General features: G+C 34.7%; 21 protein-coding genes, 2 non-coding genes and 2 pseudogenes across 39 annotated transcripts; 12 read left to right on the top strand and 13 right to left on the bottom strand.

Moving 5' to 3' along the window:
• Positions 1 to 1,876: 1,876 nt before the first annotated feature.
• On the bottom strand, positions 1,877 to 5,255 carry LOC125185161 (tRNA-specific adenosine deaminase TAD1). Of its 3 annotated transcripts, XR_007170073.1 has the most exons (11): positions 4,967 to 5,255; positions 4,736 to 4,856; positions 4,464 to 4,651; positions 4,278 to 4,382; positions 3,985 to 4,098; positions 3,329 to 3,495; positions 3,171 to 3,247; positions 2,961 to 3,080; positions 2,700 to 2,790; positions 2,346 to 2,433; positions 2,048 to 2,097 (listed from the first exon to the last, which is right to left on the bottom strand). XR_007170073.1 is itself a non-coding variant. In XM_048081655.1 (10 exons), exons 1-10 carry the CDS (start codon positions 5,109 to 5,111, stop codon positions 1,993 to 1,995), a joined length of 1,188 nt encoding a protein of 395 aa, XP_047937612.1. In that variant the 5' UTR covers positions 5,112 to 5,245; the 3' UTR covers positions 1,877 to 1,992. The 3 variants fall into 3 exon arrangements, 2 of the variants coding, with proteins under 2 accessions (XP_047937612.1, XP_047937611.1); XM_048081655.1 differs by lacking the exon at positions 2,700 to 2,790 and having other exon boundaries at positions 1,877 to 2,097; positions 4,464 to 4,609; positions 4,967 to 5,245; XM_048081654.1 differs by lacking the exon at positions 2,700 to 2,790 and having other exon boundaries at positions 1,877 to 2,097; positions 4,967 to 5,243.
• Positions 5,256 to 9,899: 4,644 nt separating this feature from the next.
• On the top strand, positions 9,900 to 11,642 carry LOC125221643 (remorin-like). Its single transcript, XM_048123823.1, has 5 exons — positions 9,900 to 10,264; positions 10,549 to 10,599; positions 10,745 to 10,832; positions 11,049 to 11,130; positions 11,222 to 11,642. Exons 1-5 carry the CDS (start codon positions 10,150 to 10,152, stop codon positions 11,420 to 11,422), a joined length of 537 nt encoding a protein of 178 aa, XP_047979780.1. The 5' UTR covers positions 9,900 to 10,149; the 3' UTR covers positions 11,423 to 11,642.
• Positions 11,643 to 11,650: 8 nt separating this feature from the next.
• LOC125221642 (probable glutathione S-transferase) lies at positions 11,651 to 12,502 on the bottom strand. Its single transcript, XM_048123822.1, has 2 exons — positions 12,153 to 12,502; positions 11,651 to 12,078 (listed from the first exon to the last, which is right to left on the bottom strand). Exons 1-2 carry the CDS (start codon positions 12,459 to 12,461, stop codon positions 11,749 to 11,751), a joined length of 639 nt encoding a protein of 212 aa, XP_047979779.1. The 5' UTR covers positions 12,462 to 12,502; the 3' UTR covers positions 11,651 to 11,748.
• A 6,999-nt stretch (positions 12,503 to 19,501) lies between these two features.
• Positions 19,502 to 20,469, bottom strand: LOC125221641 (probable glutathione S-transferase). Its single transcript, XM_048123821.1, has 2 exons — positions 20,096 to 20,469; positions 19,502 to 20,011 (listed from the first exon to the last, which is right to left on the bottom strand). Exons 1-2 carry the CDS (start codon positions 20,402 to 20,404, stop codon positions 19,661 to 19,663), a joined length of 660 nt encoding a protein of 219 aa, XP_047979778.1. The 5' UTR covers positions 20,405 to 20,469; the 3' UTR covers positions 19,502 to 19,660.
• A 4,716-nt stretch (positions 20,470 to 25,185) lies between these two features.
• On the bottom strand, positions 25,186 to 26,004 carry LOC125185179 (annotated as a pseudogene).
• Positions 26,005 to 27,876: 1,872 nt separating this feature from the next.
• Positions 27,877 to 28,806, bottom strand: LOC125223825 (probable glutathione S-transferase). Its single transcript, XM_048127120.1, has 2 exons — positions 28,440 to 28,806; positions 27,877 to 28,347 (listed from the first exon to the last, which is right to left on the bottom strand). Exons 1-2 carry the CDS (start codon positions 28,746 to 28,748, stop codon positions 27,997 to 27,999), a joined length of 660 nt encoding a protein of 219 aa, XP_047983077.1. The 5' UTR covers positions 28,749 to 28,806; the 3' UTR covers positions 27,877 to 27,996.
• Positions 28,807 to 31,310: 2,504 nt separating this feature from the next.
• Positions 31,311 to 31,382, bottom strand: TRNAD-GUC. Its single transcript has one exon. It is a non-coding gene; the product is annotated as a tRNA-Asp (tRNA).
• A 778-nt stretch (positions 31,383 to 32,160) lies between these two features.
• On the bottom strand, positions 32,161 to 33,185 carry LOC125218677 (probable glutathione S-transferase). Its single transcript, XM_048120403.1, has 2 exons — positions 32,774 to 33,185; positions 32,161 to 32,682 (listed from the first exon to the last, which is right to left on the bottom strand). The coding sequence occupies exons 1-2, from the start codon at positions 33,080 to 33,082 to the stop codon at positions 32,332 to 32,334; spliced, it is 660 nt and encodes a 219-aa protein (XP_047976360.1). The 5' UTR covers positions 33,083 to 33,185; the 3' UTR covers positions 32,161 to 32,331.
• A 2,750-nt stretch (positions 33,186 to 35,935) lies between these two features.
• On the bottom strand, positions 35,936 to 37,459 carry LOC125218679 (probable glutathione S-transferase). Its single transcript, XM_048120406.1, has 2 exons — positions 37,118 to 37,459; positions 35,936 to 36,469 (listed from the first exon to the last, which is right to left on the bottom strand). Exons 1-2 carry the CDS (start codon positions 37,424 to 37,426, stop codon positions 36,143 to 36,145), a joined length of 636 nt encoding a protein of 211 aa, XP_047976363.1. The 5' UTR covers positions 37,427 to 37,459; the 3' UTR covers positions 35,936 to 36,142.
• A 479-nt stretch (positions 37,460 to 37,938) lies between these two features.
• Positions 37,939 to 38,010, bottom strand: TRNAD-GUC. The gene has a single exon. It is a non-coding gene; the product is annotated as a tRNA-Asp (tRNA).
• A 1,060-nt stretch (positions 38,011 to 39,070) lies between these two features.
• Positions 39,071 to 39,993, bottom strand: LOC125218678 (probable glutathione S-transferase). 2 transcript variants are annotated; one of them, XM_048120405.1, is made up of 3 exons: positions 39,633 to 39,993; positions 39,448 to 39,553; positions 39,071 to 39,336 (listed from the first exon to the last, which is right to left on the bottom strand). In XM_048120405.1, exons 1-3 carry the CDS (start codon positions 39,942 to 39,944, stop codon positions 39,224 to 39,226), a joined length of 531 nt encoding a protein of 176 aa, XP_047976362.1. In that variant the 5' UTR covers positions 39,945 to 39,993; the 3' UTR covers positions 39,071 to 39,223. The 2 variants fall into 2 exon arrangements, with proteins under 2 accessions (XP_047976362.1, XP_047976361.1); XM_048120404.1 differs by having other exon boundaries at positions 39,071 to 39,553; positions 39,633 to 39,992.
• Positions 39,994 to 43,512: 3,519 nt separating this feature from the next.
• LOC125218680 lies at positions 43,513 to 44,872 on the top strand. The gene is made up of 2 exons (XM_048120407.1): positions 43,513 to 43,991; positions 44,544 to 44,872. The coding sequence occupies exons 1-2, from the start codon at positions 43,827 to 43,829 to the stop codon at positions 44,796 to 44,798; spliced, it is 420 nt and encodes a 139-aa protein (XP_047976364.1). The 5' UTR covers positions 43,513 to 43,826; the 3' UTR covers positions 44,799 to 44,872.
• A 3,406-nt stretch (positions 44,873 to 48,278) lies between these two features.
• LOC125220939 lies at positions 48,279 to 50,389 on the bottom strand (annotated as a pseudogene).
• Positions 50,390 to 53,217: 2,828 nt separating this feature from the next.
• On the top strand, positions 53,218 to 56,376 carry LOC125219199 (rop guanine nucleotide exchange factor 7-like). Its single transcript, XM_048121108.1, has 7 exons — positions 53,218 to 53,661; positions 53,765 to 53,881; positions 53,982 to 54,136; positions 54,814 to 54,888; positions 54,977 to 55,273; positions 55,339 to 55,689; positions 55,761 to 56,376. The coding sequence occupies exons 1-7, from the start codon at positions 53,394 to 53,396 to the stop codon at positions 56,127 to 56,129; spliced, it is 1,632 nt and encodes a 543-aa protein (XP_047977065.1). The 5' UTR covers positions 53,218 to 53,393; the 3' UTR covers positions 56,130 to 56,376.
• Positions 56,377 to 66,137: 9,761 nt separating this feature from the next.
• Positions 66,138 to 69,503, top strand: LOC125219780 (protein NRT1/ PTR FAMILY 5.6-like). The gene is made up of 4 exons (XM_048121841.1): positions 66,138 to 66,363; positions 67,387 to 67,604; positions 67,697 to 68,238; positions 68,488 to 69,503. The coding sequence occupies exons 1-4, from the start codon at positions 66,225 to 66,227 to the stop codon at positions 69,338 to 69,340; spliced, it is 1,752 nt and encodes a 583-aa protein (XP_047977798.1). The 5' UTR covers positions 66,138 to 66,224; the 3' UTR covers positions 69,341 to 69,503.
• A 228-nt stretch (positions 69,504 to 69,731) lies between these two features.
• LOC125219779 (serine/threonine-protein kinase ATG1c-like) lies at positions 69,732 to 75,511 on the bottom strand. Of its 2 annotated transcripts, none has more exons than XM_048121839.1 (13): positions 75,138 to 75,511; positions 74,353 to 74,473; positions 74,180 to 74,238; positions 73,697 to 73,761; positions 72,984 to 73,077; positions 72,827 to 72,907; positions 72,596 to 72,704; positions 72,263 to 72,335; positions 71,828 to 72,180; positions 71,372 to 71,718; positions 70,617 to 70,908; positions 70,425 to 70,495; positions 69,732 to 70,205 (listed from the first exon to the last, which is right to left on the bottom strand). In XM_048121839.1, the coding sequence occupies exons 1-13, from the start codon at positions 75,378 to 75,380 to the stop codon at positions 69,960 to 69,962; spliced, it is 2,154 nt and encodes a 717-aa protein (XP_047977796.1). In that variant the 5' UTR covers positions 75,381 to 75,511; the 3' UTR covers positions 69,732 to 69,959. The 2 variants fall into 2 exon arrangements, with proteins under 2 accessions (XP_047977796.1, XP_047977797.1); XM_048121840.1 differs by having other exon boundaries at positions 71,372 to 71,670.
• Positions 75,512 to 78,135: 2,624 nt separating this feature from the next.
• LOC125224221 lies at positions 78,136 to 79,913 on the top strand. 3 transcript variants are annotated; one of them, XR_007176845.1, is made up of 4 exons: positions 78,136 to 78,417; positions 78,500 to 78,725; positions 78,822 to 79,327; positions 79,461 to 79,913. XR_007176845.1 is itself a non-coding variant. In XM_048127585.1 (4 exons), exons 2-4 carry the CDS (start codon positions 78,623 to 78,625, stop codon positions 79,271 to 79,273), a joined length of 468 nt encoding a protein of 155 aa, XP_047983542.1. In that variant the 5' UTR covers positions 78,136 to 78,417; positions 78,500 to 78,622; the 3' UTR covers positions 79,274 to 79,913. The 3 variants fall into 3 exon arrangements, 2 of the variants coding, with proteins under 2 accessions (XP_047983542.1, XP_047983541.1); XM_048127585.1 differs by having other exon boundaries at positions 78,822 to 79,020; positions 79,108 to 79,913; XM_048127584.1 differs by having other exon boundaries at positions 78,822 to 79,913.
• Positions 79,914 to 84,938: 5,025 nt separating this feature from the next.
• LOC125219802 (PRA1 family protein A1-like) lies at positions 84,939 to 87,592 on the top strand. Of its 3 annotated transcripts, none has more exons than XM_048121877.1 (8): positions 84,939 to 85,223; positions 85,464 to 85,504; positions 85,717 to 85,795; positions 86,104 to 86,190; positions 86,264 to 86,352; positions 86,453 to 86,524; positions 86,629 to 86,747; positions 87,348 to 87,592. In XM_048121877.1, exons 1-7 carry the CDS (start codon positions 85,066 to 85,068, stop codon positions 86,730 to 86,732), a joined length of 630 nt encoding a protein of 209 aa, XP_047977834.1. In that variant the 5' UTR covers positions 84,939 to 85,065; the 3' UTR covers positions 86,733 to 86,747; positions 87,348 to 87,592. The 3 variants fall into 3 exon arrangements, with proteins under 3 accessions (XP_047977834.1, XP_047977836.1, XP_047977833.1); XM_048121879.1 differs by lacking the exon at positions 87,348 to 87,592 and adding an exon at positions 87,087 to 87,261; XM_048121876.1 differs by lacking the exon at positions 87,348 to 87,592 and adding an exon at positions 87,084 to 87,261.
• Positions 87,593 to 87,662: 70 nt separating this feature from the next.
• Positions 87,663 to 92,485, bottom strand: LOC125219801 (ultraviolet-B receptor UVR8-like). 8 transcript variants are annotated; one of them, XM_048121874.1, is made up of 11 exons: positions 92,153 to 92,482; positions 91,362 to 91,435; positions 91,187 to 91,271; positions 90,925 to 91,056; positions 90,577 to 90,675; positions 90,125 to 90,364; positions 90,007 to 90,050; positions 89,161 to 89,349; positions 88,547 to 88,637; positions 88,237 to 88,280; positions 87,663 to 88,144 (listed from the first exon to the last, which is right to left on the bottom strand). In XM_048121874.1, the coding sequence occupies exons 1-11, from the start codon at positions 92,361 to 92,363 to the stop codon at positions 88,013 to 88,015; spliced, it is 1,341 nt and encodes a 446-aa protein (XP_047977831.1). In that variant the 5' UTR covers positions 92,364 to 92,482; the 3' UTR covers positions 87,663 to 88,012. The 8 variants fall into 8 exon arrangements, 4 of the variants coding, with proteins under 4 accessions (XP_047977831.1, XP_047977829.1, XP_047977830.1 ...); XM_048121872.1 differs by having other exon boundaries at positions 90,577 to 90,768; positions 92,153 to 92,480; XR_007176210.1 differs by lacking the exon at positions 88,237 to 88,280 and adding an exon at positions 89,049 to 89,094 and having other exon boundaries at positions 88,118 to 88,144; positions 90,577 to 90,768; positions 92,153 to 92,485.
• Positions 92,486 to 96,546: 4,061 nt separating this feature from the next.
• LOC125218103 (transcriptional regulator TAC1-like) lies at positions 96,547 to 97,295 on the top strand. Its single transcript, XM_048119699.1, has one exon. The coding sequence runs from the start codon at positions 96,574 to 96,576 to the stop codon at positions 97,024 to 97,026; it is 453 nt and encodes a 150-aa protein (XP_047975656.1). The 5' UTR covers positions 96,547 to 96,573; the 3' UTR covers positions 97,027 to 97,295.
• Positions 97,296 to 99,510: 2,215 nt separating this feature from the next.
• LOC125185415 lies at positions 99,511 to 103,052 on the top strand. Of its 2 annotated transcripts, none has more exons than XM_048081937.1 (3): positions 99,511 to 100,538; positions 101,422 to 101,964; positions 102,697 to 103,052. In XM_048081937.1, exons 1-3 carry the CDS (start codon positions 99,648 to 99,650, stop codon positions 102,835 to 102,837), a joined length of 1,575 nt encoding a protein of 524 aa, XP_047937894.1. In that variant the 5' UTR covers positions 99,511 to 99,647; the 3' UTR covers positions 102,838 to 103,052. The 2 variants fall into 2 exon arrangements, with proteins under 2 accessions (XP_047937894.1, XP_047937895.1); XM_048081938.1 differs by having other exon boundaries at positions 102,708 to 102,875.
• Positions 103,053 to 109,706: 6,654 nt separating this feature from the next.
• LOC125218275 (protein PSK SIMULATOR 3-like) lies at positions 109,707 to 111,570 on the top strand. The gene is made up of 2 exons (XM_048119913.1): positions 109,707 to 109,855; positions 109,999 to 111,570. The coding sequence occupies exon 2, from the start codon at positions 110,029 to 110,031 to the stop codon at positions 111,337 to 111,339; it is 1,311 nt and encodes a 436-aa protein (XP_047975870.1). The 5' UTR covers positions 109,707 to 109,855; positions 109,999 to 110,028; the 3' UTR covers positions 111,340 to 111,570.
• Positions 111,571 to 114,297: 2,727 nt separating this feature from the next.
• Positions 114,298 to 114,993, top strand: LOC125223878 (light-harvesting complex-like protein OHP1, chloroplastic). Its single transcript, XM_048127190.1, has 3 exons — positions 114,298 to 114,454; positions 114,536 to 114,658; positions 114,769 to 114,993. Exons 1-3 carry the CDS (start codon positions 114,335 to 114,337, stop codon positions 114,835 to 114,837), a joined length of 312 nt encoding a protein of 103 aa, XP_047983147.1. The 5' UTR covers positions 114,298 to 114,334; the 3' UTR covers positions 114,838 to 114,993.
• Positions 114,994 to 116,464: 1,471 nt separating this feature from the next.
• On the top strand, positions 116,465 to 118,915 carry LOC125217984 (laccase-17-like). Its single transcript, XM_048119570.1, has 6 exons — positions 116,465 to 116,624; positions 116,703 to 116,854; positions 116,929 to 117,173; positions 117,262 to 117,390; positions 117,532 to 118,476; positions 118,554 to 118,915. Exons 1-6 carry the CDS (start codon positions 116,517 to 116,519, stop codon positions 118,682 to 118,684), a joined length of 1,710 nt encoding a protein of 569 aa, XP_047975527.1. The 5' UTR covers positions 116,465 to 116,516; the 3' UTR covers positions 118,685 to 118,915.
• A 5,733-nt stretch (positions 118,916 to 124,648) lies between these two features.
• LOC125223387 (protein FAR-RED ELONGATED HYPOCOTYL 1-like) lies at positions 124,649 to 126,348 on the top strand. The gene is made up of 3 exons (XM_048126515.1): positions 124,649 to 124,847; positions 125,572 to 126,068; positions 126,166 to 126,348. The coding sequence occupies exons 1-3, from the start codon at positions 124,828 to 124,830 to the stop codon at positions 126,249 to 126,251; spliced, it is 603 nt and encodes a 200-aa protein (XP_047982472.1). The 5' UTR covers positions 124,649 to 124,827; the 3' UTR covers positions 126,252 to 126,348.
• Positions 126,349 to 133,015: the final 6,667 nt, after the last annotated feature.

Raw genomic sequence — 133,015 nt, 5'->3', positions numbered from 1 at the left:
TTTCTTCTCTCTTACTTTATTCTCTATTTATCTCTCTACCTTTTTTCTTTCCTACTTTATTATTCATTTATTTAACTCGCTTAACACGACTATTCTTAAATCCCGTGCCGAAAAGAAACGCATCTACTACAGAGGGACGGAGGAAGTATGAATCAATGTATAAGCTGTTACACAATAATTGCACTCATGAAAAATTTATTTAATTTAATTTAATTCCTATTAAGACTTTGTAACAAAAGTAATTATTAGTGAAATGCCCAAATAAGTTTATTAGCCTAATTTGGTTGAGAGGTTGTAACATAATATATACCATAAACCCTCTATAAATATGTCTAATTTGCTACTCCCTTCTTACTCACTTTTTTCATTGACTTTTCCCTTTCTATTATTGGATTTTCTCCAACAAGACATTGTTTTCCATATGAATATCACATTCCTTAATGAATTATATGGCTAGCAATACTCCATCGGTTATCAAAGTGAGATATGTACGCCTTTTTGAGATGGCCAAGCCCGACGACAAATCAATTGTCATTGGTGTGTGTTCCATGACAAAATTGTAGAATTATAAAAGATGAGTTTTGTTATTTTTTGTTTGAAGTTCTTATATAGCTAGATGCAATCCGACATGATGGAGAAGATGACATCAGCATAGGGCGATGAAAGTGCTGGAGATGATGAACGGAAAATGAGGCTATTGGAGATAGAGACAAGCAGATAAAAAAGGTTGGGAGAGATTAGAAGTAAGATGAAGGCATATTGGAATACAAGAATTGTAGATTAATTCTTAATTAGTAGTAGTAATAAACTTTTTTATTGATTCCAATCAGTTCTGTCATTTTATTTTATTGAGAAATTTTTGCCGAATTTACTAAGCAATATATTTTTACAAATTTGTTGATTTCACATGTTATTTGATTTTATATATTTATATAATGAATTTTTTATGCTTCTAGATTTCATATGATGATATGTTTATCATTTCAAGAATTATTTCACGGTGTAAAATAAGTACGGGGAAAATTGAATGGATCGTGAAATGCAGTGTGATACCAGTTAATAGTAGTAATGAGAAAGTAACGATTTAGATGACAATATACGTCACTTGACCCTCCTTATATCATGCTGTGTACACAGGCCGAGGAAGGAAAATGGGGATAAACATGAAGGTTTCTTATAATATTATAAAATTTTTACTACATAATCATAAAAAAATTCTTAGAAGTTAACTCCTGCCTTATATGGCAAGCAGACTATTTAGGATCAATCACTTTGTGTAAGAAGAGGAATTGACAGCACCACAAAACTGGTAAAAGTAAAATTTAGATAATTTTGACTAAGCCCACAATTACTGGGATTGCCAACAACAGGTTCATCTCAAAACACAAGCAAACTCAAGCTGTAGAAAATACTCCAAGTAAGATCAATGAATCACCTGGAAACGTGACACCAACACATGATGGCCATTTCCTCACTGATTTTCCATCAACGAACTATTGACCGGATAGAAATTATACTCCCTCTGTCCCATTAAAAATGCAACGTTTTCCTTTTTTTATTGTCCCATTAAAAATGAAACGTTTCCTTAAATGGAAACAACTCTATCTCTAATTTTTCATCTCTCTTACTTTACTCTCTCTTCATTAACTCACAAAACAACACTACATAAAATCCCGTGCCGATTCTCAAATGTTGCATTTTAAGTGGGACGGAGGGAGTATAAAAGATGAGTAGTACGACGTAAGTTTGAATCTACATATATATGATGCATGCATGTTTGTAAATTAGTTGAAGAAATCTTGTCATGTAGTATATAACAAATAACTAGTCATGACGTAAAGGACATATACATTAGTAGGAATATGGAGCATTCTCAAATCAAAAGCAGTGACAGAGCCATAATTTTTCAGCATAACATATCATCATCTTATTTGATTTGAATAACAGCATGTCAGCAAAACTAATTACACATATCATCCTGTTATAACGCCTCTAGCAAGAGAAGGACTCAAAGTTTTGGGGTTTCACCAGCCAGTTTCTAAAATGTGGGCTAGCTTTTAGGGCCTTTGACGCTGCACTGTATTCTTCGGCACAGTCCTGTGATAGAGAAACCATGTGATTCGGTCATCTCCTCAATATCTTTAGACTCAAGAACAGATATACAATATCAACTGAATAAATCATAGGACTCAACTGCTAGAAAATAATTCATTAGATCTGCTTGGAAATTACACCCAAAGGTACTCATAAAGTAGGTGGTTGGATGAATATAACATGAGGCACTTGGTTGTCTAGTATAGGAACTCTATAAAGACATGCCGAGAAGTGACATCACAATTTTGTACCTTGAGTTCTCGATAAGTGAGATCCCTGGTGCGGCACTGTGAAGGGTGATCTTGCTTGAGTGAAATAAAAAGCTCCAACAATCGCTTCCTAAGAACAAAGGATTAAATAGAGTTAATAGCAGCTTGATACTATTAGTTAAAAGATTAATCATGAAGGTGACAATTAGTTCTTGTAGTAATTTTCTGTTTTAGAAGAAAAAAAGGTCTGCAGTTCTAAAAGCAGTTAAGTATGGCCAATCAATGCAGAATTCACTTGGAAATATCCGTTAGCATTCAAGTATGGTGTTAGGTTGTTTAAAAGTTTATGCCGTATAGAGAGTAGTATCCTTGGCGGAAGGAGTTGAAATGACCTACCCATATATGAGATTCACGTGGCCCAAGTTCATTAAGATTCAAGAATATTGACTACGTGGTTTGTTGTCCTATTTAATCCGGAAAACAAAAACTGCAGAGGAATTATCAAACAAATGAGAAATTCTACAATTCCAATATTGCACGTGACAAAGGAAGCCAAAGCAATGATTTCTTATATAACCTATTTAACAACTCATCCTAGATTCAGTACTTAAAAGTCAAGTGTACTAAAGTTTTTGTTGGTGACCTAACAATACTTACTTGCATAAAGATGCCTGTGAAGATGGAAACAATGCACCTTTTGCAGAGGTTCCCTGCTTTCTGCCAGTTGTTCCAAGAATGACTTCATGCAAGCCAGATTTATTCCAGCATATTGAATACCTTCGAATCAAGGAGACTCCAATTTCAGAGATCAGGCATAGCAAGAGTAAAGATAAATTCCAACATCAGATGTATTTTTAAAATTCCCACCCGCAAGTTAAGGTTTCAAGAGCAGTCTCACAATGTTGAAAGTCCTTAGGTGGCACTGGAGCAACATGAAAGCATGGCTGTAAGATAAAAATAAAATAAAGCTTTGAGTTGTATTCAACACTCATATGGCTAACAGGAGAAACAGTGCACTGCATGACCTTATTCACTTTAAAAGGTTTTGTCAGATTGTTTGACAGTGGAATGATCCTCTCATATAAAGATCTTCTTAGATGGTCTCCAACAATCTTTTCAGAGTCAAATTGCGATTGCCCCACAATTATAGAGGAAATATAAATTGGCTCCATGAAGCAGGTAAGCAGAGCTCCTGTGTAAAAGACAGATTAATTAGACGATCGCAAGAAATTACTTTCACACAGTTAGCAAAATAGCTTCCAGTTTTGAAAAGGTGTCTTCAGAAGTGCATATCGCTTATAAAACTACCAACTGAGACAAATCCATTTTCTAACTAACTAGCAGAACTAAATAAAAAAATACAACCCGGAACAGAGGCTTAGTACGGATTATTTGCCTAGTTGTTGATTTAGCGACGGGAGTTTTGGAGGTTATTCAGAAATCACCATACTTGCCAACTTTCAGGCTTTACTCTTATGAGGAAAACTCATTTAGGGGATTTGCTAATTAACTTCTACTACTTCTTAATAACCAACTAGTTAAAGATTAAACCATTAGAAAAATTCTTCATTCTTTTTACAGGTTCAGCTAGTTTCCAGGAAGGATTCATGATGCATCACACCAACAGCAAGCCAACATATAGATGGCCTCTGCACAAATTCATCATATGACAAGCAAATACCTTGAACTCCCACAACATTCCAGCGAGCAATCTTGTCAGAGCAGCTTACAGACAAAGTCGTATCTCCTCGACCAGGCTTCCTGTGAACTGTACCGGGAACTTGAACAAAAGCACCTGGAGACAAATCTTTGAGATTACACTCCAATAATCCAAATTAAGTGCTTTAAAGTTTAAAAGAAGAAAACAAAGACCAGAACGTAAATATAAGAGGTTAATCATTCTAGAAAACACATAAACATAGCAGCTGCAGGCATCCCACCCAAACCACCAGAGCCAAAATAAACCAAAACTACCATTCTGTAGAGACTCTTGCGAATGGAGACATTCATTGTTAGGCTTCTCTAGAGAATTATTACTAATAGAAGTGAACATCTGGGAATTGAGAGATGCATCGCCACCTGTTACAGAAGGATGGATCGCATATTGAGTCCAGTAATCACTAAAAAAAGAAAAGGAAAAGCGAAAAAACTAATACCAACATGGTAATTGCGATATATACAGATGCAATTCCCAGCCATGTTTCAGTTCAAATTTTTCTCCCTCGGATTTATCCGCCCTCAACTGGAAAATTGCGTCAATCATGTCATCATTCGGCAAAGCCGCGCTTCCATCATTGCTAAGCTTCCTATAATTTTTTGCCAAGCAATCAATCTCTGTATAGAAATATCTAGAAAAATGAAGGGAATTTATTAGGTTTATGTCAATATTGAAGATATGAAACTAAAATCCAGTAAGGAACTAAAATCCGAACCTAAGAAGAGATCGCCTGGCGATTACTTCAGCATGCGAATCGTTCACGACATCGCCGCTCGAACTCCACCGCGATCTCCCCAGACACTTCGTCCCCGTGCCCAATGACACCACGCGTAATCCTTCACACCAGACACTTACAAAAATAACTAACGGGCAATATCCAGAGTTATTATCACAAAAGTAAATCCAAAAATCACCAATTTACTCCGGAAAATCTGAATTTACTAACCTTGCGAAGGGCTGGAGAGCAGAAAAGCGGCTAAGACGGTGACTTCGCGGCCTTGAGGCTTCCCTTTCTTGGGGAGAGAATTGTAGACCGACATCACTGCTTCTGAAACCTTCTCTGCCCATGGCTTCTCCGGCGATGACATCATCGCCGGTGGCGCTCGAGTTTCAGCGGGAATATAAACTTCATACGACGTCGTTTGAATGTGCTTTAACCGGCGGGCTTTAATTGGGCTCAAAATCGATCCAATTATATGACCAAACTAAGCCCAATATTTTCATTTTTAGGCCTATAACCCAATTTTACTCAATTCTCATATTTTACATCTTTTAAGATGATTCACATTGACAAAGTTTGTATTTTCAAAGACAAATTGCCCTTTATAAATATATATTAAATGTTGTGATTCGTAAAAATTAAATTGATTATAAAATAGAAATATTTAGATCATGAATAGAACTTGTTAATATAGAAATATAGAATCTTGAATGATAAGGCTGGTGTCTAATTATTGGCGTGATTGGGCAAGTTGTAAGAGATATCTACTAAATTAATAAAAGTGTGTGGTATTGGTGCATTATACGATTGCATATGATTATTTCAGCAACTATACTTTGGTGTGACACCCTAAAGAGGAGCACTTTGACCTAACTTCGAAAAAAGCAATTTAAAGACATGGATAGCCCACATGCATATACATTTTTCAAATGAAGTCTTTATATAAATATTTTTATTATCATAATTAAATTCTTCCCTGGCTGCGATTTTTCTTCGCGAATAAAAATAATTATACTAATTTTGTTAGAATTATATATATATGCATGTAGGGATGTAATCAAGTGCTAACTAATTATCAATCCCAAATTGAGACCAATTTTCAACCATTAGATTAGAAGATCTTGTGGTTAATATGATGTCAAGTGTAATATATTTTAAATTTAAATAATTATTAATTAAATTAAAAGGGTATTAATGTCAAATCCTATATGTAGTAATTATAACTAACTACTTTCTCTCTCCTCAAAATCATCTCAAATCTTTAAATTTACGTAACTATCTCAATTTAAATTATTTTTTCGCTAAAAATATATCAAAGTAAAGATAATTTAATAAGGATTCCAACGTGATCTCAATTGCATATGTTCCGACGATGTTCGGGTGATGAAATTTGATAAATTATATTTCAATTTTCGTACATATTGATAAGCAAACTTATTTTCAACAAATGCAACAAAAAATCTCAATATATTGTAGGCAAAATCTCAATATTATGCATGTCCAATCTCAATAACAATGTGTTGATATTCCAATGTCATATTGTTGATATTTGTAATACACAATGTTGATATAAAAAAACACTCACGAAAATTATCATATGATAACATAATGACGATATTACCCTTTTGTTGATATTTTGTCTACTATTTATTGAGATTTTGTGAGCTTTAATCTCATCCACTCATTTTAAAATCCAAGGATGGAGATTTAGTCTTGATTTTGGATTAGGGTGCTAAAAGCATTAGAATAGGATCAGTAATAATAGTATTATAATTATATTACTACTAGTATGTAGTAAAGAATTACCAGTAGTATATAAACACACTGTAATTCCTAATCAACTATGGATGAAAGTTTATAACTGATGATCTCATCACGCATGCATGTTGTACTATTAATGTGCAATTCACTACATGTGAAATGATGTGTTTGTTGTCGGTTCAAAAAATAAAATTGTGGTGTAGACAAAATAATTTTTGCTTGTACTTTTGGTTTAGCTTCCATGTTTAGGAATGTTGAAGGCCTGATATATTTGTGAAGGTGTCAATATGATTAAGAAGATATATAGTGAGATATGTGTGTGTCATAATATTCCTAACAATAGTAGGGTTCATAATATGATAATGGTGGGATATGAATTTATTCGAAGACTAGTGGTCATTGATTAGAAATTAAGGCCCCCATCTCAAAAGTTAGATAACAGCCTGGCTAATTACTAAAGCATAAATTGTGCTCATTTCCCACCCAACCCCATCAATTAGATACATAAATAAATAAAATATTAACATTAATTTAGAGGTCATTTGATCTTTTTATAAAAGAAAAACAATTGTGTTTGTAAAAAAATATAGGTCGTTTCATCCTTTTTATAAAGTAAAAACATCACTAAAATTTTTGCTGATGATGTGCCACTAAGTTGTGAATCGTAACAAACCGTATTTGAAATGTAGGAAACTAGGTATACCTTGATTTACAGAGATTCAATTAGTGGAAACTGATCTTGATGTATCCTTAAAGAAGAACTCAAAAAAATGACAATAAAAGAAGACAGCATATAATAGTAAAACCGCTAGGATACCAATTGAAAATAGTAGCCAACTTGTACATACAACATAGTTATATCCTTTATAACTCATAGACATTTAACCATGACATTAACAAGGTTCATGCCTTACTAATTTATTTTCAATCAATTAACCTTATTCATCTACAAAAGAGATCTTTCGTATTCTGACACATTTACAAAATAATTTTTGATGTTTTAAGGATTCTCATACAAGATTGCAGGTTGCAGATACTTATGACAATATATCAACAACAACCAACGAATTTATATGGGACGAATTTCAACGCCATGGGTCGAAGTTTAGTTTAGTGCCTCGAGTGACACTAATTTAGAACCATGGCTATAAATACAGAAATATCGTCAGCCTTTGATTACCACATTCAAGTTTAAGGTCTCAAGAACTCACAAACTCTCAAGTACTCTAATAAACATGTAGCCAAAGGGAATCAACATCAAAATGTTCATCAAGCTCTTTCTTGTAATCACATATGTATTCCCTTAGATCTAAGCCATGTTATTGAGACTAATATTTAACTCAACCATAAAACTACTTATTGAGACTTATTTTAACTCAAAAAAAACTACTAATATATACTGAAATTTGTTTAACTGGTGTGTATCGGAATCAATATTGATTTTTTTTACTGAGTAACAGTAAATACTGAAATTCCTCCCCGGCTTTTAATTTTGGTAAGATGAGTTAGTATGACCGGTGAAAAAGATCAAATTGTGGGTTAGAATCATTAGATAGGTCCCACCCAATCATCTAGGATTAAAAAAAATCAAACAAGAAGAAATAAAATAATGGTGAAAAGAATAGTGTATGGATAGAAATAAAATTAAGAGGGGCCCTAGCCACAATTACTAATTCAATACAACCAAGAATTGCATGCTGGCAGGAGCATATCATTAATTTCTTTTCCGAAAGAATTTTGAGTATTTTCGAAAGCATCGGATCCTCTACTTTCACTTATATAAGAAATAAATAAGTGTGTAAGTATAACTGCTAAAAATTGTTCTAAATAAAATTTTCGAAGATGTTATTTTATGATTATAGAAGCAATATACTATATGTCTTCTCAACTTCCACCTATTTTATTTTTACAGTTAACTATAAGCACTTTATATTGATCAAGGCCAACTAACATGTTTTTCTTTTTTGTTATATACTGTATAAATTCCATAAAATATACAAGTAATTCCTCTCATTATATAATGACTAAATAAAAATTAAGGGCTAAGGTAATTCATCTGACTCTCATAAACATTAATGATTGCCGTCGACGTCCTCAAATCTAAAATACGTGGTCTAGTGATGGGAAATTGGACTTTAGTGAAATGGAATTAATTCATCAAAATCTAAAATATCATGTCAAGCACTTGAGTCGAAAGCTACAGTCATGGGATTCCATTATTCATCACATTTCACGTTCAATAATAAATAATACTCCATCATCTCTTTCTATTCATTTTTTAAAAGCATCAGTATCATAAATAATATTGCCCCATTTTTAATTTATTGTAAAATTAAACAATGAATTATATGGCACATTAAAATACAATAGTCGGGGGTCTTTATAAGTGAAATTAATAAACTCATGTATAGATTGTGATATGTTTGACAATTCCTCTTATTTTCACCTCTTTCCTTTGCGTTTAATAAATGTAAGACTGTAGCAACTTTTTTAAACATTGCAATAACAATTACTAGCATTTAATAATTTTCAGCTGCAACAAGTTATAAGGTACTAATTAGTTGACATAATTTTGTGGTGCGTGTATGTTTGACAAACTTTACTAGAAAAATATGTAAGTTGTAATTACGAAATGAGAACATTAAATATAAGCATTTCAAAATCATGTAATACAGTACTGCGTATGTTGTTTATTGACATTATATATACCCTTATTGTTCACTATATATAATGTTTTTATGGTTGAGTTAGCTTTAATAGTAACTCCAAAATTATAAAACAAAGCAACATTATGTCGAAAATCAATTTGACCCAGGACGGATATATTCTGTGGGGTCATCTATGTGGACGAATTGAAAATAACTTTTGTTATCAACGGTATTATAGTAGGTGCTGCAATCTGGAGGAATTGAAAATAACATTTAGTTAATTAATTAGATGACAGTATGCAGAATCGGATACCAATTGAAAATTTTATTAGTAGTTTATTACAGACCATGCTATTTTGTAATTGTTGTCGTTAATATTATTATTATTTTGTAATTGTTGTCGCGCGTTAATTATTCTTTTTTTTTAATAGTATTCAATAAAGGAATAAGAATAACGGAAGCAGATGGTGAATTATATATATACAAAACTATGTTTTCATTTTTCTTTGAGGATATAACAGGTGGTAATAATAGAATATATTTAGTAAACTTTAGAATAAAATATAACGACATTAATTATAGAGATTACACGGTACTACACTGTCGGCACGTGGGAAGTCCACTCTACGTCGCACCCACACGGATCTTCCTGTGCACCCTTAATCCTGTACTTCCTTAGAGCCTATCAGCCTATGGTAAGAATTTAACGGTAACAAGAAAGCGTCCCTTTGCTACTACAGTGAGCCTCGACTTGCAAATACAAAACCGAGGCCAGCAAAGACGGTGGTGAAAACGCAGATTGCGTTGTCGTTTAAAGCACCACAAAATACAGTAATCGAACTCTCTCCATTGCCAACCCTTTCTATACTTCTTTCTCTGTTAGTGGAGAATTTTCTTTGCTTCCTTTTGATTTATTCGCCAGTACAGACACACAAAGAGAGAGAGAGAGAGAGAGAGTGTGTGCGTGTGTGTGTATATAAATATCCATTATCTGTAGAAATGGCAGCAGCGGTGGAAGAAGTTGTTCCGAAGAAAGCTGAAGCAGAGGAGGCACCAGCAGCTGTGGCGGTGATGGGGAAGTCCAACGACGTCGTTAAGCATGAGCCTGCTGCAAGTAAATTCATTTCTCTCCTCTCTCTCTATTCAAGATTCTGTTATGAAAATCTATGATTAACAACTGACTAGCCCTGCATTTTTTTTATAATTTATGAACAAAAACTACTAAAGATTGAATTTTGGTTGCTGGGAAATGCTAGAAATATATTTAAGAGATGTTGTGGTGGTTCATGGTTGTTTCTCCAATACTGATTCAAAATTAGCATAAATCTCTTCTGTGAAATCTCTATGCCATTAGTTGTGATTGAGGTTGAATTGTGAGACGTTTTTTGTGTGATGCAGAGATCCCTGATCCCATAGCCAAGACAGGCTCCAAAGGATCCCTTGATAGAGGTCAGTTTCTCGTTCGAATTGGATCTAGTTAAACATGTATTTAGTCTTAGATTTTGGATTTTGCTCTCTGTACTAGCTTGTGGATAAGTTGAAATTATTTGAGAAAATCACCAAGTGAAGAAGTTGGACTATATAAATTTTGTAGATGTTGCTCTTGCAAAGCTCGAAGATGAGAAGAGGTTGTCATATATCAAGGCATGGGAAGAAAGTGAAAAGACCAAAGCCGAAAACAAGTAGGGCTCATCCCCCATATCTTCTACTAATTTGTATGAACATTGTCATGCTTCAATCTTGGAACATCATATTTAGAAGCATTGCTCTTCTTGCAAATGTGTTCTTGTACAAATCCGGTCGCTAAGATTGTTTCCTTGATGATGACTTTCAAATGTTTCAGACCTCTCCATATAATTGAGAGGTGATGATAACTAAATCCTATGATGATGATGCAGGGCACAGAAGAAGCTCTCAGACGTTAATTCGTGGGAGAACACGAAGAAGGCTGCTCTTGAGAGCGAGCTAAAGAGCATTGAGGTAACAACACATTTCTCAAACTGATGAAGCTTCAATGTAGTTACCAGTTTACAAAACGAGCAATGAAACGAACCACACATGCTTCTTGAAGGAAAAAATGCAGAAGAAGAAGGGAGAGTACGCGGAGAAGATCAGGAACAAGGTCGGACTAGTGCACAAGCAGGCCGAGGAGAAGAGGGCCCTGGTTGAATCCAAACGCGGAGAAGAGCTACTCAAAGTTGAGGAGACCGCTGCAAAACTCCGTGCAACGAATCAAGCCCCGCCAAAGTCCTGCGGTTGCCTCGGTGGCTAGAAAACAAGTGAATCTATCATCTATCATCTATCACCACCAACATCATGTTTGAATATTGAATCATATAACTTTGTTTTTGGCTTCTGTATAGATAGTGTCTTATGCTGTGTGATTCTACTACTATGCTCTGTTATGTCATCTCATGTCATGTTGTCTTTTTTGGATTGTAACAAGAAAACAATTGTCTTGAATAAGTCCACTGTTTGTTTGTCTTTTCCTACATTCTCATGTTAGATCTGGCATTTCACTATCACATACTGAAACACAAGTTCACAACCATGAACCATCCATAGATAAACACTAAACAATAAAGTTTGAAGGTGTTGTTAGTAGAGACTACCAGTCTCAAAGGCCCTCTTCAACACAGAACTTACTTTCTCCTTCTCCGGCAGATTTTTCTTAACAAAGTTGTCGTTGCACAATTCATCACCCCATTTCCATACATTTGGAAACTTATGTTCTGTCAAAATATGGAATCCAACCACATCTTGGAGAATTGGAATCCACAATGCAATAAAATTGCCAACATAATCTACTAATCCAATATTGTCACCTCCGAAGAATTTCTTGCCCTTGATTTCATTGTCTAGAATCATGAGTGCTTCTTCGGCTTCCTTCTTCGCCTTCTCCCTCTCCTCTCCTGCAGCCCAACACGCCTTCCACAATGGTTCCGAGCACTGAAAAGTGAAATAAAAAATAATAAAAACGAGGGTTTAATTATGGTATGTACCTTATCCTCGACGAACTTGGCCCAGCAACGCGACATGGCGCGTTCGTAGGGATCTTTGGGAAGAATTGAGGGACCTTCCCACGTCTCATCGATGTATTCAAGAATCACAGTGGACTCAAAAATGGGTTTGCCATTGTGAACCAAAACAGGCACTAGCTTGGTTATCGGATTGTATTGTAGAAAAAGAGGTGATTTGTTTTTGAGATCTTCTTCAATATACTCATATTCCACACCTTTCAGATTGAGGGCCATTTCCACTCTCTTCACAAAAGGGCTAAACCAAGCTCCAAACAACTTCACTTCAGACATTTTTTTATATGTATTTTAACTTAATTTTGGTGGATTGCATGTGTTATACTACTACTACTACTACTACTCTTAGTTTTGGAGGTCTACTTATACTAGAGAAAGGCAAACTTGGTCACTAAGCTAGTTGAATTAAAAAATACTAGCAAACTAAGATATGAAATATATATGTATGTGTGACGAAGACTATAGGAGTATAATATTTAGGATTTGAGATACAATGAGTTGGTAATATTGAGATACAGAGAAGTAGGTGATCGCATTTTCAGCATATTGAGGAGAGACTAGAGAGTGACGCAGGGGATGATCTCAACAACCTACCCACCGTTGATTTTAATCATTTGGCTTTTCAGGTCAATTTTCTTAATTAGTTAAACAATTAAACTTATACTGCTCCTTTTTTTCCTCGTTTATAATCCTAGTTTAAGTTGATACAAGTTTTAAAAAATGTGAATGAAAATGATGAAAAGAAAATATGAATTGTAGTTCTCATTTTTATATATGCATAGTTTTATAATAGAATGTTACTGTAAAAATTTAACAGAATGTAATTTAGTACTACTATATAATATAGAATGTTACTGAAAACCCAAAAATGACAGATTGAGTAATAACGTAGTACAATTAATACAGAATTTTGTGTTGTCCTTTATACAGGAGTTCTTTGACTTTTATAGTAATACTTTTTTCAACATTGATGTACTTCATATGTTACGGAGATTGGGCATTGGATCTACTCATATCCATCCTGATATCTAATTTTACTGTATCGAGTATGAGATTCAGTACTCCTATGTCCACTATGGAGTATGTTTCAATTTTTTATTTTAATCCGTCTCATATAATTATCTCATTTTATTTTTTCTGGTACCTCATTCTTTGCTATTTTTTGATAGTGGACATGTAATTTAGAAAAATATTGGGTATTTGGTAATTCATTCAAATATTGGATATAACGGATACCTAATTAATACACAATTTATTATTTAGAGTATTTTTTATCTCATCGAAAGTAAACACAAAGCGATGAAGTATAACATAAATAACTTTGATACTTGATGATTAATGATTAAATGGCAAGAACAAGAATGATGTTTTTAAGACAATCTCCATCCAAAAAAAATAGACCACTTTTGCCATTTTGGGACGTCCACAAAAAATAGACCACTTTTTAAAAATAGAAAGTTTATCTCTCATACTTTTTCCACTTTTTCTTCCCCCTCTCATACTTTACTCACTTTTTCTCCCTATCTCTCTTACTTTACCTACTTTTTCTCCTCATCTCTCTTACTTTACCATTTCTACATTAAAACTCGTGCCGAACAACAATAGATCTATTGTTTGTGGACGGGGGGAGTATTTTTTTTCCATTACTAGTCCATCTTTCTATTTCGATAGCTTCCTTATTAAATTTTATATTACTACTCCATCCCTCCCACGTTACTTGAGGCGTTTTTTTTCGGCACAAAATTTAAGAAAGCTGTGTTTAGTGAGTTAAATAAAGTAGAAGAAAGAATAAAGTAAGAGAAAAAAAAGAGAGTAAAATAAAATAAAAAATAAAGTTGGTGGGATTAGAGATGTTTTATTTTTAGCCAAAAAGAGAAATGACTAAAATAACTTGGGACAATCCAAAAAGAAATACGATTCAAGTAACTTGGGACGGAGGGAGTATTATTTTTTGCAAATAGATCTCATAATCTATTGACACATTTCACTTACCGCTTCGTTCCATAAAAATATGTGTATTTTTCATTTTTGTATGTCCCATAAAAATAAAAATAAAGACATTTTTATTTATAAAAATTTATCCCAATTTATTATCCATATATATCAAGTTATTTACAACTTTACCACCATTAAAATACTAATAATAATGTGGGTCTCAATATCCACTAAAACTACTTTAAGGCCATGTTTGGTTGCCAGGATTCTGTCTGAGAATGTCACGACCGCACTTTCTAAGGATAGAAGGCCCGGTTGATCGTGACTAGGGGAGGATGAAAGAAGCGGGGAAGAAAGGGGAAAACTGTGGCACAACTGATCTTGAACTGAAATAACTTGGAATATATATAAAAATCAGAGTGCATGGTACAAGAGAATGAAATCTCGACTTTTACATTGCAGCGGAAGAGTCAAGAGCAGATGACATCGTGTATGGAGACACGACGCATCCAAGTACTATTCTATCGAAGGATCTTCATCGTCTATGCTCAACACCGCCCGCCGTCATCACTGCTCAACCTGCACATTTTTAAAACATATGCAGGGCTGAGTACTTGGTGTACTCAGTGGACACGTGCCGAAATATATTTTACTGAAAACTAGTTCTGTCAAGCCACACTTAAGTGAACTCGGGGTTCTAGGAAAAGTTCCGAGAACACTAAAACATTTTCCTTCTCATTTTTCAAAAGTGATCTGTCGATCTATTTTCCTGGAACTTATGCCATATCTGACTAACTCCTGGGGAACATAAGCCCACTAAAACTCCTAGTGAACAGAATTCACGAAACTCCTGGTGAACTGGAATGTATGGGCTCATCCCACTTACAAACCCGAATTCACAAAACTGAAACTCCTGGTCTAGTAGCGACATTGTCCTTGCTAGTCAATTAGATAGGCAAAGTTCAAAACAAAACATGGCTTGGCATAACCTTTGCAACTTTAATTTTCTCATAAAACCTTTTTGGAACATAAACTCATTTTTCTTTTATCAAATGCCGAGCACATACTTTCAAGACTTCCTTTCCTCATAAACATTTTCGACTAAAACTCATTTTTCTATCGGTCAAAGCCGAACTCATAACTTTCAAAACTTCTTTTTCCTCGTAAATATATTTGGAACAAAACTCATTTCTATCGGTCAAAGCCGAACTCATAACTTCGACAAAGGCTAAACAGTTCACGAGTACTCGTAAGGCAACACATAACATCATACTATAAATCACATCACTTTCACTTTATGCAAATAGCACTTTTCATAAAACTGCACATTAAATAGCAAGCTCGCACTTAACATCATATCTTAAATAGAAAGCGCACCAAATACTTTTCATAAATACTGCAATCATACATTAAACTGAAAGCTCACTAAACACTTTAGTTCGAAAGCCCACGTAAAAATACTTTAGTTCGAAAGCCCACGTAACATCATATCATAAATAAAAAGCTCACTAAAACACTTTAGTTCGAAAGCCTACGTAAAAATACTTTAGTTCGAAAGCCCACGTAAAAATACTTTAGTTCGAAAGCCTACGTAAAAATACTTTAGTTCGAAAGCCCACGTAAAAATACTTCTCGTAAAAACTGTAACTTTAACAGAAAGCCCACCTCATTCGCTTAAAACTCCTTAAATTGGTTTTTCCTCACTCCGCCTTTACTCGCAGAGATAGCCTTTTGAAAGCAAACAACGTACTAATAAGACTCAAGAAGTTCTCATACTTATAGGAATGCATGCCCCTAATTAATTCTCTTATCCTTCGTTCACTTCTAGGAAATTTTTAGAAACTCGCATATTAATTAAATCGGGAAATTTAATTAATAGCACTTCTTTATTAAACTTAATTATTTCCGTGGCTCGAGAACGTCATCTCTCTTTCCTCCTATTTCCTTAGTGGCCGCCCAAGGCGTCGCGGGGCGACGCCGGTCGGCTTTCGCGTCTCACACTTTACTACTTTTCTTCTTTGGAAATCTAAATAAATTATTCGGGAATTAATTAATTGAGCTCCAACTCAATCCTTAAATTAATCCCATCCAACAAATAGCTTCTCAAGTCCAATAAATAGGAATTCTCGGCCCACTTCCTAAAAATTAAACTTCCTTATTTCTCCAATTATTCTTTGTTCTATCTCCTAGATAAAGAATGGCACTTGGCCCAATAGTCCATCACAAAATATACACTCAAATAAATTCCTATGGGGCCTACCCCAAATGATTTAAATTTCACCCAGCCACTTAATTTGCCTTAGGCCCAAAGCAGGGACCCATTTACTCATCTCCTCCATCGTGACTTCTCCCTTCTCAAATTCCTATCTCCCAAATTTCCAGACTAGGGATTCTCGAACGAGACGAGAACAGCGGCGGTTCTCCCTCCTCCCTCGCGACCTCTCCGGCGGAATCGTCGTCTCTCCGGCGAATCATCGCCTCTCTGCGTTGCCGGAACTACACCGGCTCCGCCTCCTCTCTCGAATTCGCACCTCGTCTCCTTTCCTCTCGGCGGGATCGCGCCTCACCTGCGTCGCCGGCAAACTCGCCTCGGCCCCCCTCGGCCGAGCGTTCTTCGGCCAGCGCCGGCGGCTCCCTCTGGCTCCGTCTAGCTCTCTATTCCTCTCTCGGCTGAATTCGCCGATGGCAGCCCGTCGGCTCCAAGCTCACTCCCTCCGTCGGGCTCTCTCTCTCCGCCGAGTTCTCTCCGGAAGGCAGCGACGCCATCGCCCCTCTCTCCATCTTCACTTGGCGGCGCCGACACCAGCCGCCGCCTTACTCTGCTGCCCCGGCAGCGTCTCCGCTCAGCCGGGCCTCTCGGAGCTCGTCGCTGCCCGTGGTACATGGAGGCATTCTTGGAGCTTGTGGAGGGAAGCAAAATCGAGATTAAGAAGGAGAGGAAAAGAAAGAAGATGCTCCTCTTGAGCTCATTTGGTTCTATTCCCAATTTAGTTTGCTTCCAACTTGAGAATTAAAGAAGTAGGATAGATAGCGTAGAATAGGTGCTTGTTGATTTTATCACACTTGTGGGCATGTATTATTTCCATCGTCCATGTATTTCCATTTCTTCACGCTGTATCCACATTTATCCAATAGAAGTATACCCTTTACTTTTATTCTTAAAATATAAAATTCCTTGCACTTTATTTCCAATCGTCTCTTAGTCCAATTTTTTTTTTTCTCCAAAAACTTTACACGAAAACTCGGGGTGTTACAGAGAAAGTAATCTGATTTCTTAAATTTTAAATTCTTGTAGTTGTTTCAGTTTTTAATCAAATTGAGAAAGTATTCAGAATCCCGAGAACGAGGAAAATTAGTAGTACAACTTTCCAGGGTTCTGAATCATAACTTTTCTTTGGTATTCTTTTTCTCAGTTTTAAGATTCTTACATATTTAATGCACTATCGTATAGTTTATTATTATTATTATTATTATTATTATTAGTGTTATTATTATTATTATTATTATTGATTACAACGTTTAAAAATAATTTAAAATTATAAATCCTAATTAATTTCATTATAATAAATAACTATATTTAAAATTATCATAATTATAACTATATTTTATAAAATTTTATAATATCAATAATTTATTAAATTATTAAAATATAATTAAATAATATAAATAGTATAATACATAATTATTATATTTTATAAATTAACAATTAATCAATAAAGTCGTGAAATTTTATATTATAAAATTTATTCAATTATAATATCAGTAAATATAATAATTATAATTATTATTATAATAATAATTATAATTATAATAATAATAATAATTATTATTATTATTTAAACTATCTAATGTATTAATAAATAGTAATAAATAATAGTTATTATTTGTAATTAATAATTTATTAAAAAAATTTCATTATTATTCTTTTTTTATAATTAAGATAATAATAAGTATACTTTTAGTTTTGGTATTTAAATTAAATAGAAATTAAAAATCTTGATATTTTCCAAGAACATGAAAGTAAAGTTTCTAGGAATCAAATTCCCGGGATTAATTTTTCCCAGGAATCATTTTCCTTGCCATCTTTACTTTCCCGTCAACCAAACATGGCCTAACTATCTTTCCTTTCATATCTCTTAATTTACCAATTTTATTTTAATTCTCGTGCCATATCATATGCCCATATTTTTATTGGACGGAGAGATTATATTTTAGGTGGAACATTTTTTTAGTCCATGAACTTTGCCAAACTATTCTTTTTTGGTCCGTAAACTTTGAAAATATCTTTTGAGTTACGTCAACTTCGACTTAATACTATCATTTAAGCTACTTTTTCACTATTTCGAATTTTTCTTAGGACAAAAATACCCTCAGGGACAAGAGAGACAATTTAGTTTATTTACTCTCTCTTCTTCACTTAAATAGTTAATATCTCTTTCTTTCTTCTTATCTCTTCACTAACCTAACTAATCTCAAAACTCTCTAGTCTCTAGATATCTCTGGTCTTAAATCGTTGAACTACTTGGATATTTCGATCAATCCTACACTGGTTATTTCCCAGTTGATATTCTGTTGTTAGTTAGTCTAAGATTCTTGAACATCTCGGGTGTTCTGGACTCAAACTACGCACACCGATTCTGAATTCTTGTGTTTGATGCTTTGAATTCTTCAAATTGGGGTGAGAATCGACTTTGACATGGACAATTAATATGAGGAAGGAAGAAGGGGAAGGAAAAAAAGAAAGAGGAGGAAATTAAATATTTTAATGAAGAAGAGAGAATAAATCGATCAAATTGCCCTTTATGGTCTTAAATATATTTCTTACCGAAAAATATATAAAAAAGTAGTTTAAATGATATTAAGTTGAAGTTGACGGACCTCAAAAGATATTTTCAAAATTTACGGACCAAAAATGATAGTTTGACAAAGTTCGTGGACTAAAAATTATATTCCCTCTATATTTTAGTATACGTTTGCTATCTTTTTCCACTAATATTTAATTAATTTTTTAAACTCTTTTTTGAGTCTAAGTAAAGAATATAATGTGGGACTTTTAGAGTTAAGTATAAAGTTTACAAGAAAAATATTTTAAAAATAATTTTAGTATCTCCATCTCGTAAAATTATAAACTATTTTTTTTTTGTCCATTTTATAAAAATAAAAACTCTGTAAACCTTTTATTTTAATAAATAGATCCCACAATCTATCAACCTTATTTCCTCTATTATTTTACTATCTTCTTTTCTCTTACTTTATCTATTTTTCTCAACCTCCCAGTTACTACTTTACCAATACCTTTTTTTAGATACCAATTCATTTCCTCTAAGACAGATATTAATAGCATGCACACGAAAGCAAACACAAATAATGACGAAAACATATGCTCTCTAACAAATACACCAATCTTTGACATATATATCACACAATGTCTTATTCGAACACAAGCATACATAGATAAGAAACTATTTATCGTACCCATAATTAAAACACGACACTATAAATAAACGATACACATGCTGGAATATTGAAGTCGCTCTTAATTAGTAGAGACTGCCAGTCTCAAAAGCCCTCTTCAACCACAATCTCACTCTCTCCTTCTCAGGCATATTTTTCTTCACAAAGCTATCATTGCAAAACTCATCAGCCCATTTGCATATATTAGGAAATTTATCTTGCGTCAAAATGTGGAATCCAACCACATCTTGAAGAATTGGAATCCCAAATGCAATAAAATTGGCAACCAAATCTACCAGTCCAATGTTGTTGCCTCCGAAGAATTTCTTGTCCTTGATTTCATTCTCTAGAATCTTGAGCCCTTCTTCCGCTTCCTTGGATGCCTTCTCCCTCTCCTCTCCCGCACTCCAACATGCTTTCCACAACGGACCCGAGCACTGAAATCATCAACTTAATTACTTCACTTTCTTAACTTCAATTATGAAACATGATAAAAAAAGGCAAGGGTTCAATTTTGGTACCTTATCCTCGATGAACTTGGCCCAGAAACGCGACATGGCACGGTCGTAGGGATCTTTGGGAAAGATAGAAGGACCTTCCCACGTCTCATCGATGTATTCAAGAATCACACTGGACTCAAAAATGGGTTTGCCATTGTGAACTAAAACAGGCACTAGCTTGGTAATTGGATTATATTCAAGAAAAAGAGGTGATTTGTTTTTGAGATCTACTTCAATATATTCATATTCCACACCCTTCAAATTAAGGGACATTTCCACTCTCTTCACAAAAGGGCTAAACCAAGCTCCAAACAACTTCACTTCAGACATTTTGTATCTGTATCTATGTCTATGTATTTAACTTTATTTTGGTGGATGTGTTATACTACTAATCCTAGTTTTGGAGGTCTACTTATAGAGAAGGAAAACTTGTTCACTAAGACAGAGTGAATTAAAAACTTGCACCTAAGATGTTAAAAATAGTTTTGCTAACAACCAGTTTGACCGAACAATTGGAAATCGTCAATTTCTTAAGGAGGAGTAGTATATTATTCTATGTCCGTATACGTTTTACGTAAATTAGCTTGATAATTCCTCCTTTTGAATGAATACAAAATTCTTACCAATTGGAGTAGTATACATTATAAGAAAATTTATATTATTCATAGCTTTTATTTATTTATTTCTGAGTTGTATTTGTTCTTCAATTAGAAAAAATACCTAAAAAAATTGAACTAATAAGTGATTTACGCATGCAAGTACGTCAGAAATAGAGAAAGGATATATGCATGTAGGAGTATTTATTTTAGCGGTGGGAACGTGGGGTACAATGTGGATAGGGATTTCATTCCTCCCAGCCCATCTTCCAGGTCAATTTATTGGAATAGTTGGGTGTGGGCTAATCAGATTAAATTTACGATCACAGCCCTAAACGTTCAGATTTCTAGTTAGCTCAGTGGGCTAATCGGATGACAATCAATTAAAATTATTTTATTTAACTATTATCGTAAACATTTTATATTTTTTTATAAATTAGTACTCCCTCCGTTCCATAGTAACATAGTCATTTTGCCATTTTGGTACGTTTCATAGTAATAGTGTCATTTTCATTTTTAGTAAAAGTTAACAAATTTTCCCACACCTATTTTACTCTCTCTTACTATTTTTCTCTCTTCATCTCTCTACCATTTTCATTTTCCACTTTATTATCCCTTTACTTAATTCACTTAACATAATTTTTCTTAATCTCCGTGCCGAAAAAAAAAGTCTCCATTACTTTGGAACGGAGGGAGAATATAGTACACATTTATGTCATTAATTCTTTTTATTTATCATTCTCAATATTAATTAATTTTAAAATAGAGGTGCATATATTATAGTACTACATGGTTTTTCTGTTTTGATTTATTTGTGAGTTGTATTTGTTCTTCATTTCGAAAAAAATATCTAAAAATTTCATCTATAATTGATTTATATACGTATGCACCTACGTCAGAAGTAGAGAAAGGATAGCTTGGAGTAGGTGATGGTTGCATCAAATGCTCTCGAATTTCAATGTGGATATATAATGTTTTTTTAGGGAGAGAGATGCCCCCAAACTAAAATGCATTACGCAAGTTATGGTCTCATCAAGATCCCCAGCGTTTATTTAAAATTTTAATCACTTGGCTCTTGAGGCTTTGCCCAATTTTAGTTAATTTTCTCCATTGAATTGAATACCTTTATTAATATACAAGTGATAGTATTAAGTTTTGAGTTATAAACAGCTTCAGTTCGTGTTTGCAAGAGCGTGTCTATTTGTTGTTCATTGCCCTTTTGTTCTTTTGCGTGCATGTGATGTTGGTTTAGGTTAAGGTCTTCTTTTTATATGGAAGGCACACTTGTTCATTGTTCATAGAATGAATAAGTTACAAAAAGATGAATATGGTGCAACAGCCTTTATTTTAAAATGAAAATCGCCGTTGCCGGGGATCGACCCGGGTCACCCTGGTGACAAGTGGGAATACTTACCAGTATACTACAACGACTTAATGTTCTTGTAACAGCCCGCCCTCCTAGGGTACAATAAATGCGGCGGCTGCTACCAAATGGACTCTAAAGAAGTAAACATAGGCTAGGGTTTTATTTAAAGAGTGTTGACCATAGCATTTAGAGGAAACATCAGAGCAGTAAAGCAACAACTTAACCTAGAAGCTTGAATAAGAAAGAGAAAGGGGTATCTTAAATAACGATCAAAATCTCAAGAGTACGACATAATATCCAAGATAAAAATCACAAGAAAAGGGCTAAGGCCTCAAATCGGAGGCAAGATGCAAATATCCCAAAAACAAATCCTAAAGTGTATCAAAATTCAGCGGAAGACGACCAAGAGAAAGAGTAGCTATGTATGAGGACACAACTACGCTTGAAGTTCAAAATATCCATCTTAATTAGTTATCATGCTCAACACCCGCCACCGCTCGTCATCGTTCAACCTGCACATAAGGAAAACACATGCAGGGCTGAGTATTTTGAAATACTCAGTGAGCTCATTGCCAAAACATTTTATAAGTTATGCCACCCTTACCAAGTGAACTCGAGTTTTAAGCAGTTATAAGAGAATATCACGAGTATCACAAAATATATTTTCATAGACTGGCCAGTCAAAATAACTCCCCATTTTCTCATCAATTTTCACAATCACAATCTTTCCATGGTGCGACGAAAGTGTGGCCACACTTTTCGCCCACGAGACCGGCCGACTAGCAAGGACGGCTCCCGATCCCCTCGTGTACACAGCCTGGTAGGGTTTGCGGCCCATACTCAGACCCGAATTCGTATAATCACATTCATAGCCCTATAGCCCAATGGCGCGAACTCACAAACTAGGCATCAGGCACACAATATCACAATAAAGCAAACATGGGCATGGCATAACAGTTAAACCACCCTTATAACACCAATCAATACTTTTGACAAAATAAAAGAGAGTTTTAAGAGTAAAGCCCACCTCGACTGCTTAGATTTCAAGTAGTTTCGCTATTCCGTTATCCGGCTTCGCAACCAAAGTTTCACCTTTTAATCACATAGGCACATATCACAAATTAGGTTCAACACTACTCTTACTCATGCATGTCTCAATACTTTTCCCTTTTTCCCATCGATTTATCTTATCATTACTAATCAATCAAGATCATGTTTATCACACAAGTTCTATTCGCATCTCCAATCTAGATCTAACATCGACATATGTCACACAAGAATATTTAGCCATCAAACACACACTACACCAACACAACACACACACACGACACGCACACACACACACACACACACGCCACACACATGTAACATATTCCCATATCCCCTTTATCCCACTTTCACTCAACCAAGATGCATGAGGGCTCAAGAAGACCGATTAATCGGTTAGAAAGAAGAGGTTTCGAGTAGCAAGAAGAAGATTAATATAAGAATACCTTTTTGAGAAAAACGAACGGTAGAAACAAAGTATTAGACTCGGTTCTTCAAGATTCTTGGATCAAACTTCAATTCTTCTTCAAAAGATGACAAAAATATTGGAGAATGGAAGAAAAAATTGGAGAGAGTGGGAGAGAGGAGAGGGGCGAAATTTATGGGGGCTAGGGTTAGGGATTCTCTTATTTATAGTGCTCAACAAGATCTTATCTTTAGGTAACTAAAATAGAATATTTGGTAAGATTTCATTCTCCACAATTAAATAAATAAATATTGTGAAGTAGGAAAGAAGAATTAACAAAAATAGACTAGGGTATCAAGGCATGTAATTTTCGAAATATATGGCTCCCAATTAGCCAACATTTTGTTTTTGGTATATTTTACGGAGTAGAATAAAATATCACGGAGAAAAATAAAATATTAAAAATCTCCCCTTGGAAGAATGAATTAGGCGTGTATTTAGTCTTGTAAATATAAGGAAGGGATTTTTAAATATCAACTAAAATAGATATGGCAAGGTCTCTTGAGGTATGGAAAGATTTGGTAGAATATTTTAATTCTAGGTATGGAAGGAGATCAAATAAGGGATCAATTAAACAATAAAATAATTTCTTCCTTCCCAACATAGTGATTTTCGAAAATCACCAAATAACAAGGGGGTTTCGATTTTTCCCTCTTTAGAATAAGGAATAATTGGGTCTTGGATTTAATTTGGATAAATATCCCAAGAATTAAATTAAATCCAGAAAAATAGAATTTCTTCTTCAAAAATCAAGGGGGTCGAAAATGGCTAGTATTTATGGAAATTTTCTCTAATATTCTCACCCACCCTCAAACAATTAATTCACCTCATAATTTAATAAATCACGTGCCACATCACATAGTCAACAAATTTGACTTTTCAAACTTCTCGGTCAAAGAAGCTCATGCAATAAATCCACTTATCAAATAATTCACATCTTCTACGTCATCAATAATAAATTTTAGGGCTCTAAAATTAGGGTTCGGAAATTCGGGATGTTACAGTTCTTCTTCTTTCGTGTATACGTAACGGAATACTAACATTCAACAACAGTAATTGGATCATTGTTCGACTGCCATTAAGGATCCAATAGGCAATGAAATTTGGCCTTATCCAAGTTGGTCATAAATTGTATTCAAAATTATGTTGAAAATTCCTATAACGCTGAAAATTATATTCGATATTTGTTTGTTTGTTTATTTATTTGCAAACCAATCAACATACTGATCGATTTAACACAATTCAACCAAATATATATATTTTCAGTAGTATGTTGAGGCGAAATTTGAGCTTAATCATTCCAAAAATCTATTCAAATCTAATCAATGAAAATAAGTGCTCAGTGTATAAATGATTTACCTTTTGTTGTGTATATATATCATTGAATAAACTCTATAGAGATGAATTAGTGAAGAATGTAAGTTGAAGAGTAAATTTTAAGTGATAAAAGTCCAAGTCAATCCAAAAAATAATATTACTCAATAGTCTACAGTGACACATTATGAGAATGTATTTGTTTGAGAGTCAAAATTAGAGTGGTACACTTAAACCTAGGATAATAAGATATTTGTCACCAAATAGAGAAGCCCAAAATGCTTGAAAACAAAATTAAGGGCAATAAGTTTATCAGAAGTAATAACAAGAAACATCTTGGAAACATACGTAATTTGAAATAACAAACTCTTAACTCCACACAATTTCTTAGTCAAACAGACAACCACTACCCATCCATGATCCATAGTAACGCAAACCAAACAATTACACATTGAAGCTGTTGTGCTAGTAGAGATTCCCTGTCTCAAAAGCCAACTTCAACGCAGAACTCACTCTCTCCTTCTCAGGCAGATTTTTCTTAACAAAGCTGTCGATATTTATCTTGTGTCAAAATGTGGAATCCAACCACATCTTGAAGAATTGGAATCCAAAATGCAATAAAGTTGGCAACATAATCTACCAATCCAATGTTGTCACCTCCGAAGAATTTCTTGCCCTTGATTTCATTCTCTAGAATCTTCAGTGCTTCTTCTGCTTCCTTCTTCCTCTCCTCTCCTGTGGCCCAACACGCTTTCCACAACGGATCCGAGCACTGAAATCATCAACTTATAGTTCACTTTCTTAACTTAAACTATGAAACATAATAAAAAAGAACAAAGGTTTAATTGTTGTACCTTATCCTCGACGAACTTGGCCCAGAAACGCAACATGGCACGTTCATAGGGATGCTTGGGCAGAATTGAAGGACCTTCCCACGTCTCATCGGTGTATTCGAGAATAACAGTGGACTCAAAAATGGGTTTGCCATTGTGAACCAAAACAGGTACTAGCTTGGTAATTGGATTGTATTGTAGAAAAAGAGGTGATTTGTTTTTGAGATCTTCTTCAACATATTCATATTTCACATCCTTCAAATTGAGGGCCATTTCCACTCAGCTCCAAACAACTTCACTTCAGACATTTCTGTGTGTGTATCTATTTTAAATTTATATTGGTGGATTGGATGTGTTATACTACTACTGCTCTTAGTTTTGGAGGTCTACTTATTCTAGAGAAAGTCTAACTTGTTCGATAAGCCAGTTGTAAAAATAGTGTAGCAAACTACTCCATTAAGATAAGAAATAGTAGTACTATATGTGGTTATTAAAAATATGATGTTTGACGAAGACTGTAGGTTCTCTAAAAAGTGATTTATGTATATTTATTTGGCGGCGCAAGGAAACAATTGAGATACAGAGAAGTAGGTGATCGCATCAATGGTCTCCGATTCGCAGTTTCGCACGCATTTAGAGGAGAGAGATGAGCGCATTCAGCGGGAGAGTGACGCAGGGGCTGATCTCACAACCTACCCAGCTTTGACTTAATCTAATCATTTGGCTCTCCAACTCAATTTTCTTCATTAAGTTGACATTTAACAGACCCTATAGAATATAGGTTTAATTTTTAGTTTTATACTAGTAGAATACGAACAAGAATTTAGTAGAGTTTGCAGTCTATTATTTAAAACGGGAAAATATAAGTGGGACTTTAAACTCTGGACACTCTAAAATGACAGATTATGAGATTATTTCGTAGGGGGAACAATAATGTACTACTACAATTGATACTGAGTTGTGTTGCACTAGTATTTACCGTATTTCTCTAGTAGCAGTACTTTGACTTTTATACTCCATTTGTCCCATAAAAATATACTCTCTTCGTCCCATAAAGATTGTCTCATTTTTTCATTTTCCGTCCGTCCCACAAAATTTATCCAATTTCACTTTTTACAATTTTTGGTGATGGACCTCATATTCCACTAACTCATTCCTATTTATATTTTATTATAAAACTAATATATAAAAATCATTTCTTAAAACCTGCACCCAACTTAACCGAGACTCCTAATGCCGGACTGAGGGAGTATTCTATTAATGATTTTACTTTCTCTCTGCTTTAACTATTTATTACTCCCTCCGTTCCAACTAAGTTGAGTCAAAAATTTTGGGCACGAAGGTTAAGAAATTGTGTTGAAAAGTATGAGAGATGAATAAAGTATGAAAGATAAGGAGATAGTAAAATATGTGATGGAATAAAGTAAGAGGGATTAGATGTTTTGTTTTTGTCAAAATAGGAAATGACTTAACTTAGTTGGGACATCCCAAAAAGGAATACGACTCAACTTAGTTGGGACGGAGGGAGTATCATTTTCCTCGAACACGTGCCGAAAAGCAGTCAATCACTTGAGATGGGATAGATGGAGTAAAATTTTAAAACATACCGGGTATCAAGTAATTTGTTCAAATAGCGGATACAATCGAATACTCCCCATGTTCTATAGTAGTGAAGTCATTTTGCCGTTTTGGTACATTCCATAGTAGTGGAGTAATTTCTCTTTTTAGTAAAAGTCAACACAACTCTTCTCGCCTATTCTTCTCTCTTATTTTATTCTCTCTATTTTTTCCTCTCTCTTACTTTATTAATTATCTTTTTATTTAATACATTACACATTATTTTCTTAATCTCCATATCGAAAAGAAATGTTTCTACTACAATAAAAAAGAAGAACATAATTAAGACACAATTTATTATTTAGAGTGTTTTTTTATCTCATACTAGAAAATAAACGCAAAGCGATTCAGAATGATATAAACTTTGACGTCTTAAAGTAATGGTATGAGAATCCTCTTTACCACGTTCTTAGTGTGATGACAATGGATATTTTGGTAAATCTCAATTCTAGTGTTACTATTAAAACTCTATTGTATCAAAAAATTTCATTTTTCAAATATGGAGGTAGTATTATATCAATAGTATGCCCACGAAAGCAAACAAAAAAAATGACGAAAACATATGCTCTCCAACAAATACCAAACTTTGTCATTACACAATGTCTTATTCGAACACAACCATACATGGAAAATACTATCTTCTATAAATAAACGGTAGACACACTGCAATATTCAGATCACTCTTAGTATAGACTGCCAGTCTCAACAGCCCTCTTCAACCACAACCTCACTTTCTCCTTCTCAGGCATATATTTCTCAACAAAGCTATCGTTACAAAATTCATCAGCCCATTTGCTTATATTAGGAAACTTATCTTGTGTCAAAACGTGGAATCCAACCACATCTTGAAGAATTGGATTCCAAAGTGCAATATAATTGGCAACCAAATCTACCAGTCCAATGTTTTCGCCTCCGAAGAATTTCTTGTCCTTAATTTCATTCTCTAGAATCGTGAGCCCTTCTTCGGCTTCCTTGGCTGCCTTCTCCCTCTCCTCTCCCGCGCTCCAACACGCTTTCCACAACAGATCCGAGCACTGAAATCATCAACTTATAATTAATTTACTTTCTTAACTTAAATTATGAAACACGATTAAAAAAAACACACACAAGGATTTAATTTTGGTACCTTATCCTCAACAAACTTGGCCCAGAAACGCGACATGGCACGGTCGAAGGGATCTTTGGGAAAGATAGAGGGACCTTCCCAAGTCTCATCGATGTATTCAAGAATCACACTGGACTCAAAAATGGGTTTGCCATTGTGGACTAAAGCAGGTACTAGTTTGGTAATTGGATTGTATTGTAAAAAAAGAGGTGATTTGTTTTTGAGATCTTCTTCAATATATTCATATTCCACACCCTTCAAATTGAGGGACATTTCCACTCTCTTCACATAAGGGCTAAACCAAGCTCCAAACAACTTCACTTCAGACATTTTGTATCTGTATCTATGTATATGGTATTTGAGCTTTATTTTGGTGGATGTGTTACTATTCTTAGCTTTGGAGGTCCACTTATAGAGAAGGCAAACTTGTTCACTAAGATTAAGACACAGTGAATTAAAAACTTGCAACTAAAGGTAGTACTACATTAAAAATGTATTTTGTTCCAAGAAAAAGTTGTGTACTAACAACCCTGTTTGACCGAACGATTTGAAATCGTCAATTTCTTAATATTTTTTGCATTGTATATATATCTAATCCTTGCATTTCTTTACTGGTAGCTCTTTTGATTATATTTTTATATTTACGTATATGTTTTATAGTGGTGCTTTTTTTAATTTATTTGTGAGTTGTATATGTTCTTCAGTTTGAAAAAAATATCTAAAAGATTCATCCATGTGCGCACGCACCTACGTCAGATGGTCTTTCAATGTGAGCCCCAGCGTTGCTTTTAATCACTTGGCTCTCGAGGCTTTGGCTAATTATAGTTATTTTACTCCATTAAATCGAACACCTACAGCATCTCCTCCAATGCAAATTGGTCAGCCATAGGCCAATCATAGGCCAGCCACTCTCTCTCTCTCTGCCAAGTCAGCAGCATTAAATATCTACCTGTCACATCAGATTTAGGCCAGCCATAGGTCAGCCGCAATAAAAATAATTCAAGAAATACTACATTTACGGAATTAAAATTACGATTAAATTACGGAATTAAATTTACGAGACATATACGGGAAAATTCATTAATTGCATTAAAAAAAGAAGGTACATAGATAAAAAAAAATTACATAATAAAGAAAAAAAACTATCGTGCGTGCAGTCCTCCGTGCCCACAACTCTTCAATTATATCCTTTTGGAGTTAAATATGAGCATCCACTTGGCGCATGTCGGCATATTCCTTGAGGCGGCCGACTTCATCGAGAGGTACCCCACGTCGTACGCTAGGGGTGGCCGTTCCGGTGGCTTGGACCGGCTTCATCGTCATTGGCCCAACTAGTCGGTTGTACGCCTTCGTCTTCGACGATCATGTTGTGCATGATAATGCGGGTGTACAATATTTGGGAAACGCATTCGACATCCCACAAACGCGTTGGACCCTTAATTGCCGCCCATCGAGACCGGAGCACACCAAGTGATCGGCACGCTACAATGGCAGCCAGCGCCAGGCGATCGGCTAGCCCACGCCGCTTTTTTGCACCGATTTCGGGCTGGCCTGCTGCAATGGTTCGGCTAGCCGACCGGCTAGCAACATGAATCGGCTAGCTGGCATTGGAGATGCTCTTAATATACATAATTTTGAGTTATTGCAAGCTTAAGTTTAAACAGCTTCGGTTCGTGTTTGCAAGGGGCGTTTCTATTAATTTGTTTGTTATTATTTCCTTTGTTTCTTCAGTTCTTTTTGCCTTTTGTGTTTGTCATGTGTATGTGATGTTGGTTTTGGTTAAGGTCTTCACCTTAAATGGAAGGCAAACTTGTTCAATGTTCAATATTATAGATTGAATAAGTTAAAAAAAGATGCTATGACTCTAGTACCGTAAAATATTGTCAAAATTAAAATCAATATATAAACATAGATACAAGTGTTCTTTAACATTATTTATAAACACGTACCAAATCGTAGCATTTTAATCTATCATGCTACAACTATTAAATCTAAGCTAAATTGACTCATTAATGATGATGGACATAGAAGCAAATGAATATCAACATCAATTGATTCAATTTGATTATAAAATAAAATATAGAAAATAAAAGACTGGAAGAATCATATACATTGTATATTATGCTTTGATAATCTTTAGCCGATTGTTGCACAACATTTTATAGGCTCCAATTCTAGGTATACATGAAATATATTTTCTAATTCTAGTAAATATTCTTTTGATTTGATTTTCAATAATCCTTCATTGTATATTGTGTTCGATTCTTGCTTTCATGAAATCTTCTTTCCAACCCACATTCACAAGTTGGGTATCTAGTATCCTAATACTTGCAACAATATTCAATGTGATTAGCTTATAATCTATTCAAGAATTCTTAATTCACTTTTTTTAGACCGTTTAATTCAACAATATTCAGTTTGATTAGTTTATAATTTTCAATTTTCGTCCAATTAACCCAAATTGACAATATAAGTACATTGTACTACTACCTCTCACCACGAAAAATAAATCTGGTTTGAATTCTTGATGGAAGAGCAGTTTATATATAACGAAAGTTGTGTGAACTTCTGAATGTGGAAAGAGATCCAAATGAATTTTTTTTTAAGTTGTTCAGCGATTGTCACATTATAGTCGGCAGCTAGCCTTGAACAATTGTTACTCCTGTTAAATGAATAAAATGATTTCTTATTTTTAATCTGACAATTCATATGCCTGTTTTTGGTATTTTTTTATCAGAGGTGAAAAAAATTAAACACAACTTAGAAATTTTTAGAACAGTCTTGTACTCCCTGTTTTAATATCGAAACATATTACCTTTGCACAATTGGGTATTTTCTTACCATATTTCATCTTTGAGACTACCACAAATCAATCATCAGGATTAATAAAAACGCCGTTGCCGAGGATCGAACCCGGGTCACCTGCGTGACAGGCGGGAATACTTACCACTATACTACAACGACATCTTGTTTTTCTTATTTTCCTGTTTTCATTATTACTCTCTCCGTCTCTTAAAGATTGTCCCATTTTTCCATTTCCGTCCGTCCCACAAAGTTTGTCTCATTTCACTTTTACCATTTTTGGTAGCGGACCCCATATTCCACCCACTCATTCCTACTCACATTTTATTATAAAACCAATACTTTAAAAGTATGACCCACATCCCACCAACTTTTTCAACTCACTTTTCATTACATTTCTTTAAACCCGTGCCGGGTCAAAGTGGGACTATCTTTGTGGGACGGAGGGAGTATAAATGGTCCATTCAATAATACAATAATATGTTGTTCGAACATTATTGGATCTAATAGGCAATGAAATTTGGCCATATCTACGAATCCAAAGTTATTTAAGTACTTCTGATAAACTTATTGCCCTTAATTTCGTTTTCAAGCATTTTGGGCTTCTCTATTTGGGTCGAAATATATTACAGTATAAATATCCTAGGTAAGTATACCACGTCTAATTTTACCTCTCAAACAAATACATTCTCATAATGTGTAACTATATATAGAATACTTTATATATTGGATTGACTTGGAGTTTTATTGCTTAAAATTTACTCTTCCATTACATTCTTCACTAATTCATCTCTATAGAGTTTATTCTTTGCTGTACTATTTTCATAGATAAGATTTGAATATATTTTAGGAATGATTGAGCTCAAATCTCACCTCAACATATTTGGTTGGATTGTGTTAAATCGATCAGTACATATGTTGATTGGTTTGCAAATAAATATAATAAACAAATATCGAATATAATTTTCAACATAAGTTTGAATACAATACCTGACCAAAGAAACATCTCAGAAACATACGTAATTTAAAATAACAAACTCTGAACTCCACATAATATCTTAGTCAAACAGACAAACACAAATAATACACATTGAAGCTGTTGTGTTAGTACTTAGTAGAGATTCCCTGTCTGAAAAGCCATCTTCAATGCAGAACTCACTTTCTCCTTCTCAGGCAGATTTTTCTTAACAAAGCTGTTGTTGCACAATTCATCACTCCATTTCCATATATTTGGATATTTATCTTGTGTCAAAATGTGGAATCCAACCACATCTTGGAGAATTGGAATCCAAAATGCAATAAAATTGGCAACATAATCTACTAATCCAATGTTGTCACCTCCGAAGAATTTCTTGCCCTTGATTTCATTCTCTAGAATCTTCAGTGCTTCTTCGGCTTCCTTCTTCGCCTTCTCCCTCTCCTCTCCTGCGCTCCAACACGCCTTCCACAACGGCTCCGAGCACTGAAATCATCAACTTAATTGGACTAATTACCATTCTAAATGCAAATTATTAAACATTATAAAAAAAATAGTGAGGCTTTAATTTTGGTACCTTATCTTGGACGAACTTAGCCCAGAAACGCGACATGGCACGCTGGTAGGGATCTTTGGGCAGAATCGAAGGACCTTCCCACATCTCATCGATGTATTCAAGAATCACATTGGACTCAAAAATAGGTTTGCCATTGTGAACTAAAACAGGCACTAGCTTGGTAACTGGATTGTATTGTAGAAAAAGAGGAGATTTGTTTTTGAGATCTTCTTCGATATATTCATATATCACACCTTTCAAATTGAGGGCCATTTCCACTCTCCTCACATAAGGACTAAACCAAGCTCCAAACAACTTCACTTCGGACATTATGTGTCTATGTATATGTAGTTTAATCTTATTTATTGGTGGATGTATAATGTATTATTGACTATTGTGTGACATTGCTCTTAGTTTTGGAGGTCTACTTATACAACTAAGAAGGCAAACTTGTTCGCTAAGATTCATAGAGGAAGATCTTGCAAACTAAGATGTTAAAAATATGTCGTACATTTCTAATATAATTAATGTGATCGCATAGATGCTCTTCAATTTTAAATGTGGATATTCGCGTGCATATCGAGTCGAGACAGGAGAATGACGCAGGGGATGATCTCAACAACCTACCTGCGAAAACCTACTTACTCTAGTTGTTGTGTATTTATTAAATTCTTCTTAATTTGGTATTGTTTGAATTTAAGTTTGATTATTTATATTTGCTATTCTTGTTCTTAGCTTTTATTAATAACTAATTTCAAGCTTCCCTTAGGCCCCTTGTTAGAAATCTTAAAGAACAAAAGAAACAAAAAATATTTGGTATAGTGTTTTTGCTTGTTCTTTGTGTTTCTTGTAGTAGGCTCAAATACCTTTCCCTTCTAAGTTAGTTGGAACGTTTTTTAAGGGGCACAAAATTTTCAAAAATTGTGTTTAGTAGATTAAATGAATATGCTAGAAGAGATAATAGATTAAATGCTTAATTTTTTTGCAAAATAAAAGGTTACAAATATATTTAGCGGCGAATCCAGGAAAATGGATTTGTGAAATTAATAATTTTATAATTAAATATAATATAATATATTTTCAATAGTAAAATATATATAAACAGGAGTTAAATTGCACAGGGTCATGTTAAAAATGCATATATCTAATCACAATAATTAAGACTAATCATACTTCATTAGATCTTAAAATGAATGAATGAGATTAAGGCCAACAGATTTTAATAAATAGTACTCCATCCATTTCAATTGAGTTGAGTCGTATTCCTCTTTGGGATGCCTAACTAAGTTGAGTCATTTTCTTTGATAAAAAAACAATATATTCAATCATCACTTACTTTACTCTCTCTTTATCTTTCTTGTATTATTCATTTTCTCATACTTTTCAACATAATATCTTAATTTCTGTGTCTAAAAATTTTGACTCAACTTAATTGGGACGGAAGGAGTAGAAAAAATAACAACCAAGATAAAATAGTTAATATGTTATAACATAGTAAAAAAATAACATATAAATAATAAAATATTAATAAAATTGATTCCATTTAAAAATATATATAAAAATAATATAGATAAATTACTAAACATTTGATCACATCAATATTTTTTTAAATGTTTATTTACGGTGTGGACAGGGCGGTGGCGGTGGGGGTGGTGGCAGAGCCGCGGCTCCTATTGCACGACGGAAGAGAGCCGCGGCGGTGCCGCCTCCTGATTTTTTATTTTTTGTTTTTATTTTAAAAATTTTTATCTATAAATTATTTATTCCCAAATTATTTTTTCCATCCCATTCCATTCTATTTATTTTTGTCCAATTAACTTTGTTCTAGTTCAATTAAAATATACCGACTATTGATAAAATAATGTGACTTGTGGTTGTGGTATGGTTGTGACATGGTCATTATTGGGTTGGATAAATTTTGTGGCTGTGGAAGAGTTTTTGTGGCTGTGCCTTGGGCGGAATTGTTGCTGGGCACTCTATTTTGGACACTAGCTTTCTAATTCTTGTTGAGATGCGCCCCTCCAGTCTTAATTAATCCGTCACTGAATATATTTATGAGAGGGGACAGACATGGTTGCATCAATTGCTCTCTGATTTTCAATGTGGATGAGTGCAGATGGCTCGCGTTCATAGGAGACAAAGTGATGCAGTAGATGATCTCAACACCCTACCAACCTTTGTCATTTGGCTCTCCGAGTGAATTTACTTAATTAAGTTGAAAAAGTCCAAATCCTCCAAGTTCACTTTAAAGGGTTTGAGAAATAGCGTTGGCAATTGAAACTAAATATAAAATTATAACTATCATTTTACCCCTATTTTGTTCTAATTTTCGCAAGGTTTGTGATGTAGTATTAATTCGTTGTTTAAATCTGCCATATTGTTCTTCTCTCTCTATTATTATGCTATTAAGCTTTAGTTAATCTTCTAAAAGGTTTTTAAACTTCAGCTTTTGTTTATGATATTTTCAAAGCATATTAGGAAGATTAGATTAAAGGATTGAATTTAGCTTTAGTCATACAGTTCAGCTGTAGTTTAGGAATTTTCAAAGCACATTTAGGAGATTTAATTAAAGGATTTTGTTCTCTAACTTACCTTTTAGATTTAGTTAATCTTCGTAAAGGTGTTTAAATATCAGCTTTTGTTTAGGAATTTTCAAAGCATCATTAGGAGATTAGATTAAAAATAAAAAGATAGTTTTAACTTCCTACCTTTTAACGTTTCCATCTAATTAGTGTTTTAAAATCAGATTTATTCATGCATTCAATCCTTTTATATATCATCCTTATATTAGTGATTTGGAAATCGATGGATCCTCTGCAGTTTAATAAAACCCCACGCCAATGTACGCCGTGTTGGAATAATTGAATGAACAATTACATAAATCTCTCTATGATTATTAACCGAGAACGACGGAGAAGGAGTACAAATCATAAAGCGGAAGCGTACCTTGATCCATCTAGAACAGAACAGCGGAATTGTTGGAATTGCTTTGCAGCTGCTATGGATCTTCCAAACGATCAGAGATGTTCTTCACAATAGTCTGCCGAGAGAATACAGAGATATTGAACGTTCTTCTGACGTCTGGGGACCATAACCCTAGCTTATATTTATATTAAATATAAACTCTTTTATTTTCTATTCGGTCCTCATCAAATAGAAAATCTCATATGGTTTATACACTTATTTCCATAACAAATAAATACACTTTAGCCCAAACTTTATTCTTTAATAGATTACTTTAATTAGGCAACTGAAAGATAGTCATACACATTAAATTAGTCATATAGAAACCCAAATTTCTAACACGCTGAAGCAACTATAATCATGACATTAAGTAAAACAATTGGTTTAATAAGAGTCAAAATAGTAGATGAGATGCAAGTGATGCATCTATGCACGCTTGAATTTGGGGATCATGACATCCATAGGCGGCAGATTTTCCTTAACAAAAGGATGGTTGCAGTAATCAGAGGACCATCTCCATATATTGGGAAATTGATCCTCTGTGATGAGCTCCATTCTTCCCGATGAAATCAGAGGAAACCAATACGCAATGAAATTACCAGCATGATCTACAACGCTAATCTCGTCGCCTCCGAAATACTTTTTTCCCTTGATTTCATTTTCAAGAACTTGGAAGTTTAGAATGGCTTCCTCCTTGAACTTTTCTTGCTCCTCTCCTGTCCGCCAACATGCTTTCAACATTGTATTCAGACACTGCACGCCAGATCACAAGGGTTTAATTATGGGAAAATGTAATGTAACCATCTATTTTAATAGTTGTATGTACCAACACTTGTTTTTCCACAGTAGCGTGCCAAAAACAAGTCAATCACTTAATCACATGAGCTTAAACGGATGAAGTATCATCTAATACAAAAATAAATGTCATTTCAAAGTTCAATGTGAAATAACTAATTACTAATACATTATGTCTCATCTGGAACGCACATATAAGTCCGTTTTCTGAATAAATTTTTTTATTTTGTAATTTGAGAAAATCAAAACTCATTTTCCAATCAAGCATACCCAATAAATCTCGGATTACATTTGATTCAGGTTAGTCGGGCCTAGAACTATTGGGCTTTTAGATTTATTGTCATCCTATACACGAAGGCTTATTAGATACTACTAGGAGTATGTAATATGGTCTCAGCTTTCCCATAACGTGTTGACTACACTAAACTTATGCAATTTGCTATTTCAAATTTTCAATAGTACTACTATTATATTCAACTTTACAAGAAAAATCAATAGTTTAAAGATGGTATATACTACATAGATAATAGATTCATATCAAAATTAAGAAATGATATGAAGTTGTGCGAAGAAATTAAGAAAGTATAACAAGTTTAGTAGACGAACCTTTTCATCGATGAAGTTGACCCAGAAACGAGCCATGGCTCTTTGATAAGGATCTCGGGGCAGAATGGGTGGGCCCTCCCATGTTTGATCGATGTATTCCAGAATTATCATCGTTTCCGCAATCGCCTTCCCATCGTGTATCAAAACTGGCACTTTTTTGTGGATTGGATTTGATTCTAAAAGAAGCTCAGACTTTGCTCTTATATTTTCTTCTACATATTCAAATTCCACACCTTTCATTTTCAGGGCCATTTTCACTCTCGCCACGAACGGGCTATACCAAAATCCCAACACCTTTACTCTCCACATCTCTCTCTCTCTCTTTCTCTAATATTGGTTGTTTGAATTTTTTTTATAGGATATATATACACATACAAGAATATTGAAAGCTGTGTGAACGAGGAAAGGATCCAAATGACTTTTCCTTCATTTGGTCAGCGATTCTCACATTATTATACCTTCAACAAATGTTTCTATTAATCACACTATTCATATGCCTCTTTTGGTAATTTTTGTCAGAGGTCAAAAATTTAAACAATAAAACCTGAAATTTTTAGAGCAGTCTAGTACTATCTGTTTTAAAATCGAAACATTGCCTTTGCATAATTAGGTACTCCACTATTTTCTTACCAAATATCATCTGTAAGACTACCACAAAATAATCATAATTAAAACTAAGAAATTTTAATATAATTAATTGACCCGGCAACTTGTCCTCTTTCTTTTGCTTTAGTATGAAAAAGTCAGCTTAATTAGGAGAAGACTATTCCAGAAGCTTCGAAAACAAAATTCAGTCTAACCCTAAAACATATAAAAAAACACGCCGTTGCCGGGGATCGAACCCGGGTCACCCGCGTGACAGGCGGGAATACTTACCACTATACTACAACGACATCTTGTTTTTCTTTTTCGTTTCTCGTTTTAATAATTACAAATAAAACGTAACATTCTATAATAGTAATTGGATTATTTAGATATTCGACTACAATCAATGAAATTTGGCCATATCTACGAATCCAAAGTTATTACTTCTGATAAACTTATTGCCCTTAATTTCGTTTTCAAGCATTTAGGGCTCCTTTATTTAGGGCCAAATATCTAACTTTATAATCCTAGGTTTAAGTCTACCACGTCTTATTTTGACATAATAATAACGTGTCTTTTTATTGAATATTATTTGTTCCATAACTGGATTCATTGACTTGATTTTTTATTTCTTAATTTACTCCTCCATTACATTCTTCATTAAGTCATCTCTATAGAGTTTATATATGTTGATTGGTTAGCATCAAATCCAATTATTTTCTCCATCATCCCATCAAGCATAGATTTGTAGTGACAAGACATTACTAAGCATTAGGATTAAACAGTTGGACATATTAACAGTTGGATGTACAAGATTTTTTGTTTGTGATGCGAGAGGTGATTACATGACACGAAAAAAATAAAATAACACCAAAAATAATCTTACAGAGTATTATTTAATTTTAAAGTCATATATTTCAAAATACAATAAAATTATACAACATCTAATTTATTTTTTTGACAAATCTTCATTTCTTCAAAGTTATTGACAACAATCACAAAAGAAAATGATGTAATATATGTCTAATTTATAATCTTGTTCTTCCAAGTTATTGAATGTTTCACTTAGTCATTTTATTTTCGCAACACACTAAAGAGTATAAAAATAGGATATGAAACCAAAACCTTGCACAATTTGTAATACTATCACAGAATACATCTCGTCAATCAGCATTTAAAATAAAGATATGCACACTACAAACATGACAATTCAAAGACCACAAACATCTCGCCACAAACAACATGAACCGGAGTTCAACACAAGGCAAAAAAAAAATGGTGAATTTTGAATAAAACATCATCAGATTCTCCAAATAAAAACGGTAAAAAAAATTCCATCATAGCATCCTCAGTTCTGATTTAATAATATAATCGAAGAAATTGAAACCATTAATTGAATTTTACTTCAGTCTTCGTATAACTGATCAAAATCACAAATGTTGCACACTCAATTCATTAAAGTAGAAGACATAAATGATTGCATCAAATAGAATTGAAGTGCGACCAAGTATTGGGATGAACCTATATGGACTTGAATCTTTCAAATAGAGCATCCTTGCTAGGTAGGATTTCCTTGAGAAAGTTGTCATTGCAATAGTCATTCATCCATCTCCATAAATTGGGAAAATTTTCCTCTGTAATGAGATGGACTCCCTTAACCTCCGATATGATTGGAACCCAATATCCAATGAAATTGGCAGCAATATCTACAAATCCAATATTGTCACCTCCAAAAAATTTCTTGCCTTTGATTTCATCTTCAAGAAACTTGAGGGCTTCCATTGCTTCCTCCTTGGACTTCTCTTGCTCCTCTCCTGTACTCCAACAAGCTTTCCACGTTGCAGAGATGCACTATAAACACAATTACACAAACATGAATATTAAAAAGAAAGTGAAAGAGAGAGTAGTTAGTGAAGTGGAGATGAGGTACCTTTTCATCAATGAACTTGGCCCAAAAACGAGCCATGGCTCTTTGATAAGGATCCTTGGGAAGAATTGGTGGACCTTCCCAAACTTGATCAATGTATTCAACAATGATCACTGATTCAGCAATGCCCTTCCCATCATGTATCAAAACAGGAATTTTTTTGTGAATTGGATTGTGTTGTAAGAGAAGGGGTGACTTGTTTTTCACATCCTCTGCTATGGATTCATATTCAACCCCTTTTAATTTTAGAGCTATTTCCACTCTATTCACAAATGGGCTATACCCCAACCCTCCCAACAACTTCACTTCTCCCATCTCTCTCTCTAAGCTCTTGATCTTTGGATTGAATTAATGGGTTTCTGTGGTTTCTTTATTAGGGGCAATAGAATGTTCTAGGTACTTACAGAGATTGGTTTGATTTTTTCTACTCATTAATTATGGTTTGGTTTGAAGTTTATTACTCCCCGAGATGTCACACTTTTCATTTTTTAGTTTGTCCCATTAGAAATGTCATATTTTCATTTTTAGAGAAAAATCCCCCTTATAATAATTTAAACATTAATATTTTTTCTTTTCATTTAATACACAAAATAAAACCTCCTAAAATCCTTCCTACAAATGTGACATTTTTTGTATGACAAATGGAATACTTACTACATTGATTAAATAGTATTGGCACGTGTTAAGTAGATACGGAAATTGTCGCCGTAGACTACTTTTACTTACTCACTCTCTTCCCAAAGAATATGTACTTTGGATTGGATACGGATTTTAATGTAAAATTGATAAAGTAAGAAAAAAGAAAAAAAAAATAATTAAAGTATTGTTAGTAAAAAATAATTTTTACCGAAATTTTTTTTTTTTCAAATTAAAAAATTTATTTTCGTGGGATAAACCTAAAAATAAAAGTCATATATTCTATGAATGAAAAACCATAAAAAACCGCTGAAAAACCACCGGTTCGGATCCGAAACCGAAACCAACGGTTTTGAAACCGGAACCATAACCGTGAAACACCCTCGCGATTAGGTTTTGGTTCGGCAATTTTCAAAACCGGAACCGGCGGTTCCAAACCGTAACCACCGGTTCCAGAACCGTGGACACCTCTAGACGGATGGATTATATCATTTTTGGTCTGAAACGTTTTTCAATTTAATATCACAAGAGTTATTTTTTTCATTGTTTCAAAAAAAAATTAGACAAAAATACTCTCAATATCATGAAGAACAATTCAGTCTATTTACTATCTTATTCTTTCTTCTTCCCCATTTCTTTCTTCTCTTTTTCTTTCTTCTAAGCCGAGGGTGCTATACTGTCTACTGATGTGGGTCCAAAATATCGAGATATAAATACATATTAGTCGAATTCAAACCATGTTAAATTCGTTACTCTTATATTAGGCTGGGGCTGTCTTCAGGTTATGAGATAGTTTAAGTTTTGTGTTCAACATTCAGCTACTTTGTCTTAAAAAAAATTCTTTGATTAATTTGGTTTAGATGTTTTTATGGAGTTGAACAACGGAGATGCGTACAAAACTATGAATTGATGAAAGTAACAATAATATGTACTCCATATTGCTTTGTGACCGAAAATAAACTATGAAATAAATCGGTTGCAAAACAAAGAATGCTATGAAATCAAGTAGTAACTGACAATCTAATGACTTCAACTAATTAATTCTTGATCTTCATATTTTGCAAGTGCAGAAGACATTTTTTTCTCTGGTAGCCTAATTCATTAATTGAAGCCCACAACCGAACCACAATTTCAGAGAAAATATTCAGTGGTCCTTCCACACTAAAGTATCGTTATGAGGTGGTGTACTCACCATTTAATTTTTGACAAATGCAAAAATAAATAGCTCACATCCGACTAGACATGTCAACTAATAGAGTTATTTTTAGAAGATATTCATTAAATCATTTTTATAGAATTAAGATATTCATTAAATCACTTTTATAGAATAATGCATAATTTTTAATATTGAAATTATCAATATTTTTTTGCCTCTGTATACACTACATACTTATACGTATAATAATAATATTTTATGTGTAGTCATCATCTTTTGATAAAAAAAAAAGGTATAATTAAAGAGTACAACACTTTATTAGTATTATTTAAATTTTATGATTATGATTTTCTTTATCTTATATGTTTATACATAAAAATATATATATATAAGTGAAAATGCACACAAATAAAAAGTATGATCATGATTTAATTTTTCTATTTTTTAATTGCATTTAAAGAGTTATATATACTTAGTAACTTGATATGAATGTAAAAGCTAACTTATAACTATTTAAGTACATAAATATATTTATATATAGGAGGAAAAAATATTACTAGCAATTTTTATATTTTAAAATTATACAATATTACGTAAAAAGTGGTTTATTAAAATTTGTAAGATTTTAATGCATTAAATAGGTTATATATTTACTTAGTAACTTAATATAAAATTAAAAATTAAATCATAAGTATAAGTGTGTCAATATATTTATATAAAAGAAGAAAAAATATTGACAATTTTCATATTTTAAGAATTAAGAATTTAAGATTATGCAATATTCTATAAAAGTGGTTTAATAAATGAAACGTTTTCCTTTTTTCTTTGTCCCATTAAAAATGAAACGTTTCCTAAAATGGAAATAACTCTATCTCTACTTTTTCATCTCTCTTACTTTACTTTCTCTTCTTTAACTCACAAAACAACACTGCATAAAATCTCGTGCCGATTTCCAAATGTTTCATTTTAAGTGGGACGGAGGGAGTATCTTCTAAAATTACCTTCATTAGTTGGCATGTCTAGTCATTTATTTTTCCATTTGTCAAAATTTAAATGGTTGAGTACACCACGTCATAATGGCACTATGGTGTGTGGAAGAACCACTGAATATTTTCTCACAATTTCAATATTCAAGACAATTTTAACGAATAATGTAACCATTTTTTTCAGCTTTCAAAGTTTAACGTTCTTACAGTTTATGTCCCCATTTTTTAAAATTCAACTGAAAACGAAAAGGTTAAAAGCTACAGTTCTTTTAGAAGGATTCAAATTTTAAATGTGTAACTAAAAATTTGAACACAAAGTACTATAAGCGTGCGTCGCTATTTAAAATGGCCATGTTGTGGAATGTAGCATCAGCGGTAATAAACCTTAATTATAATAACCACACAATACTACACAACTTTTTTCAGATTTTCATTCACCTGTAAATTTAATTTTTTGTTAAATAAACTTCTCTCATAGTTGCCAAAAACTATTTCTCACTTCACTTCAGGTTCGATACAATAATTGTAGTTAAAAATGTTTTGAGTGGAGAAGAAACCCACCACATGCGAGAAAAGCAGGAAAAAGGAAAGTGGTAAGAATAGCCGAAAAAAGAAATTTTGATATGCTGTTCATCAACCGAAAAAAAAAAAAAAAGTAGTACTCTCTCTGTCTCCTAAAATTCGTCACCATTTGACCCTGTTAGAAAGGAAAATATGTAAGCAAGGAAAAAATCAATTAGGAGTGAGGAGATTGTGTAGAATCACGTTAATTAGGGAATAAGTATTAGAGCAAATCTTGTCATATTTATGTAATCCTTGGCCTATTTAACAGAGGCACGTATATTGTACTCCCTCCGTCCCAAGGTATTAGACCAACTTTCCTTTTTGGGATATCCCAACATATTAGACTCATTTCCTTTTTTAGCAAAAAGCATCTATCTTATTTTATTCTCCACCTATTTTTTTCTCTCTTCTCTTCCTACTTTTTCCCTCTCTCATACTTTACTCTCTCCACTTTAACTATTTAAATATCAATTCCTTAAATCATGTGCCCAAAAGAAGTGAGTCTAATACTCCGGGACGGAGGGAGTAATTCTTTGACAAGTTAAATGAATAGAATACCAATCTTCAACATGGTATCAGAGCAAAGGCTCATAAAAGAATCATCACCAGGCCAAATCGGACTCGGATTCACGGCAAAGAATCAGCCACAACAACAACGACCAAACCCGCAGCCACCGCGAACCGCCGCACAACAACCAAACTACTGAGGGGGGTTCAAACCCCCCAAATCTAAATTGTGGTGCTCACACTGTGGGAAACACAAACATACACGGGATACATGTTTCCTCCTCGTCGGATTCCCAGGGTGGTGGGACGAGAACCAGAAAGCAAAGACTCGGCTGACAATAGCGGAGGATGGCGGCGGGATTTTTCCGCAGGGGACGGGCAACCGAGAGCTCGCCGTCGCCGTCCATGGGAGAGCAGGAGAAACCGGTCAGCAGCAGGGTGGCGACGGAAGACCCGGTGAGGCTGCTGGAATTGGTGAGGCAGCCGAGAGGAAGGGAGGCGGCGCATTTGGTGGTATCCGATTAGAGTTGTCAAACTCTAACCCCCAATTTAATTTGCACTTTAGCCCCTCTAAAACTCTAGATGCCCAAAATAAAACCCATTGCATATTTGCATGAATATATTAAAATCCAACCCCTGTGTTTCTAAGCATGTTCAAATAGGACCCCAAAATAAGAAAAATCGAAATAGGGCTCCTAAAGTTTCTGAAAAATCCTTTGTGAGCCCAAATCGTTTTGCACCTCTAGAACGGATCCCGATTGCTTGTGTTACCCAAAGTAAAACTGACCCTAAGGAGAGTGGGTGGATTTTTGACTGTGGGGCAACTGATACTCTGTCATATGATATGAAAGATTTTTCTGAATTTAATGGGGCAACTAAAAGCCAAATTCAAACTGTCGATGGAAAGTTGACCGTTGTGGGTGGGAGTGGAACCATTAAAATATCCCCAACCCTAAAACTTACAAACTATGTGCCCAAATTATTTCATAACTAATGTCTATCTGTCACGTGACGAAAGAGTTAAACTGTACGTTACTGATGCATCCAAATTTCTGTGTATTACAAGATATCAGGACGAGGAGGATAATTGGGCGTGGCACTGAGCGTCAAGGTATTTATTATGTGGATGAGACTACTCAACAAGGTGGCACCGCGATGCTTGCTCACAGATCCGCAAATCGGGAAGCTTGGCTGTGGCACCGCAGAGTGGGGCATCCATCATCGGGTTATTTAAAAATGCTTTTTCCAAAGTTTTCTCATTTTAAGGATATTACTTGCGAATATTGTGTTTTGGCAAAAAAACCACAGACAATCCTTTAGATCAAGTGATACTCGTGTTAAGACTATTTTTTCTCTAGTGCATGCCGATGTTTGGGGTCCAGCTCTTATTGTTAGTGATCATGGTTTTAAATATTTTGTTATTTTTGTGGATGATTGCACTAGATTGACTTGGGTATATTTTTTGAAGCATAAATCTGAAGTTTTTGAAAAATTTACCCGTTCCAAACACAATTCCAAACCACAGTCAAAATTCTTAGATCTGATAATGGTAGGGAATTTGTCAACAGAGACGTGACCGATTTTTTTTAAAAAAAGGGGTTAATTCATCAAACTACTTGTCCTTACACCCCCGAACAAAATGTGGTAGCTGAACGAAAGAATAGGATAATCCTAGAGGTCACGAGAGCCCTGTTTTTTTACTCCAATGTTCCTAAATTTTTATGGCCCGAAGCTGTTGCCACTGCTGTCTACCTGATTAATCGTTTGCCTACAAAAATTTTGGGTATGAAAACTCCTTTGCGGACTCTCGCATCCCTTACTGATATTCCCCCACGTCTCACACTTCCGCTCAAAATCTTTGGTTGTTCCGTTTATGTGCATGTGCCGAAACTCGAAGGAGGAAAGATTTGCAAACTAAAACGAACATTATATGGGCTAAAGCAGTCACCTAGAGCTTGGTTTGGTAGATTCTCTGAGGTAATGAAGAAGTACGGGTATGAACAAAGCAATTCTGATCACACATTATTCTTGAAGAAAAGAGAAGGAAAGATCGCATGCCTCATCATCTATGTAGATGATATGATTCTCACGGTGGATGATGAAGAGGAAATAAGCAAGCTGAGGAAGAATTTGTTTGCAGAGTTTGAAATGAAAGACTTGGGATTACTGAAGTACTTTCTGTGTATAGAAGTGCTAAGGTCAAAGAAGGGGATCTTCATCAGTCAGAGAAAATATGTACTTGACTTGTTAACCGAGACAGGACTACTGGACTGTAAGCCAGCAGATACTCCTATGGTTCAGAATCATGGTCTGCAGATAGTTGAAGGGGCTGAAGCCACTCACCGCACGAGATATCAGCGTTTAGTTGGGAAATTGATATACTTATCCCACACTAGACCCAACATAGCTTATGCAGTTGGAGTAGTTAGTCAGTTCATGCATGCACCTCAAGTAGCTCACTGGGAAGCAACACTGATGATTGTTCGATATCTGAAAGGGACGGCGGGCCATGGGATTCTATTCGAGAATCATGGACATGTAGAGATTCATGGTTTCACAGATGCTGATTGGGCAGGGAACCTAAATGACATAAAATCGACTGTTGGATATTTTACCTTCGTGGGAGGAAATCTTGTCACCTGGAGAAGCAAAAAACAGAAAGTGGTAGCCTTGTCAAGTGCAGAAGCTTAATTTCGAGGGATTAAAAGTGGGTTGATAGAGATCCTGTGGCTGAGGAAATTGATGACTGAGTTGAACTTAAACTCAAAGAAGTCATGTAAGTTGTTTTGTGATAATAAGGCGGCAATCGGTATATCTGAAAATCCAATTCAGCATGATCGGACAAAACATGTCGAGGTGGATCAACATTTCATCAAGGACAATATAGAGGCCAAGACAGTAGAACTTCCCTTTGTGAGATTTGAAGATCAGTTGGCGGATATACTCACGAAAGCTGTCGATGCAAGAAGCTTCCATGAGGTATTGAGCAAGTTAAGTATGGGTAATCCCATTACTTAACTTGAGGGGAAGTGTTAGAAAGAAAAATATGTAAGCAAGGAAAAAATCAATTAGGGGTAAGGAGATTGTGTAGAATCACGTTAATTAGGGAGTGAGTATTAGGGCAAATCTTGCCATATTTATGTAATCCTTGGCCTATTTAACAGCGGCATGTATATTGTAATTCTCAGACAAGTTGAATGAATAGAATACCAATTTTTAACAGACCCGACACGGGTTTTAAAAAATGTAATAGAAAGTGGGTTGAAAAAGTTAGTAGCATATGGGTCCTACTTTTATATATTAGTTTTAAAATAAAATGTGAGTGAGAATGAGTTAGTGGAATATGGAGTCCATTACCAAAAATGGTAAAAGTGAAAGGTGACAAATTTTTAGGAACAAACGAAAAAGGAAATAGGTGACAAATTTTCAGGGACGGCTACTAACTAGTAAGTGACATTTCTGAAAAATAAAATAAATCTTTCATTGGGAAAATATACGACTTTTTAGAAGTTACTTCCTACGTCAGCGAATAGTAGTCATGTTTTTCCATTGTAGTCTATTCGTGAATAGGAGTCTTGGTTCATTTATACTATAAATGGAAATAAGCCTCATATTCGAATAACTTATTTTAGTCACATTTCATTTAAAACTAATAAATATAAGTGAGATCCATATACCACAACTTTTTTCATCTTAACATTTCTCAAGATTCCTACCAGAAATAAATGAGACTCTTATTTGCGGATAAAGAGATATAATTTATTACTATCATAAACAACAATAAATTTAATTAAAATAAAGAGATCCAAACCGTTTGATTTCACTCTAGCATGCATCCACATGCCGAAATAATATGCCCAGATTAAAAGCCTTCATCTCCATATCTATTTATGTCAGTCTCTAAAACCCAATTCAAAAATTGAGAAGAAACTAGTACTACCACTTAACTTTATCATACACCTCAACGGTTATGATTTATGAAAGGAAACTACTATTAGGCAATAGTATTATTCTTTTTTCTTGTAATTTTATCTTTCAATATATTTGTTAAAACACAAAATGTGTATATTTCCAAATTTATTATTTATGACTAATTTAAAAAAAAAAATTAACTTATAGTAGTATTTATGAATTCTCAATTTCAACTACACATACATTGACCCAATTTGTGGCATGTCCAATCAGCATACCATCTAATAAGAGTAATATCTAGGATATTCTCAATTTGACAATTTTTTATACGATGAAGACAGAATGAATAGAGCGGGCACACTGAACATAATTTTTGTCACCTTGTATGATATACACTACTATGTCTTGGCTTTGACATCCTTTTCTTGTCTCTATTGTATACGTTTAACTCAATCAAGTATTAATGAATAAATATCATATACTCAACGACTTACTGTTCTTTTTCTTTCCTTTTATAATATTTTTGAATGTATGTATATTATACTAAGAAAAATAATTCCAACTTTCAATTTAATGAAACTGTAAAACAAGATAGAATTCCAATCTCGAAAATTTCAGCCTTTGCATTGATATTTATAGTTCAAATATTTAATATCGAGAAGATTAACTAGTATGTGATAGAGTTGTAAAATATGTTATGTTTAGGTTATAAGATTATATTTGCCCTGATAATGATAATAATTGTGGAGTTGGACAACCCGATAATAGCTCTAGAAAAATACTAGTATTGACAAAAAAAACCATCAAATGTTACGAAGAGTATAAGATAAAAAAAAAATAAAAAAAATCGTCAGGACGTGATACAACTCAATTATAATAAAATTAGAATTAAGGAAATGGAGTATTGCAGTGAAATAAATAATTAAATACAAAAACCGAATTCAAAATCTTAAAATTCAAATAACTGATCAAAATCAAACCTATCATGTTACATGTTCGAACCAAGAAGTTATTGTAGATATAATGTTAGAGCATAAATGATTGCATCAAATATAGTATACTAATCGACTAGGATGAAGTAATAGTTTTAAGCCTAAATGATAGCCTTTCAACTAATGCATCCTTCTTAGGTAGATTTTCCTTAACAAAGCTGTCACTACAATACTCACTCGCCCATCTCCACAAATTGGGAAATTTTTCCTTTGTCATGATTTGGACTCCCGTCAACTCCGATATGGTTGGAAGCCAATATCCAATAAAATTGGCAGCAATATCTACAAATCCAATATTGTCACCTCCAAAAAATTTCTTGCCTTTGATTTCATCTTCAAGATACTTGAGGGCTTCTAGTGATTCCTCCTTTGCCTTCTCTTGCTCCTCTCCCGTGCTCCAACTAGTGCACTATACACACGAATACAAACATAAACGAGAGAGAAAGAGAAAAAATAGTTGGTGAGGAACCTTTTCATCAATGAACTTGGCCCAAAAACGAGCCATGGCTCTTTGATAAGGATCCTTGGGAAGAATTGGTGGACCTTCCCAAACTTGATCAATGTATTCAACAATGATCACTGATTCAGCAATGCCCTTTCCATTATGTATCAAAACAGGCACCTTTTTGTGAATTGGATTGTATTGTAAAAGAAGAGGTGACTTATTTTTCAAATCTTCTGCTATGGATTCGTATTCAACTCCTTTCAATTTAAGGGCCATTTCTACTCTATTCACATAAGGGCTAAATCCCAATCCTCCCAACAACTTTACTTCTCCCATCTCTCTCTCTAGGCTCTTGATCTTTGGTTAATAATTGAAGTATGGATTTCTATGGCTTCTTTTATTAGGGGCAATCAATGGAATGTTCTAGGTATTTTACTTCACTGATTGAGTTGTATCAATTCGGTTGAAGCTGATATTAATTGACGTGTGCAATCATCTCAGCTGCCTATATTCTTCATTAAGTTATTATTATGTGAAATTAATATTAATTGACGTGTGCGATGATCTCAGCAGCATATATATTAGCAGATACAACAACTTTGATAAAATAATAAATTACGCTGAAAAAAAGGAATACATTATTTTAATTCATACTCGTATATAGGAAATGCATGTGTACTACGTACGAGAAATGTTACGTCGCATCATAGTTTATTAGTCATAAATGGTGCCATATAATGATCGATCTATCTGGACTTCAATATGGCAATGTAACCATCTTTGTCAGGTAAATTTTCCTTGACAAAAGTGTCACTACAATAGTCATCTGCCCATCTGTATAGATTGGGAAATTCCTCGTCTGTCATGAGTTGGAGTCCCACAAAATCTGCAGTTATAGGAAACCAATATGCAATGAAATTTGCAGCATGATCTATTATCCCAATCTTGTCACCACCAAATAACTTTTTCCCCTTTATTTCATTTTCAAGAAATTTGAGGGCTTGTTTTGCTTCCTTCTTCAACTTCTCTTGCTCCTCTCCTACACTCCAACATGCTTTCCACATCGGCGGTATGCACTGCAAAGATAACAAAAAAACAGACAATATCATACTAATCTGAGTTCAAGTGTGTATCATCGAATCCATAATTTGGACATTATCAATATATTAATACAAGTGAGCTACACTACTAAAAAAAAGAAATAGTGAGTGAGGTAGAAGAACCTTGTCATCGATGAACTTGACCCAGAAACGAGCCATGGCTCTGTCATAAGGATCTTTGGGAAGAATGGCTGGACCCTCCCACACCTCATCTATGTATTCAAGAATCACCATTGATTCAACAATAGGTTTGCCATTGTGTAGCAAAACTGGCACTTTTTTGTGAATTGGATTGTGTTGCAGAAGAAGAGGTGATTTGTTTTTAAGATCCTCTTCAATATAATCATATTCCACACCTTTCATTTTGAGAGCCATTTCTACCTTCCTCGTATAAGGGCTAGACCAAGATCCAATCACCTTCACTTCTGCCATATTTTGATGTGTCTTTATTTGGACTACTTGATTTTGGATTTGGTTGATGAGCTATTCTTATAGAATTGGCTGAACTTGTTCTACAAGATAGATTGGGTATTAAAAAAAATTGAATCGGATCCTTGCAATTAAGATAGCCAGATCTTATGTTAAATTTTATTAATTGATTGATTGATCATATAGTTTTAGCATGTGTCATGTGATCTCTTGAAGAAGACAACTAGGTAAATAGTCCTATAATATTTTTTTTCAAATGCAAATTTCACTCAAAATATATAAGGTGTTGACTTTCTTGATCTAGTATCAAAAAGGGTCGAGTCTATTTATGAACTAGTATTTTTTTGTCAATTATTTTTTATTTTTATTTATTTCATTTACTACTATTTTTCATTTTTTCCTTCTCTTTCTTTATTGTCCAACCATTTCATTTTCTAGTTTTTTCTTCATTATTTTTTTAATTGTATAACCCTAAATATCAATATGCATATGTTATTTGATCTAGTTGAGGAAGAAAACTAGGTAAATAGTACCATAACCTTTTTTTTAAAATTGAAATGAAAACTTCGTGAATCTGTGCATATATAATCTCAGCCAGCTTCTCATAGAATAAGGTTTTAATTTACCTTTTTTGGTCTACTGTACTAAAAAAACATATTTTTTTTAAGGCCACAAAAATTGAGACACAATTATTTGCGTTGGAAAAATTTTAAAAATAACAACAATTTAGTATGCAAAAGAACGCATTCTTAAATGAAGGGCAAATTAATTTAATCTTTTTCTTTTAAGAAGACTTTCATTTGTATTCTCTAATTTTAGTTAGGACATCAACAATAAAGACAGTGTTTAAACTTTAAAGTGTGTTGGTATATTTAAAAATATATATTAGCATCCATTCCATTCAAAATGTTTTTAACGATTTCTTTTGTTGTATTGTCATAAAGTGTGGAGTCTATTATGTCCTGAAGTAGTTTTCGTCATTTGTTATTCAACATCAATAAATCATCGACAACCATTGCATTATTTATTAGGAGTACATAGTTTTCACTTAATTTTATATACGGAGTATATTTTTTAGTTGGGAAAAAGAGGCCGTTAGAACTGAGAACTGAACACCAAATATCTGATTGACATAAAAGAACTTCATCATTAATTGAATATCTCGAAAGCTAGTTTTCAGTTTTGAAAGCTTAACGTTCAAAAAAGTTATGTCCCCATTTTCAAAATTCAACTGAAAACGAAAGGTTTAAAAGTTACAGTTCTCTTACAATGATTCAAATTTTAAATGTGTAACAAAATTTAAGGACGAAGTATAATCGTCACTATTTAAATTGGCCATGTTGTAGCACGATCGATACAAATTTGGTGCACAAAATTATACTAATGACAAAGTACAAGCGACAATTTTGAAAAGCCCATAACTTTATTTAAACCCAATAATATTTATAGGATGAGTTGTATAATATTTTATATTCTTTTTTTGGTTTGACCAAAAGGTATAACAATAGTTTATCTATTTATATATAATCTGGATTTTAAGAACTTACTGTGTATAGTAATGGATAACACCAACAATATTATTAAGTTTGCGGCTATTTTTTGTTCGTTTCATAACAAAAAGTTGTTGGGATACCAAGCACAAGATTTTAGTGTGTTAATCGACGGTCATTTTTGTAAAAAAAAGGAAGAACATAAATTTCACAACTCAAGCAAAATCATCCTGATCATTAGTCATTACCCAACTAAAATTGCAGTACACTACCTAAACATTCATCTTGACATAATCGCCAGAGATCAAACATTAATTGATCGAATCTTCGTGTTAAACAACCCAAAATTAATAGTGAATTTGACAATGTTGTTGACTATTAATTCCTCAAAGTTAAGCTATACAAATATATTATATATATTCAAGTTGAAATTGTGAATTAATTGACCCTATGTTGCAAATTTCAGTTTAATGAGCTTACATATTCTTACGTATATAGAGCTTCAGTCGGAAACTACCAAGTAAAGAAAATTAACTTAATTTGTACTGATTCTGTCGCACAAGCTTAACGTAAGTAAGTTGTACATACCATTATTTTATTTTTTTGCACAACCTATTTTAATTAATATCCCAAATTGTTTGATTTTTCTTTAGTTTGGAATATATAATATGCATCCATGATCCATATGTCAAAATATGATTCCTAGATAAAAACCTATCTATGTCACCATATCTCTTTATGAAATACTTTAATTCCAGTTCAAAATTTAAAAAGAAATTGCCTAACTTTATACACGCCTCAACGGTTATGAATAAAAAGTTTGGCGATTGTTATTTTTGTTCTGTAAATTTTAATTGTAAATATATTTATAAAATACAAAATGCATATGTAATACCTATATTTAATTTAGTTTTCTGAATTTCCAAATGCATGTGTCTTATCACAAATTAATACTACTAACTACCAGCACTGTAATTTTAAGGCGACGCTAATTTTGTTTGTTTTTTTTTAATACAAAGAATAAAATAATACTAAAAGAAACCTTGCTAATTTTTTTGTATTTCTCAATTGCAGTTATACCGAGTTATTTGCCTTGACTTGCATATAACATAATCTTTTACATCTTCACATAAAATCTTTCAAATATTATTATTATTACTACAATAATTTATCAAATATGTGATCACAAATTTATTTTGTAATAAATACTAAAAAGACCACAATCTACCTCATTGCAATTTGTTATACTCTTCAGTAATAATTTCTATTACCATTGAAATATATTTAAGTGCTTGAAATCTTATTATTGGCATTTTGTCCGATATAAGAAAGAAAACCCCCCTCAGAAGCAGACACGGTTGGAGTAGGAGAAGATGTTGAAGACTCCTGTGGGAGAGAGAGAGGTTTTGTACACAACTAAACAAAACCTGAGCCTTTCTTCCTACTAATTTAAGCCCACATTTCCAAGAAAATCAAAACCTCCCTCTGCACTCTCATTAGGTTCCAAATCAGTCAAATTCTTGAAATACTGTCAATTTGTGGTGCGAATGTCTGCTTTGTTGATTCAAGACGAAATTTTTAAAAGGGGGAAAGAAGGGTTATGTGAGAGTGAGTGCACATTTAGAGAAAACATGGATTCGAGCGGTGAAAGCAGCATTTCAAGCTCTGATTTTTTGGCCTTGGGGTTGAGTAGTAGTAGTAGTAGCAGTTTTCAAGATTCATCTTCGCAGCCTTCAACTTCTGAGGCCTCTGAAGAATCCCACAAAATCCACGTGGAGGAGATGAAGTTTGAGAAGAAGAGATCATCTCTATCAGGTGAGTTGTGTGTGTGGGTGTGTGTTTATTTTAGCGATCGTGTTGAGAGAGAGAGAGAGTATTAGCTTCATTAACGTTGTCATGCATTTTGATGTGTAACTAGAATTTGAGATGATGAGAGAGAGATTCTCCAAACTGCTGCTTGGTGAAGACATGTCTGGTCGTGGGAATGGTGCTTCCACTGCTTCGGCTATCTCCAATGCAATTACTAATCTGTGTGGTATGTTTCAAGAAAATGATGCTTATCTTGCTCGATAATGTAGATGAATTTGTAGGATGGTTAGATTTTGTTCTCTTACTTGTTTGATTACTGTTTTTAGCTACTCTTTTTGGACAAGTTTGGAGGTTGGAGCCTCTGCAGCTCGATAAGAAAATAATGTGGAGAAGGGAGATGGAATGGATTCTCTCCGTTAGCGATCATATTGTCGAATTCGTACCTTCTTGGCAGACATTCCCCAATGGAAGTAAACTCGAGGTGTCCATGATTTTGCCATACTTGTTATCATGCCCCCTGAGTTGGATGTATCATTTTGATCTATGCATTCAAAATCAAGCATGGTATTCTTAAAATTGTTTGATGAGTCTTTGCTTGTATATTCAATTCCATGTTACCTAATAGGCTTTCTCCATTGAGGTGAGTGTGATTTCGCCATAGATGTATACATTAAACTTATAGTCATGCTTCGGATGTCTCATTTTGATCAATGTACAGCAAGTTAAACATGACATTTGACATTAGGTCTACATTCTTGCTCAGTTTTATTGAAATTGAGTGATCTGGCTATGCTTGAATAGTTGGACTCCATGTTATCTAACCCCCTTTCTCCAGTTTAGGTGAGTACGATTTCACCACAGATATACACACATTGAGCTTATAATATCTCTCCTAATTTGGATGAATCATTATGATGCTATTTGAGCAATGCACAAGTTTACCTTTGTACAGCGTTTGTTGGCATATTATTTATATGAGCATCAAGGTTATAATTTGACACGATTTTCTTGAAATAGTTCGACACTGAACTCTTGTAAATCTGCATCAATCTTCATTTATCAGTTTGATCTATAATTACCTTTGGGAGCATCAAGACTCTATAATCATGCACGTTTCTCTTTAACTTATCGTATCTTATCTTCTCTGTCTCGACTCAGGTCATGACAACCAGACCGCGATCAGATCTAAGCATTAACCTCCCTGCTCTGCGCAAGTTAGACAACATGCTTCTTGTAAGAGCTTTCATTTATTTTCTGTGAAATTTTTCTATATTTGTTTTTGTAATGTTTCTGAGATATTAACCCCTTTTTTTTGTTATAGGAAATCTTGGAAACATTTGAAGATTCTGAGTTCTGGTATGTCGATCAAGGGGTAGTATCTCCAACTGTCAAAGGTTCATCATGCTCCATCATCCGTGAAACCCTCCCCCATCAACAAGACAAATGGTGGCTTCCCATGCCTCGTGTCCCTCCCGGTGGCATCAGTGAGGACGGAAAGAAGTTGCTGCAGCATAGGCGCGACTGCACGAACCAAATACTCAAAGCTGCAATGGCTATAAACTGCGCGACTATCGCAGAAATGGACATCCCCGATTCATATCTAGAATCACTCCCAAAGGTATTGAGCTTCAGCTTCTTCACAATATAACTGTGATGATTCAATGCTGGTTATCTCTTGTGCAGAACGGGAAGGTGAGTTTGGGAGCTCGTATTCATAGATATATAAACTCTGACCAATTCATGCCTGAGTGCTTGCTCGACTGCCTCCATCTGTCCACTGATCATCACGCTCTCGAGATTGCCAACAGAGTGGAGGCCACAATGCTTGTGTGGAGGCGAAGAAACACCTCAAAAAATTCCTCACATGGCAGCACAAACAAGTCCCGTTGGGAAATGGTCAAGGATTTCGTGGGTGATGGAGACAAATGGGAGGTGCTCGCAAATAGAGCAGAGAGGCTTCTCATCTGCCTGAGGCAACGGTTTCCCAGTCTACCTCAGACCACCTTAGACATGAGCAAGATCCAATATAACAAGGTACTATATAAATCTCCCTCCCTCGTTTAGTTGCATTACTCGTTACTAACACATACGATACGTATGATCAGGATGTGGGGAAGTCGATACTAGAGAGCTACTCAAGAGTCCTCGAGAGCTTGGCGTTCAACATTGTAGCGCGTATTGACGACTTGCTCTTGGTGGATGAGTTGTCGAAGCAGTCAGATCAGCTGGTGGCGTTCCCAAAGATTGGTACGATCAGCAGCCCGTACAGGACGGCCTTGTCGACTCCTAGCTTCTCGCCTCTGCGGAGATCGCCATACATTGAGAGCAGCAAGCATCACCTTCATGGATTCGGGTTGAACAGGATTCAGCGGACTGATTGTGCCAGTGTGGATGGGAAGGGGAAGATTCTCGGCCGGAATATGCCTACGAGTGTGGCCATGGAGATGTTGGAATATGAATCCCTTGATACTTAAAAGGGGATCATCAGCCCAAAAACAGATTAGTCTATGATTGAAAAAAATGACCAGTTTGTTTTGTTGTTTTGTTGTTGTAGTGTGTCTCTGTGTCACTGTGTGTGAGTGTTTGTAGTTATGTTTAAGGTTCTCATGAGCTGAGAATGTTACACTGACGAATTTGATTGTAATACTCAAGCTAACGCCATTGTCTAACAATGATGTTATTTTGTTTATAAACATTGAAAAAACTACTATTCTGTGTGCATACTAGATGAAAGTTTAAATTAAATTCACATATTGTTTGAGTTTAATATAAAACAAGAAAAACATAGACAATAAGTCGTTGTAGTATAGTGGTAAGTATTCCCGGATTCGATCCCCGGTAACGGCGTAAGATTTTTATTTTTAATATAATGTTTGTGTGATTAATTTAATGAAGCATGACAAAGCAAATTTCGGAAACCAGCGCTGAAAAAAAAGATTATTATTCATTAATTGCACATACATAACGATTTCAACATTTTGTATATAAAAAAGCTAAAGAATATAAAAATAACCTAATTTTAGCTATATCTATTTATATAATTTCACTCTCGTATTTTATTTCATAAATTAAACCGGCTCCCCGTGTCTCCTTCCCGTAGGCGAATCCGAACTCACAGGGGAGCCGGGATGCGCTGCTTTCCTGCGCGTGGCGCGTATATAACAAAAAATAGCCACCAAAAAGGTGGTGACCAAACCGCCGACAATCACGCCGCCACCGGCGACGGATTTATCGGCGGAGCGGCGGTGGTGGTTGGAAACCATCTCCTCTTCTTGTCCAACGGGTGCAGTTTCCTCACCGGTGGCGCTCACTTCCGGCCACGCGGGCGCTTCGGCAAAGCTCAGCTTGTTTACCATATTTTGCTTTCCGAATTTTCTCGGCGCTTCCGACATTGCTAAAATTGGATGGGATTTTGTTAAGACCAAACACAAGAAGAAAACAAGAAACTTACCCATTTTTAGTGGATTTAAACTATATGTGAGTGCGATTATAGCTAGCTAGTTTCTTGAATGAAATTAAATTGTGAGATTCTCATTCATTCTTGATTACTATATATGTGATCTAGAGACACAGGGAATGGATGGTGGATGGAAAGTTCCATCAATTTGTTTGATTTCGGACAATAATTTAAGAATTGCATTAAGTGGGGCTGTCTGCAATGTAGGGGGAACCAAGGAACACAGATGTAGAAGCATTAGTGTAATTAAATAAATAATTGGATTTTTAGGTTCAAGGGAACATGATCTGCTGCTGTGTTTATTTGTAAAACTCTATTTTTTAAATGATATGGTCAAAATATTTTTATCTCTCTTTGGTAGATTTCAATAATAATAATAAGAGCTCAGGAAAGAGTTATCTAGACTCTGCCAAATTGGTAGCACAATTTAATTTGCATAACAATCTTAACAGACTAGTATTTTTTACATTAATAAAATCAATTAAGATAAATTATTATGTACTCCATCAAGTTAGCATATCTTACATATCAAACGGATACTAAATAATTAGTATATTGATGATACAAAAACAATAGAGTTTATTATAAATGATTTTGTGCGATAGTAAGCAAAGGACACATACTTTATTTAAAGTTTACGTAACTTTATTCGTGATACAAAGACAATAGAGTTTATTATAAATGATTTTGTGCGATAGTAAGCAAAGGACACATACTTTATTTAAAGTTTACGTAACTTTATTCGTTTTTCGTTTTGCTCGCTGTGCCCTCATCTTGAGCTTTTTATCTTGTACCAAAAAAAAAGTTTTAACCATTAGTTATGCCCTTTGATTACATTTTATATTTTTATAATGCTGAGGAAATTAGTGTGCAAAAATTAACCAAAATCGAATCCAGCCCAATCTTTGAATTTCCAAAAGTATATAATCAGAAAAGACAAACTTGTATCGAATGCTCCATCACATTAAATTAAGGTTAATTATAATTAAGAACACAATGTGTGCCATGTCGGAGGCCTACAAAATTTCTCCAGTAATCTACAATAATCAAAATTGATGTTAGCTTTTGTACCTTCAATAGTGTAAAGTACTATTATTTTATCTATCTATTTTTTGTTTCAATCTAATTAATTAATAGTATTTCTGTATAATTGCAATTGCAACTGCAACTGCTATTCAATTATAATACGCTCTATAAGTATAGTTTCATATAAAAAAGGGTCATCATTCGATCCAACTTATAGAAGCTTTTGCATTGTATTTTACTAATATCTATATATGGGCTTTGCTTGTAAAATCTGAGACAGGGAGAAATTTCTGAGATATATGAAGATAATAATTAATTTCTCTGTAATATTTACATTGTATATGCCATCTTATTGATACAACATTTGTCTTCAACACAAGCGTGTCAATTTATTTTTAAGATATTTTTGTCAGGTTGTGTCTCTTACAATAAGATTCAAGAATATGATATTATGAATTATTTGTTAATCACATTAATAATTATATCATTTGCTGGCAATTAATAATGCGAATCAAGTATGCAATATATTAGTTAGTTGCACGTGTGGCTCTAGCAAGGATAAGCCATCATTTTTTTTTCTTTTTCTTTATTATTTATGAGAAAATTCAAAATTGACATATGTTATAGTTGTATTTTCAATGAACCTTACCAGTCTTTTCGAACTGACAAAGAAAATATATATGTGTCAAGAAAAATTATTGTCAGGAATTAACAATAAAATAATACTAGTAGTAATATTAGTAGTTTACCATTTGGAGGGTAGACATACTAGAGCTATTTTTCTGGGTCAAAAATTGGGCTAAATAGCCTAATGGGATTTTGTAAACTGGGCCCCATAAATTATTAAGCTAAAGATTTGGGCTGAAAGAGTAAAGTCTGCTAGACTTTATCAAAACGTTTATTCAATCAGCCCACTAAAATTAAAAAGTTAACATTGAAAATCCGATAATATTCTAAGACAATTAATTTGCACTTAATTATGCTGCAACCTAGTTAAATTGATCCGGCAATGACCTAAAAATGACATGAGTACGCTTGGTTCTGTGTTTTTATATTAAATTGCGCTTTGCATGGATCAAAACTCTTTCGATGTATATTTAAAATTCTCATAATTATATATTCGACATCTATACATTGAGTATTTTCCTCATCAAGCATTGGGGTTATCATGCATTCCGCATTGAGAGCTTGCTAGGAGATATGTGATGTATTTAGCATTCCTATAAGAATAATGACTTTATAATCTTCATTTAGTAGTAATAAATAGATTCATTTCAGCAAAAATGCAAGCTCCTATTTGCACAAATAATTGATAGCATGGATATTCTGATGATAAAATTTTATTTTTATTCTAAAGTTCAAATTATAAAACAATATTACATTTTAATATTATTATAAATTTGTAATACTCCCCCTATCCTTTTAAAATATGAATTATTTTCATTTTAGTCCCTCCCTTAAAAATTACTAAGAAATTACTATTTAGAAATTTTTTCTCCCTAATGAGGTGAGACTATGATCCACTAATTAAAATCCGTGGCCCTTCAAGGGTTTATATTTTTAAGGGATGGAGGGAGTCGATAATAAGAGTCAGAATACTAAGAGTTCGAAGTGATTGATAAGTTGAAGCTCTAATTATAAATTGATGTAGAAGATAATTTTTTACTACATAGTTAAGATTTTAGATTTTTTTTAGATACTTCGATTCTATGTGGCAAAACTAATGTTCAATCATTTATCGTTAATATTATGTTAAAGTAGTAGCTTTTTTTTAAACGCTTTGAAGTTGAATCTTATATTTGTAATAGTATGATTTTGTATATCTTCAGTTTTTGAAATATTTATATTATCTAACTATATAATCATTAAAAATGAAAAAATATAGTACGTATTAATTATCATTGTTAATTAGTTTAACTAGACTAGCTCGAAACCTTAAAGTTTCCATAAGAGTTCAATATATAGTTGTAACCCAATAAAATTTATGTTCGATTAACACACAGTCTAGCTAAATATAGTGACCTAAAATTTGATGGGATATCCGATTGGCATCCATATATCTCACAATTCCATTCACAATATATCTCCTATTTCAGGACTATTGCTTCGTAGTGTACTAGAGGAAATATATTCTTGTTTAATGTATTTTACTGTGGAGCACTGTGAATAGCCTGCGTTTAACAGTATAACAATATAAATTTCTACTTTTAACGAATTTATTGAGAACTAATCAATTAATTTTCTTTTAAAAAACGAAGTTAATGCTATATTTTTTATACTAGTAGTATTCATAACTACTATAATATGAAAATATAAAAGTCTATCGCATTCATAGGCTGATATTGGGATTGATATAGAGATTGAACAAGTACACGTCCCATATATGCTCCTCCAATCATGGATTATAATTTGGTCTTATTTTTATCGAGTTCACGGAAAATAGGCATGGTGCGTTTGATCATGGTATAAATTTTTAGTGCGTAGGGCATTAGCTTCATACAATAATTACACATTTTTTTTGCTTTTATTTGATGCATGTGGGTGGGTTTCTCTCTAGCTAGGCTAATTATGTGGTTAGTGTATTCACACATTCTAAAAGTTGTCCACTTCCATGCTTGTTTGTGGTTACGATGAAGCCCTCATTTAAATACAAATGAAAACCCTTAACAATATTCGTGAAAATGATGATTAATTATAAACACTATTGCATACCTTATTCTTTGGTGGCTACTATCTTTTTAGTACTGTATTTTGCATAATGCTTCATTCTGTTTTACGGCAGTTGCTAGCACTACAAAAATAGGTGTTACCAGAATGTAGATACCTCCGTCTCCAAAATATTGTCACACTTTGACCCGACATGGATTTTAAGAAATGTAATGAAAAGTGAGTTAGAAAAAATTAGTGTAATATGGGTCCTAATTTTATATATTAGTTTTATAATAAAATGTGAGTATGAATGGGTTAGTGGAATATGAGGTCCACTATCAATAATGATAAAAAGTGAAATGAGACAAATTTTGTGGGACGACGAAAATAGAAAAATGGGATAAACTTTCAAAGACGGGGAAATATATTACTGTACTTAGTATTTCAATCCAAAGTTCACCAGCTGATCTGAATAAATTGAAACGATATACAGCCAACGTCGATTTTTGGCTATTTTAGTTAGTTGGATTGACAATCAAAAGATTAAAAGGTAAAAAATAAAAAGTGACTCTTTCCGTTTTAAAACTAGATTAAGTGACAAAGTTGAATATCAGAAAATTCTTATTAACGATAAATAAATATTGTATAAAATTCCACAACCACCTTATTAACTGACTAAACTGAAATTTCTGGCGACTATAACTCCTTAAAATTCTTTCTTGATTTAGTAGTCGATTACTATCATTAATACACCTCAGATTTTAGCTTTTTCTGTGGTGGAATTGTGGTAGGCAAATGATACTGCGATTGGACAATAGAAAAATTAAGTATAAAATTAAGATGAATAAAATGTGGGTGGTGATGAAGAGGGCCATAGCTTATATTCATCACATATTTACATTCTGCCTAACATGTTATGCATGAATTAGTGGCTTCCACCATCTATGGTTAGTCAAAAGCTATGTAATATTGCTCCACACAACACATGTGAATCGTGATTTTATGCTACACTTGTTTTGCCGTTACAATTGGATTGGAGGATCTTTTTCTACACTGCTATAAATATTAACTTCTGGATATATTTAACACTTTTCTATATTATGACGGTCGATTTTGAATAATTATTTTGTAATCGATGAAGATATAAAGACAAAACAAGTCACAGCGAATTTCATTAATTTTTTAATTGTATGAAATAATTAAGAAATATATGTTATACAATTAAACAAAAGTCAACTAAAAGTTAGTATAATTTAAACAACAATTTTATTTTTTATTTTTATTAAAAGTTTAGTTTCAATATGATTACAGTTAGAAATGCTAAGTTATTTTTATATTTTAATAATTACAGTATCGTAACCAATCCTAATAAGTATTACATGACGTAATAAGAGAGAATAATATAGATAAGAGTCTTCTTTATATTATTCTCTTTTTTATTTTACTTTCTCTCTATTTTAATTATTTATTATTCCCTCCGTCCACGAAAATAGACCACATTTGTCATTTTTGGTTGTCCACAAAAAGTAGATCAAGTTTGAAAAAGGACTCCACATTTGCTATCTAACACAATTAAACACTACTAATAATATGAACTTCACATTCCACTAATTAACATTACTTTTCTTTTACTTTTTTCTCTTCTCTCTTACTTTACCAAGTTCACATAAAAATTCGTGTCATTCACAATGTGGTCTATTTTTTCGTAGACAGATGGAGTATTATTTTTCAAAATGAGTGCTGAAAATGAAACCCTAAATTCATCTACTGTAGAGAGACGGATGGAGTGTTAAATTTCACTAAAACAAAAATATGTTGAGATTGATTATATTGGGATAACCATTTGAGGAAGCTTCTTAGCAATTGCTAGAGAAGGGTAAAAATAGACAACGTATATCTTGGGAAAACAGGTAGAATATAAACATCATAACAAATGTTGGCAAGTTGTAATTGGAAGAAAATTAATTAAGATTAAGTGATAAGATTGATCATAGTATAGCACTAAATTTGTTCAAAAATCTTTTCATCCACTATTTATGGTCGAGGGATTTCCGAAAATTTTAACTCAGCATATTTGTCAATATCATTTTCTCTATCAAATTATTTTGTCTATTTGATTGATGTACTTGGTGAAAGAGCCATTTTCACTCCATTAGCATATTAGTTCTACTTGCTCCTTCTTCCTCGTTAATTGTCCACTTTTGCCACTTTTATCCGTCCTCCACTAATTAATCATTTTCACTTTTACTATAAATGATAGTAGATCACACATTCCACTCACATTTTATTAGCAATACGGAGTATAAAAGTGGTACTTGTATTCCACTAATTTTTTCAACTCATTTTTCTTTACATTTCTTAAAACTCGTGCTGAAATCAAAGTAGACAATTATTGAGGGACGGAGGGAGTATTTATTTTCTACTACTATAATTATATTCCATGTCTTGCGGCTATTTTTGATATAGATAAATCAATTAACAATCAACATGTAGATTATGGAAATCAAAGTGAAAGTGGACAATGGAGCTAACACTAGATTTTAGTAAAGAAGTGCATGAAGTGGCAAAACATGGAATCAAAGTGAAAGTGGGCAATGGAGCTAACACTAGATTTTGGCTTGACAATTGGATTGGAGATGATGCCCTCAAGACTCTATTCCCAAGGTTATTTGTAATTTCTACTCAACAAAATAACCTTATTCGGGAGATGGGTAAATGGGAGGAGAAAAAATGGGTTTGGAACTTTACATGGAGAAGAAGTCTTTTTGCTTGGGAGGAAGATTTGGAAAGGGACCTCTATCTAGCCGTGGATCACAAAACTCTGAGTGAGAGTGATAGTGTGAGAGATGTGAGGATGTGGACTTATAACAAACTAGCTCCTCTCCTTTCTCTGTTTCTGATTTTTACTTGCAGGTTACTCACATTTTGGGGAAAGAAAGGAACCAATTCTCTAACGGAAAGTTGGCATGGAGAAATGTGGCCCCACCGCGTGCACAGCTTCTAATTTGGTTTATATTGCAAGGCAGACTAAACACTAGGCAGAGACTCTTTCGATTTGGCTTCCCTGGAGTCAAAGATGAGCTTTGCATACTGTGCAGAGAAGAACCAGAAACAATTGACCATATATTTTTCATTGCAGATTCTCCAGTAACCTATGGTATTTTGGATGCAAGTGCTGGAATCTCACCTTTTGCATGCCCAAGGACCCAATATCTTGTTTTCTTACATGGATGGACACACCGTTCAGGAGATTTGATAAGAAAATTTGGAGCTCTCTTTTCTACGTGATCTCTTGGTCAATCTGGTGGCTCAGGAATAAAGTAATCTTCGAAAAGATGAAACCAAATTGGGATGTATAGAAAAAACTACTCCTTTGGAGGCTTGGATTATGGATTAAAGGATGGTGTCCAAATTTTCCTTACTCACCCGAGCAAGTATGTGAAGACCTACCTAAAGCTAGAAGATGGTTGGGACACAAATGAAGTTTATCTTGTGAGTTGTGGCTTTTCATCTTTAGTGTGGATGTTTGGTACTTTGCTGTAGTTTTTGGTTTGTCGTGTGTTCCTTTTGGGCTGGCTTTGTTTGCGGCGGTTGTTGGTTGTGATTGGTATGTTGTTTTGTGGCGTTTTTTTGCTTTTGGGGAGTTGTAGTTTTTGTTTAAGTTTTGTACTCCTTTGCTCACCATGTTGAATGGTTTGAGCCTTTCTTTTTATAAAAAAAAATGGAAAACAAATTTGTTTTAGGTGTGAATTTAGAAGCAAAACATGAGAATAATAGAATTAATTGTTTTTGTTTTTTTTTTAGAATCACTAATACTATTGACTATACTAATGCTGAATAATCTATAATGCAAATAGTCATGCATCTAATAATAAGTTGATTAATTAATTAATTGAAGATAAACAATGCAAAATAATTGCGCATCAAATAATAAATTAGTTTAAGATATAATATTTCAAGAATTAATCATATCAAATTGAAATATTATAATTTATTCAAGAAACTTGCACTACACATATTATATGTATTAACATGATCGAAAATTTTGAGTATCAAACAAGAAAATATAGACAGTTTCATCCTTTATATGTTGTATTGCTTTATAAGTATGGAATTAATTGGAACAAAGTACTACTCATTTAAGGAACGTTTTTTTTTCTAAATTGTTGTTATGTTTTAAAAATTTTAATGCAAGTAATTATGTCTTAATTTTTCTGTTCTTAAACACTAGTAAATTTTTTGTAGTATGTAAGGAAAAGTTATGTTCAATAAATGCAATATTTTTAATTACCAAAAATTGCAATATTTTTACCACCTCGAAAAAAAAAAAACTACACCGAAGCTTTATCCCAATTTAAATTGCATAGTCCTAGACCTTAATCCATTGGAAACTTTGGAAGACTTTATAAAAAAATAAAATCCAAAATTTTGTCAAATACATCAACGTAACTTTCTTTCTTTTTAATATTTTCGAACAAAAAATAACAGTAACATATGCATGCTCCTTGGAACTTTTGAGTTTTTCATAAGATAAGTTTAATCATTGAAACAATTTTACATATTGTATACTCTTGAAATATTATAATTTTATAAACTCTTAATAAGCTTTAGCGAAATACCATCAGATAAAAATTCCACGTTAGTGCGCTTTTAATTAAACACGAATCCACATAGTGTGGCTACACTATCGTTATTGAATTAAGGCTTTATCTAATGGATATTTTGTCATGGTTGACTTAAAAAGTTTAATTAAGAATGATTAACTTGGATAAGTATAGTTTAATGCAAATGAATGTTGGTCGTAAAGCAACTTAATAATTAGCTTAAACTATACAAACTATAAAAGCATCCAATATATTGGATGCTATTCCTTGGTATGTACAAACAATGACCATTCACCATACCAAGTGGAGAATCCTCTTATTCTCAATCAAAATCAATGATAATTACTAGTGTGCAAAACATTTAATTGGACCCACAATTTTGGGTTATTTATACCTTCACTCTAGAAATCGTGCAACCTTTTATTATTTATGGTATCTAATTTAAAAGAAAATTAAGTTTTCAAAATAATTATTTCCATAAGATGCATTGTAGGAGTATATTAGAATAAACTCATTTATCCGTGCATTATTATACTACTAATAGAAAGTAAAATTTAGTACTATATCATAACTAATTCTCTTTATATATAAATAAATGTTAGGAACAATTAATAATTGAATAAATAAATCCACTCAAACACATAGTATGAAAACCACATATCTCTCAAGTTGAGGGACCAAAAGACAATTTTCCTCAAACTAGTGGACAATAAAATTCAGCTGAGTAATAATCGATCCTCTCTCATTCTCTCCTTTTGTGTATGTATACATATGAATGACTGGCTAAAGTTGAAAACCCAAACTTAATTAGCAAAGTAAAGTGAAGCAAGAAAATGGATGAAAACAAGAAAGAAAATGAATGTGCAGAGCATGATGAGGAGAAATGGGTGTATGATTCTTCTCTTGATTATAAAGGAAGAATTCCGCTTCGAGCTTCAACTGGTGCATGGAAGGCTTCTCTCTTCATTATAGGTATGAAATTCCATAAATATTATGCATAATGTTACATAAAATATTTCTCACAATTTACTCAACTTACTATTCCAGTTACACGTATTAAATTAATAAGATTTGTGATGAATTTGAAATGATATTATTGTTTTCCATTAGTAAATGTGTGAAGATGCGCAGATAGGTACTCCTAGTTTTTTATTATCACATATTGTAATCAATTTATTAAATATTTCACATATTTTTAAATCTCGTATAAAACTGTATATGTAGTACTTGATTGCATGAAGAGAAAAATCATACAATAGACCTTGTGTGTTATTATTTTTTGTCTAACATTTTCTGGAATCGATAGTGCCTAGTTTTTTATCTAAAAATTATTGAGATTAAGTGAAAATATATGCGTTTGAAAATCATACTATCCTTTAGTCAAAGGATTTCATATTGGATACATAGCTGTATTTATTTTATTTAAGAATTTCATAGTGGATGTAAGGTATAATCTTTTCTATTTTGAAGAATATTAACGTACTAATCCTAAAGAAAAGAAAACAACGCGCCTTATAAAAGATCATAAAGAAATCAGTGAGTGGGGAATGAGCATATATATATATGATAGTACATGCTTTAATTCTTTTTCCAATTAATTAAATTAAATGTCATTCCTGCACGAATCTTTTGGTTTGACTAACAGAAAATCTTAGAATGCAACAATTTTTATTACTAATATTTGTTGTGTGTCATGAATATTGCGCATTCATATAGTAATATTTTTACCGACAAAATAAAAGTTGTTACAAAGTAGAGAATCCAACACCTCAAAGTGGGCTTTTTGTAATGACACACTTAGCCTTGATAACTGATAAGTTAGAATATAATGGATTCGCTATAAACGAGGTATATGCTCTCACCTACATAAAGTTAATTAAATGTGTTTGATTAAAGGATGTCTTAGTCTTGAACCAAAATATATAATGAATTTAATTACGTCATTAATCAACATTTAGTAATTAGCCGTAACGTAATTTAATTATTTTTGGACAGCAACGGAGTTTAGTGAGAGATTGAGCTATTTCGGTCTAGCCGTAAACTTGATCATGTACCTAACCAAGGTACTTCACCAAGACCTCAAAACAGCAGCTAAGACTTGTAATTATTGGTCCGGTGTCACCACAATGATGCCCTTACTTGGAGGCTTCGTCGCCGACGCTTACCTCGGCCGATTCTCTACCATTATCGCCTCCTCCGTTATCTATATAATGGTAACATATTATTCAACATTTCGACCTTGTAAAATGTTCAACATTTCAACTTCGCTTACACTTTTTTTTTTTTTGGCTCCGTGCAAAATTAGGGCTTACTTCTGTTGACAATGTCAAGAGTGGTCCCCGGTCTCAGACCCTGGGACGCGGGGTCCACCAACGGGGTCCATGAAGTCGTTTTCTTTCTCGCAATATATTTGGTATCGGTGGGTACGGGAGGGCATAAGCCCTCACTGGAGAGCTTCGGAGCCGACCAATTCGACGACGATCATCCAAAAGAGAGGAAAAAGAAGATGTCGTTTTTCAACTGGTGGTGTTTTGGGCTTTGTTGTGGGCTTTTACTTGGTGTGACCGTCATTGTTTATATTCAAGATCATGTAGGTTGGGCCGTAGCTGATATTATTCTAACGGCGGTGATGGTCTCGACTACGGCCATAATTTGGATAGGACGGCCGTTGTATCGCTACCGGAAGCCGATGGGAAGCCCCTTAACGCCGATGATGCAGGTGATTGTAGCCGCATTTGTTAAGAGGAATGTACCGCATCCATCAGATTCCGACCAATTGTACCATGAGGTTCCTAAATCAGCTAAGAATCAAGGGAGTAGGATTCTTCTTCACACCAAGAAACTAAGGTAACAACACATCTCCACGTTGTGTCTAGATATATCTCGTGTAACACGTCTACGTGCTTAAAACCGGTTGCCACATTGTCGCTTATTTTGCAAAAATGAGGGTAGATGGGATAATTGCGAAATTTTCATCTTTCTTGACTAATTTTTTATATTTTGGAAAATGGGCGATGGACGTGAATTTGACCATCTATCATGATTTATTTGACAATATGCAAAAAGGAGAGATATGAATAGAATTTTGGTACGTAGGTTTTTGGATAAGGCCGCGATCATCGAAAACGACGACGTTTCGAAGGCAAATCCATGGCGTCTATCAGCCGTAACAAAAGTGGAAGAGTTGAAGCTGATCATCAACATGATCCCAATATGGATGACGACTCTCCCCTTCGGCATCTGCGTAGCCCAATCCTCGACATTCTTCGTGAAGCAGAGCACCACCCTCAACCGCACCCTCGTCGCCGATTTCATGATCCCGCCAGCCTCCGTCTATGGCTTTGCTGCCATCAGCCTCGTCATCTCCATCTCAATCTACGACAGGCTCCTCGTCCCCTTCCTGCGCCGCCTCACTGGTAACGAAAGGGGCATCGACATCCTACAGAGGATCGGCATCGGCATGATCTTCTCCGTCGCGACGATGATCGTCGCCGCCTTGGTCGAGAGGCGGCGGCTCGGCATCGTGAGCAGCAGCCCCGCCGGGAATTCACTGTCGATGAGCGTGTTCTGGCTGGCGCCGCAGTATGTGATCATCGCCGTGGGAGACTGCTTCACTCTGGTGGGGTTGCAGGAGTATTTCTATGATCAAGTGCCGGACTCAATGAGGAGTTTAGGTATTGCTTTTTATCTGAGTGTGTTAGGGGCGTCGAACTTCCTTAGCAGCCTCTTAATAACATTGGTGGATCATGTGACTGAGAGGGGCGGCCGGAGCTGGTTCGGGAAGGACCTAAACAGTAGTCGGCTCGACTATTTCTACTGGCTCCTCGCCGGGATCACAGCCGGGAATCTGTTTATCTATTCCTTTATAGCCCGGAGATATTCCTACAAGAATGTGACCAAAACCACCACCGTCGCCGTTGCTGATTGCTACCAAGCTACTATGCCTTAGTATTATTGCTGCACTTATACATATCTACTTTTTTAGTATACACTTATATGATTATATGCATAATATACTCCTAGTATGTAGTTATTGGTAACATCAGGGCCAGGCTACTCAGATCTCTCTCTCTCCTTTGATTTTGCATATATAGAGCACGTAATTTTAAAAATATTTTCAGAATATTGTTTCACAATGTTTTGTTTTTTTAACAATTACTGCTCAGAATATGTCGATTTTTATGAGCTATGAGTTTGATACTAGTATTAGCTAAAGCTTTAAATTGAATCAATAAACTTGTACACAGATTAAACTCGAATAAAAAATTAAAAATAAAAATTAAATTTAAATTTAAATAATAAGTTCGAAGAAAAAAGGAGCAAGAGAAGACACAGATGAATACACAGTAAAAGTTCTAATTTTTGGTATTCATCAACCATCAACTGCATAAACGTATCATTCATTTTAGAGACCAATTTATAATACAAAACCTCACCTATAAACGCATTAATCACAAGGAGAGGTACTTCAACTTCTTCTTTTTTTCTTTTTCCTTTTTTTGGGTTATTAACCGATTAAAACTCGTTTTTTTCACAGATATCTGTACAACATATATAGTTTACCATTGTCATGAAGGGCAGGGTCGGCCATCATCAGCAGCCTTGAAGAGAGCCATTCTCTGAGACTGTGAGATGCTTTGCCTGTTATTCAGAACGTCAATGTAATTCTTGATACGGTACCTATCTGAGCTCGTGAGGGAGAATGGAGGATTCAGGATGAGGCAAGGTGCTTCCACAAGTATAAACTGTAGGAGATGAGCTGCCTTTGAATAAAAGACCACAGCGTTTCCTATGTCACCCATGTATTCGTCTACCTAGAAACAGAGCATAGTAAAAGAAATTCCATTTAGTTTTCTACCAATGTTTTTGAAGACTAGTTCTTGATTTAGGCCTAGCATGGGGCCGCAGCAGAACAAATGAGTTTATGAATGAGTTCAACTGTGGTGAGCCAGTATAAGATGGTGTCAAACTTTCATACAGCATGTTCTGATCCAAGAAAAGTAGCAATACTAATACATTGACTAAGTACTTACTGCTCCTCGTCTGCCTAATGCAAGAGCAGACTGATATATGAGCTCCATTGCATCTGGCATCTCCATATTTCCTGAAATGAAGAAGCATGCCTAGGTGAGATTGCAGACAAATGGACTTCTACAAGCCCAAGCCCTACTGAGAAAAGGATGAACAAGATTGTTGGTTCTCAAAGACAACTATGCGAACCATACCAGGCTCTATCATTTTAGCAAGCTCTTCAGCATTCCCAACTTCATGAAGAAATGCTCTCTCAATCAGTGAGGAGATATCATGAGGCTCTAGATTGTTAGCAATATCAAGACATTCTTGGGCATCCGGACTATGTCGGAGGTTAGAGACTTCTGTCAATCTTGTAGTCTCTTGAGACGAACTTCCTTCACTAGCTGATGCGGCATAAGTGTGACAAATATCCAGTGCTTGCTTCCATATAGCAAGAATTACAAGCTGGATAGAAAATGCCTCTAGTTGCTTTCCTCCATCAGCCTAGAAAATTACAACAATTAACATCAAGTTACAACATGAGGATAGTGAACCATATCCAGGCAATCTTCTCGTGCTGCTGTTAGGAATCAAATGTTATATGATGCAAAATAAAAGAATCATAGAACAACGTAAATAACTTCATATACCTTATGGAAGATTAGCAATAGGAAGGATGTGACTTGTTAAATTCATATTGAGATTGAATATATAATAGTAAAAACCAACCCATTCAATTTCTCAATAACTTTTCCCAATCAACCACCATTTTTTCTCCTACTTTCTCATTCTCTCTCGTGATAAATAGTACTCCTATGTCACATATAAATAGCCAATTAATTCACTTACACTATTCAAAGCAAGGAGCAGGCGGAACACAAACAAGAATCGTGAGCCAAGGTTTATAAAGACAACCATTAGCCAGGTTGCTTAAGTAGATTTCTGATAGCGAAGTGCTGCAAGATACCTTTTCATTCACTAATTCAGTTATGGAAGATGCACAGCACTGCAATGACTTGATTCGTGTCATGCAGTCACTTGGTGGTTGTTCCATATCCATTGATCCTTGCGAAGTCCTAGGAGCAGAGATGGCACTTCCTAGATTCCCGGTGTCATCAACACGACCAGTTGCTCCACCTCCAATTGACATTGGTGAACTTGTTTTCTTCATTTTTCCAGAAGCAAGAGGTTGGTCAGCAGTTTTAGAGGGGAAATGTCCTTGCTTAGAAGCACGTCCTCCCGAAGAAGATAAGTCTAGTGGAGGACCTGACACAATCACATAATCCTGGTCGATTGACTCAAGTGAATCCACGACTGCCAATTTGGGGCAAAATTAGTAAAAGAAAATTAATGCCCAGGCAGAAGATAACCAGGAGGACTCTATTCTGAAAAAAGGAAGCAAAATATTTGACAAAATATGCACCTTTTGGATGACTTTCAAGTGTTCCAAGGTCATTCCTTTTAAGTGATTCTTTCAAGTTTCCTTCTGAAAGTTGACGACTGCCAAGATTGGAGCCTGTAATTCTTGTTTTGCATGGGCCACTATTGTTCTTGGAAGAACCTACTCTGGTCGCAAGATTTAAATAATCTCTCTGCTCAAATTTTGAATCAAGAGAAAATCCATACATGGATCTCATTGTTGACCTCTTAGGAGATGGACTGCCAACCGGCACACCGGAATCATCATCTAGACTAAATGGTAAGCAATCTTCTTGAGAGCTTTCTTCTGTATTCCTCCCGGGGAAATCATCTAAGTCTCTCCGTGATTGCCTATTACTGAGTACAACAAAGAAGTGTCCCTATTCAGACCTATAAAGCTTGTATTCTCAAGATATTGTAAACTTCTGGCAGCACTTACCTGAAGGAATCAATTGGCTGCGTGTTGGACAGATACGGATGGTTGAAAAATTCTTCAAATGTCAAACGCTCAACTGTGAAGGAACTCATAGACCAGTCAGATTTGGGAATAGAAGGGAGAGAAAAGGAACTATAAAGCCCTGACTTTAGAGAAGCTAGTGTCCAGTGCAAACCATGCAAAGCTATGAATTATCATTTGTTATTTATATTAATCGTGGAAGTACTGATATTCTGAAATCTGAAGTCAGCTAACAAAGAAACTTTCAGGTCAAAGCTAAAAATGTGAAAGAGTTGAGCATGTTTAGCATATCAGAATCCAAAACATGACGATTACCTGGATTACGCCGGAGCAGTTTCGTACACAAATCTATGCAGTACGGGTTCAAATCCTTGGCCTCTGGTGGAAATGGCAAATCATTTGACTTTATGATGTTTTGTAGCAGCTGCAAAATGAACCATGAACCATCCTATTGGTTAGTCAACTAGGCTCTTCCCCATTAGCAAAACTAGCTTCAGTAAAGAAAAGGAAAAACCATCCTTGAAGAGATAAGATCAAGAAACAAACCTGTATCTGATTACATCCCGTGAATGGGGTTTTCCCTGTTACAAGTTGAAAAAGAATGGCTCCGACGCTCCACAGATCTGCCTGTGTTATCAGTCCAAAATTAGTATAGGAATAGATGGGGGAAAATCTGTTTCAGTAATTGATAAGTGAATCTCACCTTAGCATCATACTTCTGAAGTTGCATTATTTCTGGAGCCATGTAAAGAGGTGAGCCACAAAGAGTTTCTGCAAGGCCTCTCGGTTGTAAAGATCTGTATAAAGCATAAGTATTGGGAATTTCAGAACTATGCTTATCAAATTATCGATCTTTACAATATGATTCATGACTATCTTAGCAAATGCCACAGAACATTCTTACAATCTAGAACCTTTTCCCACGCATCTTTGATGTAATTTTTGCCTTTTCTGTTTCATAACATTAATGCTTAATACCATCTAGCAACAAGTAACCAATAAAAACATGTTTTAAGCATGTCAAACTGCAGAGAGCGGGAAGCCATCATAAATTGCTTTGTGAATTTTTGTAGATTCCAAAGTAAAAACCAAATGTTAACATATTACTAATATATCTGGATAGATATGAGCAATAAGAAAAACATCAAAACAAAAATTATAGAAATAACACATTAAGATGGCCTAAATACGATAATTAGCACCAGAGCTTGAGAAAATCAAGGCAATGTGTTTCAGGCTCAATCAAGGTGAATTAATAATGAAGATCTTAGCTAAGCCCAACAATACATCCATGGATTTCTTCATCAAAGCAAAAGAACTAGTCATGTATCCTAAGTTAATCGAGATACAGAAAAGCAAGGTGTAGCTAATGAACTCATGAAACTGTATACACACTAGAAGAGAAGATAGCTATACCTTGCAAACCCAAAATCAGCAATCTTCAGGGTGCTATTATCAGCATTGGTGGAAAGGAGTAAATTCTGTTTCAACAATAAGATACATTTAAATGACATGTATCAATAAAAAATGCCATTTTTCACTGGACATCATGAAAAACTTGTTTTGACTTTAGAGGGTGAGGTAATGATTGCATGTCATCTGTTTAAACATAACATGTCACTTCTGCCTGAAAGCTAACAACGTAGCAACCTATCTTAATTCTTTACCTTCAACAATTTATGTTGATTGGGTATACTTATGGGCTCATATACTACTGGTGAATTGAAAAGAAAATGGGAGAGGTGTGGTAGGAGGAAAAAGCAAGGAGCGAGAAGCAAAATCGTAAAAAATATGACAAAACTTAACAAGTCCATGAAGCTCATTGTATGAAGAATTAGGAAACTATGAAAACCACAACCTAGGAAAGGCGTAAAAATAAAGGTAGCTTTTAATGCAAACCTGGGGCTTCAAGTCCCGGTGAATAAGATTGTTGTCACGGAGAATTTTCAGACCCTCCGCTGCAAAAGAGGAGATATAACTCGGATGTGTTATTCTACACGAGAAACAAAGACAACTAGAGAGTAGGGAGAGAAGAATAAAAAAAAGAAAGAAAAAAAAAAGAAGCGTGAAACCTAGTTGCTGCATAAAGTGCTTAGCAGTTGCTTCAGACACTTTTCCTTGTCGTTGTTGAATATACATTGAAAGGTCGCCCCCTTTGCAGTACTCCAAAACAATGTATATCTTCCCAGGTTCCTACAGTTATACACAGTAAACAATTTCCAGTAAAATGAAGGTATTATCTTAACCTGTGATAAATATCCAGCTTTTCTTAAATGTTTGCAGGATCACATTAAGCATCACTTTTCCTCCAAAAGAATTCAATAAACATAACGTGCAATGACCAGTTTCTTCTTTTTATTTCCATCACATGCAAGAAAACAATCATTTGTTGCTCATTTCTCACTATAATCACAGAAACTCAACTAGTCACAACAAAAGGTTTACACTGCCAAACTGAAAATATGCGAAGGTAAACACTACAGCTACAATAGCAGCAGCTACCTTCACCTCCTGATAACAAAGTTTTCAGTTTTAGATGTGATTTACAATATGGCATTAGATACTCTCATTAAATTCTTTCATAATTTTGCTCTTCCTGTCCTCATGTTGTAGCCTTCACTCAGAATCATCAAGTTACTCATTCAACACAATAATACCACTTAACCACATTATCTCTAAATATACTTCACACAATATCGAAATTCCCAATTATACCAAAAATAAACATACACACAATTTGTACTCCATTTCGTAACCCAACAAAATGAAATCAATCAAACAGTCGCACTTTCACGACAACCTAGCAACTCGCCAGCACTCCAAAGCACAATTTCAACAAAAACAAGAGAGTAATCACCTCGATCATATCGTGCAACCGGATAATATGCGGGTGATTGATCCTCTTGAGGATGAAAATCTCCGACTTGAGACTCTCCTGTAGCTTGGAATTCAACCTGGCGGTGGCGATCTCCTTGATCGCGACCTCCGTGCCGTGGACGCGGTGGCGCGCGTGCCAGACCGTGGAGAAGGAGCCCGCCCCAATCTGCTTCCCCACCACGTAATCGCCAACGGCGTAGTACCTCCTCATCGGCTGCGCCATCGGAGACAGCTAGCAACTTCAATTATCGAGATTTAGAGCTCGAATCAAAAGGAATTGAAGCTGAACTCCCAGTGATGGTGATGGTGATGATGTTGTGGGGGTTTTATTTTTTGCTTTGTTTTTTGGGGCGATGAATTGATCAATGTATTTATAGAGTTTTTGAATGGGATTGGATTGGTTGATTTAATAATGTTTGTGATAATGAGTTTGTATATTTTAATGCGCGAAATTCATTAAATTTTTACATAGTACTATTGGTTTGGCTTATTTGCGGCCTCTTGCGTGGAACTCCATCCGTCCCCGACTAAGAGTTACATTTTGACCGGGCACAGGTTTTAAGAAAGAGTAAAGGCCAAAAAGTAGTCCTTAACATATAGCCGTTTTATCAATTTAGTCCTAAATATTATCTTTTTGATTATTTGGTCCCTTACAAATAAACTCGAACCCGAATCAGTCCTCAATTGATAAAACCGTCAAAAATAGACTGGTGATTGCAAATTTGACTAAATTAAATTACTAATTATAGTTGATTATACCTAATTAAACTTCTTAATTTCTATTAGCAAAAATTGGTTCATCCGCCCCCAAATCGAAGCTCCTCAAGGAGGTGAACTCCACAACCGTCGTCCTCCCTCTGTCATCGCCGCTCCGAGATCCTCCCCAAAATCGGAAATCCCCAAATTTCAAACTCTTCAAATCAGCTGCCTTCATTGCCGGTCACCACCAATGGTCGTTGCCTCACCCTCACCGGACATCACCGTCGCTGCTCCACGGCGATTTCGTGTCGCCGTTGTTGGGAGAGCACAGCCGCAACCTCCATGCCGTCAGCCACCGCCATCGCCGCCAGTCAATGTGAATGGTGTATGTGAAGAGAAAAAGGGAGAAGAGGGAAAGGATTGTCTTAGCTTAATCGAGGATTGGATTAGTCAATTGATGAATTGAAACGGTGAAGAGGTGGCGGCGCCCATGGAAACTGATTGCGCAAGAGAGAAGAAGTGAGATATGATGGGAGAGAGACGAATTTTTTATTTTCTAATTTATTTTAATAATTAAAAATATTAATTAAATGGTTAATTTTGGTCAAAATCGGCTAAACACTGACCGTTACTTTTAACGGTTATGTCAATTGAGGACCGATTCGGGTCCGAGTTCATTTGTGAGGGATCAAATAATCAAAAAAATCATGTTTATGACCAAATTGATAAAATGATCATATGTTAAGGACCACTTTTGGCATTTACTCTTTAAAAAATGTAAAGAAAAGTTGGTTGAAAAAATTATTGGAATGTGGGACTCACTTTTTTATATTGATTTTATAATAAAATGTAAATGAAGTGAGTTAGTGGAATGTGAAACCTACTTACCATTTATGGTAAAAATAAAATGTGACTCTTAATTGGGGATGGACTGAAATAGAATAGTGTGACTTTTAATTGGGGACGGAGTGAGTAATTCAAAAGGTCTTTTACTACTTTACTTAATTTTCTAATAAAAACGCTCTTCAACTATGTAGAGGTATATACCGTATATTTAATCATTTTTAGAGGCGAAATAGTGGTAAAAATGGTGTGTGGATACTGGATAGTGGTAGGATCTAAACACACTCAACAATAACATACATGTGTGGGAGTAGACACCCACAACAATATAAAAATATTAATCCCACCGTTGATACATAATACGCTCAGTTTGACTTAGTATGATTTTTAAAACTTCAATAGAAAGTAAATAGAAAAAAATAGTGGAAGGTACCCCAACCTTTTACATACTAATTTTTATAATAAAATATAACTTAGATAAAGTAAGTAGAACGTTATATTTTAGATAAAGTAAGTAGAACGTGGAATACATTCTAAAAAAAAAAGTAAATAAACACATTTGTTATTGTATGAATGAAAATGATAAAATTAGATGATTATTGGTGGACGAAGAGAGTACTTAATTTTTCATGAAGAGTGGAAGAACTTTTGATAAAAAATTAATCCAAAATATTTAAAAATCTCTCAAGTAAAATGTATTATTCTGTTCATGTAATAAAAAAAGTCTCAAATACTAGTATTTTATTAGTAAAAAATATATAAACGAGCAAACATCAAGGCATAGAGATATTTTATGTAGCTCACTACTAATTTGATCTCCACTAGGTCAAATAAGTTTGTAAATAACAAGCTATAAATATTAGTTCCAATAACTTAAATTCTGGTTAAAATAAGTTTATCAACACTCAACTTATTTTTTCAAAATCTTATAAGGATATGTTCGCTCTGTCCAATATGCTCATAATTGCCTTTAATTCATGGCGTTTAATATCGTTCGGTGTATCTGATAAGTTGATGCAAAGCCCGAGTATTTACACCGGCCCGCACTGTTCCTCTCTAATATCGTCAATTTCAAATATTGAGAAGGGCGGTGGTTTTTATTTTTTCCTTGAAACCAACACCCGAAAATTAGCTAAAAATTTCCCGATCTACCCTTCTCATTTTCACACTCTCTCCGCCCTCCACCACATTTTCGAATTTCCCAAAAGGAGATCCCCAAATTTCTGAAGACGCCGAAACCCTCAGCCATGTTACCGTTTCTCTACTCACTCTCTTAAAAAGGAGAAGTCTTGCACGAGAGAAGCTGGGCGTTGGAGGGAGTAGTCAACCAGATCTGTGAACGGAGAACTAGCAACAGCTCCCAGCTACGGGCGACGGATTTCCGCTTTTCTTTGCATTTTGAAAGCATTAACGGTAGGATATTAGCATAGATGGATCGCAACACGTTCGGCAAGTTGTGCCGTATACTTAAGGATCGAGGGGGTTTGCACATAGGTAAGTGTCTAGGGATTGAAGAACAGGTTGCGATGTTCATTGGCGTTCTGTCGCATCACAAAAAAAACCGGGTAGTCCGTTTCAATTTTATTAGGTCGGGATCTACGGTATCCTATTATGTGAATAAAGTTTGAGGTGCCATTCTCAGTCTTCACGATGTATTATTTGAAAAGCCTACCCCAGTCCCGGATGATTGCATTGACCATAGATGGAAATGGTTCAAGGTTCGTACCATATAGTTAATGTGTTCGGTTATTAATTCTTCAATTTTGTCATATGTGTCTGATGTGGTGTTGTCCATTGCAGGGTTGCTTGGGTGCCTTGGATGGTACTCATATCAATGTGTTGGTGAGCAACAGTCATAAACCCCGGTATCGCACACGCAAAGGATCCATCGCAACAAACACATTAGCTGTATGTGATAGAAATATGCAGTTCGTCTATATCCTACCTGGTTGGGAAGGGTCTGCCGGTGATTCAAGAGTGCTGAGGGACGCCTTATCTAGGCCCAATGGGTTCAGAGTCCCGCAAGGTAGGAAGATACTGACAAAAAAATTGAATAACCCAAAATCCTCAAACAATAATGTTCTGATTTTTCTCAATGGGTGGTTCATGATAATGTGTGTAGGTTGTTACTATCTCTGCGACAGTGCATACGCTAATTGCCCCGGCTTCTTGACGCCGTACAAAGGGGTGCGATACCACCTGAAGGAATGGGGGGTTGGCGACGCAGCTCCACATGATCCTAAGGAGCTGTTTAACATGCGTCACAGCAAGGCTCGAAACATTATTGAACGCGCCTTTGCTGTGTTGAAGATGCGTTGGGGGTTGTTGCGTAGTTGCTCTTTTTATCCAATTCAAACACAAATCAGATTGATCATGGCATGTTTCCTTCTTCATAATTTCATCCGCAGGGAGATGAGTACAGATCCCGTGGAAATCGCCCTCGATGTTGATGTTCCAATGGTCGTTAATGGAGCGCCTTATGTTGCTAACAACTACGTTGACTGTGTCGACCCATCACCGGAGTGGACTGCACTACGTGACGCCATAGCGCAGGAGATGTGGAATACTAGATAGATCTATCGTTTAGAAATAATTACGCTTGTTCTCTAATGACTTTCTTCAAACTAAGTACCACCTGAAGTGGATATTTTGTTTTGTTGTGCCTTATTATGATTGTTTGCGTCTACTCTATGTGTTATGTGTTGTGCTCAATTATAGATGATTTGTAGTTTTAATAATGTATTTGTTGGCTTACTCTCAGCAAATGTCGCAACGGGTCGCGAAGGCTGATGGTATTCCCGAATGTGGGTGTGGCTGGGGAAAGATGGAGATGCGAATGGCAGGGAAAAACGCGATCAACGCGGGACGTTATTATATGAAATGTCCCGCTAATCTCAACCATTCGGGATCCTTTCATTGGTGTGATGAGTATATTCGAGGGCTTAGCGGCAACTCTTACATTGATGAACGTGCAAACATTCCACGATTGGATCAGGAACGTACACCTCCCATTCGCCCAAGGTTGGAGCAAGCATCTAGAGCAAGTCACATTTGCGCCGGGAAACCTGTTTTGGATTTGAAGACCCAAATGTTAATGTCGTGTGTCGGTATTATGATGATTGTTGTAGGATTCTTTATTGGCAAACTCGTGTGAATTATGTGAACAACATGTTATTTTGTTAATTATGTAATTAGTAGCTACTAAGTTCCAAGACTTGCAATTTGTATCTTATTTTGGTAGTTGAATATTTTGGTGGTCTTTGTACTATATTTAACTATGTTAACGTTTTGATAAACTTTTGAATATAGTCTCCCCTTTTAATGATTAACTACAATATTGGTGGAGTTTGCAGGATATTTGTTGATTTAAAAAATAGCACTAGTAGCATAATATTTTGTGTGGGACTACTTTCAAAGGAAACTACAATGAAAAAAGTACCAACAGTCAATTAAAACGTGTATAAAATAATACTCCCCCCGTCCACAAAAAATAAATCACTTTTGTCATTTTGGGACGTCCACAAAAAATAGCACCATTTCTAAAAATGGGAAGTTTATCTCTCGTACTTTTCCCACTTTTTTTTCCCTCTCTCATAATTTACTCACTTTTTCTCCCTATCTCTTTTACGTCATGTATTTTTTCTCCTTTTCTATCTTACTTTACTATTTCTACATTAAAACCCCTGCCATACACAAAGTGATCTATTTTTTGTGGATGGAGGGAGTATATTTTAGTACATAATATATTATATTATGTATTGTTATTTTGTCAAAATATTGGACCAATAAAACTACGAAAAACATAAATAGTGAGAAAGAATTGACTGTGTAACATATTCACACGCTCCACCAATTTATTTTCTGGAAATTTTCAAATTTAACAGGTTCATAGATAAATGACAAATGAAGACGTAACATTATCTCCATAATTATTACCTAGATCTCACCACAATAGAAATGGCAAATAACAATACAAATCAAATTAAATAGAAATATAAAAATATGGTCGTGTTGGTTTTATAAACTTTTGAACATAGTCATCCCTTTTAATGATTACCTACATTATTTGTAGGTAATCGTTGGACTTTGCACCAAGTGTAATTGTGATTACATTTTCATAAAATTTTCATCTGATAATCACGACCTAACAATGACGAGGTTCCTTATTTTCCAATATCGACTAAAACCATCAAAAAAAACAATCTAAGTTCAATCTTGATTTTGCTACATAAATGAGTAATAGGGTTAGATATCTGTCAATCATCCCTATCACAAAAAATCCTAGCAGGCTGAGTTAATGTTTTATTTGGCTCGATGCAATGAGTAATGGAGAGTAGGTAGATGTCATTCAACTTAATCACAAAAATTACAAACTATTTAATTGGCATCACCCACTTCGATCTACATACAACTACTTTCATGCTCCCATTCTTACCTCAAACCATGATCATCCCTCCCCAAGCAGCATACCTATACTACGGTAACTGGACGGCGGAAGTCGATGAGATTGTGCTGACCACGATCATCAAGCTAAAAGGTGCCACGCGATGGACGCTCCCTGACTTCCCCAACTGGTTCTTGCTGACAGCACAACAAGAGGTGCGGACCAATCTTGACATCCATTTCACTGAGGCAGAAATCAAGCAACGGCTTGATTTTATGAAGCTTAGGTTTGAAACGTTCAATTCCACTCTCGGTGAAGGAGCTTCGTGGGACGTCGGGGCAGCATATGTTCGTGCGAACGACAACCTCTGGATGGCTATTCTGCATGTATTGTTTTTAACAATAATGTATTATGTGTATGACTTATGACTTAAGTGGGAGCTTACAACTTGTTCAGAAAATCCCGTTCGCCGGGGCGTACTATCATCGTGATGACCCACATTTCTCAAAGCTAGCATGCTTGTACGGGTCCGAAGACCTGAAAAAGGAGCACGAGGTTACAGTTGTATTGCTATCCGACAGGACTGAGAAGATCTCGGCTGAGGAGCCAAGTTGCTACGAGGTTAATGAGAACGAAACAGAGGTGAACTCGCCTGCGGTATTCCCGCCACATTCACTTCGTCGTAAGCTCTTTCTGGATGAAGAAGAACCCCCTACTGATCGTGAGTCTACAAATGAAGATGGCATATGCTTCATTGACCTCGACGCGGATGGGAAACTGCACACTAAGATGATGGGGAAGGGAAGGGCCTTGCTGACCCAGCCCGGGCGAAACAGAGACATAGGTGGCCCTTCAAATCTGTCGTCCAATGCGAGTTCGTGTGCATCCAATTCCCCAAAGTCGCGATGGCCATATATCTACAAAAAACCAAGAGTGTAGTATGTGTCGTTTGGATCGGTTCGTGGGTGCCCATTTATTTGATACGCTACCACATATTAGATTAAGTCGTACATTTTGAACTATATGTTTGGGCCCTACCTTTTGTGAACCATAGTAAACTAATGAATCGTTTCATAGTTTAAGCTTAGTTTTAATTTGGAGTGCATGTGGATGTGGGGTCTGCGGTGTTGCCAATTTCTATTCAGGAAAGGGTGTTCTATTTTGGCCATATTTGTGTTGTATGCCTACTTCTTGTTTGTTACGATGAATATATGAACTACTATTGCTCCATTTGATTGTTTATGCATGAATTGCAATGTCTGCATACCACAACAGAGTAATACAAAACGTAGTCGATTAATAGAGCAAAAATACATACGGTAACTACACATAGCATACGTGGGTCGCATCAAAATAGTAGTACGTTAATGGCTAAACATATATGTGAACGCAGCCTCAAAGTGACAACCTAATTGCAAGCTACGTTCAAACGCCATCAAAATCAGTAAGTTCGCTAGAAATATCATAACATATGCATCATATATAGCCAGCTAAGCAGAGAACGGCATCAAAAATCCCAGAACCAGGGCTCTTCAAGCCTTGTGCGCATTGTCCTCGATAAGCATTAGCAGGTACCCAAGGCGAGTGTCAGCTGGCATGCCCATAAATACCTCCATTCGTTGCGGTTTATAGCCTAGGATATTACATAGCCGATACTTCTGGGCGAGTGAGAGTCCCTCCACCGTACCCAGCTTATCAAACACAACTTTCCTAGCCTCACCAAGATCAAACTCATATCCAATCTTTGCCGAAATCACTTCCAATCTGGAGTTGGTATCATGGTGGAGATTAGCTAGGAACTCCATCAATGCAGAGTCAGCTGCATCGACCTTAAGCTTCTTGGTACAGCAAGACTTTGTCGTCGAGGTGCGTTTGCCGCTGCCTCCAGTGCTCGTGTCCTGAGTTCCCACCGGCTGAGAGCGGGGAAATGTGTGTTCTGGTTCCAGATCGTCCAAGCTCTGAGTGTACTCATTTTCATTGACCTCTGACGCCGCGGCAGCAGGGCCACGCATACGTCCAGCCGCATCATTAACCTGCTCAGCACGACCTCCGCAAGCACGGTCCTTGCCGAAGATTATCTTCCATGTTTCCCATAGGGGCCAGGACTTGTGGCGCATAGACTTGGCGTCCTTGTCGGCCTTGATCAAACAAGATTACTTCTGTAGTTCAACATTGATATATACCCAATCTCAACACAAAATTGACAAGTACTTACCATGACAATTGTTTCCCATTGATCGTCGTCACATTCGATCTTGTATTCATTGTCAGAGTTGAACCCGACGCCGCTCCTAGCAAGTATATTTTTGAGGCTAGTGTAGTGTTTCTTCCAAGCAGTTAACTTGGACGTTACATGAGGTTGGCCTTTGATGTCAGTGTTTGGAAATTCCTTGCGGATGGCGTCCTCAATCATCCCCAAATAACCAGTCCGGAAGCCGTTGTCAGACTTCCACCCTCTCGCCACGAGGTCGGCCAAACAAACAGCCATTATTTCTTCCTCTCGCACCGTCCACATCCGACGAGAGCGATCGCCTTTGCGATATTTCCGCCGCGGACTACGAAGCTTAACCGGTCCTATAAAATAAAAGCCAGTAGTAGAATTTTGAGCGTGATAGGTACAATTACGGAAACAGAGTATGGTAGACTTGCAATCGAATCTGACCGTGCGACTGATTTCCCCCTTCGAGTACTCCAGAACTCCTCATTCCAACCGTATTACTAGACATCCATACAAAAAAATAGACCAAATCAGACTTACTAAAATGGTTCATAGACTAATTAAGGCACATATTTTTCATATCAACAACAACAACTCCAACACAACCCCAATAAGACACGCATATACAAGATAATACAGGCATATCATCGACGACATTTTTACCCCACAATCAAAACGACAATATGCGTACAATTTCGTATGTACACGCATGTATGAAGGGGTGTTATCGTGTACCTCATTTTGAAGCTCCAATGGGTGATGTCGAGTGTGTTCAATTTGGGTGGGAAGTGATTCTAATTTGGCTGCCATATATTTGAAGAGCGTCCAAAAAATTGAAATGTGCAAAAGTAGCCGCCTTTTTTTCAATTACGCGGGGCGGTGTTCTGGTTTAAAATTTTTAAAGGGCATCGATGTCTTTTTGTATAATTGCTGACTCATTTAATATAACATTATGAAGAAATATTGAATTCAATATGGGCCAAATCATATACCCCGAACGACGCAATTAGAAATGTTAGAGGTGGGCCACCCCAGAAACAATTCTGCTCTAGTATTTTATCTGATAGTGACCCGTCGGACAAAGCGAACGGGTCCTTAGACTAGACGTGGCCACGGTTCGTAAAACCGGCGGTTCCGGTTCGGAACCGGCGGTTCCGGTTCATGACATGCTTGAACCGTAACCGGTCCGGCTATGACGGTTCCGGTTCCGGTTTAACCGGCGGTCACGGCGGTTCCGGTTCCGGTTAATAACCGCCGGTTTTTCGCCGGTTCCGGTTCATCCGGGCCGGTTCCGGTTCAGTTCCGGTTTGTTTGTTTGTTTTTTTTTTTTATTTTAAAATCTTATAGTTATTACTTCTAAATTCTATAGTACAATCCAAAGAGAAATTGATAATGATAAAGAATTGCAATTTTATTGATTTGAAACTTTGAATGTAAATTTCTACAATACAATAACAAGTTACAAAATACAACAATACACTTGAATTTAAAATATAGATACAAAATTACGATTTAAAAAAAAATATATTAAAAGTAAAGTTGAAACAATTAGAAAAAAAAGGAAAAAGATTTGAGCTCAACTTAAATTTAAATTTTGAAATTCAAATTTTGTAAACGGTCGGAACCGCCGGTTTTTGGTCACACTTCTCATCACACCACCTACGACCATCTGCACTCGGAATCTTTGTTCCTTTTTCCCCCTTTTCCGCCTAGGTTTTCTTGCCCGCGATCTGCCGGATTGGCGAATTTTCCGATCGATCCTTGATGGATTGGAGTAACGTGACGGCTGAGGATCTGGTGGAGGCGTTGCGAGAAGTGGACTGGTCCACGCCGCCGCGTCCCTTCTCGGAATTCTTCTCCCGATTCACCGTCCCCCGCTCCCAGACCAAATGGACCAGTCGCCTCAAGTGCAATCTCTACTAGTACGATCTATTTCTCTCTTTCTTTTTTACTCCCGAATTTGTATTACTTACTGTTTCATCAATTGGAAAGGACGATTAGGGGAAATTTATAAATTTTCCAGCTGCTTCAGAGTTTCGCTTTTTTTTCCCCCAATAAATTTATGATGTTCTTGTGAATTTGTAATTGTATCAATTTCGAATTAATTTCCGCATCTCATGTATTCCGGTACTCATTTCTGAATTTATTTTTTTAATTTGCAGCTACAGGACTAATTATTTCTTGATGATCATACTCATTCTTGGTAAGGGTGCCTATGACGATGGTTTATTTTCATGTTTATTTTGTATGCCCAGTGCTGGGATTCACCACATCTTTAAACACAATCACACTGTCACCATTTGGGTGCCAAATTTGTGGTGGATTTTAAAGCAGGGCGTTTGTTGTAGTATGTGGTATGTTTGTATAATTGTATGTGACAGAGAATTGGAGCATTAACATGCGTGTGGATTTCAGGGATGGGATTTCTTAGGAGGCCGCTTGCTATTGTTGCCGCACTGACTACTGCTTTGAGCATAGGGCTTCTGAATGATAGGTATGCATGTCTGGCTAAACTGTCAATCTCACTTTTGGATTTAATTGTTGACATTTCTGTTGATGAATGGTGAGGGGTTGGCCGACCTGAAGAAAAACAATTTAAGAATGAATGATAGAAGATGATAAATAAGGAAAATGTTCAAGAAGGTGGTGCATGGATGATGGACCTAGAGTAGAAATGATTAAATTGATAGGATACTCGAATTTAACATGAATCAAAATGGTGAAACATCTTATGGTCCTCTTATGGGGGTTGTTGTTTATTTGGTTTTCTCTTTTACTATTTCCTTGTATATGTTTGTTTAGTTTTGCAGCTACTTTCAGTGAAAAGATCACAAGAACTATCAGGCAGTTTTCTCCTCATTTAGCTGCTAAACTTAGAGCTCCCCTTGCGTAAGTACAGTTGCTATTATAAAGTTGCTTACTGTTTGATGATTTATCTTTACCTGGAATGTTATTTATTTAGGCCTGTTATTCGTGGGCGCCCTTCTACAAAACGAGCAATATTTATATGTGGACGGCCTCGATGGGTATCTGTTTTGGCATTTTCTGGAGGTAGAAACTTCTTCATTTTCCCTGTTTGTTGACTTATCATTAGGTCTTGATTGTTATACATTTAATAATTATGGTTTTTCATATGGAATATATCATGCAGTTAGTTTCTTCCTATGGATTGTTTCTTGTGGTGCTCTTATGGTCTTGTGGGCACTTGCTATTGGCCTTCTCGGTAATCTTCTATATCTCCCCCCCCAAACAAAAAAAAATAATTATTCCAGCTTTTCATTTATAAGTCTCTAACTATGTATTCACCTCCACCCTCCTTTTCCACAGCTACATTGCTTCATGCAAGCTTTAGAACACCAAACCTGAAAGCTCGTCTGAACACATTCCGCGAAGAATTCCGTGCTGTGTGGCGCAATTATAGTGATCTGTAGCATGGCTGAGAAAATGTTAGATTCTGCCACTAAATTGCTTGATGTTCATAATTGAATTTTTTTAAATCTTCATATGTTGGCTTTCATGCTCTTTACTTATTTGAAATCTTGTGCTGCATTACCTTTTGGAATGGTTTTTTGCATTTTTGATGATCAAGATGATTTTAAATAGTCAAGCTAGTTGTGTTGCAACCACTTTTCTGGAATTTCAGATGGTTAAGCTTGTGTTTCTCATGGTCTTAGACTCGTAGCTAAGTCCTTTATTTGTTGTTTTCTTTGTTTATTGACCAGGAAAGATGCATCTTTTTGTTATTTACTACCCAAAATGTGTTTTCACTTTTGATTTTCCAGTAGACAAAGCACAAGGGGAGTCTTTGACAAGAACAAGGCAACATCCATCTATTCCGTTTTTACTTTTTGATTCATGTAACTAGAGCTATATTTGACAATAGGGTATCCAACAACAGCTCTAAACACCATGTGTATATCTATATAGCTTAATACATGCAGTGCACTGTTTAAGACTCAACCAATAGCTTTGTTGTTGTATGTGCTCCTCTCTACTCTTGGTTGTGTTTATGGTGACCAAATTGGTGAAATTCCTCATCTATGTAGGTGCATGGTGTTGTCTACAAGGATACCACTTGGTTTCTCCATCTGACAAATTTCAAAGCACAGACTGCTACAATCTACTCATTAGTACTTTAGTAGGATGCTGTAAAAAAAATTTAGCTACTTCATCCTTGTTAGGTGAATGGGCGTCTTAATATTCGATTTTAAACAAGTTTAGCTCCTTTGTTATGTAAATGGGCATCTTAATAATTCGATTTTGAGAAATGTTCAAGGCTATATTTCATACAGTGAATGCGGGAGAAGTCCAATATTTGATTTTGGGAAATATGTGAGGCTGTATTTACCACGGTCAGAATGTGAGATAACATGTATTTTTATCTTCCAAAACATAAGACAGAAATACAATGGCAGAATTTACATACATTTGGAACCTGAATTTTGAAATCCAACCTACTGCTCCAAGAAAGGAAAAAAAATGCTTCTAAGAATCTACCATTAGCTTTGTTCCTGTGAGATCACTAGGAACACACTGATATCACTATCTCCTCCGTTCCTATCTCACTTTAAAATGTGAACAAAGCCAGGGGGGAAATCACAAAATACATAGAGATGCAGGCCATGAAAGTGCAGCAAAATAAATATTGTGCAGTGCATAGTTGCAACAACCTAAAGACGTTCAGGAAGACCCCATGTCGCCTTATGCAACTTTAGTTTGTTCGAGTTGTCTCACAGAGCAACAGTGTGTGCCACCAACCGCATGCAACATTCTTCATCTTGTGATCTTCCTTGAGCGTTACTTCCTCTGGGATGTTTCTGTCTACCGCATCTCCTAGGCCGAGCTGGATTTGAACCAAAAAGGCAAAAGCAAGATATGATATGAGAAATCCATAGCACATGGAATGAAATGTCGTTTGTGATGCATGTGGTGTACCTGACCGTATTTGTTCCACCCCCAGCAGAAGAGTTTACCATCCTCTGTGAAAATTATGACATGAGAAATTGTCGTGCTGCTCTATGAATATAATTACCACTATTATACATGCTCATAACTCGGCCACCAACAGCTCTGATCTAGTTATCATAGGATCCTAGCTTCTTCTATATCACAACTTACATTGTACATTGATGCCATGGTAATACTTCACACTTGGAAACTACTATGAACTATTGAAATATGAAAAACAAAATGTACTAAAAGTTAGTGACAGATATCTCAACAAGTACTAGTAATCACGTTTTACCTGTCAGGATAGCATTGTGACGAGCCCCAGAGGATGCGATTTTGGCTTTCTTACTTTCCAGAACTGAAGCATCTAAAAGGCGGGGGACAACCTGTAACATTTTGGCTCTTAAAGTCAAATAACTTGTACAATACTTGGCCTGCTCTATACACCAAGTTTCAAGCAACGTGAAAGCAGCACAGAGACAGATTTGCAGCCGGAGAGTCATGATACCCATGGAGTTGGGAAGTATCTCAGTGTTTAATGTAGGTCATGACCTTTTCAGAGTTTTAACATTTATTAATATGAGGATGTCTATTTGTAGAAACAACTAAACACATATAATCGGGTCCCACAAGAACTTAAGCAGTTTGGGCCAAATGGTTAGCCAATTCAACGAGGCAAGAAATCTTTTAAATTGCTTTTTCTTTTCCCTGCCCCTTTCTTGTCAATTTCCATTCAGCCCTTGTGCAGATCTCATGGTCGATTTCGAATTTAGGCAGTGTATGACATTTTTGAATACCTGCTTATTCTCTTTTGCTTCACACCAGAGTACTTGAGATCAACTTCTATAAAACAGATCAGAGAGCAGCCAGGTTCAGAACACAATAATATACGACTCTGGCTTAGCTTACCTCACACTGATCTTGATGTGTTCCCAACCCCAGTTGGCCGAACTGATTCCCACCAAAGACATAAACACGTCCATCAGAAGATATGCATATCGTATGCCAAAGTCCTGCAGCAACAGCTTTGATCTGAGAATCCCTTAGAAAAGGCACAAATGTTGGTCGCAGTATATCCTCGGTATTTCCTTGTCCACACTGCAATAAAAAGCTTTTATAAAAGATCAAACTTTACAGCAGATAATATTTATGAAGCCTCAACATGCTTGAAAAAGTTTTGGACATGCATGTTGCAAACAAAGCAATAGAGGAAGTCACAGGGTGTTTCTGGGTTGAAGTGTAGATGACATCGAAATATTTTGCTAAAACCAGCAGAATATAGTCATGGAAAACAACTTTGATATGGTTCTTCATATTTCTCATCTGGTTCCTGTCTACTCCCCACAGCTTTTGGCTTGGCTTGTATTTAAGCAGGCTATTTGCACAAGCATAGTCCTTTTCAATGAGAAAAAGAAATACTACTACAATTCTTCATCTCAATACTAATTCATATCTTTAACCTAAGACAATATTGAGCTCTTGGGAAGGTGTATGTATCCTGTCTACATCATCATAAGCATTTATTCATTTCCACAAGTAGAAAGCTTTTTGAGTTGATAACAGCAAGAGTAGCACATCTCATATTGAAAGTGTCTGCCCAAAGTTGAATGAAACTTCAGTTAAAGAAATCTTGCAATAAGTATTACAATCCAGTTGATTATACAGCAATGCTATAATTTGTACCTATATCTGTAATGCTTTGTCATGAGATTCCAAGACAAAGCAAATGTGTATATCACGTAAAAAAAAACTCACCTGCCCATAAAGACCCCAGCCAAAGGCAAAAAGCACACCAGTATCTGATGCAAAAGAAAATAACTCTATCAGCAGGGGAATAAGGTTTCCACATATTAGTGAAGCACTTCCGAGTTACCTGTTATCACTGCACTGTGCCTGCCTCCACATGCAATACCCTTTACGTAATTTCCTATGGATTTTTTTCGTTCAGCTGCTGAGTCATCACTATTTTGATTATTTACTCCAGAGCTCCCTCCTCCATTCAATGATGGGTCAATACAAGGTATAAGATGAGGAGATGCCACCATTTTTATCCTAGATCCTAGACCAAGCTGGCCTTCTCCTCCGTAGCCCCAACCCCATACCTGTCCCACATCTAAAATCCGGTAAAAGTATGATGCATCAGCTCTTGTTTATACATAAATATCTTCTTCCTTAACATTAAAGTCTTCTTGCTAAACATTAAAGATCTCCATAGCTTCATACTTCAAAATACCTACAAGACCTCCAGAACTATAATGTAACCACACGGATATAGAAACTACACCAAAAGTGTAGTTTGCAGGCGGAAGCATATAAGAACTTTACCTGACAATGCTAAAGTATGGCGTCCGCCTGCTGCAACTGAGGTGATCCTCACCCCAGGATCCAGACTTACAGGACAAGGCGGCATTGAAAGTGTTTCATCTGCAGGGGTTAATGCTTCAGAGTCTTGCTGGGGAACAACTTTTCTCCGTTTTAGCATCTCATCTCCAGATAATTTGTCATTTGAACCCAAAACTGATCCAGTGGTAGAATTCAAACTATGAGACTGAGGAATCCCTCAAGCATTAACCTTTGTTATCCATTATTATGTATATTTGTGCAGTTCATATATCTATTCTAAAACAGTTTTGGAAAAAAAGAATTCTTATAATTAAATTATAACTAAGATACCTTGGTCAGTTATTGTTGAACTCTGTCTTTCGCCAGTTTGATCTTCACTAGTTTTTAAAGTGTTCCAAGTACAGGTGATTTTTACAGACGGAACACACTCCTTCCAACCCCATGTGTACACTTCACCTTTGTCTGGAAACATGAAAAATTACTCTCATAAGTAACAATGCGGCGTGAGTATGAAAGGAAAAGAAGAACTCCATTCAGATGGAACTGCCGTTCAAGAAAGGAAACAGATAAGAAAAAGACTTTTTGGATATACCTGTTACTGAAACACAGTGTGCCCAGCTGGCAGCAGCTTCCGTGATCGGATTAGGTGATGGAAGTGGATACACCTCTGGAGTCTCCTATATGAGGTAAAAAATGAAGATGTTGAATCAATTAAACAAATCAGGAAGTGTCTAAGGATTTAAGTTAAAAAACGATAGCTGGATTACCCCATGTTTCCCTGAGGCAAAATAGCTTTGGCCTTGGTCATCAGAGGAACCCCAAGTAACAAGTTTCCCAGAGGCTGCAAGAAATGCTTAATTGAATATAACAATGCCTTTCATAGAGAATCAGAAAACAGAACCCAAGCGACCTATATCATGTTCTCCTAAAGAACCACGACGTGAACACATTAACTGTTACATCTTCTTACCCTAGGCCACAAGTTTACATCTTTTTCTGATGCAAGAGAAGACAACTCACGGAAAACTCTACATCCAAGACAATAGAAGATGACCAGGTAAGCATTTTCATAAGAGTACCACCTAAATTTCATCCAAAGATGTACAAACTTTTCAAATTGTACAAACAATGAAACCGTTGATAATTTCAACTTCAAATAACCTAAAATCTGGATATCAGCAGCTCCAATAGTAATCATCTCGTCCTTTCTCAACCTAACGTTTGTCACTCTGGAGTCGCACCTAACAAAATTTCAGTCTTTTCAAGAAACTCATACGATTTTGCATACTCATTCCTATAACTCTGTCCAAGATGAAGACTTCAGCTTGGAACCTATTCACAATCAATCCCAACACACCACGGCGTGCAATATGTCTTGATTCAACAAAACTATTAGTTTTATAACGCACAAGTAAACCATCAATTGCTCAGAACCGAAGATCATAACTCCTTGACTGAAATCAACTATTCAGTGTACAGCGCACATAGCTAAATTGCATAGCCTATTATACTCATAACTAATAAATTCGATATCACAGCCAATAAATACGAGAACTACCGGAAATCGCCATGCCAAAGCCGCATCCGCCGGCGCAAATATCCTTCCACGAATCTCCGGACGCCTCCGCCTCCGGAAACCGCACACTCGCCGGCGAATTCAATGGAGATCTTTGCGCAGTCACTCCCGGAAAATACCCGCACATTAACACCTCCAACTGCTGCTCACTCTCATCATTAGATCCATCTTCCTTCCTCTCATCTCCATTCATCACTCAAACAAATATCCAGAAAATAAGTTGAATTTCTACGTCGATCTGAAATTTGAGTCCACATATTTTCACGGTGTTTTTAATAATCAGCACAAGCGCAGTGACGAGGGCAAAATGGTAAAGTCACGCGACGGGGTTTAATATTTTAATTTTTAAGCTTTGTTCGAATCAATTTCTAGCTCATTGTGGGTGCCACGTTGGACGCTCATGATAGTATCGTGCCACGTTTCGACATACGGTTGATCGGAATTCTGCAGTTAGATTTAATAAAGTTCGTCCGGTTCGAATCGAGAAAATACTGGAAGTTTCTGGAAAGTGATGCGTGGGGTGTGTTGGAATCTTCTTCGCTTCCAGATGGTTCTAGCAGTTGAGCGACACGTGGTGGGCCACGCTTTAATCAGCTCCATGTTTACACACTATTTCAGACTTTCAGTATAGATTCCCAACTTTTTATACTTTCATTTTTAGTTAAAAGTAGAGACAACAAATAATCCTTTAAAAAGCGTGCAAGTTCTTGAAATCGAATAATAAGATCATTCATTATTTTAATATTTTTTACTTGAAAGCAACTGATGATGGAATTGTGGAATTTAACTATGTACATCTCCAGCCATTTATACGAATTAGTTGATAAAATTTAATTTTCAATATTAATTAAATAATTAAATCACAATCAAAATAAAATTTAACTGAAATTATTTTTTAATTAAATTTATATTTTAAATTTTTTTAATAATATATTTAAGAATTTCATATTTTTTTTTAAAAAAATTTACTTTATAATAGTTTAAGATAAAGATAGAGAAAAAGGATCTGATATAAATTAATCAAACACTTAAACTATAAGAAAATATCATATTCATATAAAAAAAATAGACAAAATATCATATTCATTATCTAGATATGAAAGTCCAAAAATGTCCTCCAATACCTTGGACTAATTTTTTGAAATGAACTAAAATGATACTCTCTTCTCTTCGTTCCTTCATAGTTGAGTCATTTTTCTATTTCGAGAAGCTCCCTCATAGTTGAGTCATTTCCATATATAGTAACTTTTTCCTCTTTCTTACTTTACTCTCTCTTACTTTATTCTCTACTCTATTCACTTTTTACTTTATTCTCTCGACCTTTTTCTCTTCTTTATTTTTTTTATCTATTTATTTAATACACCCAACATTCATTTCTTAAACTCCGTGCCGAAAAATTCCGCCTCAACTATGAGGGAACAGACGAAACGAAGTACAAATAAGACTGTATATACTACTCCATATAACAATGTATCATAAAAAATCACAATCACAACAATTATAGTATAAAACATAAATACTATCTTATACACAATCACAACAATTAATAAAGTTAATGATCAGTAAAATATATGTGTTTGTTTTGCTAAATAATGACGAGTAAAATATAAGGATAAACAACATAAAATAAATATTATAGTACTTCATCAGTACACGATTAATTGACGATTAATTGATGTGATTTGACTCAAGCTCAGATTTTAAGAAATATGAAAAATAGATGGAAAAAGTTAGTAAATGTGAATCATATTTGTATATACTAGTACTTAGTTTTATAATAAAATATTTGTGGAATAAGCTAGTGGAACGCTCTAAGTGGAGCATTTCGATTCTGTCAATAAAGTTTACGTAATGTTGTTTTGTGAATTAACTGAAGAGAATAATGTAGTAAAAGCGACGAAAAGAATAGAGAAAGTGAAGTTTCTATTTTTATAAATGTGGAGTATCATTTAGAGCGGGACTTCTCAAAAAGGAAAATGATTCATGTAGAGTTGGACTTAGGGAATAGTATATTATTTTGTGATCTAACTCTATTAAAATAAAAGAAGATAATATTCCTACTAAAACTGAATAAATAAAGGCATGGGAGAGCTGAATGACTTTTCCAATACAAATATTTGAATTTATTTAATAAGAGTAGTAAAAATATAAATGTACATTTTAAAATTAAATTGAAACAATTACAAAATTTTACACTAAAAATACTAACAGAAGTAGAAGACGTGATATAGGCAAGCGTATAGGTAGGGGACTTGACAATGACATTAGCCAATTTTACTATTAATAATTAATTTAATTAGTTTTGATTATCTCACCTTCTTCGACAAGAGCAATTGACAACCATTAATTTAATTAATTTAACTAACACATTAAATTCTAACTCACTACCAAATGGGCCTAAATATATAATCTAAGGGCTACTCATTTCAGTATTTCTAGATTTTGGGCCTGAAGCTTCATTATTGCTTGTGGGCCCAGTTAGAAGGCCTCTAATCATAGCAGATCTACATGCAGCCCACATATACATGCACTACTACTTTCTCCCTTTATTTTATTTATATTAATAATTTAATTTATATAATTCCCTCCCATCTTACAATCTAAGGAAAAATATACTAATGCATTTCATCAATAATAATACTCCAATATTTTTATTCTCAAGTACATTTTATTTAATATAATAATCTAAAATATAACAATCATGTATGGTAACACTTGGTGAATTATTTGTAGTAAAGAAAGCGGCAAACGCATTCATATTTTTTTGAAATTGAAATTTAATCAAATAACATAGACCAATTCATTCAGTCCGGTGAGTTCAAGTCGGAATATGGCATATATATATGTGCCCTAACAGAGTTAAACACATTATTTAATTAGTGCATTTGACACTAAACAATTTCGTAATCAACCTCAATTAAACTAGATTTAATAATTTTCTTCCTCTATTATAAAATTTATCATTTGTGCACTTTTCGCGAGCACAGCTAACATTATTATAGGTTCACGTCAATTTTGTTGATACCTAGTCATTAGTTATTATGAAATTGTCAAATATACAAATTGTATAAAAAAAAAAAGTTTAATTTATTTTTGTTTTAACTATATAAATGGAAGAGTTGGATGGATTGATAGTTGAATTTGAGAATTAGATCATGGTGGAAGGTAAACAATTTTATGATTTATGATTGTTACATGGAAAATGAAGCACGCTTTTGCCTTTTGGTGCCGTCAAGAGCATTGTTATTGGCCATGCGTCTATGCCACCTAATATATATATATGCATAAACTACCAACCCAAACGACGTCATCTTGTCATGCGACGTGCTTTTATTTATTTATTTACCTTTCATGCATTGCTACGTCAATTTTGACATTGGATTTTGTTTATTATAATATGCCAAGTATGATTAAATGAATAATGATATATGTTGATCAAATAGGGCATAATAATAGAATGCTTAATATAAGAGCTTCAAGCCTACTGATGCGACTTTTAAATTTTTGTCCGTTCACATGTAAAAAAAGGCATGATAAGTTGGATATTATTTTGCATAATTTGAGCATTGATCATTCGTAATGTTTGCTTGCCACTTGTCAAATAATTAAGTACTATATTAAAATGGTAGTTAAAGGATCAAGTCTGTGCCGCCTAGTGTGACTTGCGATGCCACATCGGTAGATCAAACAATTAATTAGAAAGTTATAATTATCAATTTATGTTGGTTTAATCTTGTGCATATATAATGACAAAAATAAACAAGTAAAATGACCGAATAAAGTGGCACGCGTCGACACGTGTTTCCATTCATGTAATTTAGGTAGTTTAGTGTTTGGTTTGTTGATTGTTACACTTGAAGTAATTTTCAATAATAACAAAAACAAATCTTAGTAAAACACGAATAGAGCTGCAGCACTTTCCCTATTTTATTTTATATTTTCATTTTTATATATCAGCATAATAATTTTATTTTATCTATAGCAGTTGCAATTGAAAGACGCATTTAAGCTACCAGTTTTTCTATACGAATACAATCACGTCCTTTACTTCTTTATGCACATTATATCAATGAATAATTTATCACGAAAAGGTGATGAATTAATTGGAATAAAATTAAAGCAACCAAGTATTCACTTGAATATTATTAGTAATAAAGAAATAAACAAAATATAGGAACAAGTAAACAGATGTGTACAAGATAAATTATCCAAACTTATTAGCACGCTTGCTAATTTAATTTATTTCAACAACCCTTTGACCATAGATTCTTACGCATAACATGCCCTATCAATTAATCACACTATATAAAACACAAGTGATCAAATACACATATACAGTGCATGCCCATAAGAATAAAAGACAAAATAAAGAAGACTATAAAATCTAAAACCAACCTAATCTCATGTCCTTTATACACTTCCACCAACCATCCCTCGACCTCGGTCTCCTCATGGCTTCCGGCCATACGATCAAGTCGTTCCGATGCAATTTCTGTGATCGTGGTTTCTCCAACGCGCAAGCCCTAGGCGGGCACATGAACATCCACAGGAAGGATCGAGCTAAGCTCAAAGACTTCTCCGACGAGAACTTTCTTTCTTTGGACATCACCAAGGCCAATTATCCGGAGAATCCCTCAGCCAGCGAAGAGACAAAGAAGGCCGCGAATTCTAACGACGAGATTCAAGATTGTGCTCCAACTTCCAAGCCCATTTCGGTACGTGGTTTGCCATTATTTTCAGTTAGTGAAGATGAAAAGAATTCAGAGGAGAATAAAGTGGAGTTGATCCATGGCGGATTAGATCTTGAACTTCGATTAGGGATTGAGCCTTATCATGATGCAAAGATTAATACCTAATCCTTACAATATCTATAAATACGATATGCATACGTCCATTTAATTAATATGTATGTGTATAGTTTAAATATATGGAGCTCCAACATACTGAATGGATTAATAGATTTACACCCAAAATTGGTTAGGATTCGAATATATATACGTTGAGGCCAAATAATTGTACACTCTTTTATTCATCAGTTTGCTAATGTAGTCTGCACAACGGATTATTTGTAATGAACTATAGTGCTAAGTAATGGAAATTGATTTAAATGGATTATCTTTTTGAATATGACGGAATATATAAAATTGATTTAAAGATGAGACATGCTTAATAAATATATCTGCTGGATTTTCACTTTCATGTATCTTTTCAAGTTGTAGAACTTTCATCAACAATAAATGTTACATGTAATGATACTTCAATTCCAGATACTATGTTCTTGAATGAAATGATGAATTGTTTGTCAAGAAAATAACACTCTGAGTGTCATTTTAAAATATGATATTCTTGTTCTTCTTTCCAAATTCATCTAAGAAACTCCACAACCACACCATCTTCTTACTTGCTTTCATCACAACTACATATTTAGTCTCCATAGTAGACGATTCGACAATAGTCTGCAAGTCAGAAGTCTATGAAATAGATGTACCGCCATAACTAAATACATGACCGGTTCATTGGATATCAAGTTTTGCATCCACATAGCTTGCTAGCTCAATTTTTCTTGACATTGAAAGCTTAAGACTATATCATGTGGTACCTCTTACATATTGAATAATCCTTACAATTGTTGCTTGTACGGATCAGCCATGAATCGACACACTACTCTCACTATTTGCGCAATATTATGCCTTGTACATGCACCATTGCATGCATAATAATGTGAATCTCAGAAATGTAAGGAACTTTGATCATCTCAACACGTACGTTCCTTTCATGTACTTGATGACTCCTGATTGCCCAAATGCAAACTTGTTGGCTTCAAATAAACCATCTTGAATCTTTCTAGAACATTTTGAATGTAAGCATGTGAAAAGATACAAATCCTGGCTTACCTTGTCACGTTTAATTCTCATCCTGGCTTACCTTGTCACGTTTATTTCTCATGCCCAATCTAATTGACCTCTCTAAGATTCTTTATGGAGAATTGTTCGGACAAACGCTTTCTAGTTTGTTCATCTCTCTTGCATATAATAAGAGGATAAGACAGCTTTCTTCAAACCTCTTATGATAGCAATAATGACCGACACATTTTATAGCTAATCTCCATCACGAATCTATCAAATTTTTTGCACTACTTTTAGGAGCTTGCTTTAGACCATACATGGTTTGTGTCATGTACAACTAATCCTTCAAATTACCATGATGAAATGTTGCCTTTTACATCCATTTGATGTACCAATAAATTTTCTGCAACCACCAAACTCAATACCGTAATGGTGGTTAGTTTTCAAAACGAGAGTAAACACACGTATAACAAATACTGTATCGTTGCTTAAATCTGTCGACAACCAACCATCTGTTTCACCTTGATTCGATAGATTCACTTGTAGTGCAATGTCTTCTTCCATTTCAAAAGTTTCATGAGCTCACACGTGTCATTCAAGAGAAGAGATGCAAACTCATCGTCCATGATTATGTATTGCCCTTAGGCTTAACACGGGCAGTAAGTATTAAATAAAATTTTGGTATTTTGATATTTTTCTGTTCCTAATATAAGTCCTTTAAGTTTTGACTGATTCACCATTAAGTCTAATTCTCGAACAAAAAACAAAGGTCTAACAAAACAAATTGAAGGGCCAACTTTCATAATCTAACTATGAATTAATAAGATTGGCAGTGTGAGTGGGATGTTAAAAATCTAGGGTAACATTAAATACTTTGCGAATTCGAATAAGACCGGTCATATATATTCCAAATATTTAGCGAATACGAAGAAGACCGGTCATATTTATTCCAATTTCAGCAATTTGATTTCAACATTTCTTCATGCCAAACATTGGCATTGTAGTATTAAAGTAAAAGGTGGACGGATTAATAGTTTCGGTATTGATTAATTTTCGTACAAATACAGTCACTCTTTTATACCTTTATAAGGAAAAATAGCGTTCGTATTTACATTTTTTTCTATTTTGCATATCAAGAGTAAATAAATGACGTCAAAGACTATTCTGAAAATAGGCAAAATAAAGGAATAAAATCCATTTTGTAAAAGCCTATAGATCATACTAATAAATAAGCAATATATGAATATTAAATACTTATCTTCACCAAATCCACCGAATTAAATAATACTATAGATAATATCATACTAATAAAATGATAGAGAGAGACTAGCATGCATATCACAATTAATTGATTGCCTTGGTATTAATAATTAGTTGTGTGCACATCTCAAATATTTGAAAGAATATTTTGATTCATACGCGCACCAAACAATCTATAATGGCAAAGTGTTGTGCTCCACTCCTAATCAATGAACCTTGCATTTAAACCAAAAACTGCAAAACTTGACGAAATTAGACTAACGCATTAATCATCTGCAAAAAAACCTAGATTTTTTCCCTAATCCCATTCCCATCTTCAACAATCATTCGAATCAAGATTTTAGCATAAACCAACAAAAAAAAAAAAAAAAATGCCGAATTCATCATCACCGGAAGCCATAATCCACCACGACCCTTTAAAGCCATGGAAACACCTCCTCTCCCCACCGCCGCACAAAATCCCCAGTTTGGCCTCCAATTTCATGAAAGCCCTCTTCGCCATCTGCATCTTCGGGGCATTTTCGGTATTCCTCCTGTCGTGGTCCCCCACATGGCGGGCCCACGACTGCCCCGAATGCAATCGCGCCATCCGGGGCACATTCCGCCACATCATCACCAACAGCGACCTCGGTCTCGTCAGCCGAGACCGAGATCGCACCAACCTGTCCCACGTCCTCTTCGGGATAGGCGGGTCCGCCCAGACGTGGGGCACGCGGCGCCGCTACTGCGAGCTGTGGTGGAGGCCGAACGCGACGCGCGGCCACGTCTGGCTGGACGAGCGGCCGGAGAAGGAGTGGCCGGCGACGTCGCCGCCGTACCGGGTGTCGGCGGACACGGAGAGGTTCAAGTACACGAACTGGTACGGGTCGCGGTCGGCGGTGCGGATCGCGAGGATCGTGAAGGAGAGCTTCGAGGCGGAGGCAGCGGGGGAGGGGGCGGAGGTGCGTTGGTTTGTGATGGGGGATGATGATACGGTGTTTTTTACGGAGAATTTGGTGGAGGTGTTGAATAGGTATGATCACAGGGAGATGTATTACATCGGGGGGATTTCGGAGAGCGTGGAGCAGAACGTGGTGCACTCGTACGCGATGGCGTACGGCGGGGGAGGGTTCGCGGTGAGCTACCCGCTGGCGGCGGAGCTGGTGCGGATATTGGATGGGTGTATTGATCGGTACGCCTCGTTTTACGGCTCGGATGCCAAGGTGGCTGCCTGTGTTAACGAGATTGGTGTGCCTCTCACCAAAGAGCTTGGTTTCCATCAGGTTTTTTTCTTCCCATTTTACCGTTATGATACTATTTTATTTATCATCATATTTTTTTTCTTTTTTACTACATAAAAATCGATTTTTTTAAGACGAGGAGACACATCAAAGGAAAAATAATTGAAGTTGTAAGTGAAGAATGTGAGAAAAATGATGGAACGGTTAAAATATAAAAATGTCTATTTTTACGAGAGCGGTGAAGTATAAAAGTTGCAATAGGGCACATGCACATTGCCAAATTAATCTTGATTGACGTCAAATTATGTTTGGTGCCACATTTTTTTAATTTGAAAATTAAATTATGAAAGATGAAAACTTTGCAACTATCCTATCCACTCCAATTCTGGTGAAATACGCGATGATGAGGCAATCGATTTTAAATACGTGGCTCACTTCTTTACGGTGATATATATTTTTGTGGTGATTGATGTGTTTAAAATCAGCCGGTACACAATCACATATTTCGCTCGAAATGAAGCAGATGAGATAATTGTGAAATTATCATATTTTGTGATTTAGTTTTTAGATTTCGAAAATGGCACAAGATTTACTATAATTTAACTATTTCTCATAATTTAATTTTCAGATTTTGAATGTGTGACACTAATCATAATTTAATTGTCTTTCATGAATTATTTGGCGATATTAAAAGTTAATACATGTTGTATAAAAAACATATAATGTTTGATGTATATAGGATGTGTTTATTAGTACTACTTAGTAGTAGCATTACAGTGTTTCAATTTATTTATAGAGAAAATGTGAGCTTTTAAAAGATTATGTGTGAGTATGTGTCTTGCAAGAAAATCGAAAATAAAAATGAAGCAAAATTAAAATAGAGTGTTAGTTGACAATATTTGGAATGAATATTTGAGATGTACAGATGGACATAAGAGGAAGCCCATTCGGCCTACTGTCGGCCCATCCCATCGCACCCCTCGTCTCACTCCACCATCTAGACTACGTGCAGCCCCTTTATCCGGGCAAAAATCGGGTCGAGTCCATAAAAAGGCTAATCCAAGCCTACAATACGGACCCGGGTCGGGCGCTGCAGCAGAGCTTCTGCTACCACCCGACCCGGAATTGGTCCGTGTCTGTTGCGTGGGGCTACAACGTGCAACTCTACCCGTTTTCGGTGACGGCCAAGGATCTGAGCACCCCGTTACAAACATTCTTAACGTGGGGGACCTGGAGCCAGTCGCCATTCACGACCAATACCCGATCCCTAAGCTTCAACCCGTGTGACAGACCCATTATCCATTACTTGGACCAAGTTAACGGGTCCGGGTTGGGTACCACCACCACGTATAGAAGGCCACATCCCGCACGCGCGAGGCGCTGCAAAAATGAGAGCTATGCAAAGGCGTATTCGGTGAAGGAGTTTAGTGTTATGGCTGCTCCGCTTGATCCTCAAATATGGAACAAGGTATGTACAAAATCTGTTTTTTCTTTTTATTTCAGATAAATTAAAGATAAGATAAGATCATTATTTCAAAGTATGTTACAATTTTCAAATTCATAATCATGATTTACTGTGTTTAAAGATATGAAATGGAATGCAATGAATCAAAGTTATTTCATTGGCATTCTAAACATTTTATTAAATGGAGTTTAGTTTTTAGTAATTCTAAACACTAGACATTGCATAGTCCAAAAACTCCAAATGGGCTAAGATGGGCTTAATGCCCTGATTAGCCTCTTGGATTGAGCTAAGGTTGTCATTTATTATACTCCATATTCTTTTATTTTGGAAATCCATAGACAAAAGGTTATATGTATATATAACACCTTTTCACATATATTTTAATAAAATTAATTACTGCTAGTATATTAATAAATGGTAAAAGAGCTTTATTTTATTGTTTAATTATGTTAATAAATATAGAAAACAGCATGTCATGTTTGATTTTTCATAAATCAATTTACAAATTTAGGATAATAGAAGAATTGTGTCCAAAAATAGAAAATAAAGAGCTTAGTGCTATCTAGAGAATGTTAAAAGTTTGTACAAATCACTACTCTATTTAGTGAAACTGAAAACGAATTGGGTATTAATTAAATTTCAATATGTATACTGTATTTATGCTAGTGTGCGATGCAAATATTTAAATACTGTATTGGCGTTATCATTACTAATTATTTTTAATAAAAAATTTAGGGGCTACGTAGGCAATGCTGCGAGATAATCGACGGCTCAGATAAAGTGGACGGCGTCTTGCAGGTGAGAATCAGACGCTGCAATCAATGGGAATCAGTAACGCCACGTAAGACGTTTAGCCCCACAGAGAAGAAAAATTAACATTGACCTTTGATTTGACTTTTTTAGATGTACAACTTACATTGCTATGGGTACAGTAGGTCACGGTTCAAATTTGCAACCATATGTATAGTGTAGAGGTGTTTTTTGTTTTTGTATGCTCTTCTACAGTCTTGGAAAAAAATTATAAACTTCGCTTAAAATGTGTTGTTGTTCATTTCTAAATAGTTTCGTTAATAAAATGGAGTGATTCTTCTTAGGGGTTTCATTTCTAATCGAGTTATGCATAATAATTACTTCATTCATCTCTTTCTATTGCTGCTCATAAGATCAAGATTAAATATATAGACCGCATCAACATATAGCAACTATAAATATTTCACAAACAATTCAATGAGAATTATAATCTATTGCAACAAATCATATATAGGCATAAACATAGTTTTACAATCTACATAAAATTTAGAAAATTTTAGTATGTATACTGAATGTATCTACTCGTTGGTGAATGCATCACCAATCACCATAGTTTGAATCTAATGATTGCCAAAAATGTCAACTTTCTAATCATGTAATTAATTAAACGACCATCTTAGTATTTTAAATGTTCAAAGCATATTCTCACATTCTCACCAACATTAGATAACCACCCATGTTAACATTGCACAATCATTTTAAGAGTATATTATACATACATTGTATATGTATATGTAGGTATATAATTGTTAATTAGGCCATCCCTTCTAACTAGGATTCACAGCCTGTTATTGCAGAATTATTTTGGAATCCATGTGTTGAAAATGGAGGTGGTGTTCTAAGGAAAAGAAAATATGGTGTTGTACACAGTCGTATGATTATTCAAGTACTTTATAGGTAGTACTACTAATTAATAGTGAAATAGTTGTAACATATCTCGTTATATGCAAAAAGCAATAATTTAATTATATCTCCGTCAAATGACTAAATAAATACTCCCTCCATACAAAATAATGACTCATTGTCATTTTAAATTTTTGGAACGTATAAGACTTATTTATTTATTTATTTTCAAATTTCGATAATTGGACTTCATCATTCATTAAATTATTAAAGTTATATTCCATTATAAAATTATTTCATTATTACAAACCTTTTCATTCACTTTCTTACACAAAATCAAATATTTTTTTACAACTCACGCAAAGTCAAAACATGTTTTTTTAAATTGCAGATAGGAGGAGTAATTCGTTTCCAAATATGAATATATTTTAAAACTATTATCAAAATAAAATTTATCAAATATTACTACTATTTCAAATGCGCAAACTGATTAACTATTGACGAAAACTTCTATATAGTACTACATCCTTTGCGTACACATGGATCTTAAATCGACTTAGATCTGGTCAACATTTAACCCGATATACAAAAATAATATTCCCCTAAAAAAAGACAATCCTTATTCTCTTCCTCTCATCGCCACCACTCGGAAATCAGAGAACCACACACTCTTCTCGCCTCCTCCACTACTATTACTAGTACTGCTATTTATTGACTCACGACGTCGACATGTCGGTGTCATCGCCTCTACTGATATTCTAGACTCTTCTGTGAGGATTTGAACCTCATGCAACACTATCTCTCATCATCAGTATCATACCGTATTTACTCTAGTGACATCCATTGTCCAAAGTAAAAAGTGATTCCAAGTGACACTAGCAATGGTTCACAATTATATAAGTTATGAACATTGTTTACTTATTCTACAAAATACCAATTTAAAGATTTTTTTTTAAGCCATGAACAGACCAAAGAGTGCCTCTGAAGTTGAACCATTAATATGTTTATACGCAAAATGATTGGTAGATGCTCAATTGTGACCATTCAAACTTTCTACATAATTCTTGGTTTTCACATTCACTACTATATATAATATGTTAAACATGTAAATGATTAGTAGATGACCTTGAGTTTGTGATCATTCCTTACTAAAAGAATCTCTATAATGGCTCATGCATGTTCACATTACTCATTGAATTCTGTTGACAAGTCCTTACTCCATAAATAGGGTTATCTAATCAATAGTTTGTTGAATTGACTACTACCATTGTAGACGAGTTAATAAACCAATCCGTTTTTACACTATAGAGAAATTTTATGCTTAAATAACGTGTCAAAAAACAACAAATGCAGATTAATTACTGCTTCATGATGCATAGAAGTTCTTGTACGTGTTCCAAGCTTTACAACTCGGCGTTGATTTCGAACTTCTTTAGTCATAATCAATTAATAGTACAGTTATTTTCAAAATTTCACTTTCTCATAGAGATGTAGAAGAAAAATATAGTAGTATAGTATATTAGAAAGGAAATCTCTACAAAGCATGCACGCGCAAGTTCAATTCAATCAAATTTCAAACTGGAACATGTAAATTTCATAGTCCAAACTACAAAATTAGTAAAGAAAATTGATTTTTTCCAGTTCGCCAGAACTTGTAATAATGTCTGTGGTGCTATATATGAGACGGGGTCGTTTTATCTTTAGAGATGCGGACTCGTCTGAACGAAGAGCACTATATATCAAAGTGTATCTCGTCTTGTAGAAAGAAGTCTTCTTCAACTTGATTGTAGTATTTAATATCCGTGTATTTTCAATTTTGAAGTTTTAGTTTCCGCGTATTTATTTCCGATGCTAATATATACAATGAGTTTGTAAGTGTCCAACAAATTAATTTATAACCAATTTAATATTTTAATTATTTATACAGATCTCGTTCTATTAAATTATTGATCTCAATCATTTTTTAAAATAATATACGTACTTTTTATGTATAGTAATTATTGGATGATGTTTCATAAAAATTGTAAGATTGGAGATTTCAGGAATTAAAAAATTATATATAAGTCTGGGAAAATATGCATGTATGATGCATTTTTTTTATGATTAAATGAACATAAATTTGAGTATGATGGTGTTATTGATTCTTAATATCTAAGTTAAATGAAGTCGACAATAAATAGCTCTAATTGTAATATATCCACTTCGACAATACTTATGTATGAAATCATAAAAATATTGGCAAGTTGTACTTATTGACAACAAACTAAATTCTACTTAGCTGGTTGAGGCGATGCGTATAAAGGGGGATTCTTGTTAGCTTCCTAGTTCTTACGCTATAAATTGATTTTTTTTTCTTTGGTACTACTACCTCCGTCCCCTAAAATTTGCTACACTTTGATCCGACACGGGTTTTAAGAAATGTAATGAAAAGTGAGTTAAAAAAGTTAGTGGGATGTGGGATCAATATGAAAGTTCAAATTTCAAATAAAATGATGTCACGGATCTTATTATGTGGAAATCAGTTAATGGTGTTAAAATAAAGTCAGCCAGGTTAATAAAGAAGTTGATACTTTTTTCTAAAAATAAATCAATTCCTAAGAGTGACAGCCTTAAATACATGTTAACGTTTGCGATACGTGTTGATAAGATGTTCGTTAGGAAAATATGTCTTAATTTCTAAGTTAATGAAGTCGGCGATGTTGCGAAGTTAGATTTTTTGGTAATTTGACCAAGTTCATTTGATTGTGTGGTGTGAAATCAGGAAAGCTCTAATTTCATCTGCGATATTTTAATTTTCAATATCAACTTTTTTATAAAACAATTCTTTTAAAAGTTCAATGGTATCCGAAAATATGAAAATACGTCAAACGACATGGCGTACTACTTATTTTAATCATATTTTAAATAATTTAAAAATAAAAATAACTCTTATGGCATTAATCTTAAGCGATGGAGATGGGCCAAGTTGCTGGCAAACCATAGATCATCCGAAACTATTTATTTTATTACTAATGCGTCTAAAAATTAATGGGTGTGCATGTTCGTCTATTGCGATGTTGAGGCTAAGTTTGAGCCATGTGGCCTTCTTTCTTTGCGAAACTATATTGTATGCATTAAATTAAATTACGTTATATGGTCCACACAGTACTTTTATATAATTTTGACTATAATATCGATAAAATGTTAATAAGTCGTAGTACCATATATAAATATATAATGTAATTATTTAGAGCTTTGTTGTAAAAATTATGGACTTATTTAAATAAATGTTATTCAGCCTTCTTTATTTTGGAGTTATCGCCACATTAGTCAAAAGATTAAATTTTAAAACTTTGGTTTCTTCTAAGTACTCAGAGTGTGAGAAAAAAAAAATTTACTACTAATATTAAGGATGGTCAATTGATGATTTCGTCATAGTTGATATACTATATATGTAACATTTTGTAAACTTTTGATGTACTACTATCTTCGTAAATATAGTCAAGAGAAATATTTTATTACAGATAAATACATCAATAATCCATTGCTTAATTTATACTACCTATGTCCACCAAAATTTGTCCCATTTTTCTATTTTCATCCGTCCCCTAAAATTTGTCCTATTTCACTTTTATCAATTTTGGTAGTGGATCACATCTTCTACTAACTCACTACTACTCATATTTTATTATAAAACTAATATATAAAAGTAGGAACCACAATTCACTAATTTTTCAACTCACTTTCTATTACATTTCTTAAAATCCGTGGCAAGTCAAAGTGGAAAAAGTTTTAATGGAGGGGTGTAGTACTTATAGGGTGCGTTTGATTGCCCAGAGAGTATTGGGTATGATAGGGTGGTTGTACTCAGTTTTTCATGATAGTGCTATATGACTTATATCTCAGTTCGATGTTTGGTTGCCCTGATAGCACATATCCGACACCGTCCGATAACATATATAGTTTTTGATTTGGCATCCATAAACTACTGATAGCAACGACAATAGACAAATATGCCCTCATACACATTATCTATTAACAATGGATGATTAATTAATTCTAATATCCATATTTTAAAAAAAAAAAAAAAATATCCAACAATAATTTAATTTTAATTTTACTTTTACAAACATTATTGTTATTTAACTATTAATTAAATCAAACACACATAGACACACATGTTAATAGACAATGGAGTATTTAAATGTACAACAAAAAAAAAATTAATTAAAAATTTTCTTAGGTTTTCCTAAAACATAATTACAGATGCGCCGCTTTCTTCTTCATCTTCTATCTTTCTCCAAACTTCTGCAATTTTTCTTCTTTCTCAATTTTTTCATGAAGCTTTTTCTAATTTCTTTTCTGTTAATTCCTTTCCTCATTTCTCTTCCATGAACACGAAGTAGCCATAGCGTGGGGTCGACGGAGCTGATGCAGCCTGGGTCGACAACTGAATTTGGGAGGTTCTCGGAGGTATTCATGGACCGGCGGTGGGGTCGGCCGACCCCACGCGACCCCACCTGGGTCCGTCATTGGTGGGTTACCTAAAATCGTTGGCGGCGGTGGGTTACGGTCAATTGGCGATGGCGCTGGAAAACTATAATTTGTGGAACGCCGACGGATGGTTTAACAATTCTGGTGTATTTCGATGGAGTGAGGAGGAAGGGCAGGCGTGATATGGTCAATGTTCTGATAATCCCACAATCGGGAATGCCGACATAGTTCCTATCGCACATGAAAGCCTGGGTAGACTTATATCAAAAAGTTGGGTAACTATCTTAATTGCAGCCGGGTCGTGATATTTATCCCGGGTCGTCGTGGAGTATATCGTACCAACCAAAAGAAGGATAGAACCTAGATAGGAGCCCTTATCTTGGCCTATCATACCAATCAAACGAGGCCATATAATGAAAAATACATTACTTTGATAAATCCCCAATCCATACTCGGACTGTTCAATATTTTGTTCGTCTCATTGCGTACGTAGGAAAATAGCTTCATTTTTTTTATCTGTTCATAAAAATTAATCTTATTGTTATTTATGATAATTTTGTCACCGTTTGTTCTCTATTTTTTTATCTCTAATTTTTTGTTTCATCTCTTTCTTATAATCATATTTTAATTTTTAACAATGCAAATAAAAACACAAATAACACTAGTTATAGTGAGTAACTAGTAGGAGTATTTTTTTCTCACTGAAGAGAGTCTAGTTAATAGGAATACGAAATAGCCATATACCGATCTTGTTTTCAAATCATTTTATTTAACTATTACTTTCAATACGAAAGAGCCATATGGAGTACCGATCTTGCTCTCAAATCGTTTTATTTAACTACTCCTTTCCTTCCTTACTAATTGACACCAATTTCATTTTTCATTTGTCTTCAATTAATTGGTACCCTTACTTACTATTTTTTGGCAATTGACCCTACATTCTACTAATTCATTCTACTCATATTTTATTGTAAAAGTACTATATAAACATATGACTTACATTTCACTAACTTTTTCCGCCTACTCTTCACTATATTTTTTAAAATTTGTCAAGCCAAATAATGTTAATTAATAGAGGAAAAAATAAAATGCAAAGTTTGTGATATTCTAGACTTAAAGTTCGTGAAAAATATTAAATTTTAACAAAAGTTTATGATTTTAGAGATCAATATCCCTATTAAACAACGATCACTTTTATAAAGACGTCAAATTTATTTGCAACACACCATATGTCTATATTCATAAAAACTTTTATTTATAACGATAATTATTTTAATTATATAAATAATAACTTAATACAATGAACATTAAATTAGATATAGTTAAAGCTTTTGGCGAGATAAAGCTAACCCAAGTTTTTGTCATTATTAAAAATCTACCCAGTCTGAAAAACAGAAAATTTACTTTGATGCCAATATATTTAAAGTGGAGAACAATAGTAACTTAAGACGTGACACCTACGTACCAGCTTATTTAAAACCAATGGTAAGACTAATGCAGAAGATAAATTTAATTAATCAGCTTAATGAGATTAGATTTTTGAATATGATTATAATAATAAGAATAAAATAAGCAAACAGATGAGCCCAATTAAAAAATAGAAATCCGGCAGAAAAATGAGCCACGAAGAAATCGTCAAACCACTCCATTGATTTCTCCATCACTCATCAATCATCATTTGAATTCCCAGTAATTCCTTAATGATGCGATGGTCAACACTCTAGATCTCCTCTACAGCTCGAAACCCCTCTGTCAATTCCCTCCATCTGTAAGAATCTAACTCATTTCTCACTACCACCTCCAAACTTATTTGCCAACGCGTTTTCAATTCCCTCCATCAAAATTCCTCATATAAATAAATACCTTAAATCTCAACCTTCGTTAATTCCAATTTTCTGAACACAATAACAGAATTAGTTGGATAACACTTGAGAGCAGGGGATGGTAGGCTTCAAGGCCATGGGGTGGCTGCCGGAGCCGAAGAAAGACGGGAAGAATCTCGGAATTCTCGCATTCGAGACGGCGAAAACGATGTCGAGATTGATCTCTCTCTACAAATCGGTCTCCGACGAAGAGATCTCGCGCCTGAGAAACGACGTGATCCGATCTAAGGGAGTAGCGTTTCTGAACTCCGGCGATGAGAAGTTCCTCCTGAGCTTAGCCAGCGCGGAGCGCCTCGAGGATCTGGATCACGCCGCTGCGGCGGTGGCGCGGCTGGGGAAGAAATGCACCGATTTCGGTCTGGAGCGGTTCGATCTGGTTTATAAGGAGTTGAAGAGAGGGGTTTTGAACTCCGGGAAGGTGAGGTACGGATCGGCGACGGCGGAGCGGAAGATCCGGAAGATGGAGAGGCTGGTGGCGGCGACGTCGGGATTGCATGCGGCGGTGGAGTCGCTGGCGGAGATGGAGGTTTCGGAGAGGAAGATGAAGCAGTGGAAGAGTAAGGATAACGAATTGCACAAGGCGAATTACGATAATTTGATTCATAAATTGGAGATTCAGCGCAGAGAGATTCGCAATTTTAAGGAGATTTCTCTGTGGAATAAATCGTTTGATAAATGCGTTGATTTGATGGCGAGAGTCGTGTTCGTCGTGCACAGGCGCATCTGCGCTCTGTTCGGGCCGAGAAAGCGGTTCCCGATGAAAGAGAAAGTGTTCCCGCATTCGGGCCCGCTTTTAACCGCGTCGAAGCCCGTTATGGTCCGGTTCTACAGCCGGAAATCGGGTATTTTTGAAGAGGAGGAAGCCGGTCCGCAGACGAACCGGGTTTTCCACTCGGCCAAACCGGAAACAGTGGGCGGTTCAGGTCTGGCCCTGCGGTACGCTAACGTGATACTAACGGCGGAGAAGTATTTGGACTCTGACGTGGCAATCAGCCACGTGGAGAGGGAATCTTTCTACGAGATGCTGCCGGAGAATCTCAAGTTTCAGGTGAGGGCGAAGCTGAGCAAGAACATGCGGTGCGCGGGGGTGGAGGAGGGCGACGCGCTGCTGGCGGAGGGGTGGCGGGACGCGGTGGCGGAGATACTGCGGTGGCTGGCGCCGGTGGCGGACGACACGGTGCGGTGGCAGATGGAGCGGAGCTTTGAGAAGACGAGGTTCGACGCGAGGCCCACGGCGCTGCTGCTGCAGACGCTGCATTTTGCGGATAGGGAGAAGACGGAGGCGGCCATCGCCGAGATCTTGGTCGGGCTGAGCTGCGTTTTCCGGTTTGAGAACCGGCGATTTGTTCATTGCGATGAGTTTTATTGAAATGTTTCAGTCCCCATATATCTAATTCATACATATTGATACAAACAGTATGAAGTGTGTACAGTGATTGCTTAAGAGTTAAGAGTATTAATTTGGTGAGTGATATCAATTCTTGATCAATTGAACCTGATCAACATTTTGGAATGCTATTGAGTGTCATTACTAACCCATGTCGTTTTTCTTTTACAAGTTGATTTAGTTAAGTCTATAAAATGTTGTTATTTTTGTTGATTTGACTTTATTGGTTTGTTTTATATATCGAACTAGTTTTGAACGCTAAACATCAAACACACTATTATAAAATAATACGGAGTTCATTATTACAACTTTATTTGTATACCATAGTTTAAAAATCTAAAGTATATTATAAGTTTATTATTAGTTTATTAGAATGAATTCTAAGTTTGTCTTATAAGGTTTAAGACTGGTTTGATATTGTTTGGTATTTAAGGTTTAAGACTGGTTTGATATTGATCATAGTCTTGACTTTATATATATCCTTCCATCTCTGAAAATTTGTCAATTATTTCTATTTTCGTCCATCCCTAAAAATTGTCACATTTTACTCTTGCCATTTTTAGTATTGGACTCTACATTCCACTAACTTATTCACACTAACATTTTATTATAAAACTATATAAAAAAATAGAATTTGCACACAATTAACTTTTTTAATCCGCATTCTATCTTATTTCTTTAAATTCATGCCGAATCAAATGGTGACAAATTATAAGACTATCACCAACAGTAATCCTCGTAGAGAGTCACCAGCAAAAGACAAACAAAATTTGATAAAAAACAAGATTTAGAAATTTAAATATTTTTTTACCCTCTACCAAAAAAGTGTGTCAGCTGACCCCAACAAAAGTTAGGGGCTTGAACACGTGGCACAATATTAGTGGTTGTTAAGATAAATATTTTTATTTTTCTTTTGTTATTTTTTTATTTTATTTTAATTGTATCAGTTGTCTTTTTATTTTTAACTTTTAATTTGTAATTTTAATTCATTTCTAACTTTTTATTTTTAACTTTTAACTTGTAATAATTTATTTCTAATTTTGATATTACCGTAGAACATTTCTTTCATTTTATGTAATATTTATGCTATACTTTAATTATATGAATATTTACTAATTATATACTATAAATTTTAAATAAGATAATTTGTGTTAGGCAGTGGGCTTATATTATTTGGGGAAATGAGCCGGGTTGCGGGTTAGTGGGTTACGAGGGACAAAACAACTGCCATAAATGCCATGGCTCCTCCATGGTGGCACCGGGTCAGAATTTAGTAAATGGGCTGGGTTTTAGGCAGTGGGCTTATATTATTTGGGGAAATGAGCCGGGTTGTGGGTTAGTGGGTTACGAGGGACAAAACACTGCCATAAATGTCATGGCTCCTCCATGGTGGCACCATCAAAATATTTAACTAATGGGAGTAAAAATTATACTCTCTGTTCCATAATAGTGGATCTATTTTTTTTTAGCATGGAAATTTAAAAAAATTATATTAAGTAAGTTAAGTAAAGAAAGAATAAAATAGGCTAGGACAACAGAAGAGAGATGAAGAAAGAATAAAGTAAGAGGAGTAAAGTAGGTGAGAAGAAATATGTTGACTTTTACTAAAAAAGGAAATGACTCTACTACTATGAAACGTGACAAAACGACAAAATGACTCGACTACTATGGAACAGAGGAGTATAAGTTGGGGGTTGTGTATGTGGAAGAGAGAGAAATGAATATTTTACTCCCGTCGTCCCCCATTAATTGTCCATTTTGATTTCGGCACAGATTTTAAGAAATGTAAAGAAAAATGAGTTTAAAAAGTTAGTAGAATATGAGTCTTATTTTTATTTATTGGTTTTATAATAAAATAGTGATATAAGTTAGTGGAATGTGAGACATACTTACCATTTATGGTAAAAGTGAAAGTGAAAAATTAATAGGAAACGAATGAAAATAACAAAAGTGGACAATTAATGGGAAACGAAGAGAGTATTAAAAAGTTGACTGGGGTTGGGTTGAGTGGGGTTTACATATGGATATAGTCTAAGGGACCTTATCAAATTTATAATATCAAACTGTCACTATTGATTAAAATATTTGTGCTCAAATTTTCAAATGGAAATGGTCTTACTATTTATTATTGAGTTGAAAAATGAGCACTTCAGTATTTGTACTATCATAAATAATACTACCACATTGTCGAACCAATAAATTATTGTACAACAAAAATATCAATGGAGCCGACTAAAGATTTGTGATCGATTGAAGAATTTGTTAATGTTTATTACCACCTTTTAGTATTTAATAAAGCCGACTAAAAGATTTGTTTTTCCGTATATGTACTCTATTATCTTGACTCTTAATTAAAGAAAAAACATTGAAATGAATATGTAGCTTCGTTCCTTACGTAAGCGTACGTTATGAGTAGTATTTGAAATGAATATATACTGTACTTCGTTCTTGAAGCGTGTCATACTTCATCCGTCTAATTTTTTTTAGTTCGTTCCGCAGAATTAGCTTTTTATTTTTATTTTTATTTAAAATTTTTGGCAAGTCTTATCTTTCATATAAAGTGAGTCGTATGATCCATTACTAGTACTTCAATAACTTTTCTATCTATATTTTTCTTACTTTATTAATTTTATATTAATATTCGTTGTATCTCTAAAGTTTTTATTTTTATGGTATGGTGGAAATATTGAATTAGTCTTGTACATGGCCCAACTTGAGACTTGATAAATTTTAGACGTCAGTTTTGTAAGAAATACAATGGGGCTCCAAAGAAAATAGAGGGAGTGGGAAAAATTAAAGGGTACATTTTTAGGTAAAAAATACTCCATAAAGTATAATAAATAAATTTTGGCATTTGGTTGATTAAAACTCAAAAAAAAAGATGGGGCTGTAAGGTGAGCACGTCAAGCGGGTCCCGTCCAATTGAAGACCCAAATAGATAATGCAAATCGCAGCACCAAGCAAATCCATTTGAGATATGGCGACTTTAGCACCAGCATTGTCATCCCCCTTTCTCTGTGCCTTTCACAACCCGACCCGTCTCCATACTCACAAACGGGTCGCCTTCAATATCCGGGCCGCCAAGCTCCCCGACGGGGTACCCTACTCTCTCTTTTACTTTAATTCTACGTTTGTGCAACAATTGGTGTGTATTTCCTTTATTTTCTCAAAAATCCAGGTGATACTGCCGAAAGAGCAGCCAAAATTTCAAGCCCCATTTCTGGGGTTCACGAGAACAGCTGAGGTTTGGAATTCTAGAGCTTGTATGATTGGCCTAATTGGGACTTTCATCCTTGAATTGGTATACAATTATTTACTCAAATAACTTCACCAATTATTCTTATTTTTAAAACAACTTTCTTCTATCAACTTTGATGGACTACTTATAATCCCATCTCTCTCTCTCTCTAGATTCTGAATAAGGGACTACTACAGATTATTGGGGTGGAGGTTGGAAAAGGTCTTGATCTTCCTCTTTGAACACTTTCAGCCATCAACACCAGCAACGAGATTGACTCTGTATTTGCTTTTGCTGTTGTTAACATTTACTTATCAATTCATTTTGTTGTAATGAGGTTTATTACTACTACTATTCATAATATTGATTATGTGTAATTAAATATAATTTCTTTCTAACTCTATATCATTGGCAAAATTGAGAAATTAGAGGGCTAACTAGCATTTGACCGAATTAGCCCTAGAATTTGACCGAATTTCATAGCTTTTGTTACTATTTATTTATTTGACCTAATAGTGAATTGCAACTACGTTGATAGTAGTACAAGATATCCTATTTTTTAGTTAAATTAACATAAATTTAAAAACAGTGTCACAAGAGATTTTTCAAACAATATCTAACATATAGCCTCGAGCATTAACCACTGCACCATTAAATCAACCCATTAGTAATTAACAATGACATCCTACTAGGACTATATACTGCCCAGGCATTTGGACAAAATAGAACCATATTTGCTTGTCACTGAATAACGTTACTGACAAGCGTTCTTACTTTGACTCCGGTTCTCTTTTCACAATATTGGAGTATTTAAAAATTATACCAAGGAAATCAACGTGCTAGTATGATTTCCCCCTTTTCGTGCAACTTCATCATCACCAAAAAAGTACTGCTCCAAAAGATACTAGTAGTAGGATAGAATTTTAGAAAGACACAATCCTATCTACTACTTCTACATGGATTACAAGTAAATCTATCATGGGAGCCAAAGTGCAAGGTTATATTTGGGGAAATTAATATATGGAGTAATCAATTATAATGGAAAATAGAAAATAAAATTAAGGTGGATTTATTCAAATGCACAAAACTAACTATCACGCCAAAATAAAATAAAAAAAAGGGAACATTAAAAAAAATTAACATTGCGTAGGAAGAAATTGCTTGAAACTTAAAATACTAATATGAATATACTGTTCTAGTTAATTACTTTTGTGTTTGTGAACCTACATGATTGACAACTCCACAGCCACCAAACCGAGCTTCTCAATCATTCCTCCAATAAACTACGAGTTATCCATGAATATCATAATCCACTTACTCTCTCTCCCTCTCTCAATCAATACAACTTTGCATTTGCATTCTTTATTATGAAGCATACATACATATAAGTGATATAACCTCATCGCAAGCTTCAAGCTTATCTATATTACGGTTATTTATGTATAAATACAACTTACACAAAATTGTTTCATCATTAGTCACATGAAGTATAATTATATGTAAGATCTTACATAAGAATATTATTTGGTTTAGCGTATAATAAAGTAGCATCGCTATTGGAGTATTATTTAATAGGTAAAATGCAACATTTAGCATGCATTGAATTAAATATTACATAAAGATAATACTTTGGTGATAACATCGTTTGACAGTGGTCTAAAACAGAACTAGGCTGTCTTTGACACCACTCTAATGTTGTTTTCCAACTACTATATGTCCGACTGATCAAACAACAATAGTATATTTTACCTTATTAATGTTTCTATTCTAAAACTTTCCAATTTCAACCATTTAAATAATCCAATTATTCATCACCTAACAAACCAAACACATCCCCTATATAATCTGATTGGCATTGTTCTAGCATTACCACCAAACAAACAACATCATCTTCTATTGCAAGAAGAGCCAAGAAACAACAATGGGTGCCTCTAATTTGCAAATCACACTAGCATTGTTTGCAGCATTATTGGCACTGCTCCCCCTTCCTCTCCGAGTAGAAGCAGCCACGAGGCACTACGAGTTCAACGTATGCTCCATACACTCAAATGTTTTTCTTTCGTTATTTATGATTATGTTAGTCTTCATAATTATCAATGTTTTCCAGATCAAGATGCAAAATGTGACGCGATTATGCCACACGAGGAGCATAGTCACAGTGAATGGGAAATTTCCAGGGCCTCGGGTCGTGGTGAGGGAGGGCGACCGCGTCCTTATAAATGTCACCAACCTTGTTCCCAACAATATCACCCTCCATTGGTATGTGTATAAAAGGAGTTTAAATGATTATTGCTTCGATATTAATATTAACTAAGCCGATAATGATATGACAGGCACGGAATCAGGCAACTTAGGAGTGGTTGGGCGGATGGGCCGGCATATGTAACCCAATGTCCGATTCAAACCGGGCAAAGCTATGTCTACAACTTCACAGTGGTAGGACAAAGGGGGACTCTTTGGTGGCATGCACATGTCTCTTGGCTTAGATCTACTCTCTATGGCCCTATCATCATCCTTCCTAAGAAGGATGTGCCCTATCCTTTCCCCAAGCCATACAAACAAGTTCCTATCATCTTTGGTAACAAATGACTCAGTCATATTTATACACTAGTACTATTTTAATTTTACATTATAACATACTAATGTAAAATATATACCATGTGCAGGAGAATGGTTCAATACCGATACCGAAGCCATTATAAACCAAGCTATGCTAACCGGAGGTGGCCCAAACGTCTCTGACGCCTACACCATTAATGGACTCCCCGGGCCCTTGTACAACTGCTCCGCCAAAGGTACATACTTAATTCATCTCAACCTTCTCTACTTTCACAATCACTTAAGACCAAAGGCCTCAAGTTTGATACCTTTGAAAATTTATGTTTATTTTCTAATAAAAAAATAAGAAGAGAGTAATTACTACATTTATTTGACAGATACATTCAAGCTAAAAGTAAAAGCGGGAAAAACCTACCTCCTCCGCGTAATCAACGCTGCGCTCAACGACGAGCTCTTCTTCAGCATCGCCAATCACAGTCTCACCGTGGCCGACGTGGACGCAGTCTACGTCAAACCCTTCAAAACTGACACCATCCTCATCGCGCCCGGGCAGACCACCAACCTCCTCCTCCACACCAAACCAACACCCCCGGCCGCCACATTCCTCATGATGGCCCGGCCCTACGCCACCGGCGCCGGCACCTTCGACAACACCACCGTCGCCGGAATCCTAGAATACGAATCCACCAAGCACCTCCCCCTCTTCAAACCCTCCCTCCCACCCCTCAACGACACCGCCTTCGCCACCAACTTCACCAAGCGCCTCCGCAGCCTCGCCACCCCCACTTTCCCGGCCAATGTGCCCCAAACCGTCGACAAACACTTCCTCTTCACCGTCGGATTAGGCACGAAGCCGTGCGACCAGAACAACGCCACGTGTCAGGGCCCCAACGGCACCAAATTCGCAGCATCCGTGAGCAACATATCGTTCATACAGCCCACAACAGCCCTCCTTCAAGCCCACTTCACCGGGAAGTCAGGCGGCGTTTACGAGCCGGACTTCCCCTACAGCCCTTTGCAGTGGTTCAACTTCACCGGGAACCCTCCCAACAACACCATGGTCGGAAACGGGACAAAACTGATGGTTCTTCCGTTCAATGCGAGTGTGCAAGTGGTGATGCAGGGCACAGGCATTTTGGGGGCGGAGAGCCACCCCCTCCATCTTCATGGATTCAATTTCTTCATCGTCGGCCAAGGCTTCGGAAACTACGACCCCGTTAACGACCCCAAGCGCTTCAATTTGCTCGACCCGGTCGAGCGGAATACGGTCGGCGTGCCGCCCGGTGGATGGGTTGCTATCCGGTTTTTTGCCGATAATCCGGGTTAGTAGTACTAATTTGTTAATTATCTTATACTAAGAATTAATTAATTGATTTAGGATTGTGTGTGGAAATTGCAGGGGTTTGGTTTATGCATTGTCACTTGGAAGTTCACACGAGCTGGGGACTGAAGATGGCATGGCTTGTTTTGGATGGAAAGCTTCCCAATCAGAAGCTGCTTCCTCCACCATCTGATCTTCCTAAATGTTGATTTTTTAATTTCATTTTATCGGATGCTAAAGTGTGGCCTTTTCGAGTTTTTTTTTTTTTCTTTTCTTTTTAATTTAAAACTGAGATCTCGTCTGTCCCAGTTTTGTAATATTCACTTGGTTTGTTGCATTAGTTGAGTTGAGATTTGTACAAGTGAGACCGCTAGGCATGCATTTTGGTGGTCTTTTGTAACATTTAGTTTATTTTAATAAAGTGATTTTTTACAAACTTACTTTACATTGGGAGGCTACTGATATGATTCTTAATGATGCTGTATTGTTCTCTAACATAATCAATTTCGCAACAAAGCTTCTCGAAACATTGGTATAGAATTATTCAACAACCTAATTAGGAAAAAAAATACGAGCCCATCTCAGAGGAGCAAAGAAGAATTGATAGCATCAATACTTGGTTGGATACATCATAAATATTCTCCAGTATTAAAAAACTTTTTATTGTTTATAGATATCTACATGGAAAAACCTTTGACCCTGCGCACAAGTTACGGTTCATCCCAATGACCAATGACAAAGCCAAAAAATTTATATTGGGCGTCTTATAATGTATTTTTTTAATGTTGGCATCTTTAAAATTGCTACAACAGTGGACAATTGAAAGAGATTTAAATGAATAATGAGAGAGAAAAAAAATTAGAGAATGTGTAATAGAAAATAGAAAAATATATATATGCCGGTTATTGGTTATAGTTAGAAAATTTGATGCAAAAATAAGCCTAGAAGTAAATAAAATAGTTGTGGGAGTAAAACTCTTGAACATAAAAGTTTAAGAAAATAAAACATGATAAAAAATTGATTTGAAGGCTTAAAGATTCAAACTTGGGAACCTTGTTGTGTAAGAAAATAAAACAAGATTGATTTGTAGGGATTCGAACTCGGGGAACATAAAAGTGTAAAAAAGTAAAACAATGAAAGGAAAAAATGGGAATTGTAGGTGAAAAATAAATAAGGATAAATAAAGTAAGGAAAAAAGGATAGGTTTCATAGCTGAGGATAAATAAAACAAGGGAAGGGAAAAAACAATTGTAGGTGAAGGATAAATAAAGGTTAAATAAAACAAGTAAATAAATAAGATTTGTAAGACATGAGATTTGTAGCCTAATAAATACGAACTCGGAGCAATAAGTTTAGTAGACTTAATCACTTCATTGGCTGGGGGCCATTGGCCCTAAGCCTTATAGTGCCTTCGTCCCTGATCTAGAAAATGAAACTCGTGGGATCAAGCATAACAATTAATTAATAATAAAAAATATAAAAATATTTATTAATTAGCATTATTTTTTTTTGTATGCAATAATTGATCACTACGAGTATCTATACCTTGAAAACGACTTATAATTCTTTCACATTAAAACTATCAATAGGTTTTCGTAATTATAAGGATCAACAACAATCTTATTTTCATCCATTTCAACCTTGTCCGATTTCCTATCAATTACAAAATTATTTTCAAGTATCTATTATTAGAAAATGAAAGATTTTGACATTATATTCAAGATTAACTAATGTTGATAAAAATTTTAATATTACTATTCGACATAAAATTATAAAAATTATAATCTTTTAAATTTATTATTAGTAGAAAATTTGACTTCAAATATTCATTATAGTCAACGTGATATGGAGTAATATATACTAATAGCACTTATTAGAATTTAATATTAAAATCAAAGAATAACTAAGCAATAGAAAATAAAAAAAAAATGTAACGTATATGAACTAATAGTAAGAAAAAGTAAATGCATGTGTCAGAGAATTTTGGCCGGCAATTTTATTCAATTTAAGGTATTATACCATGCAAAATTAATGACCAGTAGGTCTGTCAAATTGGGTACTCGCGGATACCCGATTCGAAATTTTTGGGTACCCGATCCCGAAATTCCTAAAATCCAATACCCGATATCCGACCCGAATTTTATTTCGGGTACCCGGATACCCGACTCGGGTATCCAGTCCCAATTGTGATTTTGATTTTTTTTTTAAAATTAACTACAAACCTTTAGAATTTATTTAATATTATTTAATTAAAATTCAATACAAAGTTGAATTCTTATAGTAGCTCGAATTTAAGAGAAAATAACTACAAACTTTTAGGAATACAAAATTCTTGTAGTAGTTCGAATTTAAAAGAAAATAACTACAAACTTTGAAAAATACAAAATTCATAAGTTATAGTACATATTAAAATCTTTCATCCATCCACAATAAGTCAATAACCATCAAAATTCATAAGTTCAAACATTCATCCTTTATAAATATCACAATTCAATAATTCATAAGAATCAAGATCTAACAATAATATCATCAAAAAATTCAAAATTATAATATCACAAGTCAATGAAATTAAAATGTAATTAAAAATTAAATTACATATATTGTATGCTAACTATTAAGTATTAATTAAATTACATTTAATTATAAAAAAAATATAATTTATTACTTTTAGAAAATAAATCGGATAATTCGGGTATACCCGATCGGATATTGGGTAACCCGATACCCGATAATCCAAAATTCTCACTACCCGATCCCGATCCGATACCCGAAAAATCGGATTTCGGATATCCAATTATCCGACTTTTTCGGGTTTGGATATCGGGTATCCAATAGCCGATATCCATTTTGACAGACCTGACAAGTGTCAATGAAATATTAAGCCATAACCTTGTAAATTAGAGGGGGGGGGGGAGTTCGCAGTCAATTTTTCTTAAGAAAGTAAGAGTTCATCATGAAAAAATGTAAGCAAATAGAACTTGCTCCTTTCATAATTTAAGGTCTCATTTGGATTTTATATGTGTTTTAAAAAATGTAAACTAAAATGAATGAAAAAGTCAATGAAATAGGAATTTCCTTTTTTGTATTATCAATTTTAGAACGACATAGGAGTGAAATGATTTATGGAATATGAAATTCATTTACAAAAAGTAAAAAATAAAACTTTAAATTGTGAATGTACTATAAAGAAAAATTGAAACATTTTTAATTTTAAATTTAACGCAACTCCATCTTTTATAATTTTATAATTATAACGCAGCTCCATCTTTTATAATTTTAAATTTAATTGGTGCAACATATATACGCATATATTTACATGTTCATAGTAATTTTAATTTCTGTATATAATATTAAATATAATGACTATTTCCAGCAGCAACCATCTATTATATTTTTTATGAAGTTTTGACATGATACATTGAATATGATTTAAAGTAGTAAAATTTAGATCATCTTATTATTATTAACTACTTTTATATTTTAACATAACAAATATTCATTTATATAGTTAATGTGCAAAACTAAAATAAAATAATTATACTATAATTATTTATATAGACGATTTAGTTTTTACCATTCAATGCTAATTAAAATAAATCATTAATTTGTATTTGTGTAGATTTTTGTATATATGTTTAGATACAAACCAAATTTTTTTTTATCAAATGTTAAATGGGGTGCAATATTATTTTAACACTCAATTGACTTTTGACGATTATTCATTTATCTTACTCATATATCTATATATTTTATGAGTATATATATGATTGTCCAAATTGACATAATTTCCATAATTTAGAAATATTAAATATATTTCCATAATTTATGCATCTAGCTGGAATATAGTTGAAAGAGAGATTTTAAATGTTTCCACATGTTAAAATTTTATTAGTAAGATATACCACATCACATTGTCACTTTGGTATTGCATGACTAGGAAATTTTTTCTCAACAACATCAGCTTTTGCAATTCTTGTTAAGTGAATGTGTTAGGGCCAGTAGCCTCGTGAGATTGAACCGGAACAGCCGTTGAATCAAGTGCAGCTCCAGTTCCCAATTGTGGTGGGGTCGGTCACCCACGACTCCACCCAAATTTGTGGGTGCCTTGAACTACAAATTAGGACAAGAGAGTTTTTTTTCATGCCTAAATCTATACATATATAAAAGGAGAGTTTTGGAAATATTTATAAAAATGCCATTTTAATTAAAAAGTTATTTATTGATTAAAATTATTATTATTAATAGAGTTTTTAGATATTGCAGTTATATGAATGTGATTTGACAGGTAAAAAACTGCTACAACGTGGAGTGCTAATTGAATGCATGTAATTGTTGTGATATAAATTCAACCATTGGGACTTTTGGAAGCTTATATTTCTATATTTGTTGCGAACAGAGTAACTTTGAATGATCAAGAACGAGAGGATTGATAGAGAAGAGAAGATTGATAGTCTATTTAGTAGTGGCTCTTAATTAGTCTTGGAACGTGGTTTACAAAGATTTAAAAAAATAGTATGTAAAATTTTTAATATGCAAATCCAATATACTAACAAATGCGTGTATATTATTATAGTGAAATAATTGGCGAGTGATGGAATTGAGAAATGTATAAAAGTGGTGATTTAATTACCTATTTTTATAACTTATGAGATGAACCAAAAATCAATTAAGGAATTATGATTTAATTGACTAATCATAAAATAGTTGTAAATAACTATCATAATGTTAATAATAATAATATGTATGTATATTTTTGCCAAAATAACCAATCAATATATTTGTGTGTTATTTTTTTTCTTTGTTTGATTTTATATTTTTTAATAATTCTATTTTATTTTATATATTTATGATTTCAGATTTTATACAATGATATTTTTATGAATTTATAACATCATTTTACATTATAAAATAAATTTAAATAAAAAAAATGGATCGTGCATCGCACGTGGGTGATACTAGTTTGTAATAAAACTACAAATTTGGGTTAAATCATTCGGGTTGGATAGCTATCGGGTCAATCTGATAACGATTCAACTCAATTAGGTCTCCAAACTTGATAGTTGAAAAATTCTCAATATGAGTAGTTTCACTTTTATATTATTGGTTTCATAGAGTAATAAAATGTACTAACAGTGATGATTTGTGGAGTGTGAGACTCGCTTACTAAAATAGAAAATATTCCTATTAAATACAACTTAAATCGTGAATTTACCTAAGAGAAAAATTGAAACATTATTCGGTGACGAGAATATTACTAATAATAAACAGACTAGAGGTGCCCACGGTTCAGGAACCGCCGGTTCCGGTTTTTGAAATTGTTGAACCAAAATCGAACTGCGAGGGTGTTTCGCAGTTACGGTTTCAGTTCCGAACCGACGGTTTTCCTGCGGTTTTTCACGGTTTCGAACCGCTGGTTTTTTTGCGGTTCCGGCTTGATTTCACAGTTTTCGGGCAGTTTTTAGCGGTTCCGGTTTGGAACTGCCCGGAATCGGCGGTTCCGGCACGGTTTCGGTTCGAAAATCAACGGTTTTGGTTCGGATAAATTCTCACGGTTTCGGTTTTAACTGCCGGTTCGGTAAACCTTGGACAGGTCTAAAACAGGCAATTGAGGCTTGGGATGGGCTTCTAGCCGCCAGTGGATTGAGGCCTCAAATGATGTCGGGCAAGAGTGTCAGGGCCGCCAAGACGATGGAATCGCCTTTTGCTGCAATAAATAGGCAATTAAATACTAATGGGCTATGGGCCAATTTGTTTTGTCATGCAGCCTAATATACAACAACAACAACGCCTTCTTCATCTCCTTGTTAATAGAATGAGCTAGGGTAGTAGTCTCGTAATGTCTATTTAGTTAATGACATGAATTTTGTTTTCAAATCAATTTAGTTCATAACATGGATGTTGTTTTAAATCAATTTAGTTCATAATATCGACGTCGTTTTTAGACCAATTTAGTTCATACGAGACCTTTATATTTTTAATCAGGTCTTCTATTTCTAATAATTGAGATGAGATTTGCTTTCTAATTGTGAATTAAAAATTAATTACTTTTGTTACTACGCCTAATCTATAGAGATATATTCTATAAAAGATTTACTACTAATTATCCCCGGATAAGGATAATCTCATCGAATTCGAGGATATATATCCTCCATTTAGACAAATTAATTCACCTTACGAAAGAAACAAAGCCTTTAAAAAAAACGGCGTTGAAATTTTCGAGACAGAGTCGTAATCAAACCGGCACCATCACGTTCCCATTCCGATGTCAGAATCACAGTTTTCTTGTCATTCATCTACTCGTAACTTCTAGTTCAAGAGACACTGAACCTTGTTAGTTACTCTGCAGATCACGATGGAGCCTCAACCAACTAGGTACTCCTTATTTTCTGTTTCTTGATTTTTACTCTTCTTACTCACAATTTGCTTCTTGATGACCTTTGATTGCTCCTTTTTTTTTCTTGATCTTCTTTCTGTTGTTGTTTCCTGTGATGCAAAATTGCAAATTGCAAATGGTATGTATGTACTCAACATTTGATTACGGAATTCAATTAGGGTTTGTGATAAAAAAAAAAAAACAAATCATGGATTTGATTTTGTTGAATGCAAAACAGAGAGTTTGATTCTGTTTGAGAAGAATCTGATCCATGTGTGGGATCAAAAGATTTGCCCTAATTTGTCGTCATTCAATCAATGTAGCAGGGATCAGAAGACTTGCTCTGATCTGATCACGACTGTTTAGGGGTTATGTTGCTCTTCAATTATTATATACTTATGCAAGAAGAAGTTTTGCAAGACAAATACTTTGGAAATTAAAAAAGCCCCCTTTACAATTGAGAACATAAATCAGGTTAAATATGGTGTCTTTAGGCTTTAGGTGTATATATGCATACATTCTTGATGGGGGCAGCATGTTTCTTGTATGTTGTCAGTGTAAAAGAGCCATCTTTGTGCAACCAATCTTGCTATTGCTTGAATATGGTGTATATCTGCTTATGCTTTATGCGATCTTACTAGCCGGGGGAGCTGTTTTCGTATTCTAGTCCAATGGTTTGGTGTGTTTTGTCGATTCTAAGACTGATTGTTTTCTATACACCAGCATTGCTTCCTTGAAGAAGAAAAGAAAACAGCAAGATTCACAGCCAGAGAAGCATCTAGCAAAGCACGTTTGTCGAGAGAAGGTAGAAGGCGATGAACCTGCTAGAGGTTGCGAATCAGAGCCAGAATCCACAAACAGCAACAGCTTCCACAGCAACTGTGAAGATTCGTTCATGTGCAGCGATGATGAAGACAAAACTGATGGAGGGTTTCAAGAAACGCCCGCTACATCATCTGCTAGCTGGGCTGGTACCTCTTCCGGTGCCAGCCCCTATTCCTCGGAGAATAGGTCATCTGTCAATATAAGCACCCGTGAGCCAGAGTCCTTGTCCATGAACGAGGATCAACATGATCAGCACGATGTGGGATTCGGATGGGAAGGCCACGCTGAGATCGAGCTGTACACAGATAAGGAGCTAGAGGATCTGCTCTACTCGAACGGGGCAGCCCCCGGTGGTGCCTTTATTCTTTCATCCGGAAGGTGGTCTGTTGATCAAGGTCAAAATTTTGATTCATTGATAAAACATAATAAATTTTCTCTTCTTTTATTTAGATTTAGTTGATTCTTCACTTTAGTTTTTTTGATGTTGTTCAGGTGCAAGAGCTATGCAAGAGGAGGGTAAGAAAAAGCTGACAATTGATAAGGAGTTTGAACAATTTTTTTCTATGCTTATGCTTTAGCAAATATTTTAGTCATGAATTAGGAATAGTATTTGAATAATTTCTGTATACATTTGAGATTATCATTGCAACACACATGAATACAGCTTTCAAATAAGTCATACAAATCTTCAACGCAACATGTAAATTAGTACTGCTACAAACTAATTAAGCAGCATTCACATTTCACAACATCATCATCATCAAATCAAACAAGATATGATAAAATTAATAAATTAAATGACATAAAATCTAAACAGAAATTCTGAAACTAACTTTTGCTGTTTACCTAACTTACTAGAAAAAATTGAACTTGGACAAGGAAAATAACAATGCAGTGATACCAAACATGCTAAAAACTAAGAGATGCTAAGTCCGATTTCGTCTGCTTCGATCAGCGCTGACAAAGAAGTTCTCAAGCTCCGGAGACCGGAAAAATGCATCCGACTGAGGCTCCTTGTCATGCAGTGGCGGCTGTTTCTTCTTTGTTGGCGGCGGCGGACAGACCAGCGCCGCCGGTATCCTATGCTCCTTATCCTTAGGCGTTGTACATTCTTTCTCCATTTCCATTTTGTCACACTCAACAATAATGAATACCTATGAATAAATCTTGTAATATGAGATGAAAATTTTTAATGTAGAATGCCAACTGAGATTGTTTACAACTTTATATAGTATAAGGCTACTTCTGTTTAAGAAGTAGTGGGAGAAGTGGGACTTGGCATGGGATCGTTGACGGTTACTTATTGAGAAAATGGGAAAATGCTTTTTTTTTTAATTGAAGTGAATTTTAATTTTGCGGTTCGTGGGTTTTATTTAAGTGGGAGAAGTGGGAATTTTTACTTGAAAATGGGTCACTATTTCATTTATAGTAATATGATTTTCAAAATTCACTTTTTATATTTCATTTTGACGTACTACTATTTCCTGAGCTGGGGATTAGGAGTTGAGATTTTATACCACAAGCTTCATAGATGGGTCGCAAATTGAAGATGCAAAATCTCAATATTTTTTGGTTTATTTATATTTTGTTGGTCAAGATTCAAACCAAGTCAACAATGGCACCTACATCCACTGATCCACTTACAAGTCAAAAATGGCAACTTTATTCTGTTGGGTTTTGAATTTAGTACTGCATTTTCAATAAACAAAGCCCAATTTCAAGCCCAAAACTGAGGAGGTTTATAGTCCAATATTCTAGATTATGTAGTTTATTGAGCCCAAATGTGTGGGTAGTTCACTCATAATTACAATATTCTTTCTCAATAATTTGAGAAAATAATCAATCATCCTGACCACAAAATATTTTGTTTGTCAATGACTATTATGCTAAGTACTGGGACAGTTGGAAATCGTGCTGAGGATGAAGGTTGATGTGCTAGATTCTTCTAGAATGTACAACCATTTAAAAGAAATCAAATTAATTTCAACGTTTTTCTCTAGATACTGGAATCAATCACACAAGAAACGAGTACTCTAAAATAGACTATTAAAAAATTCTATGAAAATGCTCTTACAATGATGGTATATATTGATGAGAAATAACAATCATTTTAGCATTTTAATTTTGTTCTACTGTAAAATGCAGGGCGTAAATGTGTTCGAGCATCATTATTTAGAATCAAAAACTTTATATTTATCAATTTACCACTTGTTTATCGAATTTATGTTTTTTTTTCATTATTCTAATTTTTTACGAGCAAACCAATTCTCATTAGATCGATACGGCACATATCATTTCTAAGCAATTATACCAAACATCCTCGCATGTAATCATACGCAGTAAGTATATTTTATTAATGTTACATTTTTTTTCCCGAATCATCAAATTTACAAATTTTATAAAAATCAAAATCATATTTCAATAAAAAGAAAATTGTTGACTACACACCAGCAATGGAGACAATATAATATGAACACACACACAACGTTAAATTTTGTTGGGTCACCATTCTTTTGTTAGTGCTACTCCATTTATTAAAATTGTAGTATCCTTCAGCCATATCTTCAAATTCTGATTGTGAAAGCTGGCAAAGTTATTTATTGGCTTTGATTCACGCATGGAATTTCAACACGTAGCACTACATATCTATCAATGATCTAATATTGTAATGAATTGATTTTAGATCTCATCTCATAATAAGTAGTAGTATAATTTATTTATTTTCCTATAACAATCGTAATATAAACGGTATAGAGACACCACGCACTACCTAACCGAAAAATGCTAAAAAAATTGAAAATTGTGGCCGAGTTTTAGGGGTTAGTGATGAGTTGTATGATTGTGTCCTATGATTTAGGCCAGTAAATAAAAATAACTGAGTTCAATTGATAAATTTATCATACTATATAAATTAATTTGTGTGTGATAGTAATATTTAGTGTTCATGTTGCTCAAACTTAGCTTAGTTAAAACTCGTTTATACTCGTCGAATAGGTGTTAAATCAGTCAAAACATAATTATCAAAGCTCTATGTTAAGGAATCATTGATATTACTATGATGATGTTGATTGAAATTGTATATTCTACTATATCAATTCATGCCATTTGTAAAACGTGGCTAATTTATTTTGAAGGCCGTGAACTCTTTTACAGATTTTATTTCAGTATTTTTTATTTGATCCCATAACTATTTTAGAAATTAAATGCTCAGAATGTAAGAAAAGAAAGAAAATAGAATAAAAAAGCTAAAATGAAAGGAGATTTTGTACTGTATGAAAACTTATGTGTGGGCGTCCACATATTAGCGTATTATAGATTTAACTAATTACTTTGACTTAGTATTTGAAACTTTCTGTTTCCACCGGGATAAATGGTGGAAAATTTGAAAGACATTAGATAATGACAAGACTCCGAGATCATAAAGGGAAGAATGGGAGTGCATTTGGATCCTCAATCTGTATCAAATTTCCTTACAGAACATTCTTAGATGGGGTCGAGATCAGCGAGCGTGTCCTCACGGGTATGTTCTTCTCTTCATGAGGATGTGCGAGTCTAGGTTGATTTCTTTGTTGTTGACTTTTTGAGCTTTGCTGCCACTTTGTGTTTTGTTTGTGTTCCTCCTCTCCGTTTGTGCTTTTGGTTTGTCGGGGTGCCCCCGGTCTCAGAACATATTGGGTGATTGTGAGGGGTTTTGGATTTGGCTCGTGTGCGTGTGTTTGTTTTGCTGCAGAGCTTGTTTGTTGTTCTGGTGAACTTTTGCTCACTACCCTTGCCAGCTTGATCATTTTACTTCTATATATAAAAAAAAATCTTGACTTAGTATTTTAATTAGTAATTAAATTGATTAAATCACAATTAGTGTTTAATTAACTCCTAATTATCTGGCAGCCATTTGGGCCAGTGGCCACCACAAAACGGATTAAATTAGCGGAAATTAAAAAATGAGGTTGAAAATAGAAAGTGCAGTAAAATTGCGAGCTGAAACAAGAAAAAATAATGAGCCAAAGGGATGTGTAAATTGTAAAATGGTGGGAGCTAATGCTGATAATAATTAATGACACCCTATTAGCACGGATTAAGATTCACTTGCTACAATTACATGATCAATCTAATATCAAATTATCCTCTGAACAAGTCAAATTACATAGCACATCAAACAACTAAGCAATCCTCATATATGTTAAAGAGATAACTGCATTAGTGGCCAAAAATATAGTACTCCAGTATATAAACAACAAGATATTGAAGGTGTCATAAAACATGGATTCAACAGTGTAGAATAACTCAAAAAAAAGGCTAATTTACAACTTGGAGTAACATTTAAAGTTTAGCCAGAAAACAATGCTGCGGAATTTATTTAATTAGGCATTTGAGCTTTTATTATTGGGCCAATGTTAATCATAAACTGCTCTTTACTATTGAAATCAGCATAGTCCATATTGCGTTATCACTCATTGCAGCAGACTCCATAGTTCTTAATTACTCGTTGCGGGTCATTCATAATGTATTAATTACACCCTTTTATTCGAATTTTCTATTCTTTTCTTGAATTTGTTCGCCATAAATTAATAATAGAAAACAATTTGGTTTGAGGGTTCACTTTATTGAGACATATTGGGGTTTAATTTATTGAAACAAAACTTAAATTAGTGTTGTGATTTATTTCTATTATGTATATTCGATTCTATTTTCATAGAAATTAATCATGATTATCTACTTATATTTTTCTTGTATTTATTGAACTATATTTTCATAGTATATTTTCTACTTTTGAAAAGTTCAGGCACAATAAAAAAATAATTATTTAATTTTATTACGCCCAATTCCACAATGTTTAGTTCGTGGATCCATCACTAAATCAATGCCATGCGTGATTTGTATTTTGGTAGAAAATAATTTCGATTAGTCAAAATTCAAAATCTATCATCTGGAAAATAATGGGTACTAAAAATAATGAATGATCGGGTATATAGAGTTGCATTTGGAAAATATTTCGTTTGTAAAATCAATACTTAAATCAAAATATGATAATATCTGTTCGAGGCGTTATATTGCTAACATTTTAAGTTACTAACCTTGTTAACTTATCAATACAGTGTATTAAAAATGTTAATACGAATACATTAATATCAAAAAGTTATATATAAAAATTGTTTAAAAATTATTTAACAATTATATTAAAAATGTCAACACAAAATGTCAAGAAATTATTTTTGGGGACATTGTATAATGTATATAATCGTACTCGTCACATCTCATCCGTTATATATGAAATCTTTGGTACATTAATTTATTCTAGAAGGACTAATTATAACCATACAAAGTTTCGAAGGTGATGACGAGGACGGAAGTGGAAGATTAAATAGACTCCACGTTTTTAAATAGAGTGGTTACTTTTAGTTTGTTTGTCAATTTATTGTGCAGTAATCATATACTATTTCACAATCTATCTAATCACTTAAAAAATACTCCCTCTGTTCCATAATAGACCTCACATTTTTCTTTTTTAGTTTGTCTCATAAAAAATATCACATTTCTTTTCTTTTAGAAAAAGTTCTCTCTAACATTAATGTAAAAATATTATTTTCTCTTTCCACTTAGAGCATCCACCCATTTGTAATTGGACTCATAGGTCCCTCTATATTTGACCCGAAGGTCCCTCTGTATTTTCAGATTCAGTTCAAGACTGTCACATATTCTCTTTAATCACATGATTCGAATAATTCCAATACCATAAATCAAACATATCCATTGCACCAATTACATATTCATATATTCCATCAATTCCTCTCATACTATAGATAAACATCTCTATTACACAAATCACATAACCATATCATATACTATCAAATATGTAAATATATCCCTTCGTCATATTTCCATATCATATTCCACCATTTAATCAAAATATTCACCCAATATTGCAATCATCAATATAACACATATACAACTAAAAATGTGATTTATATCTCTGGATACGAAAGATGATCTAACTGCACTTTTGATTCTGTGTTCCATATCTAATTATCGATCATCACCTTTTGCCACTTGAGCCAGATTCCTATATATTTCTTTTCTACGATTTTCGTTCCTATTTTTTTTTCCTCTCTCCTTTCTCGTGCAATATTTTCGAGACATAATCCTATACAATATATATAATATATACATATATATATTTAACCGACTTATTGGGCGTGATAATTTTTCATGTTTTTCATGAATAGCCAATATTGTGTACACGTTTTTATATGATGTACACGTATAGGTATATTATAAAACGTATAGGTATATTATAAAACCTACATATAAAATTGGGTGACTAACCTTTTCCATGCAAATACACTGTATACATTTATATGCATATACATTTATTATATAAGTTAATTCTGTATCACTAAATATTGGCATGCACACAAAAATATACTTCCATGGACAACTTTACGTTTATTACACATGCATATACGACTACTATTTAAGATAACACAAATACATGTACTATATAATTATATTTAGTTGTAAATAAAATTTCGGATAACTAATTGTATTGATTATTCTAAAACTATTCGATACTCCGCATTATATATTTTTTTTTATAATAATAATACAAATTTCCCAAATTGTGGGATTAACCCTTTTAAAGGATAGATAAAGAACAATAATCAAAACCTTATTCCCCCAAACTATGGCTCGAAAATGGGAACCAAGAGGAAGAGGAAGGGGGCCCCATTTCAAAGACTGGGTTGGGTTTTGTGTTGTTTGGTTTGGTGCTGCCCCCTTTCATTCATTATTTATAGGATTTATTGGGCGTAAGGGGGTCCTGGAATGACTTAAGTGTTTACCCCCTTGAAAATTACTAATTAAATCAAAAGACCCATGATTTAATATATTATCAATGGAAAATTTTTTGTTCCACTAAAGAATAATATTGACTCCCACTTAAATCACCAAATTACAAATAATTTCATTTTTTTTATAAAATTTCCCGCGTTTAAGTTATCCCATCCCAATTTAATTCTTTTTTTCATGTGACTAGAATTAAATTTAAATTTTCCAAAAAATTTTTCTAGTTTGAAACTTTATTTATTATTCGTGGAATAAATTAACTCCCCCAACGTCCCCAAATCCATAATAGATAATTAATTGATAATTAATTCTGAAAACATATTTCATTTTTAACTAGTTTATAAATTCATATAGAATTTAATTATTAATTCACATCTATAGTTTAATTGAACTCTAACAGCCTTAATTTATTAGTTTGTTTGTCGAAAATTTCATTTTTTCTATATTAACTGTGTACTACTATGACGGACTAATGGTAGTAGTAGTATCGTCACAAAAG

Source organism: Salvia hispanica, chromosome 4, assembly GCF_023119035.1.
Source record: "Salvia hispanica cultivar TCC Black 2014 chromosome 4, UniMelb_Shisp_WGS_1.0, whole genome shotgun sequence".
In the NCBI taxonomy this organism is placed as follows: domain Eukaryota; kingdom Viridiplantae; phylum Streptophyta; class Magnoliopsida; order Lamiales; family Lamiaceae; genus Salvia; species Salvia hispanica.
The sequence above is the reverse complement of the archived record's forward strand: the minus strand, read 5'-3'. Positions and strand labels throughout refer to the sequence as shown.

Excerpts from the sequence above, each read along its gene's own strand:
- LOC125218679 (XM_048120406.1), bottom strand. The coding sequence starts at position 37,426 with ATGTGGAGAGTAAAGGTGTTGGGATTTTGGTATAGCCCGTTCGTGGCG. Across the intron at positions 36,470-37,117 it reads TCAACTTCATCGATGAAAAG|TGTCTGAATACAATGTTGAA; the intron begins GTTCGTCTACTA and ends TCTGGCGTGCAG.
- LOC125218275 (XM_048119913.1), top strand. The coding sequence starts at position 110,029 with ATGGTAGGCTTCAAGGCCATGGGGTGGCTGCCGGAGCCGAAGAAAGAC.
- LOC125217984 (XM_048119570.1), top strand. The coding sequence starts at position 116,517 with ATGGGTGCCTCTAATTTGCAAATCACACTAGCATTGTTTGCAGCATTA. Across the intron at positions 116,855-116,928 it reads AACAATATCACCCTCCATTG|GCACGGAATCAGGCAACTTA; the intron begins GTATGTGTATAA and ends ATGATATGACAG. Across the intron at positions 117,391-117,531 it reads GTACAACTGCTCCGCCAAAG|ATACATTCAAGCTAAAAGTA; the intron begins GTACATACTTAA and ends TTTATTTGACAG.
- LOC125221642 (XM_048123822.1), bottom strand. The coding sequence starts at position 12,461 with ATGTCTGAAGTGAAGTTGTTTGGAGCTTGGTTTAGCCCTTTTGTGAAG. Across the intron at positions 12,079-12,152 it reads CCAAGTTCGTCGAGGATAAG|GCGTGTTGGGCTGCAGGAGA; the intron begins GTACATACCATA and ends CCATTGTGGAAG.
- LOC125218680 (XM_048120407.1), top strand. The coding sequence starts at position 43,827 with ATGGCGGCGGGATTTTTCCGCAGGGGACGGGCAACCGAGAGCTCGCCG. Across the intron at positions 43,992-44,543 it reads GGGAGGCGGCGCATTTGGTG|GATATCAGGACGAGGAGGAT; the intron begins GTATCCGATTAG and ends TGTGTATTACAA.
- LOC125223387 (XM_048126515.1), top strand. The coding sequence starts at position 124,828 with ATGGAGCCTCAACCAACTAG. Across the intron at positions 124,848-125,571 it reads ATGGAGCCTCAACCAACTAG|CATTGCTTCCTTGAAGAAGA; the intron begins GTACTCCTTATT and ends TCTATACACCAG. Across the intron at positions 126,069-126,165 it reads AAGGTGGTCTGTTGATCAAG|GTGCAAGAGCTATGCAAGAG; the intron begins GTCAAAATTTTG and ends GATGTTGTTCAG.
- LOC125218678 (XM_048120404.1), bottom strand. The coding sequence starts at position 39,944 with ATGGGAGAAGTGAAGTTGTTGGGAGGGTTGGGGTATAGCCCATTTGTG. Across the intron at positions 39,554-39,632 it reads CCAAGTTCATTGATGAAAAG|TGCATCTCTGCAACGTGGAA; the intron begins GTACCTCATCTC and ends TTGTGTTTATAG.
- LOC125219802 (XM_048121877.1), top strand. The coding sequence starts at position 85,066 with ATGGATTGGAGTAACGTGACGGCTGAGGATCTGGTGGAGGCGTTGCGA. Across the intron at positions 86,191-86,263 it reads AAACTTAGAGCTCCCCTTGC|GCCTGTTATTCGTGGGCGCC; the intron begins GTAAGTACAGTT and ends TTATTTATTTAG. Across the intron at positions 86,353-86,452 it reads TGTTTTGGCATTTTCTGGAG|TTAGTTTCTTCCTATGGATT; the intron begins GTAGAAACTTCT and ends TATATCATGCAG.
- LOC125219199 (XM_048121108.1), top strand. The coding sequence starts at position 53,394 with ATGTCTGCTTTGTTGATTCAAGACGAAATTTTTAAAAGGGGGAAAGAA. Across the intron at positions 54,137-54,813 it reads CCAATGGAAGTAAACTCGAG|GTCATGACAACCAGACCGCG; the intron begins GTGTCCATGATT and ends GTCTCGACTCAG. Across the intron at positions 55,690-55,760 it reads GCAAGATCCAATATAACAAG|GATGTGGGGAAGTCGATACT; the intron begins GTACTATATAAA and ends ACGTATGATCAG.
- LOC125185161 (XM_048081654.1), bottom strand. The coding sequence starts at position 5,111 with ATGATGTCATCGCCGGAGAAGCCATGGGCAGAGAAGGTTTCAGAAGCA. Across the intron at positions 4,099-4,277 it reads GCAAGAGTCTCTACAGAATG|GTGCTTTTGTTCAAGTTCCC; the intron begins GTAGTTTTGGTT and ends ATTTGTCTCCAG. Across the intron at positions 3,496-3,984 it reads GAATGTTGTGGGAGTTCAAG|GAGCTCTGCTTACCTGCTTC; the intron begins GTATTTGCTTGT and ends TCTTTTACACAG.
- LOC125223878 (XM_048127190.1), top strand. The coding sequence starts at position 114,335 with ATGGCGACTTTAGCACCAGCATTGTCATCCCCCTTTCTCTGTGCCTTT. Across the intron at positions 114,455-114,535 it reads CCGCCAAGCTCCCCGACGGG|GTGATACTGCCGAAAGAGCA; the intron begins GTACCCTACTCT and ends TCAAAAATCCAG. Across the intron at positions 114,659-114,768 it reads GGACTTTCATCCTTGAATTG|ATTCTGAATAAGGGACTACT; the intron begins GTATACAATTAT and ends CTCTCTCTCTAG.
- LOC125219801 (XM_048121872.1), bottom strand. The coding sequence starts at position 92,363 with ATGAATGGAGATGAGAGGAAGGAAGATGGATCTAATGATGAGAGTGAG. Across the intron at positions 90,365-90,576 it reads CCATACTTTAGCATTGTCAG|ATGTGGGACAGGTATGGGGT; the intron begins GTAAAGTTCTTA and ends ACCGGATTTTAG. Across the intron at positions 88,638-89,160 it reads CACATCAAGATCAGTGTGAG|GTTGTCCCCCGCCTTTTAGA; the intron begins GTAAGCTAAGCC and ends AAAATGTTACAG.
- LOC125221641 (XM_048123821.1), bottom strand. The coding sequence starts at position 20,404 with ATGTCTGAAGTGAAGTTGTTTGGAGCTTGGTTTAGCCCTTTTGTGAAG. Across the intron at positions 20,012-20,095 it reads CCAAGTTCATCGAGGATAAG|TGCTCGGGTCCGTTGTGGAA; the intron begins GTACCAAAATTG and ends TGATGATTTCAG.
- LOC125219780 (XM_048121841.1), top strand. The coding sequence starts at position 66,225 with ATGGATGAAAACAAGAAAGAAAATGAATGTGCAGAGCATGATGAGGAG. Across the intron at positions 67,605-67,696 it reads CCTCCGTTATCTATATAATG|GGCTTACTTCTGTTGACAAT; the intron begins GTAACATATTAT and ends GTGCAAAATTAG. Across the intron at positions 68,239-68,487 it reads CTTCACACCAAGAAACTAAG|GTTTTTGGATAAGGCCGCGA; the intron begins GTAACAACACAT and ends TTTGGTACGTAG.
- LOC125218103 (XM_048119699.1), top strand. The coding sequence starts at position 96,574 with ATGTCCTTTATACACTTCCACCAACCATCCCTCGACCTCGGTCTCCTC.
- LOC125218677 (XM_048120403.1), bottom strand. The coding sequence starts at position 33,082 with ATGTCCGAAGTGAAGTTGTTTGGAGCTTGGTTTAGTCCTTATGTGAGG. Across the intron at positions 32,683-32,773 it reads CTAAGTTCGTCCAAGATAAG|TGCTCGGAGCCGTTGTGGAA; the intron begins GTACCAAAATTA and ends TGATGATTTCAG.
- LOC125224221 (XM_048127584.1), top strand. The coding sequence starts at position 78,623 with ATGCAGTTCGTCTATATCCTACCTGGTTGGGAAGGGTCTGCCGGTGAT. Across the intron at positions 78,726-78,821 it reads TGGGTTCAGAGTCCCGCAAG|GTTGTTACTATCTCTGCGAC; the intron begins GTAGGAAGATAC and ends TAATGTGTGTAG.
- LOC125219779 (XM_048121839.1), bottom strand. The coding sequence starts at position 75,380 with ATGGCGCAGCCGATGAGGAGGTACTACGCCGTTGGCGATTACGTGGTG. Across the intron at positions 72,336-72,595 it reads ACTGCTCCGGCGTAATCCAG|TTGAGCGTTTGACATTTGAA; the intron begins GTAATCGTCATG and ends GTTCCTTCACAG. Across the intron at positions 72,181-72,262 it reads CAGCCAATTGATTCCTTCAG|TAATAGGCAATCACGGAGAG; the intron begins GTAAGTGCTGCC and ends TGTTGTACTCAG.
- LOC125221643 (XM_048123823.1), top strand. The coding sequence starts at position 10,150 with ATGGCAGCAGCGGTGGAAGAAGTTGTTCCGAAGAAAGCTGAAGCAGAG. Across the intron at positions 10,833-11,048 it reads AAGACCAAAGCCGAAAACAA|GGCACAGAAGAAGCTCTCAG; the intron begins GTAGGGCTCATC and ends ATGATGATGCAG. Across the intron at positions 11,131-11,221 it reads GCGAGCTAAAGAGCATTGAG|GAAAAAATGCAGAAGAAGAA; the intron begins GTAACAACACAT and ends TGCTTCTTGAAG.
- LOC125185415 (XM_048081937.1), top strand. The coding sequence starts at position 99,648 with ATGCCGAATTCATCATCACCGGAAGCCATAATCCACCACGACCCTTTA. Across the intron at positions 100,539-101,421 it reads AAGAGCTTGGTTTCCATCAG|ATGGACATAAGAGGAAGCCC; the intron begins GTTTTTTTCTTC and ends TGAGATGTACAG. Across the intron at positions 101,965-102,696 it reads ATCCTCAAATATGGAACAAG|GGGCTACGTAGGCAATGCTG; the intron begins GTATGTACAAAA and ends TAAAAAATTTAG.
- LOC125223825 (XM_048127120.1), bottom strand. The coding sequence starts at position 28,748 with ATGTCTGAAGTGAAGTTGTTTGGAGCTTGGTTTAGCCCTTATGTGAAG. Across the intron at positions 28,348-28,439 it reads CCAAGTTTGTTGAGGATAAG|TGCTCGGATCTGTTGTGGAA; the intron begins GTACCAAAATTA and ends TGATGATTTCAG.